The sequence below is a fragment of the Gymnoscopelus microlampas genome (genome assembly GCF_963454915.1).
Source record: "Gymnoscopelus microlampas genome assembly, chromosome: 13".
Lineage (NCBI taxonomy): Eukaryota > Metazoa > Chordata > Actinopteri > Myctophiformes > Myctophidae > Gymnoscopelus > Gymnoscopelus microlampas.
The window spans coordinates 37,952,142-38,094,594 of record NC_139950.1 but is presented as its reverse complement, the minus strand read 5'-3'; the positions used below and the strand labels follow the sequence as shown (position 1 = coordinate 38,094,594).

Sequence of the window (142,453 nt, the reverse complement as noted above, 5' to 3'; positions counted from 1 at the left end):
CAAGTGGATAGAATTTGTATGTATTGGATTTATTAAAAACCTATAAGATCTGAGTTATTCAGCCTGCTAGGCAGATACTCACTGGCCTTGAATGAGTCAGCTGTTGTTAGTTCTACTGTAAGTACGCAAAGCAGCATCTATTTGCATGTATGAATCAGATTTCACTGGGTATGTTTGCAGGGCAGGCACAAGGAATTTGTCAAAGCCACGTTTTCACTACAATGCCAGAATTTTTGATGAGGTTGGTGCATTACTGTACAGGGCATAGGAACAGTTAAAGAATATAAAAACCTATACAATAGTCGTACAGAAGGGTAAATATGGACATGGGCAAATGAATATGAATGATCGCACTTGTCGTATTATGTCAACAAAAGGTATATACATTCCATATTGCACTTGTTTGTAAGTAATGGTGGCAAAACAAGAGGTAACAGTAGTAGCAGGTTTTAATGGGCACACGTGTGTGCGTGTGTGCGCGTGCGTGCGTGCGTGCGTGTGTTCAGAAAAGTCTCTCAGCAAAGATGCTCTGTATGGATGAGAACCAGAATGACTGGATGGAATCATCAGGCTAAACATGCTGTTATAGCAACTTCTTCAGGTACCAATCAAATATTTACTTTCAATTTCATCCAAATTGTTGGTTTATTTCTTCTGTAAATAACGGTAGTGTAGTGGTATTGTCCCTGAGTCAGTGAGAAGCAGTGTCTGTGAGTCCCACTGCAACACACTGAAGAAACCATTCAAGTGGCACATGGTTTTGGTCATTATAGGTATCTCTTATTGCAGGGGTCTTCAAAGTTTTCAGGCCAAGGACCCCTTGGCTGAGAGAGAGAAAGCAGGGACCCCCATTATATAATGTATAAAGTATTTTTTATTTTCAAATATTTCATAGGCAGCTTCACAGACTTATCTTCACAGCACTATCATGTTGGATTCATGTTAATGTGTATTTCCAGACATTTAACCATGCTCTAAAAACAATACTTAGTAAACCTGACCTTTCACTCTGCACTTTCTGTACTTTCACTCTTTTTTTCCCCCTATACCGAACCACTTTGCCAAAAATAGTGGTAGTGGCGTTGTGCAGATCTACAAGCGCACAACGCCTCGCAGCGCGAGGCGTTGTGTGCTTGTAGATCTGCTATTTTTGGCTAAAGTTCTTCTCAGAAAAGGGATTCTTGGTTGAAGTGGTTAATGTAAAAATCACAAAGATTTGGCGGACCCCCTGTAGTAACTCTGAGGACCCCCTAGGGGTCCCGGACCCCCTGTTGAAGACCTCTGTCTTATTGGATGGTAGTCTAGACTATGGTATCCAGGATGAAAAAGGTTGGCGTCATCGATGATCTATCCTGCTCACTAATCTATCCTGGAGTGGCGATGCGTAGGTTCTGGAGAAATGGCAGGTTATAGCCAAGGACCCTCTCTAGCTATTAACTGACCAGATGATATGCTGCTGTCTGCACCTGTCCTTGTCAGTAAAGTTAAACAGACGGTGATGGATGCAGTGAGGATGGGCTCCATGATGACTGTATAGAATATCCTCCACTGGGCGTTGTTGGTGATGGAGGTGATGTTCTCGTCCTATTTCAGTTCCTGTGAGGTTATTGTTCCCAGAACTTTAAATGACTCCACAGCATTAACCAAGGACTCACACAGAATGAAGGGGTTGGGCTCTTCCTGAAGTCGACTACCATCTTTTAGAGTATTGCGCTCCAGGTTTATCTGGCTATACCAGGAAGCGAAATGGTCAAACTTGTCAAACGAGGAACACAAGGTAACAGGGCACTTAAGGTGGCTGTATGCTACCATTTTAGGTGATAACCCTTTCACCTTTTAGGTTCCACAATGGAAACAAGCCCCTGGGGATTTTTGTGTTATCCTGTTAGCATAACCTTTGACTGTACCTCCTGTACTGTTAATAATCGTGTTAATAAAGTATTCAATCAATCAATCAGTTTACAAGCAACTGAAAATCTGAATTATGTTCAAATGTAACTTTAAAAAAAATAGATGATTGTTGGTAGCTGACTAGCCTCGATCTCCAGGCTTTTGTAGCTGACTGACCTGCTGTGCTTGCTTTCATTTAAAAAAAATCTTGTAATGGGTCAGTGGTCCTCAAACTTTACTTTATGTTAAGGACCCCATACCTGTATTTGGCCACAGACCCCTATCTGAAAATATTTTGTGCCAGGGATCCCATACAAGATTTGTGTTCAAATATTTCAAACAATAAAGTCATCCACATTTTCAACAGTTTTTAAATAGCTGATGTAGGCTACAGTGTAGGGTTAAAGTGGTTCAACTGATCTTGATGCTATATTAAAGGTAGGGTAAGTGATTTTCTTAAAAATAAGTTAAAATAAGTGTTAAATAGCTCTATGTTCTGATAGTACTCATTGCTATTGAGTGTTTGTTCAGTAACAGGAGTCTCCATGTCTCTCCAGCTCTTTAATGCATATTCAGGTCAGGATAACAATTTGATCCATTCAGGATAGAAGTTAGAGAACTCAGTCAGGATGCAGATTACAAGTGAAATTGGAAGTGACGACACAAAGAAATGAGCAGACAAAATTAGAACTGGAATACTATAAAAAAATAAGCTGATAAATGGGTACTCTCTCCTGATTGAAATGTATTTTCTGTTTATTAAAGAGCTGGAGAGACATGGAGACCCCTGTTACTGAACAAACAATCTATAGAAATGATTACTATCAGAATATAGTGCTGTAACCTTTTAGCAAAAAACGTTTTGTTTTAACTAAAAAAATTAACTTACCCTACCTTTAACTATATTTATGCTGGGGACCCCTGGAACGCCCTCATGGACCCCTGGGGGTTCCCGGAACCCACTTTGAGAACCACGTGTAGGTTATGGATATCATATCTTAATTCATCGCTTGGTGGCTGCCTGGCCCCTGCCCAGTGCCCGCACCCACCGGTCTGAGTTTTGCAGTGTCATCCTTACTATGAATTTCCTTTTGTCAAAATCATATCCATGACGAGTGACGACAATATATGTGCTTCTGTACACACTACACAGTTCAAATCCAGAGTGTTTAGAAGTCTACACAAATGGTCAATTTGGTTCCATTTTGTGCACTCTCAGACAGATACCGGTATAACACTCAGGATTTTACTGTGTATGTAACTTCCACTTGACAGGTTTCAAGGAGGAGCACGGGGCATGAAGAATGCTGAGTCATAGAATGACGTGACTCCGCCTGACGGCGTGACGTCGCGTGCGTTCGCCAGGGGCAGCAGTAGTAGACTGAGATCCATTCACTTCAGTGACGTTGCTGATCCGGTCTGGGGTCTCTAGAGTGGATACGGAAACGGTACGCACAACTTATGTGAGTGTGCAAAATGACCGGATACAGTAGGGCTGGCTCGGCTGGCTCTACACCGGATCATTCCGGTTGATTGAGAATAGGAACCAGGCTTTCTGCGGGTACTGCGGAAAGCAGCGTTGCCATGTCGGCTTAATATAAGCAACTTTGGGCTATTTTTCTGTAAAGTTGCTTGTAAATATTGGTAGTTGCGGGATGCGTTTTTTTTGGGCTTGTTTCTGAAGTGTAGTTGCTTATTTGGGCTTGTTTCCTATTGTTGTTTAAACCTGTGATTCTCAAACATTTTCAAGTCAAGGACCCCCATTTGAAAATGGTTTATGCCAGGGAGGCAGGGACCCGCATGCAAGATTTGTGTTAGAATGTTTAAAAAATATTCAACATGTTTTACATTTTCTTCACGTTTTTTTTTTACATAGCAGATCTACAAGCGACGCGTTGTGAGCTTGTGTAGATCGGCCATTTTCAAATAGCCAATGTATTCGTTTAAACTTAAGTGCCATAGTCGCTTCTTTTGGGCTTGTTTTCATGGACCTGGTTGCTTGTTTCTCTCGCAGAATCTGGCAACACTGGCGGGAAGCCTGCCTGTTATTGGCAGTGGGCTGGAGCTGTGTGTGGAGAGAGTTCAGTCACTCGCTGCTGCCTGGTTTCACACACAGGTCAACTTAACACAGGACTGGACTGAACAGAACTGGACCAGAAGAACCAACACTGCAACTCACTTCTTCCTCAGTCCATTCCATTAACTGGAATATCACTTCATGGTTGCTGGGTGTGTTTTTGTTCTGTTTTTTTAAAACCACACCACCACCAAGGCTTGTGTTGTGTAAGGGGACTGCAACCACCTCTCCCCCGGACTCTTTTAGTTGTATTATATCACGTTAGCTAACTAGACATTAGCTAAGTGATGAGCAAGGGGCCTTCGTTCGGAACCTGGACGGTCATCTAACGACTCGGCACAATCACATCGGCTCTGTTCTTCCTGATCGGGTCCAGATTGAACACTAGCTGTGTTTTGAGCAAGGTAAACTATCTTACTACATAGTAGCTACACAACCAGGCAAGTGTATAGTGCAGGGTTGCCATGTCCGCTTATTATAAGCGACTTTGGGCTTTTTTTATTTCTCCTGTAAAGTCGCTTGTAAATATTGGCTGGGTTGCGTTTTTTTTTAACTTGTTTCTAGAGTGTATAGTTGCTTATTTGGGCTTAATGTTGTTTAAACCAGTGGTTCTTAAACATGTTCATGCCAAGGACCCTCAGATTAATATGTATTTGTCCAAATGAAAATATTTTGGGCCAGGGACCCCCCCCAGGGACCATACAAGATTTGTGTTGTTAAAATGTTTTTAAAAATATATATTTTATTTTATTATTATTTTTAAAGCAGATCTACAAGCTCACAACGCGTCGTATCGTGACGCGTTGTGAGCTTGTAGGTCGGCTATATAATTTTCAAATAGCCGTGGTGGCCTTGGGCTATTTTCTTTTGGGCTTGTTTTCATAGGCCTTGTTCCTTATTTCTCTCGCAGAATCTGGCAACATTGCCTTCCAGTAACAGACAGACACACCGCCACTACCACGCGTCAGTTGACGGCACGTTTGTGCAATGGGCTTGCTGTCTCAAGGCTCACCGCTGAACTGGGAAGAAACCAAGAAGTATGCGGACCATGTGAGGAAACATGGCATCATTCAGTTCCTCAACATCTACAATAAAGTCAAGGAACGCCAGAAAGACGTTTTAAAATGGGGCGATGAGGTAAGGAGAACACTTTAGTGAAGTTGAAGTGTTTGGTGAAATGTTGGCTGCCTGCTGCTGCTGTGTTGCTGCCTTTTGTAACTCATCACATGCAACACGATCTGTCAGTCACACTCACCCATGTGTGTGTGTGTGTGTGTGTGTGTGTGTGTGTGTGTGTGTGTGTGTGTGTGTGTGTGTGTGTGTGTGTGTGTGTGTGTGTGTGTGTGTGTGTGTGTGTGTGTGTGTGTGTGTGTGTGTCTTATCAATGGTGAATGTGTTGAACTTACATACAAATGACAATAACTGGGAATCACTAGAATGTAATGAATTGGCATCAAATTGAGTCTTTGTCATTTGCACAACATGTCTAGTTTGTCTGGTTCCTACATACTGAAAATACAGGTCCAGTTAGCTCTGTATAATAAACACACAGCCTCTGGTTATTCTAACAGTTAGAATAACCAGAGGCTGTGTGTTTAGGCCACACCAGTCGCATATTTGTGTTGCAAATAACAATTGCAAATAATAACCCTTTTCAATTATTAAAGAAATAGGTAGGCCTTATAGATGTGTACCTTGAGACTTTGACTAAGGTTTTTATTCTCCTGGTAATTACTACTAGGCTACATGACATGTGTTTTCTACATCTAGTCAATTCCATCACTAAATCAATATTAATTAGTGTTTTTATTAAGCACACCTAAGAATACATTTTATTTTAACTTTCTAAAGACTTTGGAAAGTTAAATTAGGAAGCTTGAAGTTTGTATTTTAAATGTTTGAATAGTTAATAGTACACACTGAATAAGTGCTGGTGTCTTTATAAATATTTGGCGGTACATTTCCACAGAGGCTAGAGAGTAAAATATACGCCTTTGTGTGCTTCAGCCTCAACACAGTGCTTTGATTTCAAACAATGTGGAATGTTGTTGTTATAGAATTAATCCCCCTTTCAGACCGGGGATTACAGGCTACCAGAGTCAAAGTCAAGGAAAACTAATCGATGAATTGGAATTGATGTGCCGGCATCACATTTTGATCTTGAAAATATGGGTTAATGTTATCGGCATATTGGTTCTACAAATAATGTCTGTTCTCTTTGCCGGAAATGAATCTTGTAGCTTAAAGTGTTAATAGAAATAGGTCTGTACAGTAGTCTTGATGAATGATATGGTAACGCTTTATGGTGTATTTATTATTTGTATTTTATTCAAGGTGGAGTACATGCTGATTGAAATGGACGAAAAGAATGAAAAAGTTCATCTCGTTCTGAATGGAGGAGAGGTTTTGGACACGCTTCAAGATAAAGGGGAAAATGCAAACCCTAAGTAAGTAGGATATTTTCATACAAAAAAATCTAAGCTCACTGATTCATATATTAAAAAGGTATTACAATGATTGTGTATTACTATGTTGTATTAAGTGTAAAAGAAACAATACTATGGGTATGGGTAATACAGGATTACAGTTAAATTATTACTTAGATCTTTCCTGCAGACTGTAACTAATTATTGATATTTTTGTCAATAATTTGTTGTACAGCGAAGTATATAGAGTTTGAGTAGTTAACATGGTCTTGTCAGGTGAGTACACTTGTACTTAACTTGTATTTGTATTAAACTGTACTCTCTGTGCTTTTTTTGCAAACTGTTAATAAAGTATTCAATCAATCAATCAAAACCTGTGGCTAAGTACAAGTGTAGTACAAGTAACATGTACTGTATATGCTATAAGTTGAGTAAAGCACAACCCCTCACTCACAGTGCATGAACGCGATGCAAAAGTGGTAAACACATTGTCACGTGTCTATCTGCCTGAACGCAAACATCCCAGCAGTGTAGCTCTACTCCCTGCTCATCCAGCTCCCTCTGGGAAATGCTGCATACAGCTTCAGTGGTCCCCCCAAAAAAACGTTGTTTTAGTAATTCAGTTTACTTGGTTTCATTATTAGCACATAATAATGCATATAATAAAATACAATGTAATACAGAGTACAGACTAAACAATTTGCAAAAGCAATGGCATTAGGATTACAGTTTCCAAGGCATTACAATATGCGTGTAGGTGTGTTTGTGAGCACTGACATATGAGAGGAGTGAATACTGGTTTTGTTTTAGAATACGTGAGGATAATTTGTTAGAAAACATATGGATTAGAATACTTGTGGAGATGGTGATATATACAAATAATAAGTAAATAAAAGCATTTAACGGTTAGAGCAAAAAAATACCGAATATATAACCTGTGCAGAAACTGTAAAGATTTTATTTTTTGCACTAAAGATAGCCTAATTGTCTTCAAACAGGATAAGGAGTTATCCCCACTGTCTGAATGTGTTTGTACAAGCCCATGAGTGTTATGCTTACTAGCTGCAAATGACGTCGGACCAAATCTGTGGAGCCAACTTAACCCGGGGGAAATACCAGTGTCAGTGGGAATAGAAGAACCCATGCATTCCACATTACTGCCTCTCTGTCGCACATACTGAAGAGCACGCCCCAGTGCACAAATGCCTTGCACTCATTTTTGGCCTGTTGATATAATGGCATAAGATAAAGGCATACAAAACATTGAGGCTGTGTGTTTACTTAATCTGAACGGTCAAAGTGATACCACGCCCTGATACACTGTAAATTCAGAGTCTTAATTTAACTGTGAGAGTGTACACATGTACAAGTGTTTACAGTCTCAGAGTTGGAAATGGATAAATGAACACTGAGGATTTTATTGTGTACTTGGGCCTTTTCTTCGTGGCCTGATGGCTCATCAACCTCTAAACATTGAACCGCAATGTTTTCATGATGTTTTGGGGGTTGTTGTTGTTTTTTGTGCGCAGCCATCCTACCCTCTGGAGGCCGGAATATGGCAGCTACATGATCGAAGGGACCCCTGGACAGCCGTATGGAGGGACCATGTCGGAGTTCAACACGGTAGAAGACAACATGGGGAAGAGACGACGAGAGGCTTCGTCGGAACTGAGTGACAATGAAACACTTTGCACCATCACCTCATTTCCAAGGTAGATGGTCCCTATTTTGGGCACATTTTCAAAACCTTTCATTATTAAATGATTAGAAATAGCTAAAATATCTACAAGCAAATCTGAGAATTAGATTAGGGCTGTGCTCAATATATTGAATGTCAGGACACATATTGGTGATGCTCATATCGTATCGATAAGATAGGCCTGTATCGCAATATTTTGTTTGATTTGAAACTAAAGCTATTTTCCACTCTCAAAGCCCATATTTGGAAGATTTATTTTACTTTATCTTGTGGCGTTTTGGTCATGAGTCACATTGTGACTCTTGTATCGCAGTATGTATCGCATCGTGAGCTTCCTGTGGATATTGAGCCCACAGATATGAAAGGTGAAAACCCAAAACGGCACATAACACATTCTTTCTTTTAAAACAGGCTGGGCTGCCCGGGTTTCACGAAGCCAGAATGCCGGCCTACTCCTGTCGAAAGGGGTGTGTCCAAATCGTTGTTTTTCCCAGACGAAGCCATAAATAAACACCCAAGATTCAGGTAGGCTTTTACTTGCTGTTCTAGGAAACTGTTTGACTGGCTCATTGGTAAGGTTTTGATGACCACTGATTTACAAACGAATGTAACGGTGAGTTAGCCTCTGTTCAGACTACAGGCAGATCCGATTAGTTTCTCAAATATGATCTTTAGGACTGACTGTCCATTTCCAAGTGATCAGATCAGATTGTGTATTCTAATCAGAAATCATCGCCCTATCCCACTGATTGGTTGCTGTGTTAACGATGTAATGATATAGGCATGAGTAATGCTTAATTTTATATTGGTATTTGTCATACAGTGGCGTCGCACAATGAAGTATAAGTCAGATTTCTGTACCTGAGTGCCCAGACTGAGACACATCTTTAGAAATCTGATTTGAAACAAACCACCTAGGAATGTGGTTAAAATCTGATAAGCAAAATTCTGTTTCCATGTGTTTTGTTTTGGCTGTAGATTGGAATCAGATTGTTTTTTTTTTACATAAAAGTGCTTTCCATAATTTAACAGCATCTTTGGTAAAGAGCAAAAAGAGTATCAATATCAGCAAGCTTCGGTCTGTCTATTGAAAAAACAACAAGATAAATAGTCACATGAACCCCCATTTGTCATCTGTCAAAATCCCATTGGCCCTAGCAACAGTACAAGCGTTTAAGCTTCCATGGGAAGCTTAAACTCATTGGTCTATACTGGAAAAGTTAGTTGATTAATGGTTTGTTTTTCTTGTCTTAATAAAGGTTTAAATGAATGAAGCTTTATTAAGTTGCTACAGGCTTAAGGTTTTAAGGTTTCAATGTTGCAAGAACCGATAATCTCGCTGTGCAGTACGAGTTTGTATGTATAGTATGTGAAACTACTGTATGTGAATAACAATGTGTTGTTAACTTAAACGTCTGTGTCATCATCATGAGCCCCTCATGAACAATCTGTTGTTTTTTGCATGTCTACAGTACTCAGTCATGCAGGCCTTCTCAGAACTTTGCCCTCATTTACACAGCTTATAAAATGCCTGTCTAGTTAACCTACTTGAGGTAGTTCAATTTCACCAAATGAAAAACTAACAATTACATTTGAGACAAAAGTTATACTGTTTGCGACAAAGTAAAGATTATTATACAGTGACTGATGAAATAATTAGAATCCGATTTGGATTTCTTTGTGTGCATAGATTGTTGGCCTAGTTGCTGTTTTATGGCTTTTTAAAACTCTTTAAAACAGGTCTACAGGTCTATTAAAGTACTGAGGCTGTCACTAGTTTTGGGTGACATTATACATGCATGTACATTTCTTTGCTAACTTTTCTAATGTTTATATTAATAGGTATATGTATGTGTATCGTGTACTGACATGATTTGTTTTCCCCAGTAACCTTACCAGAAATATACGTCACAGAAGAGGTGAGAAAGTGGTGATCAACGTGCCAAGTAAGTTTACATGAGAACCAAGACAATTCTAAACCATTTGCACTTGCAAATTAATTGTCATTCAATATTATTTTTACATTCAATATTAAGTTTTTGCAAATAAAGTGGTTCTTTTCCATGTAGTTGGAGTGCAGGCTCTACTTTCCTCAATTAAATATTGTTGTCCCAAAATTAACTCAACTTAATGGCCAGTGTCATGCACATATTGTAACATTAGTTACATGATTTTACATAATGCCACCTGTTAGCTCCCATCACTGTTGATGAAATGACGATTTTAACAGCAAAATGCATTAGGTTTGATGAATGAAAGTAATTTTTTATCAATATAATTTTGCAATGTTTCAGTATTTAAGGACAGGAACACCCCATCACCATTCGTTGAGAAGTTTCCTGAAGATGACGGGGAGGCAGCCAGGGCAGCGCTCCCAGACCACATCTACATGGACGCTATGGGCTTTGGAATGGGCAACTGCTGCCTTCAAGTATGCATAAACAAAAACACCATCTCCATCACTACACATTTTGTGACAGAATAGGATCAGTGGTTCTCAAACGTTTTCATGTCAAGGAGGATTAATTACAGACTCCACTTTGAGAACCAGTTCTATAGGCAACGGACATGCAAACTTGACGTTTTGAATCCAAATAGGGCAGTTGTGTGACACCTGACCCGAAAAAAACAACATGTTGTCACCTTTTTCACCTCGAGGCTGTTTGCATGCCTGAGGCAAGAATGCTCCTCTTTGCAAACATCCTGAATGGCATCCTTTTTCCAGGTGACATTCCAAGCTTGCAGCATTGATGAAGCAAGGTACCTTTATGACCAACTAGCAACATTCTGCCCCATAGTGGTAAGTAGTAGATACAGGTGTGATCATCATCTTTATGAATGTTATATTTACCACTTTTTGGACCAGATTCATTTTATTTGTCACTTAGATGCACTGTTCAGATACATACATGTGGAAACGCATATGCTGGGATGCTCCACTACATAAGAACAAAACAGCTCAAAGAGACAACCTAAAAGCACACCATGAAAGCAGTCTGATGGCCTGGGGAAAGGTTTTGGGCGGAATTCTCTGGAATCTGCTGTGTAAAAACGCAACAATGTGTAGTGAACTTTGACTTTTCCTTTTGAAACTATGTACTGTATTCTGTTTTTAACAGATGGCTTTGAGTGCTGCCTCGCCCTTCTACCGAGGTTATGTGTCAGACATCGATTGTCGCTGGGGGGTTATTTCTGCCTCGGTGGATGACAGGACACAGGAAGAGAGGGGGCTGAAGGTGAGGAGGTGGATCTAGCCTCTAACTATAGACAAACCGTGCACCTACACTACCCCCTGCTCCCATAACCACTTAATACTTTGTTGACCGGTGTTCCCTAGGTGGCTATACTTCATGTGGTTAAGCAAATTTGAAATGTTTGCTAACAGCAGCTACATTTTGACGTTTGTTAGAAAATTACCAAGAAAACAAAACCTGCCGACCCAGTTTTACCTGGTTCACTCGACTACACTCTGACCAGAGATCAAAATAAATATCACATGCAAAAGAAACAGCCTCATTTGGATGCATATAATAATGCCTCTTTCATTTTGCAGCCTTTAAAAAGCGACAAGTACCGAATCTTCAAGTCAAGATATGATTCAATCGACAGCTACCTGTCCAGCTGTGGTGAAAAGTACAACGACATTGATCTCACAATAGACGAGGAGATCAACAAACAACTTCTAGGAGCAGGTACAGACATCTGGATCGACATTTCAAAGTCCCAATGGACTGCAGAAGGGACAAACGCAGTACACCATGAATGATCACCGAAGCATGTGAAAGGTTTCATATAAACTTTATTGTCAACCATAAAATACTCAACTCAGCTGTTCATTAACAGGGATTGACAAGCTACTGGCCCAACACATAGCTCACCTCTTCATCCGAGATCCCCTCTCGCTCTTTGAGGAGAAAATCAACCTGGATGATGAAAAAGAGTCTGATCACTTTGAGGTAAGACTCTCAATAATTCCATACACTAGTTATGATGAAGGCCCCCAATTTGCATGGCTTTTGTCCTCGTTCATTGACTCAGCCTCTTGTAATCTCTGGTAGAATCTACAATCGACCAACTGGCAGACGATGAGGTTCAAACCTCCACCTCCAAATTCAGATATTGGCTGGAGAGTTGAGTTCCGCCCTATGGAGGTAATCAACAAACTGCACACGATTATTTAAGAACTTTTGCCTTGGCTTTGGGTGCATATTCAAATGCACACTGTTTTCCTGCATTCTTATATGTATTTTTTGTTCCAGGTTCAACTAACTGATTTTGAAAATGCTGCATATGTGGTGTTTGTCGTCCTGCTAACCAGAGTGATCTTGTCCTACAAACTGGACTTCCTGATCCCCTTGTCAAAGGTGAAACCACGTTTCTAGCATGTATCTATACAATTAGCCTATTAGTAAGGTGTAAACAAGCAATGCATAGATTATGGAGTTTTAACATTTTTAGGTTGTCTTTGTAGCAACTTTGTCAGCAATAGTCTGATATGCAGATGCATTGTTACATTAGGTCGACGAAAACATGAAGGTTGCACAGAAAAGAAACGCCGTGCAGGAGGGCATGTTCTACTTCCGAAAAGACATCTTCAAAGGTGGGTGATATAAATACAACTTCAAGTGCCATGTCATGGTGTGGGTATAGACAACATCAGCTGATTCATTTGTCTTGATCACTTACAGGCTGCTGCAACCCAGGCCTTGACGGCACGTCATCGGCTCAGAACGGCCTGGATATTGATGGTGCTAATGAGGAGTACACACTGATGAGTATAGATACAATCATCAATGGAAAGGTGATTATGTCTCTTAATTGTTGTTTTTGTTGTAATTTATAATCATTTAGGTATTTCTGCACCACATGAACCCGAGCAACCTATTCTAGGCATGTCATAGTAGGCAAACATTCTGTGAAAATAGTCAATCTTCAAGCTCACAAGGCATCCCAACGCAACTCATTGTGAGCTTGTAGATTGTTTCTAAGAAGAGATACTCTATCTATGGTTTAGAGTGAAAAAAGTGGTTAATAAACAAATGATACTTTCTACCACTAGGAGGGAGTGTTTCAAGGGCTTATCCCAATCCTCAACTGCTACCTGGAAAACATGGAAGTGGATGTTGATACCAGGTGCACCATTCTGAACTACCTGAAACTCATAAAGAAACGTGCCTCCGGTATGTTGACACTGCAGCCAAAGAAGCCATGAACCAAACTCTGTGTGATCTGTTTTTACATTTACCTTCTTTCACTCCTCATTTCAAATAGGGGAACTGATGACCATGGCTAAGTGGATGAGAGCATTTGTTGGAGAGCATCCCCAGTATAAGCACGACAGTGTTATAACTGACAAGATCAACTATGACTTCCTGAGGAGGTGTGACAGGATTGCAAAGGGAGAAGAGAGATGCCCTGAACTGATTGGAGACCCTGTCAACAGATTCAAATGAGAATAGTCTTGTCGCACATAAACACACAAAAGCATGCTAAGAATGACCAAATTATGTGGCAGGATTTTAAAGTGGTCCAAACAGGTGGCGGTCGAGATTACAGAACGCTAGGTGTGCATCTTGAATCAAAGTTGTATATATTGTATCAGATTTTTATGGTAACAAAATTATTTTAATAGGGTGAAGATGTGAAAGATGTGTTATAGCGTTCAGATGTGTACATATTTCTCTTCTGTTTATGGTAAACTTAAGCCTTATCTGTGTGAGAATGAAGCCTAATTTATACCGTAAATGCTCTGCATTTCAATGTGCATTACATTCGCGCATTCACACACCGACAGTGGCAACCATGCAAGGTGCCAGCACCATTGGGAGCACTTAGGGGTTCAGTGTCTTGCTCAAGGCCGGGGATGAACCAGGAATCTTCCGGTTTCCAAATGGCCACTCTACCTCGTGAGCCACAGCCGCCCCCGAACTTTGTCATACGACTGCGTCGCTCGCCGTAAATATCTGAATTTTCAAGTAAAAAAAAAAAACACAAAAAAAACATGACGCATGATGAAGTATAGATTGGGCTTTAATGTAGCAGGGTTGTACAATAGTTTGCTTTTAATCTTGTGTTCTGTAAATAATGTGCTTCCACTCATTAAACAACGAGAATTTCTGTTGCTGGTTATGTGCTTTCTCAGCACTTAGTAGAAATCCTTTTGCATTTTAACCACTTAAACCCTATATACTTAGTTGACTGGAGGCCCCGGGGGTCTAAACTAGGACCCCTCATTTACATTAAATATCTTTGCCGAAAATAGCTGATCTATGAGCTTGTAGATCTGCTATTTCTATCGGATATTCACCTCAGAATAGGGACACTAGGGTTCTAGTGGTTAAGAAAATGGTTTGCTTTGCTGTGCTGACACACTGTAATAGGAATATTAAAGTAGTATCTCATTGAAGTGGAGATGGTGGTGATCACTTGTTTTGGAATGTTATACTGCTTCAAATAAATATGTACAGCATTGAATCAGTCTAGCTCTACTTTCTGTACAACATCATGGAATTCTGTAATTGAATGACTACTACGGTACATCTAATATGTAGCCATTAACCACGTGAATCAACGAAGTAAGGGTTCAAGTGGTACATTCAATGTTATGACATGATCAGAATGGGACCCCAAATTGAAAGTGTTAGAATTACAAAATGGGTGGACATCTATATTCACTATTTTTTTTAAATTCATGCTTTTTAAAGAAGACAACCTTTTTTAGTTGAGCTGTTACATTAGGAGGAATTTCTTTAACAAAAATATTGAAAAAACAAACAAACATTATATTGACTTAATGCAACACCAATGGATTGTGTCTATAATATACACTTCACTAAACAATTCTACAAATACTTCCAATTAGCCAGGTTTGCAGCATTTTAATTGACACGCCCTCAGGAATGCCCAAAGTCAGCAGACTTCCATTATTTGAATGGGTGTGGAATGAGAGAAGGGATCTACTACTGTCAGCCTGTCAGTGTCCAGTATAGTGACTGTTCACTATTCTGTGCTTTCGATAGCTATTTTCAGCAAAAGTCCCCCGCCCCAATAACAGAAATCAAAATACACTAGCATAGAGCCTTGGGGTACTCCGCTCAACCATATGGGTTTTAAGTGGTTAAAATGCATCCAACTTTTATCTTTATTGAGGCACATTATAATTATTCTTGGACATATTCTATCTGAAAACAAATGCGTTAAATACTGATAACTTTTAAATAATGAATCAGATAAATTGCCTTTAGATCCCCACATTACACCTTACCTAAATTATGAAGTAGGCTACTGGAGCAATATACAACAGAAAGATGTTTAATACGCTGTAGCTCGTAAGCCACCACTAGATGGTGCTAATCAACTGTACATTTGACATAATACTGAACTGTGTCTAGTTCAATCGTTCAAAGCATTACCTCACTTCACTTGGGTTTGATTGTCACTCACAAGAGTCAGTGAGTTCATTATCAGTTGCAAATGCCCTCAGAAAAAGTTGCATTTTAGGATTGTAAATAAAATGTATTTTATCCCCTTTTTTGCTTAAAGTCCCAAAATAATACTTTTATTTGAAGGATATATAACGCTTAGGCCTACAGCAAAATCAAACGGATCATTAAGAGATTAAGGGTAGTTGTTGTCATTCTGTAGCCAACAGGGAAAAAAGGTTGAAACGATGTCAAAACTCTGTATCCAATGTATGTTGTTAAGGCCCAATTATATTTTGCACACAGAAATTGCATATCTGGTGACCAGATATGCAATTTCTGTGTGCAAAATATAACCATAATTGACCAGATTCTGGTCAATTATCCCTCCAATTCCAGGGGCAAAATGCTTTGGCGTCATAAAGGGGCTAAAGTATCATACTTTACACCTCTCTGGCATGCATTGTGTCACACATGTTGTGACACAGTGCATGTCAGACAGTCACAGACAAGTCCAATTTCATAATAGGTCTATATCAGTCTGGGTGAAAGCACTGTGCTCGTCTCGCCTCATCTGCAATTGCAACAGTGTCACTTGGGAGTTCCAGGGCAGCTGGCCAGGGGACGTGCGTGTTCCTCTAGCCCTGGTCCAGACAGAGCGTTAGTGAGTTCTCTCTAACGCTCTGCCAGCCGCTCTGCTATGCTCATAGACCGAAAATTCCTCTGACGTGCGAGGTCTCCGTCTTGAGTAAAAAATAAACAAAATGACTTAGCTACTCACCAAAATAAGGACGGTTTTGTGTTGATGAAAGTCTATTCTCCAGAGTGGGAAGCCTCTATACACTAATAATCTACACTCTAATACACTTTTTGGGCAGAAAATAAAATATGTCCGGCAGATGGAAATTATTTTATTTACTCCACTGCGCCCTCTACAGATATGTTCAATATAAATCACCATTGACCAGATCTGTAGAGGGCGCAGTGGAGTAAATACAATAATTTCCGTCTGGCGGACATATTTTATTTTCTGCCCAAAAAGTGTATTATACAGAGAAGGTGGGGTGCTGAGAGGCTTCCCACCCTGGAGAATAGACTTTCGACAACACAAAATATTCTTTCTTTCGGTGAGTAGTGAAATGGTTTTGTTTATTTTTTATTAAAGACGGAGGCCTCGCATGGCAGTCTATGAGCAGAGCAGGGCGGCTGGCAGGGCGTTAGAGAGAGAACTCACTAACGCACTGGACCATGGCTAGTGTTCCTCCCACTACTGGCCAGGGGACGTGCGTGTTCCTCCCACTACTGTACTACATTTTCCACCGAGCGACAAGGCTGCACATTGTGCAGAGAGACCGGCCAGCCAAGGTTATTATACAGTCATTCTCCCAAAAGGTAGGTTACAGTTTTTGGTCTGCGCTGCTGGATTCCTAGATTTGAATTGAAACATGGAGTGTTTTTTTTGGTGTATTTTTTTTACGTGGATTAATGATCGCATTTATACTATAATAGACGTCAGGGTTTATGCTTTTTTTGTAGCCTACAGCGTCGTCAAAGCGAACAGTTGGGGTGATGCTGCCTGAATCGTTGACCTTCTACTGTACTCTAGCCTGGATGCGAACGTAAAGCGACACTGAGTGTATATATAGGCTACAATGTGTTTCTTCTCTCGTGGTTGAACTTAACAGAATGGGGACTATTGTAATATATCCTCCATCTTCAGTACCACTGCGTATTGCACTCAATCTTGAGATCAGACTGCGCTACGGGGAGCTGTAAAGTAGCCTATCATTTATTTGCTTTGTAATATATATTCGACTGATCGGTCTTTTGCACCCAAACTAGTGAAAAAAGACTACTTTCTTCTTAACTCATAACTTTATTAATGCTATTCTTACTGGATGTGCAGTGCAGTTCGAGATTGTGGTCGAAGTTTCTCCAGAATTAATTATTGAACGTCTTCTGACTGATGCCATGCAGGCTACAGTAGGTATAGGGACCTACAGCTACCAGGTTACTGATTCATCTCTAGGCTATACATGTATATTCATGTATAGTCTATGTTATCCTAACCTAAGATGTGAGACTCATGAGAAACTACAATGAGGAGTAGCCTACTACAGTAGTCTATACTGTATCAAGTGATTGGTTGATTGTATTTGATTAAAATACAATGCACAGATATATTGTACCTAATTTATCAGGATATAGCAATAAAGTGACATGACTTATTTCCATTGCAGTCCTGTTATTTCCCTTGCGTTCTGTGCAAAGCGCAAACTACAGATGATGCATTGCACTTTTGGAGAGATGCAGGCTTTTGTTTCTTGCTAAGCACATTTTGTCTCTAGGACATGCACCCTGCAGCTAAACAAATGACACTGTTAACATGCTATTGGATTGTGGCTCATCATATAGGTTAGCTACTAATGAGGGCTCCCAGCCTCCCAGATTATGATGTTTGAGCATCATGCTTCAGTTATAACTGACATGATCAGAATAAGCCTCACTTCCTCCTGTGTAATGGCCATTTGCTGACACAGCTATTAGTAAAAGGCAATTTGAAGCATAAACCATAATGGTTAAATCCATGCTTACAAGATTTTTTTCCACCATAGCATTAATTAATCATATCAACTTACTAATAGTGAATGCCTACTTATGTAATACCTACAAGGTAATTACTCAGAATATGTGGTATGCTATGTAGGATATGTATTCTTTTGTCAGCACTGTATGTTCAAGTGCTATACTCTGAATATGCTATAGCATAGTATTTAGATTAGTTATCTATAACATATTTTATTGATCAGAATAAGATACATTAATAGGTATATATTGTATGCATTCCATATAGTCTCTGATGAGCCCATCCAATTGTGTCAATCATATTCTAATGCCATTAGGCTATCACATTTCTGACTTTAGAGTCCAGGATCATAACCTCGGTATGTTAGACCTGTATCAAAGTTATGTATTAAGAGAAACATGCATAGAACCTGGCTTGGGCCAAAATAACTGTGTACTCTACAGTCTAAATTAGATATCCAAGTCAGAATACATTTCTTTTACTGTCTGTTAATGTCCAAAATGTGTCTTAACAGGTGGCTTTGATCACTGACAATCAAGTATATATGGTTACAGCTACTGTACCAAGTGCTGTACATACTAACACACGATACAAGGACAGCAGTGCAACGAAGGAGGCAATAAACATGATAAATAGCCGACCATGAATATCAGTCAAATAGGTGTTTAAATTTCATATAATGGATTTGAATGCAACTGCAGCTCTAGAGTGAAGTGTTGTGGGCCAAGTGGTGTATTCTAATTCTATGGAATGACGTACAATGAATGTACTTGTAATAATACCTGAGGCTGTACAGAATAGTGCCAGTGACTCAGGATTGAGTTGTTGAGTTGTTGTGTTAGATGTGATGCTACAACACTCAACGGTTTACTTCCTCCTCATGGCATTTATTTAAGGGATAAGGGTTTTATTGAGGTCATAATTTACAGAGGATGGGGACGGGAAGGGTTGGCCGAGCTCAAACTATTTCAAACTCTGCTTTGACTTATTTGTCCTTTTACTTTGGTGTGACTAATTTTGACTGAAGGGGCTTGATTAGTGATCAATAAGCTTTAAGCTATCATCCTTTTAATATAGACCCACTATTTATGATCTTACAATGTTATGCAATGAATCTATGTCACATAATCCACATTATGGAATAGACACATCACCATTCCTTATTTGTTGTCTTTTTAGGTGATAAATGGAGACGTTTAACCACAAATTAAACACCCATATTGAGTCATGGATGGGTCCAAGAGGTAAGGTCTTTGCAAAGCAAGAATCATGTTGTATTATATAAATTATTGTGTGCTATTGAAAGAAAGTCTGCATCATCCGTAAAGCGGAAGGTCCATCTTCACATGGAGAATGGTCTGGAATGCACAGGAATGCTGCTAGGATGTATTTTTTTTTTCATTGCTAACATAACCTTTCTAGATGTTAAACAAACATGCCCCGGTATTTACTGATATGTTTCACTATTCACTTCCAATTCAGTCTGCATTTACCAGTATGTGGTACTTATGTGCCTGTTCTCAACTTTGTGCTATTTCACAAGAGAGCAGTAAATATATAGCGAGGACTCAGAATCACAAGTGGGCCAATGTACTGTGTTGTTTCAACTTGTTTCAGATCAACGGGTGAAGGGATGGCTGCTTCTAGACAACTATCCCCCAACCGTTGCACTGACAGTAATGTACCTTCTGATCGTATGGATGGGGCCCAAGTACATGAAAAACAGACAACCGGTCTCCTGCAGAGGTCTCATGGTGGTCTACAACATCGGCCTCACTCTCTTGTCCTTCTACATGTTCTATGAGGTAGGGACAGTTTATGGTGACCATATTATGTCCTGGTTTGTCTGGGATTGTCCATGTTTAAAGCGTTATGTCCTGCGAACTGACAAACATCAATAAAACACTAAAATGTCCTGGTTTTCAACATTCACTACCAAATTGTCCAAATAGATGTTTATCATGTACTGCCCCACTCTTTACTACCTAACCACCATCCATGGTGTGCAAAGATGCAGTGTTATAATTGTACCCCATCCTGATGAATGGTATGGTAGAAGTATGGTAGAAGTGCATAAACATTTAACAACTTAAATCGTATATACTTAGTTGATTGGGTCTGCACTTGACCCCCTTAACTTTCAACTCTCTTCACCAAAAATAGCAGATCTACAAGCTCTGTTATTTGGGCCGTATGTTCACCTATTATGATATGCCCATGAATAGGGACGCTACAGTTCATGTGGTTAAGGGTCCTCCTGGTTTAGGGCTTTGAAATTATGGCCACCCTAGGTAGGTAGGCCACTTTTGCACTGGTATACTGTCTGAGGCAGTCCAGAGGAAGCACTGCAATGCTACACTGCAGGAGGAAATAATTAGAAAGGTCCCTGTATGGCTGCATATTCACTGGAAATATACTTGGTAAGTTGCAGTCATTGCTCCATGTGTTTTCGTTTAGTATTGACACATTTTCATTCTCAGCAGTGGCTACTGGCGTCATGCACTGAAAGACGCATAAGACACAATGCTATTTGGGTGCTAGATAGGGACACAGCTGGACTCTGACGGGATCATTGTTTCAACAATCAGATCCCTCATACTTTCTCACAGACACCAGCACAGCCCTCTTTTGTTTTCTCAAAAACTGCCGCTTTAGGAAGTAAAAAAAACAAACGGCTGAAAATACCTTGTTTATTGTTCTCTGCTATATCCAGTGATGAAACTCTACTCTTAGAGTAATTGATCATTCTTTGAGACTCTCAGTGAAATTGTTTCAATGGAATAATGTTTATTTATTGTAGGAATGTGATTGTCCATTGGCTCCACCCGTGGTGACCCTAGAACAATATATGTTCTATTTGCCAATTAACCCCTTAAAGCCCTACATACTTCATTGTACGACGAGTAGCTAAAACAACCGATCAACATGCTCACAACGTGTCACATTGCAACGCATTGTGAGATTCTAGATCTGCTATTTTTTCTAATTTAAAAATAAATTGAATTATAAAATGAATAAATTCATTGACATTTTTGGAAATGTTTTTTTTTCACGTTTTTAACATTTCTGCCCATAATGACATGCCCAGAATAGGGACGCCAGGCTGAAAGTGGTTAACAACATCCAGGTTACATGCAATGGTTGCAGGTTTTTCATGCACCTGGCTGTAAATATAAAGTATTGCTTCTGTACAATCCTCCCTGTCCAGCTCCCTGTCTTTCTGTCTGCATTGCGTAAGCCCTCAAACGCCTAGCTTGGCTCATGCAGCGTGATTCATTAAACCTTGTACTCTGACGTGAGCCCAGCCATAGACGGGTGAACTTTTGGCACTCTAAAACCAGTGCCATCTGAGTTCAACCAAAGAGCATGGCAGTTATTTTCTTGTCAACTTTCCAGATCACAGTTCTTTTTAATCTTCTAATAGCTGTGATTAAAACTGTAGTATAGCCTACTTTACGACAGGATAACGCATGCAAATGTTCTTTTGGTGCAGTGTGTGCAGACTTGCCAATGTATAATGTATACATGATGGTCAGAAAATAAGATGCTCTCCAGTCAGTGTATGTTAATATTGATGATGAAAGTATTCTGGCTCTTTAACCACTTAAGCCCTATATTTATACTTTGTCATATAACGAATATAAAAAAAACACGTTGCAACGCATTGTGAGCTTGTAGATCAACTGTTTTCGCAATGAATAAATACATTATTTTAAAACCTAACCTTGGATTGTCAATCTTGGTCCTGGCATCAAGATCATAGGCTTTACGCTTAAAATGTGCAGGAAATATTTAACGTTTCCGTTTACAAAAACTAGCTATACCAGTTATAATGAATTTGACTGGTTCTCACGCCACAGCACTGAATAATGATCCCCCATATGAAAGCTTAGAGCTGCACTGTCTGTTCTGTTCGGATTACTTTGATTACTGCTTTGATTCTGGCACACTTGCACATGGACAACTAGGCCGTACACTACAGTACTCTACCTACTTGTACTCATTCATATATTCATTGTTGATAGACTGTACAGTGTATTCGTCCAATGATCCAGATACTCACTGTTAATAATAGCCTGTTGACATATCCATTCATATATTATTTGGAGATAGCTGCATATTCATTCATATATATTCACTGTTAATAGACAGTACATTTATACTATTTATTGATAGACATTATGTTAGCGCAATTCATTCAGAGGCCGAGTGCAGATGTCTAGTGTCAAATCAATCTAACCATCTACTCTATTTTATTTGTATCTTTTATTTGATCTCTGCCCGGCTGGAAAGCCGGGAGGCAGAGATTATGTTTTCACCCCGTCTCTCTGTCTGTTTTAGAGCCAGACCGATATGTCAGTCTGGCCTATATATCAGTCATTATTTGACTTGTTTGACGACTTCGGTATGTCGTCTCAATTTTTAACCAATTTCAAACTGGTGTCCCTATTTTGGGCATGTCATAAGTGAGTCAGTGAGGATCCCCCACCGTGAGGACATATCGCCTTCGTCTTACTCCTCCCATTCAACCTTCGGCGCTGATAAGCGCCGCCCCAGCCCGTAGGAATCGCTAGCACAGTGACAAAGATTGCCCTACCTGTAGAGACCCAGCTGGACAGTAAGAGGGTGGAGACTTGACTGCTGAGTTTTGGTCATTTTATTTCGGTGCTCAACGAAGAAACTGTTAGGGAAGCATAAAATACACAACATAAATCAATCAATACATCAAATAGCACCATAATACATTTGCATTTCCCAAGCTACATCGCTTATACAATAGCTTACACATTAGAAAAAGACATGAAAATAAACCTCAGACAATACTAAGTTCAACAATAAGATCAGAAATCGACGTGAACAATACACCAAGTTTAACAAACAATAAAAAGACAGTCACCTTGTTCCCCTTCCAGCTAGGTGCTAATTTTGCATGACTGTGGCATGTCCATCATGTTCCAACGGAAAATACAAAAACCATTAAAACCATATTTCAACCAAACCCTGCATTGTAGATTGGCAGTAAATGATCAAGCAAACTCACAATGTCCTTTATATTAGTCCGTCCTTCCTTGACCATCCTTCCAGGTCCATTAGACAAACATTTTCTGTGCAATCCTTGATGCCCTTCTACTACAGAGGCCCTTTTATGGTTTGCTGCTTGCCTGCCAGGCACCTTCAGCCCCATACTGAGCATCAGCACCAGGTGAACTTCATTAGATTAATCATTGCACAATCTGAGGCTGAAGAGTTCCTGTAGGTAGGAAGCCCTTCAAAATAAATCTCAAAGAACAATTGGGCAGGAAATCTTCTACAAAAACACCACCACGGGTCTGTTACACTGCCCGCCCGGCTAACCTCCCCCAAACATGGATAAGCGGCAGATTTGAACCCCTATGTATTTTCCCTGGATTACTTTTTGCTACTACTCGTCCAGATTTTGTCAAAAACGTACACAAATCTCTATCAAGAGTTATGTGATATCTCTGGTGTTATGTGATAAACCCTGCAGCTTTCCTTTCACAGCCCTGGCCAGTAGGCAGAGACATGTGCCCCTTTCTAGTTGCTCATTGTTTACTATTTGTCTGCGTATTTGTTTGACTTCATGAAATGAATGTAAACAGCCACATTTTCATGCAATTGATGTGTGCATAATAGTTACGATGTGTTATGTGAGATTATTGATTATTATACCCATTTATCTTTGTAATTCTTCCTCCAGCTTGCAGCTACAGCGTGGTTCGGGGGCTACAACTTCTACTGTCAGGATACACACAGTGCTCCAGAAGCAGATAACAAGGCAAGACAAGACATGTTTTATCATTTTCATTCTGGATATTAAGTATCTTTAACCCATTAACCCACTATTCAAAAATAGCAGATACACAAGCTCACAGCGCACCACTTCGTGCCGTGCTGCGAGCTTGTACATCTGCTATTTTCTTACTAAATTGTTTCTATATCTTGAAAGTGTTTGAAAATTCTTCAATCATTTTGAATTACGAAAAGGTTTGAGAACTACTGATTTAGAAGGCATTTGTAGAATCGGCCTCAGGTCTTAATGGGTTAAAGCACATTTCAGAATACAATTCTTAATTCTTTTCCTTTCCTAATGTCATAGTACAACGCTTGCTACTATTAATCACCTGCGTGATTGTTATTTTTTTGTACAGTATACTGTTTCTTTCTCATCAGCATTTTTCAAATCTATCCGTCTCATTTATGTGAGTCTGCACCTGGAAATCCTTGTAGAAGTATCATTGTCATCACAATGACTCTGTTCAATGTCCCTCATGGGCACTGGTTGTCTTGGGGGGAACACAGGGCTCACAGTAGAATTGTGCACAGCTTTGCAGTGATAAACAAAACAAGTTTGATCAGTGTGTTCTTGCCATAGACAGGGAATTGCTTTAATGTTACATCAAGGCATTAGTCCCATGTGACCTCTTGTTATTTTGGACATGGGCTGAATATGACACATGGGAGGAGATGCTCTTTGTCCTGGTTATTATTAATTTACTTAACCCATTAAGGCCTGAGTCCGATTCTTCAAGTTTTCTAAATCCTAACAGATTTTTGAAAAAAATATCAAACATTTTTTTTTACGACTTTTCAAAAAATAGCAGATCTACAAGCTCGTAGCGCGGCACTCGGTGCCGCGCTATGAGCTTGTATATCTGCCATTTTTGAATAGCCAAAGAAACCTAAAGTGACACAGATGCGTTCCAGGTCTAAATGGGTTGAGTGTTGATATGCATACTGTATGTCCACCCGTATAAGAAGAAGTATCACTGTATATTTGCACGTACATGAAATTTGTCCTCTGCATTTACCCATCCTATAACATCTAGGAGCAGTGAGCGCCTTTCTACGGCGCTCAGGGAGCAATTAGGGGTTAAGAGTCTTGCTCAGGGACACATATCGTCACATTGCTGTCCTGGCCTGGAATCGTACCTGGGACAACCAGGGCCTCTGGGCCTCTTCCCAAGCGGGCTCACTAACCACTCAGCCGCATTGCTGATAGACTCTACATATATTCATTCACATATTCATTGGCGATATATTCATAGCGATAGTGATATTCAGATCCAGTGCAGAGGGCCAGCAGCTCAGTATTTAGCCTACTTATATCCTCTTTTTTTTTTTACCGTTGTTTGGTTCTTGACTCTTTACACTTACTGTACTTCTCACTGCTGTTACCGCTATGACATCTGAATTTCCCCCTGGGGATCAATAAACCGACTGATGTTGTATTGTGTCAAGCATACACTTTTGTTCTTTAGTGTTTATTAATTACAAAATGTTGATTCTTATTTTTCTGCTTTTCCCTCTTAGATCGCCAATGTTCTATGGTGGTATTACTTCTCCAAACTCATTGAGTTTATGGACACGTTTTTCTTCATACTACGAAAGAATAATCACCAGATCACGTTTCTACACATCTACCACCATGCCAGCATGCTGAACATCTGGTGGTTTGTTATGAACTGGGTACCCTGTGGCCATTGTGAGTGCTTTAACGCTACTTTACCCTCCAGTAACTCAAATCGCTCAACCACATGTGCCGTTTAGCCTCACAGTAAGCTAAATAATTTAGCTCCACTAACAGTACAAGTCATTGGGCCTTAACCACGTAAACCCTATATAGCACTTTGTCGTACAACAAAGCCAAAATAACCATCTTACAAGCTATAATGTCATGCCCCAAAAACACTCGAGGGTGTGCTTTACCTACATTATTGGCACTTCAGTGATGCTTGCGGAACTCGGCTCCGCCTCGTTCCTGACCGCATCACTGGCGTGCCAATAATGACGGTAAAGCACACCCTCTCGTGTAATATTGCTTAATTGTCTATTCACAGCTTCGGTCATACAATATCGTATATTAAAATTGCCTAATGGGCAGGCGGATGCACTGATGTCAGGCAGAAACACAAAGCATTCCCTAACAACTCAAATTTGCACATGTGATGGGGCTCGCACATTTCTAGAGGGTGCGTCGGGCGGACATCACAAACTTAAAATGCACTGATGTCACAGTTGGTTGGTGGACAACAGCCACTGATGTCAGACACAAACAGAAACCGTGGCCTAACAACGAAGCCCGTTGTCGAGGTGCACTGTGTCCCTTTTATGCCCAAATTTGGAGTTCCGTGCTAGCCATATCCAAATATGGAGTCCAGGCGCGACTATATCATCAGTACTATGATGACATCATATTGATGACATCAGAGTACTCCATATACTGTATGTGCCTTTGATGGTCGATCGGTGGACAACATGCACTGATGCGAGACACAAACAGAAACCTTTGACTGGACTCTGGGTGAACCCTGGCCGCTCTGACTGAAAAGCCAGGTTATCCGAGTGTCTGAACATTGGTGACATGCAGGAAGTCATCGCAAAATGTAATGGTCACAACATGTTTGGTAATCTAGACAGTATTTTTCAACACGCATCTAACATAATAGTCAATACTCGTATTTCATATGGGATTAATTAGTGTTCATTGGAATTAATTTCAAAGATGAAAATGGCAACGTTAGTTAACAAGCATCTACTCTGACCTGTCGTAAATTTAAAGCTGATATCAAATTCTATTAAACCCTATAATTTGACCAGAGTCCCACAGGGCTATATACTAGCCCACCTAATTTTATTCCCTCTCCACTAAATATCTTAAAATAGTTCATCGACAAGCTCACAACGTTTCACATTGCGACGCAGTGTGAGCCTGTAGACCTGCTATTTTCGCCAAATGTACACCCCAGAATAGGGATGATGAGGTTCATGTGGTTCAAATGAACTTTATTTTAGGACACAAACTGACAATTGCTATGTACACTACGCAATGTTCAGAGGTCAGAGATATAACTGTTTGCTTTAAAGGGACACTATCAGCCTTTTAGAGTGCATTTCAGTTAATAGACCCTTTTCACAGCAGAACATTTGACGGGTAAACACAGCTTTAGGTAATAACATGAATTGTGGGTGTAGTTCATTTAAGTCCTACTGTGTGTCAGCATGGACAGCTCCAACACGTAAATGAAACATACCCAAACCACAATTAAGCCTTCACCTGCATTTACGCGTCAAATGTCTACTGTGCAAAGTTTCCATTGTTGATGGAGACACCACAGTATAATATATACCATTCAAATTTACAGAGAAACGTTCTGTCTGTGTCGGCTTTTGCCTGCCACATCCTGTGATGCACCGATTTTCTTGACATCGGGCATGTCCATGTCCATATTGAGGAATATAAGCACCGCGTTATCAGCCTTGCTGGGGTTATTGCGTTGACAAAACATCACAAATGCCCAGTCTATATACATTTGCATATTTGGGGCCATGCATGTCAGGAACGATGTAAGTTGTTCCATTTATACTGCTATGTGGCACAAATGTTATGCAAAGCCAATCAGTTAAGCCAACGGGTCGGGTTAGCCAATCAGGGGCTTATACTGGCTCAGCGGCACAAACGTGACGTGACGCGAGGCACCTCTCACGTCTCTCCATTTGGCTCTGCACACCTTACGTTACATGAGACATACACGGCAGGTTTGAGACCGAACAGTCGGACGCTGAGTTATGCCAGTGACAAATTTTGTGTGACACACACACACACACACACACACACACACACACACACACACACACACACACACACACACACACACACACACACACACACACACACACACACACACACACACACACACACACAGATTCCATGAATTATAGTATATCCATATAGTTATTACAGCATGTATTAAGAAATACATACTGGTATTGACTGAAATACAAGAATAATTGTATTATAGACATAAATTCCCGTTTTCAAATACCACCACTCTATTAATTGATTTCACATGGAATCTCCTTATGAAATGGTAGCCCATTAAAGAAGCCCACAATACAAGTGAAGATCCTGCTCTTTTCCACATTACATTTCCACAGAGGGTGTGTGTGTGTGTGGGGGGGGGGGGGGTGCTGGTGAATAGGCCCTGATTTTGATTTTGTTCCATTGATTTGTTTTACCTTCTCTATTGCTCAACAAAAAGGCTACTTTTCATTGACTGTAACTATCCACTTCAACAGCGTACTTTGGTGCCTCCCTGAACAGCTTTATACATGTGGTCATGTATTCTTACTATGGCCTGTCAGCCGTCCCAGCCCTGAGGCCTTACCTCTGGTGGAAGAGGTACATCACGCAGTTACAGCTGGTGAGTTACTCCTTCAACATTGCACGGTGTTATGATGTAGAACAGTTATTCTTAACCTGTGGGCCTGTGAGGAAGTGGGCCCCCGAATTATTGGCAAAACACTACGATATTATTGATAATATAACATTAATATAAAATAATGTACAACAAAAAGATGTCATTGTATTTTTTCTTTGTGGTGGAAATCCAACTATCTTCAAACTAGAGAATTCGGTAGAGTTGACTTCCACACAATTCAAATAAGACCGGTAGAGAATACCCAACTTAGAGACAAGACTCCAGGACACACTTCCCAAGGCAATACCACCAGATACCTAGATCCATAAGTAAGGCGATAGCCCCGATCTGCAGGCAAACACCAACTTACAAACAGGAATAAGCCACACTCTCTCTAGCGTAACAAAGCTCCTCCTCAATCTAACAGCAAACGAATAACATTGGCTGACTGAGCTACGCACAGTTGTAGTATTGGCTAGAGGTATTATATTTCTAGCTGAGGTATTTTGCATCTCTATGTGTCTTCTTCGTACAGATAATAACATAAGATAATAACATCACATCCTAACTGTAGATTTTTGTATTTCTTTGTGCTGTCTTTGTTCATAGTTTAGCATGAACCAATTTTCCAACTTTAGATATAATTGACATTTCTTAGTGCTGTCTCTGTCCAGGTCCTGTTCTATAGTTATCTATTAAACACTATTCAAACTATGGCTGGCTTATCTTGTGACTGTTAGGTTCAATATCTTACAATTATGAAAATGTGTCATCAAAAGTCTTTGACGGATGCGTAAAATCTTGAGTGTTCATTTATCCACCTGTAACTCTGGGAGTATACAAATGTTCCTTTCTTTTTACTGTAGAGTAGACGTGTATAATTTAAGGAACCAAGGACAAGGTCCGCACATTCTCTACATGTGCTCAATAAAGATATCATTTAATAGGCAACATTTCGGTCAAGGTGTATGTCTGAAGAAGGTCCTTGACCAAAGTGTTACCTATTAAATAGTATCTTTATTGAGCAAGTGCAGAGTGTGGATGATTCCATTAATGATAAACAAAAAAAGTATTGATATGAAGTAACGTATGAAAGACTGAGAGTCTTTGTCCTGTGTTGGCTTTGCTGTTTTGATATCTCTCTCTCTCTCTCTCTCTCTCTCTCTCTCTCTCTCTCCCCCCTCCACAGACTCAGTTCTTCATGACTATGTCCCAGACACTGTTAGCAGTGGTATGGCCAATTTGTAGTTTCCCCAGGGGCTGGCTGTATTTCCAAACATTTTACGTTGTCACACTCATTATCCTTTTCGCTAACTTCTACACCCAGGTGAGTTTTCTTTCTTTCTTTCGTTTCTTCTCATATTTGTATTTAATAGTGAATTTCGATGGTATCGAAATCCACAGAAAGAACATCAGCGTCTCTCTCTCTCCTCTCTCTCTCCCCCTCCACAGGCCTACAAGAAACACGACGCGTCTCTTAAGAAGCATCAGAATGGCTCTTTTGCATCAGTAAATGGACATGCAAATGGAACATCAGCAGTGGAAAACAATGCACAAAGGAAACTGAGGGTGGATTGACACATGAAAAACCGCGCCAAATTCTTATTATTGTAGAATAGCTATACTGTAATGCTGCTAGGAGTGAAATGTATCTTCTTATACAAGACATGTCTTAGAATAGCCTCTAGAATATTTGACTTGGGCCAAAAAAAGCCATAGCTTCATTCTGTATATCTACAGACTCCTGTGTTATTTTGCACACATTACCAGTCATGGTATTTTAATCAAAATGTGCTTTGATAGAGGGACAGACAGGAATAATGTTGTATGGTTAATCACATGCAACATGACATTTGGCCCTAGTAGAGGATTCACTCAAAATCTGCACAGAAAGTCCAAAGATCCAACCTCCAGTGAGCTGGAAGGTAAACCTACAGGTCCCATCATGCTATGTGACCATGTTTTGAGCAACACAGAAAGTGATGAGAATAACAAACAAGTGCTTAATCATGTTTTTTAATATGCAACCTTTGCCTGCATATTGTGTCATTATGGGTCCATCTTGCCTGACCTGGTTCTTAATATATTTGTTGCTCCCATCTATGTAGTTACACTGTAAAATCCTCAGTGTTCATTTAACCAAAATGGATCCGTGAGGGTCCATTTGGTTGCATTTGTACACACTCTGAGTTACAAATAGATAAATGTATTAATTGGAATTTTACCATGTATAGTGCAATCAAATGTAATTGATTGGTTATATAACAGTGATTTTATTTTTCTGTAAACCATATTACCACTGAGCTGTAGATGTTTTTTAATTTTGAATTTTGAATTTTCTCAGACCATGATTCAGACTAGCAGCTTTTCGTTTTGTTTTGGGATCCAGTCTTGCTGGGTGTAGAGCTAGGGACCATAGCCTGGCTTGAGGCGAGTCTCTACACTAGCTGAAGAAACGCTGGTTTAGAACTAAGGTGGAGTTGTATGAGAACTGTAGCCTACACTGAATTAATCAAATCTCCATGTTAAAGAGCCCATTTCTCATCATGTGGCAGTGTATTTATTGCATAAAGCTAATTTTAAATCATTTAATTTAAAATATATGACATAAGACTAAGCCCATAGCACTGCAGTGATACTACTTACTGATAAAATGCTAAGTATCATCTTTATCCAGTGATTACGTCATACAGTTTAGAGAGAAATGCTAATTAATGTAGTGCAGTAAAATGCATGATGCAAGCTTCTGATATTCATGCCAGGTATCAAATAGTTCTTTATATTCTAGAGTCATTATGCAAATAGGGTGCCTTTTGGACATACATTAGTAGCTTGGTGTCCAGTTTTTATGTTTTAACCCTCTATAAGAAATATGTTTGCTTCCAGAAAAGCGCAATGGTCGAACTCAGGCACTTGAATACTGAATTTTTGACACATTAACATAATCATTATTGACACTAACGTATGTCAGACCTGTTACCAACACATACTGTACAATATTTTGAAAGTGATTCAAGTCATGTTAATTGAGAAATGCACCTTTTCCCACAATCGCATTATGCCCTATTTCACTATATTAATTATATTAATTTGGAAAACTATTTAATACGATGTATTTTTACAATAAAAGCATTTGTGTTAAAGTGTTGCTTTTCCTTTAGAAAATACAGTTATTTAGATATTGTCCCCTTTTTTATATTGGTCTCATCATCCTCCATAAAATTCATTGTTGACATAAGTATGTTATTATCAACATATATCAACACTGTATACGATAGCAGTAACAGCGGTGACAGGACAAAATTAATGAGCAATTGTGGAAAATGAAAAACTCTTACAATAATATATTTATATTTTTTTATAATGTTATTTTAATAAAGGCCAGAGACTAGTAATAAGCAACTTATGAATTGCTCTCTGTAATCTTAACCCAATCTTTATCACCCTTTATTAATTATGCTTTCCAGGAGCTACTAATTCCTTCAAATAAGCATTGTTTTATGAAGATTTTCCCCATTTCAAGTCGATAAAGTGTAGTGGTGGTACAAATGTACAAATGTTTTTTGAATAACTAACATAACACAGTAGTAGGCAAGCTACAGAATATAAAAAAAATCTGTATCACCTTAGAAATTAGATCATATGAATTGCACATCTTGACCTGTTGTACTTGCAGTAAGTTTCAAGTTCACTTTCACTTTCTGTTACTTTGTTGAGTAATAATTAACGGTTTGTCATCCCTGTTACCGGGCATGTTTACACAGGGTGATTGGCTTGATGGTAACAGGTCTGCCATTCAAGAACGTAATATGATGATGATAAGTGTCTCACTAAAATACCTGTATTTCATCTGACATTTGGGGTAAGAGAGTTGACGTGTTAATATTCTTACCAGTCAAGCCCTTTAAAAAAAAAGGTCAAATAAGTTACTTAACTTACTCAAACTTAACGTCTCCCTGCATGAAAATATCAGCTGAGGAACAGCAGACATTATTTCATCAGAGTAACAGGGTTAAGCATTTTATAACAATTGAAGCTCATGAAAATGATTAGATGTTAATTAAATAATTTCCATCAGAATTTTAATGACAAAGAGATACATGGTACACTAGCGTGTTTATCACTGAAAGCAGGTCAAGGAAACATTCCCATGTTGTCGTTGTGTTCATCAATTTGCAGTATACTGTAGCTTTTCAAATGAATTGAGAAATTATATTTGGATTAGTATAAATGTGCATAATTTAGAAACTAAACAAAAATGTACTGGGAAAGATTATATATATATATATATATATATATATATATATATATATATATATATATATATATATATATATATATATATCGGGGAAAACATTGCACAGAGTCTCTTCAACCACAACTTTGCATGGATTTTTGTGCAGCCTTTTTATTATTACATGAATACAGCACTATCTCAGTGACTATCTCTGAACTTGGCGTCCGATTGTATACACTATTCCATTCCCACAATACACCTGTCAGTGGATATTTTCTCAGGGTGTGTGAGGGTGATGTAATGTTTTATATTTAAAGAAAAACTTTTGTCAGAGAAAAACAATATCCTTGATGCTTTTCAACTTTTTGATGCTGTAATTGAAATGTAAAAACTCGGCTAGGCTAGGCATTGCCATGATGTTAGCAGTGCATACAAATGTTGCCTTAGTTGCTTTTTATGCATGGACTAATAGTGATTTCAAAACTGTTCTTTTTCATGTGCTTATAAGTTATAACCATAAAATGAATTGAAATTCATTCGTTTATTTTCAGAACAATTTGACTATACTCAATTTTATCAATGCAGAGGTGAAATTTTGTGGAATGTTATTGAGGACATATTGAGCTCTACATTGAAGGGACTACAATAATCTTCACCTTTTTAACAATAATGAAAGCAGCCTATAGTCGTTATAACAGCAGATGACACAAAGGGAGCATGAATAAAAGCATTAACCACTTAAGCCCCATTTCAGTCAGGAACACTCACGTCAACGTAGATTTCACCATTTATTGCAAAAAATGGAATACAGTTAAACTTGGTGTTAATGCCTCCGCTCTTGGGATGTTCCTTACATGCAGCTTAAGCAGCATGCTAAGTATAATCAGGGAACGCCACCCCATAGTATACGAGAGCAGGCCTAAGCAATACATTGATAGATTGACTTGAATCAGCAGACATAAATCACAATAATACTTGAGCCTATGCCAGACTCTGATCAAAAGGTGGAGGCTGGGGTGGAGGAGGCAGCTAAAGCCGCAGCAGAAGTGTAGCAAGCAGCAAGTTCTGTGAGGACAACTCATGAATGGATAAAGACAACTTATGAAGGATAAGATATTTTATTGAATATAAAATGAGCAATATATTTATTATGGTTTGGCGATGAATTGGATCTGCTTTTAGGTACCCTGATAAAGCGCATCTCCCAACCATAGGAACTCCCGTACACAAACAGCCGATCCAAAACGACAGGTGGTAGCTGAGGTGGTGGAGGGTGAGCACCAAGACAGCAGTGACAGCACCAGCAATGGCATGAGCGCAGCAAAAGCAAGCAGGATGAGAAGTGCAAACTTCCAGCTTAAATAGAACGGTCTGAGAATGAAAGGAGTGTGTGATTGGATGAGTGGATGTGAGTGTGGAGCTGAGGCGGTCCAATGATGGTCGCAGCCAACAACTGCACTGAGTTCCCTGGCAGAACTTGCTCTGCGCATGGCTGTGCCAAGCGCGACGCTCATAGAAGCAGAGATTTAGTGAATGGAGAAGCCGTATTTAAAGGAGCCGCTCTGTTAGAGCGTGAGCTTTGATTGGAGTGTAGAATAGCGTGATGTAATGGCCAGCAGAGCTGTGAATGGAGAGTAGGAAGCTAGGCTGATTGAAAACAATCAGTTGACTGACAGCCGATTACATCTGAGGCGTGTATGACTCCAGCGTCCTGCATGAACTAACGCTATGCTTCATTTACTTCCGCATACGACAAATAGCAAGCATAGCAGATCTTATGGTTTAACGTGGGTAATGTTCCTGTCTTTTTTGTGCATTTAGCTTCATTTGTGTGTTTTGTTTGAGGGGTAGCTGATGGTCAGGATACTGAATGTAGGTCAAGGCTTTCCTCTGTACATCCTGCCAGAAGAATTCAGGGCTTCCTCCTCTATCAAACCTTACTGGTGCTCATCTTTTTGTGTTTATACTAAATTTGTCTCATGGTCTCATGAGAGGCTGCAGGACACTGACAAAAACAGCCATTCACTATTGACCATGCCAATCATGCACTGATTTGTTTATGCCTCCCCAACGGACAGCCATGGCATTACCATTAGTTTTCGGGTTGTCTGTCCATCTGTCAGTCAGTCCGTTTCCAACCTTGTGAATGTGATATCTAAGCCTTGAGGGAATTTCATAACATTTGGCACAAACGTCCACTTGGACACGAGGATGAACACAGAGAAGAAAGAGTTAGAAGTACATAGAAGTAGAGTTTCAAAGGTCACGGAGGCTACTGTATGACCTCACAAAATGTTCATCAAATCCCTTAGCCACTTGAACCCCAGCATCCACATTAGCCACAAATAGCAGATCTACATAGACAATTCAGGAGAGACAATTCAGGTTACCAAGTTTACAGGGTTTAAGTGGTTAAGATCTTCCTATATGATATCAGTCTAAACAGACTGTATTTAGTCTGGCTGCAGATGTAAACAGCGCCTGATTGGCAGAGACATGCAATTGCGATGCAGTATTTCTAGTTCCTTCTGAATTCAGCTCTCAACTCAGATATTACGATCATCTGAGTATGTGTACTATGTCACTGTCAAGCATATTTCTAAAAGGTTGACTCCCTGCAGACATCATGATCGCACATTCTTTAGTTTACGTCATCCTAAGTAAGCCACCGGGCCAGGGGTCACCGCCATGCTGGCTTGTGGTGGACATTTTTGTCAAAATTCTATTTTTGCCATGGACATACAAATGAGCGGACACATAAAGAGCTATAGCCTTAAATGACCTTTGCAGGTCTTTAACTCTGAGAGTGCAAAAATGGAACCAAATGGACCCTACGGATCCATTTGGTTCCATTTGTGCACTCTCAGAGTTATGGGGGTCATTGAAAACAAAAAGTTAGAGAACCACTCTCCTAGTGGACTGCTAATAGTCACTAGGCTAATTTACTATGACGCTAAGGCTTTAGTGTAATACTAAATCAGTGTTATAAATATTCTGAAGAAGAGACTGGAGACTGACATAAAGTATTTGGGTCTTATGATCAAAATGACAACATTATAATGTTATATGTAAAAAAACGGACAAGGCCAAGTCTAGCCATGGACACATTTGTCCGTGTACGGTCACATTGATGTTGACATTGACGACCCCCTGCAGACAGAGTCTAGTGTAGTGGTTTGTTATACTAGATCAGGGGTCTTCAACGTTTTCAGCCCAAGGACCCCCTGGCTGAGAGAGAGATGAAGCAGGGACCCCCTCTATATTGTATAAAATTGTGTTTCAGATTGAACTTTTTTTGTTTACTTGGTCTGCTCTTTTTTTCCCTCTACACCTAAACCTCTTCGCCAAAAATAGCCGATCTACAAGCTCACAACGCTTGTAGATCTGCTATTTTTGGCTTAAGTTCTCCTCAGAAAAAGGGACGCTAGGGTTCAAGTGGTTAAGACAAAAAAAAAACATATCACACAAAGATTTGGCGGACCCCCTGTAGTAGCTCTGAGGACCCCCTAGGGGTCCCGGACCCCCTGTTGAAGACCCCTGTACTAGATGTTGTGCATTTTGTCCACACTGGATACACTGTACAGCAGGTTCCCAATAATAATGCTCTGTTTTATGATCTGTACTCTCTATCTATCTAAACTGCAAGCATCACAGATGTTGCCACAGAATCAAACCTTTGTCTCATGGCTGAAGCCCTACAGATACCAAGAACATGTATCATATCACTCCAGTTCATAGACCTTTACACTGGTTCCTTGTATGTACATTTGTACATTTCTGATGTTGTGCCACATCATGAACCATCCAGACTTCTCAGGTAATCTGGGACAGGTCTGCTTTCTGAACACAGAGTCAGAACTAAATGAGGAGTGTATGAGGTGTGTTTCATATTAGGGTAATGGGTGTTTCCTGTCTAATAGGTGAAAGCTGTTTACTATCAGGTCTGCTGCTTTCACTTTTTTTTTGTTTTCAAATGATGTGTGTTTCTTTTGCACTCTGTTAATGCTGTGTCTTAATGTCTCAATGCTTTAAGTTTTATGTAAAGCATTTTGATTTGCCTTGTTGAAATGCTATACAAATAAACGTGCCTTGCCTCACCTTTCAACCTAGTATAGCATGGACTATGGAAGCTGTGCAGGCAGTGTCTCTGCCTCCAGTATCTTGTGCATGCACTGGAATGCAATGTCTGTCACACAAAGCATGCCTTTGGAGGACAGAGCAACTGTTTGTGTTTTAAAGGCGTGTCTACTGGCCAGCCGCAATCCAAACAGGGCTCACCGGCTTTCTGGGGCCATAGGGCAGGTTACTAGTATGGAAATGATCTGAGTGGCACCATCATTTTCAGTTTTTTTTTTTTACTTTTAGTTACAAATCTGTATTTTCTGGGAGCAATACTATCGTACAAAAAAGCATAAATTAGGCTTGATTATTTCCCACCGGTCTTCTAGTCCTGACGTGATTTGCATTCAGGCTACATAGTACAAATGTGTGTAGAGCAAAGCCAATATGTTGTTTGAAACAACTTCTTGTAACCCAATGGTCCAAGTTGCTTTTATTGTTCTATTATAATTAGACACCAGTGAACTGATCGTAAAATCAGGGTGTCTTTGCTTTGCTTTTCCTTTCCTATTCTTTCCTGTAAAGCACTTTGTAACATATCTTGAGAAGTGTAGCAGTAATAAATTGGATCATGTTTTTGATGTGCAGGCCAGGGTAAGGTTTCATTCTTCCTCCACTAAGGAACGATGATTCCTAACAGTAATGATTTCAGATACATCAACAGTGACACCCTCGTCGCATCAACAGTGGCAGACTGAAGGCTGTGTCAGCCTGTGTGGCATGTTGCACACGGAAGCATACATCAGGCTTGAGAGGCATGGATCAAATGAACACTTGAGTTGATATCATTGTTTTTTTTGGCATTTTTTGTCATTAGACCACAGCACATACAGTATGCTATGGCAATGGCTATCAATGTTGGATCCGGGGACCCCCAGAGATCCTTGAGGGGGTCTCCAGCTGAATTATTGATAGAAACGTAATGGACCCATATAGTCTACATAGAAAATGGGGTCCATGCGCATAGGGTGGATTTTTTTCCCACCACCTAGTTTTGTGTATAAACTATTTTAAGAATCTGCCAGGTAACAGGCTGAAATAATGTCCCATGGGGTTCATTTGTAACCCTTTGATTCTATTAGAGGACAAAAACAGCACACAAAAAAATAACTGAGCCGAGAATGTTCCATATATTTCTGTTTCTACTAAAAAAAAGATCTTACCAACTACATTTTCTTAATACTTGAAGTGTGTATTTTAAGATTCTGCCAGGTACCACACTGAAATAATGTCCCAAGGGATTCATTTATAACCCTATGTTACACATATCCTACCCAAACCTCAAAATGGAAACAATAGCCTATACATATATAGCTAATCTTTGGAAATGTACAACATACAAATTAACACATTTTCCACTGGACTCTGGTATTATTAAGATTGAAGCATATCTTGACCCTATTTCAGGGCAAAAATAGAAAGAAAAAACTGAGCCACACAACTATTCAGATTACATCTATATTTGTCTTTTACTAAATACTTGTTGATTGTTTTCTTGTAGATTATTTTCTCATAATCCTTGGAGTGTGTATTTAAAAATCTGCCTGGTGCCAGGCTGAAATATATGTTGTGTGTGTGCGTGGGCATGTGCCTGAATAGCACTTCTCACAGAGAGAACTCACAAAGTGCTTTACATACAACAGACACAAAGACACATGCATGAAGCATTCCAAAAACAAAAGATCTAAGACATTCCACAAAGGCTTGTTTTAAACAGTATAGTGTTTCTAAGTGCACAGTTCTTAAAAATGTTCACAGAGGCTGCAGCTCTCAAAACCTGTGGAAGAGCATTCCATACCTTTTTCTTTTTGACCTTTTTTCATCCCACGGGGGAACTTCAGTTTTCAGCTTCACCCAGCTGAGCGCTGCCCACAGAGGAGCACAGAGGGGGAGCTGTCTTGCTCAGGGACATTTCAACACTTAAGAAGCCCTATTTTAAAAAAAGAATAATAGAAGATCTACAAGCTCACAACGCATCACAGTTAAGTTTTGGAAAGTGTCTACATTTTAATACAGCGTGCTTTGATATTAAAAAGAAAATGGATGGAATGAATACTTTAGCATTTTTAAAAGCACCTACTCCAATACTAACTCGAAACAAATTTCACTGAGCAGCTTTCCTTTGTAGTTGAGTAATGGTTCACCAGGAGTATCTATACTTGACTCAAGTACTTGGGTAGAGAACTTTGGTCCACCACTGCTGCGAGTAGAGCCTCACTTTGAAGCATATAGTGATGTCCAGGACCGTTCACTGACCTGCTACAACGATATGTGCCCAGCAGGACCCTAAGATCAGCTGACCAGGGTCTATTGGTCATTCCTCATACCAGGTTGGGCAGCCATAGTTGAATGGTTAGAGAGCCCGCCTGGGAAGCCTAAGGTTCGAAATATCCCCGAGCAAGACACTGAACCCCTAACTGCTCCCCCCTCCATGCTCTGTGGGCAGCACTCAGCTGGGTGAAGCTAAAAACTGATGTTTCCCCGTAGGGCGAAAAAAGGTCAAACACAAAAAGGTATAGAATGCCCTTCAACAGGTGGACATTTTTAAGAACCACTTAAAGACACTACAGTTTAAACAGCAGCGTGCACGCACGCACAAGTATTTAGTAAAAAGACAAATATAGATGTAATCTGAAAATGTTTGGCTCTGTTTTTTGCTATTTTGAAATAGTCAAGATATACTTTATTATTTTTAATAACACCAATTTTAAGTAGACGAGTCGCAATTGGCAATTGCAAAGTGTGGTTGCGCCGACGCCGGTCGGGACTCGAGTAATACGCCGGGAGGAATACCGTCGGAGACTGCGCCAATTACATCGTCACGTCACTCCTGAGATCACTTGCGTTTCATTTTGAGAGGATTGATCCCCCAAAAATCACTATACTTGAATGGGAGTTTTTGCAATTCTCATTAAAGTGGATGGGGAAATTTAATGCACTAATAAATCAATATCAAAAAATCCATCCTGACGCAAATGGGCGTGGCCTATATGGGGAGATGCGTCGGGACCCAAGGAATCCAGGTGAAAAGAAATTTTGATTTTAGGACCTACGGTTCGAGTTACATGCCAAAACGTAAAGGGGGCTGTTATAGCGCCACCATGTGGCCGAATGGTGTGATATTTTTTCTAATAATTTCGGACTAAATTATGAACCTTCCCTCCAAATCTGGTAACTTTAGCTCTTACGGTTTTTCAGAAAAAAATAGTTGAATTTGAGTTTTTTCACTTTTCCATTAAAGCGGATGGGGAAATTTAATGCACTAATAAATCAATATCAATTAAACTATTTAACCAATCTCTTAGCAAAATACAAGCACACGATACCCGATCAAGACGGTTTTTTTGACATATGGCACGACATTGGGGGATAAAACTGTGGGAGGAGATGCGGTTTGAAATAAAGTTTATCTATAAAGATAGAAAGAAAGTGTATAGAGTACTATAGTCTGGTTGCCCTAGGGCAACCACACTAATGAAGTCCTTCAGTCCATATTGTATGGAAAACATTGTTCATTTGTCTCTGTATGTTGTATACTTCCTAAGATTTGCTATTTGCAATTTTTTTCCATTTGGGGGTTTGGGTAGAATATGTGTAAGATAGGGTTAAATGAACCCCATGGGACATTATTTCAGCCTGGTACCTGGCAGAATCTTAAAATACACACAAATGCAGTTGGTAAAGTTGTGCTAATTTTCTGGTTTGGGTTCAGGATATTTTTAATAAAGGGTTAGAAATTAACCCCATGGGACATTATTTCAGCCTGTTACCTGGCACAATCGTAAAATGCACTTCAAGGATTAAGAAAAACCAGGAGGGGAAAAAAATCCACCCTATGCACGTGAACCCCTTTCCACCTAGACTAATATTGGTCTGTAACTCACACACTTTGTACACTTAAGTTAAATTAACACTGAGGACTTTACGGTGAGAATTGGCACCCCAGAGATAAAGCATGTATCAAAAGGGAGTCAGTGGCCTAAAGCATAGGCATCTGTAAAAAGGCTGGGAATCACTGTTCTAAAGCATTTGCTTTAGTTCATTGTATTCCCCCCATGGTTATAAGTTTATTTTTTTACTCTCTCCTAATGCCTTGATGAGCTCATTCAACTTGCAGGAAATGTAAGTCACTAAGGACATTGTAGAGTGTTTATGCCAAGCAGTCATCCCAAGCTTGTGTCACACCCTTGTACTCACTGCAATGTGTCCAGAATGATTCCCTCTGTTGCACGAGAGCTGTTCATCAGGCTCATCCGACTTCTACTTATTTTACTTACTGCAGGAGAGAATAATCTATCAATTTCGATCCTCTCTTGCCCTTGGGAAAAGTACTTTATGATTTGACAGGATTTTCCTGAAGCTTTAATTACATGTAGTGGCTTCTGAACCAGCAGGACCATATACCCATGACGCATTGCGTGGACAGCCAGATCCGTGCAGAGCTGACCTAGAAAGAGTTATGTCCCACCTAGAAACAGCTGTTTGTTGGGTATTGTGGTGTGATGGTAATATCAATGATCCTAAGTTCATTTTCCAGTAGTACATTTTTAATACAGAAGTGGTTATGTTTAGGTACTTTATATGGTTCCCAATCTTTTCAAGAATGTGTTTTAAGGGACATATCTGGGACATTTTTATATCCCACACCTTCAACCTACATCATTATTATGCAGTACAAATATTGTTCATATAATTCTGCATTGTAACATACAGTATACTATGTTTTGGATGGCTTAGATTAGAAGGCTACCATCTCTGACAGTTCCTGCTTTCACTCTGTTACAAAATATCCCATCAGTGCCAATATTACCCCATCAGTGCCAATATTACCACATATTGTGAACTGTGTCGCGGGTGTGGCGTTCCTGATATGGCCCAACAAAATCCTGCTGACATCTTGTGCAATTTTGACTGATTTTCAGGCCGCAATGCGTTCTTCAAATCTAGTCCTATATCGCGCTGATCAGAGCAATGGTCACCGAGTTATGGCCAGACTACATGTCTCCTCCGATACCTGTGATGCTTCACTTCCTTTCACTTCACAGTGAGGAGTTTCACTCATTCATTGGGAGGACGTAACACATGCAGAGGAACACACTATTCCTCCTAGTTCCACACCCCACTGGACAGGCACCTTGTACATTACAACCTAACCTGTAGGAGTTGCTAGTGCAGCGACAGAGATCTCCCTCCCTGTCCAGCTATCCTCCTGTGAACACAGCGAATTGTGTTTGGTGGAACGCCCGGCCAAGCCCGATACACCGGAGAGGACCCTCTTCCCCTTTATTGGGAGATCTACGTAGACTGGATAGAGCACCCAGACTGACTTGGCGAAAAAGAATGCTACAAAAGCCAGTGGTTATTAAAGGTGATGTAGTGTGCTATGCTATCGAGAAATTGGCATTGAACAAAGCATGTTCAATGCTATCAAATAGCATTGAAGCATGTTATCAAATAACAGCAGAACATCGGAAGCACGCTAGTCATAGAATTTCAGTGCTACTTCGGCGTTGTTAATGTATGCCATAATGCCTGAATCCATGTTATCTGTCCTGTTAGTGCCAGTGGTCAAAAACAAAACTGGTAAATTAACTAGCACAGAAAATGATGGACCTATTGCACTGGTCCAATACTGTCCACTGTTATACTGTCCAAGGTACTAGAAGGTATCCTCATGGTATCCCAAGGAAAATTGGGATACCCCATATCCCCCCAAAAATGGGATACCAGGGTTACCTATTCTGAAGAAAACCTACTACATACTTGCAGGTGGAAGTCCTGAGGCAGACATGAAATGTGGCATGGCCCAAGTCTATCCCGTGTTGGGGATTTCAATAATTGGGTCTCATCAGTACAGTCAGTGCTACCATCACATGTTACATGAGCAAAAGGGACACTTAGCGGTGCAAATTATAGGTCATATGGTTATTATTTTCAGAAGACAGTGTAACTTGAGGAAAGGAGGGGATCAAGTTCTACCTGCTGATGCTAAAATAGTTTTTTGTTTGTCAAGGTAGCTTCAATAGTTGTTTTCCAGGAAGGTGAACAGGTATTCTATCTTGGTGAGAAAGTCAGATATGCCAATTGAACAATAGAAAAATGATGAGACAAAACAGATGCGTACTGTACATGATGAGAGATTAGATAGTGAAGGGCGATGAGTATGACAGGATTTACAGGAATGCAGTGTCACAACTAGTCTGATGCAAGGGCTCTTAACTTTGACCTGGGGTGAGCAAACCAGTTTGACCGGAGGTCACTTATGGCAGTGGTTCTCAACCTGTGGGTCGGGACCCCCAGGGGGGGTCCCCACATGATTTTGGGGGGTCCCCAGATAATGTTCTTAATGTGCAACATTGTTTTCTCACTCAACAGTAAACAAACCAACATGCAGTATAGAGTATACAGGGTATCTACACATTTCTACAGTCACAATTTAAGGACTTTTAATAAATATAAGACCATTATTGCATCAAAAGTAATCAAAAAACTATACTACAAAAACTGGTCAAACTTGGCCAAATTGTCAAATAACATAAGAAAGAGGCAAACATTTTGAAAATAGCTGATCTACATGCTCACAACGCCTCACGTTGAGAAGCGTTGTAAGCATGTAGATCAGTTATTTTCACTATATTTACTGTATCTGTGGAACCGAGTCAAACTAAATGTAATGCCTCAACAACTCCTACGATTACAAGTGCTTGTCAGGGTGGGGGTCCCCAGTTCAAATATGATTATTTTTGGGGGTCGTGGCCTGAAAAGGTTGAGAACCACTGACTTGGAGATTGCGGACCCCCAGGCTGTGGATTGAGGCTTTCCATGAATTATGGCTGTTTAGTCGGTCTGCACAATACATCGACAATTTATCATCATCGCAATATTAACATGCACAATATACATATCACATTACAATAATCCAGGTATAAGGGATGTTTTTGTTTGGATTAGAAGAAAATGTTTTAAGGGGAGCAGTGAGAAACTGAGTGAGTGCAATGTTTTCAGTAAAACCACGATGTTGGAATGGAAATATATACAGTAATTGATTTATTTCTTCTTTTTTTCAGTGTGCATACAATAGGCTTTTCAATGTCTGGGTTCTATGTTAGTAGCAAACCAAAGGCAGAAAGACGTTCAAACTGTATACTTCAATGTTTGTTAACTTATTGCGAGTCATATTGTGCAGCCATACTGTGTAGCGTTATTACAGTTTTTGTTATTGGACATTTTGAAAGTGAACACTTTCTCTCGATTTATGAAAATCAGTTTTAGCCTACTGTTGTGAATATTATACAATGCTCTTTCCTCTATGTGACAGGGTCAAAGCAGGGGGTGAAACCATTTTGTAACATTTTTTATTGATGATGAAAAACCTGTATTATGCACTTAAAAACATCATTCTCTTAAATGTATTTCTGCACTGCATGTTTTATGGTTGACAATGTATTTCCCCCCGGTCCCCGAGCCACTTGACATTGGACTCCCCTATAGGCTGCGTGACATTGACCTTGTGACTCCAGACGGCCAATGTCCCCAGGTCACGCTGGTGGCAGAGCAAATGAGGGCGGAGTAGGGTGTGGCCGCCACAAATACAAAAGTAGGCGCGGGCCATTCGAACAGGAGAGAGACAGGCACACAGGGGCAGTGTGGAAGTGACAGCCAGAAGGGACGGTTGTGCACAGGAGGAGCAGACATACCACGGAGCAGAGGTGGAGAATACAGCGATCGCGGCACGTACCAAGGCACCAGCAGCGGACGGTGAGCAGACGGCGCAGTAGCAGCAGAGACGGGGAGGACAGACAGACAAACCCAGGAACGGAGGAGAGGTCCAGTTGGCGATAACGTTGCGCGCTTCATACACTCATAGCCAGACACCTGTCTGGCTTGCGAGTAAGTGTTCTTCTATGCAACGTTACCTTTACAAACCCACGGTCCTAAACCCCATATGTGAAATATACCTGAACAGATGAACTGGTTCTAGTTTCTATGATTGCAGGCAATACGCACGAAGACAAGAAGAGACAGTGATTCTTGGCCTAAACCCCCGCTCCAGTTAAACCCCATACAAGGACATTCCCACCTTTTGCATTGAACCGTGATGAGTATATGATATAGCATTTGAATTGGCACTTGGCACTTTACTGCTTCAGTAATAGTTGGCACTTTAACGCTAAATTCATTATTTATTTGCTATAGGTTGCACAAGCCCTGTTTGTTTTAAGTATTTTGTGATTGTCTGTATTCCTGTATTTTAGTTAGTTAGTGGGCGCATTAGGAGGTTGAGGGTTTTAGTGTAGTGTTATATTGTGTTTATGTTTTTCAGTTTTAAGGCTTATAGATGCCAATGTTTTAGCTTAATAAAATCCGTTACCTTTTTATACAAACCTGTGTCCGTCCAATTCTCTTGTGGGATGTTGCAAAGTGTTGTTCTTACCTGGGCAAAACTGAACCTGTGAATAGCCTAAGACATTGTTATAGAGGACCCTACCTCTTAAATAAAAGGGTGGCGTAGTCTTGCAGTAGAATCACCATTATTATCCTCACAATAATTACGCACCCCGCACTTTATTGTGCACTCTATATTTTATTGTTGTGAGCTTAAATGTGGATGATAAATTACTTATTGGAAAAGGTCAGCATTCTGAAAAGAAGTGGCAAAGTTACATGTGACAGCCTGGCCACCGTCACATATTTGGCGTAGCGCGGCAGGACTGGGTAGAGAACAACACAAACAAATCCCTAAGAGAAATTGTACTGATATTTTGCTGTTTTGCTGCTTTTTGTTTTTGTTTTTGGGAAAAGTAATGATGATGATGCCAGTGTATCCAGGGGCCCCGTGGTTACCCAAATTTTCGGGCACAGAAGGTGAGGAGAAATATAGAGATTGGAAAGAACAGATTAAAGGATTATTGGGCACTCAAGAATTGACGGAAGAGAAAAAAGTTGCTTTTGTAGTGCAAACCCTTACGGAAGAAGCTAAACGACAAATTAGTGTGATTGACAGGGAAGACCGAAACACAGTGGCTAAAGTTTTCAAATGTCTAGATAACCTATATAAAACATCTGTTTCTGCTTCCCAAGCTCGTGCCTTGTTCTATGGCTGTGCGCAACGCGCAGGCGAAAGTGTGCAGGCTTATATTTTGAGGCTTAGAGAGTTGTTCTGCGGGCTGCGGCGGCTCGACCCAGACACCGCTCCCTCCGATGCCATTCTGCGAGAGCAGTTACTTGTAGGACTGTCTGAAGGCCCTCTGGGTCAAGCCTTAAGAATATATGCCCGTCGAAACCCCACAGAAGACTTCGCCGCCCTAAAAAATGAGGCCTTCCTACTAGACACTGAACATAGAAGAGAAGGGACTGCTGAAATCTTGTGCCATGCTGTTAAACCTGTCTCTATCCCAACACCCTCACAGGAATCTGAATGGAGAGAGAAACTGAAACAGGAGATTATGGAAGACGTCAAATCGCAAATGCAGGGGTTTACGCAGGAGCTCATGAAAGAGATCAGACCGCTCCTTCGACCCAACACCACCGATACACGACCTCGCGGTTCGCCTCCATCTGAACGACGCCGGGAGCCGTACCAACGCAACGAGTGGGATGAGGGAGGTAGGCCGATCTGTAGGAGCTGTAGGCAGTCTGGGCACATTGCTCGCTTTTGTAAATCTGACCCCAATCATTTAAACTAGTACGCCCTGTCGCCGAGGTCCGGGAGACAGGGGTGCAGCGCGCACTCGCCAGATCAAGGGCTAATGAAGTGTTTATTGGGGACTGTCCGACTATTGGGATCACTATGGGAGGAGTCCACTTAAGGGGGTTACTGGATACTGGGTCACAAGTCACATTAATGCAGCAAAGCTTATTTGAGGAAAAATTCTCACACCTAACGTTGGGAAATGGGCCCCTTGTTTTTAAATTACGCGCCGCTAATGGTCTTGACTTACCGTACACTGGCTATGCCATATTGGACCTAGAGCTGGAGGGAATGAAGATCCCAGGGAGAGGAGTTGTAATCGTGAAAGATGAACATTGTACTCAACCGCTGATTATTGGGATGAATGTCGTGAACGCTGTATGGCATGCCCTCTTTAAATGGCCTGGGAGGCCTGTGTTTCCATGTCAGCAGGGAAGGACGCTGTGGAAGGACGCATTCGCCACCTGTAGGAGGGTGGAGGCAGTGACGAACGAAGATGGGTCCATCGGTTATGTGTGGCCGGTCGGCCGGCGGAAGATTCGAATCCCCGCGCAGAGTGAAGTGATGATCTGGGGCCGCGCTTGGAGAGGACCAAATGGAGCGGACTACGAGGCCTTGATGGAAGCCTTGCCGGATGGAAAAGATTTGGGAGTGGCCCGTGCCCTCGTCACGGTGCGCCACGGACGTGTTCCCATACGAGTGTGCAACCCACACGCATATAGTCTGGTCCTGGACCGCCACCAGAAGCTGGGGAGGCTGTACCCGGTGGAAGAAGCGGATGTCCGAGGCGGCAGGGACCTGAGCCTGTCCCTGGGGACCGACGGAGAGGTGGAAGTGGCCGTAATCAGTGTGGAAGATGATGGACCACTGAAGACCCTGCCCGAAGAGATGGAAGTGTTGACGGAGCGTGATGACCTGCCGGAGGCGCAGAAGAGAGAGTTACACGAGATGTTGTGTCGGTGGAAGAAGGTGTTCGCCATCCATGACGAGGATTTCGGACGGACGGACGTCGTGCAGCACCAGATACCGACCGGAGACGCGGCACCCATACGAGAGCGACACCGGCCGTTGCCGCCCTCCATGTACCGGGAGATGAAGACCCTCCTGAATGAGATGCTGGAGAAGGGAGTCATCAAGGAGAGTTGCAGTCCGTGGGCGGCACCTATCGTACTGGTCAAGAAGAAAGATGGCAGCTGGAGGTTCTGCGTCGACTACAGGAAACTTAACGCCGTGACGCACAAGGACGCCTTCCCCCTACCCAGGATAGAAGAGACGCTCACCAGCCTGACGAAGGCGCAATGGTTCTCCACGTTAGACCTGGCCAGCGGGTATTGGCAAGTAGGAATGGATCCCCGGGACCGGGAGAAGACCGCCTTTACGACCCCGCTGGGCCTGTTCGAGTTTCAACGCATGCCGTTCGGGCTTTGTAATGCGCCCGCGACGTTCCAGAGGCTGATGCAGCAGTGTCTGAGTGGTCAGGTGACAGAATCCTTGCTGGTATATCTTGATGACATTATAGTATATTCACCTGACTTCTCCTCTCATCTACAGCACCTCGAGCTCGTCTTCCAACGCCTGTGGAGACATGGACTGAAGCTGCGGTTAGACAAATGCAAACTTCTGCGGAGGGAAGTGCAATTTCTGGGCCATGTCGTGGACAAAGAGGGAGTGCGGCCCGATCCGGAGAAAGTGGTGGCAGTGCGGGACTGGACACCACCCTCAACGGTCCGCGAGGTCCGCGCGTTTCTAGGTCTAGCGGGTTACTATAGGCGTTTCGTGTCCTCTTTTGCTGCTATAGCACGACCCTTAAACAACTTATTGATAGGAATCCCAAATGACGTAAAATCCCACCAGTGTAAAGTCGAGTGGACTTCGGAGTGCCAGCGGGCGTTTGATGCGTTAAAGAGTGCCCTCACACAAGCCCCGGTGTTAGCGTATGCGGATTATACACAGCCTTTTGTGGTTTACACTGATGCGAGTGGCCGTGGGTTGGGAGCGGTTCTAGCCCAGGTCCAAGACGGTCACGAACGTGTAATAGCGTATGCGAGCCGTAGTTTACACCCAACTGAGCAAAACGATGCGAACTACAGCTCCTTCAAACTGGAGCTTTTGGCCCTTAAGTGGGCCGTGACCGAGAAGTTTAAAGATTACCTCACTGGCGCGCAGTTCACTATATTCACGGATAATAACCCCATTGCGCATCTCCAAACGGCTAGATTGGGAGCTGTGGAACAACGGTGGGCTGCTCAGCTTGCGTCCTTCACGTTCGACATTAAGTACCGACCGGGCAAAAACAACGCAAACGCTGACGCCCTATCGCGGTTCCCAATACAGCCTGTAGACGTGGCGGCTGTACAGCTGACACCAGCAGCGAGGGAGGATGAGTGGAGAGAGACGCAGGATCGGGATCCAGATGTGCGCGTAGTGAAGAGGTGTGTGGAACGAGGGAGAGCTCCTAATATGGTGGAGAGGAAGAATTGGACTAGAGGAGCGCGGCAACTGTTACGCCAGTGGAACAAATTGATCATACAAAATCATGTGTTATATAGGAAAGTGACCGATCCCTATACCAAAGAACAATACTCACAGATCATTTGTCCAGGTTCACGCAGAGAGGAGGTGTGGAAAGGGATCCACGCGGCCGCGGCGCATGCTGGGTTGGAGAGGACCTTGGCCCAGCTGCGGCGTCGGTTCTATTGGCCAGGCATGGAGGGAGCGGTGCGTCAGTTACAACAGGGTTGTGTCGCCTGCAGCCTGCAGAGGAACAGGTCAGAGCCCCGGGCCCCCTTACAACCCTTTGAAGTCTCATATCCCTTAGAAGTAATAGCTATTGATTTCCTCACACTAGGTAGGCCTGCTGATGCGTGGCAGAATATTCTGGTGGCTACTGACTTATTCACCCGGTTTAGTTGGGCTATTGCCACCCGTGACCAGACTGCGCAAACCACTGTCCGCGCGTTATGGACGCACATCATCCAGCCGTTCGGGTGCCCGGCCCGGTTCCACTCGGATCGAGGCCCCAACTTCGAGTCCGAGTTAATGCACCATTTATGTTAGACTTATGGTATTGCAAAAAGTCGCACCACTCCGTACCACCCGGCTGGGAACGGTGCGGTGGAACGGTTTAATCAGACGTTATTGAACATGTTACGCTCGCTAGACACTGATAAACAGGGAAGATGGAATGAGCACTTGCCCGAACTAGTTCACGCATATAACAACACGATCCACAGCGCTACGGGTTATGCCCCCGCTTATTTGATGTTTGGCCGACACTTGAGGCGCCCTGTAGATGTCCAGTTAGGGGTGCAGACGGCGCAAAATCGCATGGAGGTGGGTGGTTGGGTACGGGACCACCAGCAGCGAATGGCGACCGCCTATAGGACAGCAGGGGAGAGGATGGAGGAAGCAGCGACGAGGAGAAAACAGGTTTATGACCGTAGGGCCGGTATTACGCCGTTATTACCAGGAGAACGAGTGTGGATTAGGAATCGGAAGAGGGACGGGCAGGGGAAATTGAGTACGTGGTGGGACCCCGAGCCTTACGCAGTGATGGAACAGGTGGGAGCTACGGGGTTGGTGTACCGAGTTAGACCCGAGAAGGGGGGGCGAGAAAAGACCATACATAGAAATGCGTTGAAAGTGTGTGTAGCCCCCAGGTCGCCCCACGAGGACCCCCCAGCTGTAGTGCAGCCCGAGCAGGTAGAAGCAACAACGCCGCAGTACTATGGGTTTTTCTCCGTCCCGAGAGCACCAGACGAGCCACGGCGCTCGGGAAGAGCAAATATAGGCCAGCCACCCCAGAGGTATGGACATGATTAGGGACAGTTGCAGGGACTGGCAACGGAAAAGTGGGGGGGGATGTGACAGGGTCAAAGCAGGGGGTGAAACCATTTTGTAACATTTTTTATTGATGATGAAAAACCTGTATTATGCACTTAAAAACATCATTCTCTTAAATGTATTTCTGCACTGCATGTTTTATGGTTGACAATGTATTTCCCCCCGGTCCCCGAGCCACTTGACATTGGACTCCCCTATAGGCTGCGTGACATTGACCTTGTGACTCCAGACGGCCAATGTCCCCAGGTCACGCTGGTGGCAGAGCAAATGAGGGCGGAGTAGGGTGTGGCCGCCACAAATACAAAAGTAGGCGCGGGCCATTCGAACAGGAGAGAGACAGGCACACAGGGGCAGTGTGGAAGTGACAGCCAGAAGGGACGGTTGTGCACAGGAGGAGCAGACATACCACGGAGCAGAGGTGGAGAATACAGCGATCGCGGCACGTACCAAGGCACCAGCAGCGGACGGTGAGCAGACGGCGCAGTAGCAGCAGAGACGGGGAGGACAGACAGACGAACCCAGGAACGGAGGAGAGGTCCAGTTGGCGATAACGTTGCGCGCTTCATACACTCATAGCCAGACACCTGTCTGGCTTGCGAGTAAGTGTTCTTCTATGCAACGTTACCTTTACAAACCCACGGTCCTAAACCCCATATGTGAAATATACCTGAACAGATGAACTGGTTCTAGTTTCTATGATTGCAGGCAATACGCACGAAGACAAGAAGAGACAGTGATTCTTGGCCTAAACCCCCGCTCCAGTTAAACCCCATACAAGGACATTCCCACCTTTTGCATTGAACCGTGATGAGTATATGATATAGCATTTGAATTGGCACTTGGCACTTTACTGCTTCAGTAATAGTTGGCACTTTAACGCTAAATTCATTATTTATTTGCTATAGGTTGCACAAGCCCTGTTTGTTTTAAGTATTTTGTGATTGTCTGTATTCCTGTATTTTAGTTAGTTAGTGGGCGCATTAGGAGGTTGAGGGTTTTAGTGTAGTGTTATATTGTGTTTATGTTTTTCAGTTTTAAGGCTTATAGATGCCAATGTTTTAGCTTAATAAAATCCGTTACCTTTTTATACAAACCTGTGTCCGTCCAATTCTCTTGTGGGATGTTGCAAAGTGTTGTTCTTACCTGGGCAAAACTGAACCTGTGAATAGCCTAAGACATTGTTATAGAGGACCCTACCTCTTAAATAAAAGGGTGGCGTAGTCTTGCAGTAGAATCACCATTATTATCCTCACAATAATTACGCACCCCGCACTTTATTGTGCACTCTATATTTTATTGTTGTGAGCTTAAATGTGGATGATAAATTACTTATTGGAAAAGGTCAGCATTCTGAAAAGAAGTGGCAAAGTTACATGTGACAGCCTGGCCACCGTCACATCTACCTAACTTTTCTTTACCTAACTCCTCGTATGCAGTTTCACATCACTGACATAATGAAAAGGTAATTGGTTTTCTTTATGTTAGGGGTGCAACCTGTCCTGCATGGAAGTGCCCTCCTTTGCCTTGTTAGCAAACAGCTACAGCTACTCAACGGATAATATGCTTTATGTTTTTGCTCTTTTCCTGCATCACACTTCACACACACTGACCACACTACTTCTTACACAATCTAAACTGTTTTTCTCCCATAAAGGATTGAATGTACATTAGGCTATAATGATATACATACATATATATATATATATTTAATACAAAATTGGCCACAGACATGTACAAGTCTTGCTACGGACACTTCTGTCTGTGTACGCACGTACAGACAGACATGTTGGTGACCCCTGGTCACTAGTCAGTTTGGCAAATAAATGGTTGTGTTTAAGCATTAGGTTAGATATGATTAATCTAAAATACATTATACGTTTAAAATGTTGTGTTTAAGTATTAAAGCTGGTTATGTTTATGTACAGTACAAGGCAATTTTGTTGTTTAGGCATTCATTTAGAGATGGATATATATATATAAATATATATATATATATATATATATATATATATATATATATATATATATATATATATATATATATATATATATGGAGGTACAGTATAAGGTTAAAATGGTTGCATTTAGGCATAAGAGGTTATGTTTAGATACAGTATACGGTTAAAAATGGTGGTGCCTAGAAAGCAGAAAGTTAGAGTTGGTTATGTTTAGGTACAAGCTTAGTCAGTGTGGCTACGGTCAGATTGGTAATAATGATCTATAATAACAATACATTTGATTTGTGTAGAGCTTTACAAAATAAGATCACAAAGTGCTTTACAAAACAAGATCAAATATGACAACAGATGCCAACAGAACGAAGGATCTGCAGGGGCGGTTAGCAACTGATATCATGTGACCTCAAACTCCCGGATCAGTTCAGTTCAGAAGCCTAGACCCGAACATTTTAAAGATTGCAAATGGCAAATTCTCTTTCAGAATTAAGTATTTGTTCATAATTAATCTTATAAACTACAGCTTTAGAATATAATTTCTGTATTATTTACTGTTGATCTCTTTCTACATCCTTTTCTCCCATGTTGTGTATATCAAATAAAAATAATACACAATGTGCCATATTTTCCAGTTAACTCACCAGTTTTGCATGAGTTACTATGGATAAAGATTGTCCTTCAACCTGGGGAGACATCACTGCTGATTCTACTTCCATTCCAGCCTTGATCCCTTATCAAACTTGAACACAAACAAAAAGGTTGTTTTACACACATACTGTACTCACCCATATCACAATATTAAGACCCGTCTCACTATCTCTCCCCAAGAAGGTAAACATTATTACATAGCTTATAAAAATAATGCTGGTTAATCAACAGAACTAGAAAAAAGGATGACTTATTTAAAAAAGAAAAAATACTTTTCCCCCCTATGAGGCCATGGATGCCATCAGAGTTCATATGAAAATTATACCATAAACTTCATCACAAATTATGCTATGCGGACCTTCCACTTTCATTGCATATTTGTAATCTAATGTATCATATATCTAATTTATATTTACATTGCAGGAAAACATTTATAGTATGAAGTCAACAAGCTAGAAAACATTCTATTCCAAATCCTGTTTGATCTGTTCAGAGCCTAATTCCTGGAAAATTAAATACATGGATTATACGGCCATGCCCTTACAAACAGAAATTATTTAATATTATGAAATCATGTCTGTGATGTATTTTGACCCTGGTTGCATAACAGGAACACAACAGCATTTTCCATGAGTATGATTTATTACTTTTGCTCCAAGGTGATGATACAAATGCAATGATCGGGCAGAATCACATGGTAAAATCTTCAACTAATGATTTGCATTAGACTGCTAACATACAATAGTTATTTCCCTTGGTCCAGACCATTTAAGATCTACCCTTGGTGGATCTCCAGTTGATCTCCCTTCCTTCTGTACATGTTAAGAGGACAAAATATACCTTTACTCATAAAACCCCACAATTCTGTTTCGCTGAGTGAATCACATTGAGAAAGAGATTATGTGATTCAGTTAGTCAAGTCAGAACTGCTGGTGTAATTAAATTCAACAATTTGAGTCCACCATTGTTTATTGAAGGAGTCAAAGAGGGAATCTGCACAAACAGACAAGAGAGTTTTTGAACATTCATTGCTAGGAATAGGCAAGCGCAATCCCTAATTAGCTTAACTGCACAATATTGTATACAGCTTCTGGAATAAGTATTTCCTGTAGTGAACCTTAAACACAACATGCTTGTGTGATAAACACTAGGCGGCACTATAATTCATTCAATAAAACCAGAATACATCTGCAGCACAAATCTAACAGGCGAGCGATATATGCATCTTGTGGAGGTGTTGCGTAGCCATCTGTATGGTCTTTTAGACATCAAGTTGCAGTATCATTATGCATGCCTTTGGCCATTGGGCTGCCTACAGTGGACGCTCAGAGAAAGCAGTGTAGCTCTTCACACGTGCAAAGACAAAGGGTGTGTACATCTTGTCCTCCAGGTCAAAGGCAGTGACAACAGTTTCTCCAGCAGGTCTATAAACAAATATGATTGTATGTTTTTGTTCCCATGAATAATAACTATATATTATCTGTATAAGCAAAACGCATATGTATATATATGTATATATATGTATATATATGTGTATATATATATATATATATATATATATATATATATATATATATATATATATATATATATATATATATATATATATATATATATATATATATATCAGGATTTTCTTGTACAATTCTGTCATGCAAGAACATAATTTTAAGTCTGTGTCAATAGATGGAGTCAAGGTAATCAACTCAAGAGCCTCAGTAAAGATCAAGCTATGTACCTGTAGGTGATGTGGCAGGAGTGATGGATCCAAACCAGCTTATTGAAACGTTGTCGCCCCCCAGATGACAACTGCAGCCCAACATGAAAACTGTGCTCAACGTCAGGTGCTGGGTTCCGCCTGCAGAACCGGTTTCTTTGAAACTCTGCCACCTTCTGTTCAGATGAAATACATGCAATCCTTGTTTTTATCAAAACCCCTCAGACCTGAAGCACTGAAGGTGTATGAAATAATTAAATATTTTATTCTATTTTTTATTAGGTTTAAAATCTGTGTCAATCGAAAGTGTTCATAACAACAATCTTACAATCTTTATTAATCTTTTATTAAAAAAATAAAAAAAACATTTTATTATTCAAATATAATCAAATGTAACTTAAATGTAAATAATATAATTTAACTTTCCACACAATTTGTAGTGAATGGGTAAGAAACAAAATGGAGCTAGTAGTAAAGATGAAATGTTTGACACAAACTTGTTAACGACAGACTTACCTCCTCCTTTTTCTTGCAGACGACGACAAAAACTTTGGTTTGATTGTCTGTCTCCTGTGACAGACGGTAATGACCAAGCAGCACAGACTCCAATCTGTAAGTAGAAATGCTCATTCAACCATCATGTGCTATGTTCTCCTCAATTCCTTAGCTAATTTCATGTAGCTGCCTGTCACGATTAATAATAATATTAATTTTACATTTTACACTGGTTGAACACTGGAACATGAATAATAATTACATTTATGTTTGTCTTTTAGGTTTGAAGTTGCACAGGGTAGATATGACAAATTACCTAAATATACAAAAAGAAATGGACACATTTACTCATTTTATACTTAAAAAAAAACATAATAGTGGAAATACCCGATCAACAAGCTCACAGCGTGTCGCATCGCGAGCTTGTAGATCTGCTATTTCCAATTTTTTTTTAAATATATGAAACATTTTCAAAATGGAAATGATTAAGACGATTATGCAAAATAATTGGGATTATCTCAAATAATTGCGATTAGGCGATTATGTAATAATTGCAGCTAGTACATAACCCACTCTGTCGAGCTGCCTGTCTGTCCAAAATGTTCAATTACATATCGAGAGCTGGTCGCAACTTATCACGAGTCATGTGCTCGTTTAATTCATTTTTGGCTTTCGAATTGAGTGTTTGTGGAGAAAATACTTTAAAAACACACCTGGTATTCTTACTACGCAGGCGAGGGACGATGACCAGCGGGTCTTCAGGAGTTGTCAGCATCATGGCTTTGCCATCAGGGAAGAAACGGAGATACCTGTGACAAACATGAGAGCAATTACTTATCTGTGTACATTTGACACATCACTGTAATATCAGCAGTGAAATATCTACCTGTAGAATTCAACATGGTGCCAAGCCCTGTAGAATCCATCGAGGGATTCCTCTCCTTGGCGAATGTAGGACGACTTGCTGATATAGACACCTACAAAAGAAACAAATCTGGACATCAAAGGCTGTATCAGTGCCATTACACCTGAATAACAAGTAATGTAGCACAAATCATTTCTCATGTTGTAATTTATTATATGCGGTATTACCATCAAAACGCACACGTGGTCTCTCCAGAAACATATGCCTCCAGGAGTTGAAGTTTGCCAGTTTGGTACAGTTCCGTCCCCAGACTCTTATACAGGCACAACGCCAAAGCTCTGGGTCCCTTCATAAAACAAAGGATATAAATCAAATGCAGAGCACTTAGGTTTAAGCGAATCTCACATCTGGGGCTTTCTTGTTTACATAATTGTATTAATATCAACAGTTATACAGAGTTAAAATGTTGAGATTAGACTGATGCCAGATTTTTGGGTCGGATGCCGATCCTGATTTTGGAGTGCCATTAGACCAATTACTGTTTAACCAATATTTTCTTAAAAACATTTGAAAAACTTATGTGTCTATTGGAATGTTGTATTTTATTGGCTGCTTTAAAAAGCTTTTCTGTACCTTATGTTTTTTTAATGCTGAATACTGCTGCAGAAAAATCCAATAAACAAAGTTTAAAAAAAAAAAAAACATTTGAAAAACTTTTAGGATTTAAGCTCTATTCAAAAATAGCCAATCTTCAAGCTCACAACATGCCGCATTGAGACACGTTGTGAGCTTGTAGATCTACTATTGTTGAAAGCTTTAAAAAAAAAATAGGCTCTCTGACATGCCCAATATGGGACGCCAGGTTGAAAGTGATAAAAAGTCGGGATACATCGGCTGCGTAATTGCCAATACCGATGACATGAAATAAGTCAAATAATAATGGCAGACATATCGCCAGACAATTATTTATAAACAAAAACAGATTTCAGTCATAAATAGTTTTCAGCTCACAAAGGCAGACATGTAAGAAGCAAGCATTGTGAAACAAGCCACCTTATTTGCCAGAAGAGAGGGCTAACCTTGCACAAATGTAAAAACCACGGCAGACTAGGGAGAGCTGCTCCAGGGCGCGCATGTCCAGATCACTGGAGACGACCCAACGAAATATGTACATCAGAAGCTCTGGAGGCAAGGCTGCAGTTAAACACAAAGGAGTTCAAAATAGAGTGAGAAAAACATCAGATCCAATAAAGTTAATTTTCAAACAAAAGATAATGTAAAGTTAATGAGCAAGATAAATCTACCTGAAATATGCAACTGAGTTATCTCAGACTCAGGACTACATATCTTTGGAGAAGAGTCTTTCAGGGTGAGCTGTTGGTGGAAGTAGGCAAGTAGATCTTCTATTTCGATATTGTTCTCTGCCATGCTACAACATAGAATATGATATTCAATTAGCGAGTATAGACTGTACTATATGTTATCTTATAGAGCTATCAAATTGTAATAGTCCCTCTGCCAAACCATGCTAATGTCTCTCAATACCAAAAAAGCTTTAAAAAACATTAGGCCTATCTAAATAACAGGTAACAGGGTATAGGAGGCGGCTAGACCGACATGAAAAAGGAAAAACCGAAGCAGGCAGAGTGGACCTACAGCACATCATTATTTCTGAATATTGTTAAACTACTGTACACTATCTTGCTTCTGAAACATAAAGTCCAGTCCACACCAAAGAATCGGAGCAGTTTTGGAAGTGTTTGCAAGTGTTTGCAAGTTGAAACGAGATACGTTGCCAATCATGGTGTGGGACTGGTCTTCAGACCCGTTAATGATATTGTGATTTGAATATGTTGTTAAATTCAGATGCTGAATTTTAAATTATGATGCCAAAATGAACTTTAAATCTCGTTCAGTCGTGCATAATTTGCAAAACCACTGGTCGCAGCTTTCCATTACAGTGTTTTTGAATGAGGGGACTTCAATGAGTAGGAGTTTAAAAATATGTTTGATTACATTTAAAACAAGTAGTAAATAGTATATGAAATATGCATTTCATCAACAGAAATCATCTTTGTAACACTGTAGACACGGTGAATGTTATTCTTTTCTTCTCTAATGTCTGCTGGCAGAAATCTGAATTAATAATCTATGACCGAATCATTGGCAAAGATTCAGACCAAACCTGCATTTATGAACTTACTAGTTTCCACCAACTCGATCAGAGTCAGGTTGATAGTTGATTTTAAACTCAATGTCAGGAACAAGCTGCATTGCCCTGCGATAGTACTTGATCGCTGTAAGAAAGACGACACATTATAACCGGGCTTTCCCAACAGATGCACATAGGTTGCATGAGGTAGAGCGAATTACACCAGGTGGAATAAAGTATGCAGAAGCAGAATGTTTTGAATGATATGCTAGTGAATTTACAAATATAAACAATATATCTACATTTACTGATATCGGCATCCTTTCAGATATTTTGTGACCTTTCTTTTTTGCCATGTCCTAGTACGAGTAGTAGTGATATATACAGTTACTCTGGGGACTTGACACATATTCTCCTCCATTCCTCTTTGCAGTTAAAATATTGTTTTTGGATTTTGGCCTACTTAATTTCCACCTGTCTTCATAGGACATGCCTTAGTTAAGAGCTTGTAGATCAGTCGGTTATATATAAAAATAAATCCATGATTTATTTTGCATCAATTCGATACGCTTCTCAATTATGCAATAAATTATGAGACGATTGCTAACACGATAATCGCTAGCTGCAGCTCTACTATGCACACTTGTGCTTCTGGTGTGAAAGGGTTTACAATGTTTAAGCAATATAACTGATGGATATTTTTTGGGTTTGGCTCTCAACCCACCAAAGCAAAAGGGTGATAAATACTCAATGCTTGAAAAATAAATTGATATTTTTTTAATAATAATCAAACATTCATTGCTTTTATGCATTCCTTGATGATTTTAAATGCAGGTATAACATGCAAGTTTGTCATTTCATGTAATGGGCTTTCAGTGACCTTTTCCTGTTCAGCAGCAGTGACCTAATCCTGTCATGACGAAGTATGTCACAGACTACTGATGTCAATCATTTATCACACTACTAATATCCTTTCTTATAATAGTGATTTGATTTCACCATGTCTTCCATAAACAAACCTTCATAGACAGCTCCATTCTGCTCTTCTTCTACAGCTTTCAGGAATAGCTCTCTGGCCTGAAAGAAGACGGCAAATATCAGCATTCAAAAGTGAATTTCTGGAACAGCTCTGTAGTGAAGGTAAAAAGAATAAAACACAGCACAAAAATATTTCAAAAAGGTTTACACTTTACCTTCACACAGAAGGACGATTGTTATAAAAGGGGTTCTGATAGTAGAACAAGACTGGGTACAGTAATGGCGTGGCTACACGTCGATATTTGGACTTCATGTGGCCAGTCGTCTATGACGTATCCATCTACAACTATTTGGGCATGTTTCAACTCGATTCTACCGCCCTTATACACGACTTGGCTATGAAAGAGTCTAGCCGATGACATCCTCCATGGCCAAATTTGAGCAAGTCCCTTTGACTGCCATTATGAGTGATAAAAGAAAAAGTTACATTTATTCAAAAAAGTATAGATCATACTGTATGTGAATAAAAATGTGTGCGTGGGATTCTACATTAGCCTTGTGACAGTGTGCACAAGACACTTGGTACTCCAGCGGTTTGTGAGACAAACAGACCCTCTTATAGACGGCTACATCTTTCAGAGCCATGCCGTAAAAAATGGAATTAGGAAAATACTAATACACAAAGAAAATCTATTAGCTCACTACTATGCCACACACGTCTTCCTGCGTCCTGTCTGACTCAGATGAGTTGTGCGATCGAAACAAGTCTGCCTGCACATAATACATTCTCCATTCTCCAGTATCTTCCTAGGTCAGGTTCTTCTTCTGCCCAGAACAGAAATAAACCTGGCTGCAATACCTTTTCTTCCCGTACCAGTTCTTGTGTCCTTCGGAGATCTGTGGCATGTGCTGATCCTCTATTCGTCCCGCCGGCCCCAGGGTAGGGTTTCAGTTCAGACATCCATTGAGCTCTGAACACATTGAGCTCCAACTGTCATTGAAGTAGAAAGTTGCACATATTCTAATTCATGGTCTTCATCATTCTTTGAAACTGACATTTTTATTTCCTCTCAGTTCAACAATAACTCACTGGAATGGTTGCATGAGTGACAGGTTTTTCAATGAATAAGACCTGAGGCCAATTCCACAAATGCCTCCTAAATTAGTAGTTCTCACACTTTCAAGGTTTTTCTAAAACGTTAAAAAATAGCAGGTGTACAAGCTCACACACGCTGTGAGCTTGTGCCGGTATATCTGCTATTTTTTAATAGCCAACGCAAAAATCTAAAATGACATAGAGGCTTTACCGGTATTAATGGGTTAAGTCTAGGTTTGAGGTTTTCACCCCTCAAAGATATGTCAATGTCAATAATGTGTGTCTGTTTGAATGTTGAAATGTTAGTGTTTGTTCAACCAAATACACCAGATGGCAAATATTGATTGGTTTGGCTCTCCAAACATCCAAATCATGGTGCTTAATCTGCTTATCAAACTTGACTTTGTGAACAGTTCCATTCCTACAAGTCTAAATCTCACCTTCATACCCTGACCAGGTATTTAAGTTGAAGGCAGCGTTACTGTGGGTATACATACCGTATTCAATGAATTCAAATAACAGCAGCTGTTTAGAATTAAGTTAAGTGTCTGTTGAGGATAAGACTTACTTGGAGATTTGGATCATCTGAACTTTCATCTTCTTCCTCCTCTACCATACCGCCAAAATTTGTATTTTCTTCAACCTATGGGAATCAATGATTGACAAGTTTGTAATTAACAAATTGTTCTTAACAGACAAGCAGCAGTCTGTCATCAGGGCTTCACAAAACAGTGAAGCGTGATGAACACTCATGGGGCCCCAGAGGTTAAGTACATGAGGCCCACAGTAATTATTTTGAATTCTTATTGACAGGTATGTTTGTGTAGCCTGGAATCCAGGCCGACTTGCTACGTTCCATTTCAAACAAACAGAACATTCTGTCTTTATATAATATGGCAGAGGTCAACTACCTTTTTGACATGAAGTGCCATGTTTTTATGTGCCAGTGTGAGTTCTTTATAATTATTTTTCTTTCACAACATTAGACTCAGACATCATTAGACTCAGAGCAAGTTTGAATGAATGTAGAAGTATGTGCAGGATATTATCTGCACATAAAAAATGTTATGTTATCTATATTATGCAGCCCCAGCGTGTGCAAGCACATGCAGCCCATCCAGTAGCCACTAGACTACGTTCTTCCATGCAGGAAACCCAGAGCAACAACGTGCGCTATACACTTAAGGTTCCTAGGTATCATATCTTTTCATGGGACCAGAATTCCTAGCTATGGCCCTTTCATTAGTGTACCCAATTCAATATCAATGGACAGTTGCTTACAGTAGTTGCAGTTAGTTATGCATGTCTGACATCCAACCATGGCCGTGGAAGCATTTCCCCCCAACAGCTAAAATAGAGTTTAGTTCATACTACTCCGCTCATATTACAATGAAGGCTACAGTAAATTGAACTGCATGTTATAAATCTCAATCTGTCATATAACTGTATAATGCTCGGAAATGCTGATAATGCCTGTGAGAGACACTTTTTTTCCAGGAGAAAGCTAGGGCTACATATTCCAAATAAGGCAATATTTTCCAACATCATAACTCACAGCCCTGACATTTCATAAGTCTGACAGGTGTGACCGCAGCCCGAACAGGATTTTAAATAAATGTGATGGCCGGGTAAAAAAAAAAGCACAGTGGATGCTATTCAGGCATAGCTGGCTCATAGGGGAATTTTATAATCATTATCCTGTAAAGATAAGGAAATCCTTATTCACTTCCACTTAAGAAAACATGGCAACACCAGGGTTCCTAGTAGCAGAGCCCGGAGAACTGCACTTTCAGTCTGAGAGTGCACAGCACAGGTTCCGGCTTTAGGGTTAGGGTTGGCGTGAAGGCTTAGGTTTAAGGTTATAACTTATAGGTGTGTTAGAGGTCAAGAAGGTTAGGGTTATGTTCTAGAAATGAGATTCTAGCAGTGCAGTCTCCAGCTGTGCAGGAACCTCCTACTCAATCATTGTGCAATATTTCAATGGTTATTTATAACGTAATTTACCCCTTACATATCTATGCATGCATGATCCATGGACTGTCCAGTAAGATGACCCGTCCACCCAAGCTGTGTCTGATTGGGTTACAGTCAGTGCTAAAGGTGTGGGTGTGTGTGTGTGTGTGTGTGTGTGTGTGTGTGTGTGTGTGTGTGTGTGTGTGTGTGTGTGTGTGTACACACACACACACACACACACACACACACACACTCAGGGGTTGACAGGTCATGTACTACTTGCCCAAAGGTCATGCCCATTTCCCCCGAAAAGTAAATCAGAAATCATGGGTAATATTTTAATTATTGTTCATTTTAACACTTCACTTTCTACTTGCAAATTCTGGTGCTGCACGATATAGACAAAATGTCATACCTCAATATTCATGCCAAATATCTCAATAGCTATACAATATGACTATGGGTTCACACTTTGTTTTAAATTCCACAGACCATTAGTCACTTACTTGCCTACAACTTGTCAAAGCGCTCTTATTATTTTTGTATATATGTGTGTGTGTGTGTGTGTGTGTGTGTGTGTGTGTGTGTGTGTGTGTGTGTGTGTGTGTGTGTGTGTGTGTGTGTGTGTGTGTGTGTGTGTATATATATTTCATTCTTCCTTTAATGGAATGGAGATGATCCGCCCATCCCACTAAAAGGCTGTCACTGATTGGGCAAAGCCTCATTTAAGCCCAATATACGTCATCGTGTGACGGTGTCGCGCGCCGAAAATAGCCGATCTATAAGTACAAGCTCACGACGCCTCAATGCGCTGTGAGAGCTTGTAGATCGCCCATTTTATTTTTGACTCCTGTCCTCAGTCCAAGCTCGATGGATTATAAAAGACTGTGCAGCGTCTGTAGCTGCATTTATTCTCTTTTTTTTAATGGGAATGACTTTCACAGAAGTGATAACATCAGGTGAAACGTCCTCAATATTTCCTCACTAGACCCTTAAAAAAAAAAGATAAGCCACCTTAAAATATAATTTTAAATTGAAATTAGTCACATTGACCAATATTTTTTAATGTGTCACATTGACACAAAAAATAAAGAATTAGTCACATTGACAAAAAAAGAAAATACTCCCCCCCCCCCCCCCCCCCCCCCCAAGTTTGATTCCTTTTTTTATACATCATTGTCGTTCCGTAACGTAAACACGTTTAGCGTCGACATAAAGCCAATTAACTCTGAGCTTAACCAGGCCAAATGAACGCTAAACTAAGACATTATTAAACACCTGCAGAGGACACGCGTCATGACAAACAAACGAGACATGCACTTGGCTGACACACTAGCTGTGCAGCTCGCTAGCAATAAGCTAGCAGGCTAGCAAGTACTAGACACAGCTGTCTCATAATAATAACTGATAAAACAAGCGACTGACCATCGTGTGGCTTGTGTGTCAAGTCTTCTTTTTCTGTACAAACGCGTTCAACAAAAACCTTACAGTTCACGGTCGGAGAAACGGACAACACAACGAACATATTTACGAGCTCTCAGAAACGCAGCCATTTCGATGGCTCGCCTGGAGCTTCTATACTATGTAGTACAGTGTAATGTAGAACTAGTGGTGAACAACACGCCCTCTAGAGTTGAGTGTTCACTCTGTGGGGGGTGCATGCCTGTCTCACTCAAATATACCAAAACGCTCGCCCCAAAACACAGTCGCCCCGGGGCAAATCCGGTGGTATTCACCAGCAGGGCCCAGTTGCACCACCTCACACTAGTTCAAATTTAGCCTAATTATAGCTTAAATGCAGAGCCTTCTATTAGAGAGTTGCGCCAACGAGGGGTCAGAAACAGCGTCTGTCACGTGGTTCATGTAGCTGGAAATAGTGACAAGGAGCCGTCGATTTCAATGCATTCCATGAACTTCCGGTTTAGGGATTTGTCACTATTCACCAATGTATGTGTATGTAGAAGACCTGGCCCGAAAAAGTGAACGGAGTTGGCGTAACTCTCTAATAGATGGCACTGCTTAAATGGCTTTAAAAAAAACTTTTAGCCCAGGAAAGTATCTGTCATTTTTAGATTTATTTGGCTATTCAAAAATAGCAGATCTACAAGCTCAAGCTATGAGCTTGCAGATCTGCTATTTTTAGAAAAATTGTGAAAATTTCTTTTTTTTCAACATTTGTAACATATTTTTGTTCCAGGGACCCCCAGATGCAAAGATTTGAGTTATATATATATATTCAAAGATTTGCACACATTTCCACAATTTTTCAAAAAAATAGCAGATCTACAAGCTCATAGCGCGGCACTCGTGCCGCGCTATGAGCTTGTAGAGCTTGTAGATCTCTTGTAGAGCTTGTAGATCTCTGCTATTTTTGAATAGCCAAAGAAATCTAAAATGACACAGATACTTTCCCGGATTGAATGTGTTTAAGCTAGGGTGCAACTGGCCCCCGGTATTCCTAAAAACGTAACCTCAGTAAAACGGTGCCAAAACTTGACCTTATTCCTAAACTCAGCTTCAGTAAAACTAAACCTAACCCTAAACGTATTGCTAACCTTATGCTCAGTAAAACAAACTAGTAGAATACAAGAACCACTGGTCCACGAAAGAAATGGGGGCGAGCGTGTTTTGGGGCGAGTTTTCCGGTTACCCCTCACAAACCATACCTCAATGGTTCTCAACAGTGTTCTAAAAAGTACTCAAAATGTTTTACTTAAGTAAAAGTACCAATACTTCGATGTAGTGGAGTAGAGGTAAAAGTACTGAACATTGGAAGTAATCCTGTAAAGTAAAAATACCTCAAAATTGTACTTAAGTACAGTACTTGAGTAAATGTACTTAGTTACTTTATACCACTGCACATACCATAGCTCAGTGGTTCTCTTTTAAATGTCAGGGTCTCCCCTTAACTCTGACAGTGTGTGTGTGTGTGTGTGTGTGTGTGTGTGTGTGTGTGTGTGTGTGTGTGTGTGTGTGTGTGTGTGTGTGTGTGTGTGTGTGTGTGTGTGTGTGTGTTATATACATGTGCAATATACAGTAGGATATGGATATATGGATATGTGTAGGTAGGTATATATCTTATCTATCTGATAGATAAGAAAGAAAGATAGATACATACAAAAAACTACTGCATCATGTAAAATATATAAACATGAATACTACTGTATGCATCTTGAAAAGTGGATTCATATGGATTATGAGTCAAATAAACAGTAAAGTAGGCCTATAAATAACCACATTTTGAAACCTGACACAGTATCAAAGGAAATATTTAATAACACTTGATAACTGGCAGTTAAACAGGCTCACAAGCCCAGGTAATAGACCAAGTTAACAGAGTTTTATGCTGAGACCAGCAATAATTTGCATTGCATTTTCTTTCCTTGGATTAAAACACAGACTTCAATTAGTGAAAAAACACAAAATTGGAAAACATTTTGCACAAAATAATAATAATAATAATACCTGGATTTGCAAGGTTAATGTCATGAAACACAAACAAGGAATATAAAAATCACTGAGGCAAAATAATTCTTTGGCAAGAAAACAAAAAACACGGTAAGGTGTGTATAAATCTGTGCATAATGCATACTGAACTGTTGAAATGCACATGGAATACAAAACACATGGCAGTGGTATAACCTCATGAGGGCAATAGGTACATTATAGAGAAATACAAAACAAAACACTGAGCAAAGAATTGTAATCCACTGATTAATGAGTTGAACTTCTTCTTGTTAGTTTCATTTAGGCGTAACATATACACTTACAAATATTACATCACACAAGTACGTATATAATAATCGATATAATGAAACGAACCTTTTATTGCTGTATAAGATGTATGTACACGTTTCGATTATAAAACACCTAGGCCTACTCTTTGGAGAGGAAAGAGTGTTGAGGAACACAGCTGTCTCATCCAGGGCATAGATCAAAGCCCCTGAGAGGCTGCTAGCGGTGACCATATTTGGCAGACCAGTCTGTCCGTCCATGGACACTCTGGCCAGTGGGTCGAGGCAGCAGAGCAGGGGTACTCTTGTTGCCTGATGGCATGTAGGCTGAGGCACTCATCTGACTGCTTCTGCTAGATCTCCAGGTTGCATAATCTAAGACAGAATGCAAGTAAAACGATTAACCACTTTCAACCTGGCATCCCTATATTGGGCATGTCATTATATCAGAAAATTGTGAAAATGTACATTTAAAATAAATAGTGGATATTTTCATTATTCATAAAATGAATATATAGGGCTTAGTAAGCCTAATTTATGAACTATCTAAAAGCCTGAATTGCAACATGATCCTTTTGTCAAGGAACACCCTTGTGCGGTGGAGTACACACAGCGATGAATACAGTATGTACAGTATCAAAAAAAAGAAGAAAAAGCAATTGGGAATAATTGTTGTAAGTAAGTTCATATAGTTTCTAAATTCTGAACTATATGAATATCACTTGACAGTTAACAAATGAACATGACTAGATGTGTCCTCACTTGATGCTGGTGACTCTGCCATAGATCCAATTTGCCCGCGGTGACCCCCAGAGCCAACCTCTTTTCTGTAAAAGGATGGTGCGTAGCCGCTTGGTAGAGTATTTGTACCTGCAGTTAAGCAAACAAACATGCATTTAATGTGACACCATGATGACTTAAGACCTGAGGCAGATTCAAAAAATGTCTTCTAAACAGTTTTCTGTTTGAGAATCAGTGGTTCTCAAACTTTTTCATGTCAAGGACCCCCAAAATTATATGTATTTGGCCGCCGGCGCCATATCTAAATATTTTGTTCCGGGGACCCCTAAAAGCAAAGATTTGAGTGCGCTGTGAGCTTATACATCGGGTATTTGAACAGTCTTTGCACGACACTACGGTATATACTGTAATAAAAGAGGGCTTAAGTGGATAATCAGACTAATCAATTTAGTCCACTATAAAAAAGATCAACTACAATCTGTTGTGTAGACCCGTAAAAATGATAATAATAATAATAATAATAATAACTAGAAAAAGTGCTCCTCGGAGCACAACTCTCCGCTGTTGGGAATGTTGGGAATGTTCTATCTGTATAAGTGTCCTATCCGTCCTGTCTGTATAAGTGTCCTATCCCTCCTGTCTGTATAAGTGTCCTATCCGTCCTGTCTATGTAAGTGTCCTATCCGTCCTGTCTGTGTAAGTGTCCTATCCGTCCTGTCTGTGTAAGTGTCCTATCCAATTGTTACAGTATCCGCCATTTCTCAACCATTTCGTGATTGTTCCTGTCTTACCTCACTCTTACCAGAGTGAGGTAAGACAGGTGGGAATGTGTTGGGAATGTTGGGAATGTTCTAATTCTTATGTTCTAACTGTCCTATCCATCCTGTCTGTATAAGTGTCCGATCCGTCCTGTCTGTATAAGTGTCCTATCCGTCTGTATAAGTGTCCTATCCGTCTTGTCTGTATAAGTGTCCTATCCGTCCTGTCTATGTAAGTGTCCTATCCATCCTGTCTGTGTAAGTGTCCTATCCCTCCTGTCTGTATAAGTGTCCTATCCGTCCTGTCTGTATACTGTAAGTGTCCTATCCGTCCTGTCTGTATACTGTAAGTGTCCTATCCGTCCTGTCTGTGTAATTGTCATATCCCTCCTGTCTATGTAAGTGTCCTATCCGTCCTGTCTGTGTAAGTGTCCTATCCGTCCTGTCTGTATAAGTGTCCTATCCGTCCTGTCTGTATAAGTGTCCTATCCGTCCTGTCTGTGTACTGTAAGTGTCCTATCCGTCTGTGTAAGTGTCATATCCCTCCTGTCTATATAAGTGTCCTATCTGTCCTATCTGCCAATTATGTATCAGCCATGCAGCCATTTCGTGATGGTTCCTGTCTTACCTCACTTTGACAGTGGCAAAGACACTGTCAAAGTGACGCCATGTATTTATACAGTATTTCACCGTATTGTCACGTGTCACGTGAGGCTTGACCAATCGGTGTGTCATATTTAGAAAGTGAAAACAATACTCTCCTGCGGAGAGTAATAATAATACTGTGCTTCTTGATTATACACTTAATTGAAAAAGTAATCGATAGAATAGTAGCTAAGAATAAGATAATCAATAGTTTCAGCCCTAGTAGTTTACCATGAGTGCCTCTGATTGGCAGAGTCCCTCCAAATGGAATATAGCTGTTACTCCACAGGTGGCTTCCACCATAGTCTTTACTGGCGTTTGTTGACATATTCTTTTTTGTACTTATTCCTGAAGGAAAAGACAAGCAAATATCAGCAAATATCAGATAAGGTCTATATTTAAAAAAAACTTAAACTGTGTTTTCTCCACAAGGTTACTCGGTTTTGTAGTACCTGACAGGGAAGTATTGGCATTTGGCAAAAGTACCGCCCTAGGAAGTTACATTGAGGCTTTAACATCGGTTTACAGTCCCCGTGCATGAAACCTGTGTTGTGATAGGTCAAAAAATACAGTTTCCGGGGGAACTACATACGGAAGTCACGCCCTATAGACACGCTCTGTATTAGGTCGCTACCAGGCTTTCTCCTGATAAAAGGCTGGGTTATATAGCCTTAACAACATTAACACTGGCATCATCCCAGTTTTGGGCAGGTCATTATAGTCTATTTTTCTTTCCAATTTTTTTTCTTCTAAAATAGCAGATCTAAAAAAGAGCAAGGCTTTGCACACCTACAAACCGACAGATTCGTAAGAGAAAACCAAAGGAACGTGGATGAAAAACTCCCATACACTGTCTTCAAATGCAGAGACTTTAACAGGGAAACAACTCTTCATTTGTTAGACCTTCCTCAAGTTGACCTGAGGAAGGCCTAACAACCAAAACGTTGACAGTGTGTAGGAGTTTAGTTACATGAAAATAGCAGACCTACAACACATTGTGATGCCATGTGTGCTATTTACGAATATCCTAAGTATAAAATAGGGGTAAATTGGATTGCCAAATGGGTACATGAATAGTATTACCCCTTAACAGTTGAACCAATACGTTTCGTATCAAGGACTAAACTTCTACATATTGGGTTCTTGACTGACTTAAAACTTGAAATGAATTTATCCAAAGCAACAATATGGAAACGGATGGAAGATTTCAAATATATTACCAGGTAAATATCTTGACTGCTTCAAGTAATGCTGTTTAGCAGAGGCTGTCCTTGATGGCTCCAGGTATGTTGTAGACTTATTCAAATTTAAAGGTGCCTCTTCCTTGCCGTTAGGTCGACTGAAATCCAGAACATTTCCGTATCTGAAAAAGTGGGTTTTAACATTATTGTTCTTACAGGCCTGTTATATTGCTTTCTGTAAATTATTGGATGAATCCATGACATGACGGCATGGCCCCAACTACTTGAAAACATCTTGGATATATTTTGTATACCATTATCATTTTTATACCATTGTATCATCTAATATAACCAGCCAGAAAATCATAACAAACCACCAAAAACAAGATAACTACAAATTAATTTGCACATGCAGTATATCTTGTAAAGGCAAGGAAAGGTTATATGTATAGCACATTTCAACAAGGAAATTCAAAGTGCTTTACACAAAACATCATACATGTTCTCATTTCTCACGAAAATAGATAATAGAACATTCACCAAATATAACTGATCTACAAGGTCATAACTGATCTACAAGATCACAACGCACCTTCTGAGCTTGTAGATCGGCTATTTATGGGGAAGATTTGTTGTACAGGGGAAAAACGAGGGGGCCAAAGTATAGACCGCTGGGGAACCCCGGCCAACAAAGAATGTAGGGTTTAAGTGGTTAAGACACAGTCAGAACATTAAGATAAAATAAGATTAAGTTAAAATAAAACAGAATAAGAGAAGAAGAAAATAGAGAATTGTAAAAACAAAACAAAGAAACTAAAAGAATTGTAAAGCCACTGAGCAGGTCTTTCACCTGCTCAGTGAATCTTCTCCCTGTCTTGACTTCTCTGAGGAAAAAGGAGTTTTGCTGAGAATGCTCAATGATGCCAGCTCAGTGTCTTCATAATCATCCCACTCTTCACCCTTAACGTGTCCTGTACCATGGCCCCAGCGGCGACGGCCTGCCTTAGGTTTCATCTGATAGCTCAGGAGGTTCGCATTCTCAGACTCCTGTCTCAGCTGTAAAAAGAAAGGGACAGCCAACTGTAATTTTTATTTAGTACATTTTGCAGTAGTTTACCCCACAAGCTGAATACTGGGTTTTATTAAGAATTGGCTATAGAAAATACAAACCAAAACCACGTTAATTAAAAGCTTTATGGCAAGTAATTTGTGTGGCATTTCTATTTCCATTATTTCAGGGAACACCTCGTAATCTTAGCCTGAGCCTGCCCGCGACTACCAAAGCAGCTAACCTCTCCATAGACATGATATCCAACCGCCCTACAAAAACCTCACATTGAACCTAATGACAGGAGAGTCTGTTTTTAATCAATTGAAATATTGACTAAGTCATTAAGTGCACTCTTGTTGCAAGGCCACAAACATAAATCTGAATTCTTCTATTTTCATGGAAAGCTGATGGGGTTTTGAGGTTGGTATATGACATAACATATTCAAGTTTAATGGATATGTTATGTTATGATATGTTATGTGGATACCAAACATTTGGGTGCTGGGAAAGATTTCAGATGCCTTTAAATGAATCTTGTTGACATATCAATCACAGATGTCTGTTGGACAAGAGACTAATATTAGGCTAAAGTGATTCTGACCGCAGTAACGGCCGTGTACAGCGTTTGGATTTCTCTCGTTTCATGTTTCAGTGAGCAGAGAGATTTTGTTTCCCCCCCGTCTCCTGACATCATTATATCACATTATTAATGCTGCTCCCGTAGATTTTATTAAGCTTGAGTGCTTTCACTTCCTGCAGAGGATGCTACTGTAGAAAATCATTCTGTGCTTCTTCAGCTCTCCGCCAATTAGATGAGTGAATGTCAATGCACCTCACGCCGGGCACACCTACTAGTTCTTAAAGGTGATCGCACCCTGATTGGTTTTATTAATGTAAAGGCCAAAGCACACCCATGACTAATTCAGAGCCCTTATAGTGCCCTCATTTGCTGTCCAGTAGATGGCACCATTGCAATGGACACATCCCCACTCCGCAAATTAATACCAACTTCCTCCTTCAAAATAGGGACCTCAGGATGAGCCAGCTTTGTAAGTGTCCTGCGTTTGTGTACCGGCAGTTGAGAGCTGGTTAAGTCCCGGGAAAGACGCACTGTGATTGGCCAGTAGTCACTTTGAGTGGCAGTTGGGGCAAACGCAGTGAGTGGGGCAAACGCAGTCCCCACCAATATTATTTACGATTCTGTCCCTATCGATACATAACTCGGACGGCGCTTAGTCGACTAGCAGACCATCGGCCGGTCGTTGCGGGCACTCGCGCCTGGAGGCGCTCGGGTGCAACTCCTCGGCCTCAAGGTCTGCTGAGTCGGCGCGCCTCCGTCATGGTCCAAAACTACTTTATCGGCGAAAAAAAGTTGTCCGCGGATGACTGAAAAAGTTTATCCCAAGCGGGAGTCCAACCCAGACTCCCAGTGGTAGTGGGTTGGGAGTCTAATGATTAATGAGGTGCGCTGCTGTGGTCGGTGCCGAGATTGGGTATTTTGGTTGTATTAGAATGTGAAGTCCTAACTCTTCTATTGTAGAAGAAAGAAGTCCCCGCCCGCGCCCCCGCCCAAATACACCGTGCACTTACATATGTCGCTCAGGATGATGTTACTGTGCATACTGTACTTGTTTACCTTGCTCTGGAGGCCCTTGTCGACAATATAAGGAAGATGACTGTGTGTTGTGGCCTCAGTGTCCTCTTGCTTCAGGGTGTGCTTGGGTTGCTGTTGTTCTCGCACCAAATCCGTGTGCCGCTGGTACCCTGGGGCCTGGACAGCTGCTGATACCGTTGATGGTTGGATCTGCTGAAGGGGCCTGGAAGGGGAGCAGTGTTGGTTGGGGGGTGGAGGCTGAGCAGGAGGTACTGGCTTGAGAAGCAGGGGCTGCTGAGGCAGCGCCTGCTGCGACTGCGGTGGTGCCTGCAAGGGTGCGAGACCCGGCTGAGGCCGGCCCTGTTCCAGGATCTGCTGGGGAGTGCCTAATGCCTGACCCACATAGAAGTAAGAGTACCTAAGGGCCTGCGGATGGAAAATGAGTAGGAATACCGTCAGATTACACATATTCAAGTCTTGTAATATGACATATTAGTGACGCCATAGACTGGCCTCGACAGACAGACGGGTGCAACGGGTAGTCTGATAATGGTTATTGCATTATTTCCAACTTGCATTGTTCCCGAGTAGGCTGATGCCCATCAGGCACCGGTCTAGTTTAGTAAAATAAGACGTTTAAATAATACAGTAATGGGATAAAACAGTAGTGCAACATCAACTTAAAAGGTAGGGTAGGCGATATCTTTTGGATAAACTTCTAATAAAGTTCTATTATAAGGTTAAAGCTCTATATTCTGATAGTAATCATTGCTATACGTTTGTGTTCAGTAACATGGGGGTCTCCCCGTCTCTCCGCTTTTTAATAAAAAATGTGAAAATACATTTTCACATGGTTTAGTTTATATCACTTACCCTACCTACAAGTTAAAAACTAAACATTCACAATAAAAATAATTGTTTACTGTAAATGAGCCATCATCATGTGATAAAATACGTGATATCAGTTATGTGCATGGTCAAGTAAGTAGACTGCAAAGAACACAATTAAGGCTATAATTAGGATACCAGGTAAGCATCAAACCTAGCATCTGTCTAAACTGGTCTGAACAAATAACCAACAACTGTACATAATTATATCTGTACATTACCTGGCCAGAGGCTGGTCTCTTCTTGGGATCCCATTGGAGCAGGTCTCTCATCAGGTGGATGGCTTCAGTACTGGCATTTGGAATGAGTGTCCTCAGGTTACTGGGTACACACTGAGGCCAACGAAAATTCATGGCACTTGCCAACTGGTAGCCATCAGACCAGTCGTTCTAAACAGAGAGAGACACAGGTCGTCAACGAACACCTCTTCTCACAGGAATTCTACAACTAAGATTATATTTTTCTTTTAATTAGCAGAAGTACATTTTATTTCCGACAGTATATTGGAGGGTCCATAATATAGAAACGTGGGGCAGGTGCGAGTGGCCAGCATAATAGTCCAACGTAATCAGAAAAAGTGTGCAGGATTTGTCTGATTACATCAGTTAGGGGAGATTAACATGAAAGATCAGAGAGAAAATTAGGAAATAAAAATAGTCATGAAATTCCAATGCTGCAAGAGGACTTTTTTTTGTAACATTAAGCAAGGTATGAATAATCCATATATTACACCAGTATAAGTCGTACTGTGCTTAGCTGTGTTTACAAGAAAATAATGCAAAAAGAAAAATTCATGAAGTTGATACAGACTGCTTGAATTGGGCCGGCACTCACTGGTACAGAGTATCAGTTCTGCTGATACGTGGTTACTGGTGGTGAATCTAGGTATTTGCTCATATTGTAGTTCTACTTGTCCTGTTCTTTGTAGAAAATCAATAGTAGTCATGTGAATTAAAGGTGTTTCCATCTCCCATTTAGTGCAGTAAATGGGAGGTGGGGTAAATGGGAGGTGTTATGCTTACTTGAGTTTTTAAGAATTTGATGGCGGTTTTCCCCCCAGTTTTGCCATTTCCATGTATTGCATTTTCTAATATACTTCAAAATGTGCATAAAAATATGATGACGTAAACACAGCAATTGATTTTCTTTCATTTAGACAACCAATAAGAGATCATACCTTCTTTGGCGTTCCTAAGACTTGGCATATTTTAAATATGGTGTCGACCTCACTGGAACCTGGGAAGAGAGGTCTGAGAGTGTACAGTTCTGCCATGATGCAGCCGACAGCCCATTGGTCTATGGGGGAGCTGTAGGAGATGGATCTCAGCAGCACCTCTGGAGCTCGGTACCTGTCCAGTGAAGAGAAGCTCTTCTTATGAGTTTTGTGATCTGGCTATAGCTACTATAGTATGGCACTGACCCATTGGGCTATAGTATGGTACCTGTTGAACAAGTTATGTTCTGCTACAAGTTGTTCAAGTTGAAAAACTCACCATCTAGTTGAGACATAATCTGTGTACGGCGGCCGAGATCTTATCTCACGGGCTAGACCAAAGTCTGCTATCTTCACCAGCTCTGGTCCCATGCACAGAAGATTCTCAGGTTTCATATCCCTATGAAAAAACCCTAGGGGAAGTATACTGGATGATCAAGAGGGCATGTACAGTAGATTAAATAAAAATAAATGTAAATAGAATTTCATGTGAATCACAATTAAAACCATTTCAAAAGAATGCTGGCATCTCTAAAGCAGTGCCCTTTATTATTAAGCTGTAAAGCATACCATGCTTATGAATGAATGCAAGCCCCTGCAGTATCTGAAACATAATATTTCTCACAGCAGATTCAGGAAACAACCGAGTCCTGAAACAAAGAAAACAAGTGCGTCAATAATAGAACATGATTTTACACTTCTATCAAATATATTTGAACACAGAATAACAAACAACATACCTGTCTTTCATTAGTTGATAGAGGTTTTCCTTCATGTATTCAAATATGAAGTATAAGTGGTCGTTTTCTCTAATGACCTCCTTTAGTTTGACCACATTGGCATGGTTGAGTTTCTTTAAGGACTGAAATAATAAAGAAACAAATTATATACCAACATGTGTATGGCCCAAAGGGAAACAGTAGGTCTACTCATGCCAGACGATATACTGCAGCACATTCAAATAGCATGTCCCAACTATTACAAAATAAAAATTGTTGCTGTCAAAAAGGCAAATAAGACAGGTTTTAAGAGCAAAATGTATTCTAGGGGTAAGTGCAGCAAAAGTAGGTGTTTGATAATTAAAATGGTGATAAATCTGTTTAGAATCCGTTCGTAAGCAGGATGGAGAAATATACCCATGCACAGGAATGATCTAAGTTTAACCATGCTATATTTTCAGTAAGGGAAAAGCCAAAATGGGATTTAATATTTCTCTTGACGTAACATGCTGCACTCATAATCTTAGGGACTCTTATGCCTAATTTATGCTCTGTCGTACAACAGTGGCACGACGAGAATAGCAGCTCTACAACTTGACAATGCGCTGCGGATGCGATGCATTGTGAGTCTCTAGATGGGCTATTTTTGGCACGTGACACCGTCGTAGGACGAAGTATAAATCGTGTTTTAGGGACTAGTGATTTCTAGGGACCAGCATGTTCTAGCCATATTCTTCTCACTTAAATTCCAGCTCTAGGAAAGGGACATCGAGGTCAGGGACAAAAGCTAGAGGTCAAACCAAAGGGCACAAGAATCACCTTCTATTCTTAGAGCTGGTTTGTGATTCTGAGCTGTGAGAAGAATTTAGACAACAGCATTCTCAATATGTGTTATAAATAATGATAGTAAGCTAGTAACATTTGCACAAAAAAAGCACAAAATTGCAATTGTTAAAAAACAATATTGTGAACAAGCTCATCAAAATGTACAATAGTTCCAACATAACTGTGCCATTGACTTGAGAAGGGGAGGGGTAGAAAAGCGGAAGAGAGAGGTCAAAGGTTATGACATTGTTAGGCGAGAGCACAGTGTCATTTGTAATTGTTGAAAAGCAACTTGTCATTAAAAACGTTACCTTCCACTATTAAACATGTTGACACTGGAGGATGAGCAAGTACAGTAAAGGTGCAACAGGAACCACTGCATACTTCTAATTAACCTACTGATTAACCATTAGTAACGGGGAAGAGGCGTAAAGGATGATGTGTTGGCCAGTGACCTCAGGAGTGAAGGTCAGGCTAGTTGAAATACAATACTTAATCCTGATTCTTTTTTTTAAAGAAAATAATGAATAGCAGAAATAGCTGTTCTACAAGCTACTGTAACAACTCTTAGCAAAAACATTGTGATGCTTTGTGAGCTTGTAGATGAGCTATTTTTGGAAAATGTTCACCGAAAGAAAGAAGAAGAAAAAACGTACTTTGACCTCACGAAGGTTCATGCATTCTTCCCATGAGTAAAACTTCCTCTTCATTCTAGAATGAAATAAAGGCTACTGGTCAGTGGTCACTGATAATAACAAACAAACAAACAAACAGTTAAAGATGGCATTCTTTCAGGGGAGATGTCTTCATAAAAACACTCATGTTGTCCAACTACTTTCAGAACTCATTAGCAGCAGACATGCCAATATTTATTTCACATTCGATGTAATCAACTGCAGCAAATTCTTGTTAATCTTAACTCCTCACTAGTGAACGATATTTGGAATCGAAAAACAACAAATGAAATGTTCTTGGCCATGTAGGAATTTTAGTGGAAAGCGTATATGTGTTAATTTTATGAGTGTCTTGTAAGCTGGGCATCTTGTGGTGCAGGACACTATAATAAAAAGTTCTATCTATATATATACTCACTTCTTTATAGCAACCAGTTCCCCTGATTCCAGACTGCGACCAAGGATGACGGAGCCATAGGTTCCATCCCCAAGTTGTCTGATAGATGTGTATCTATTCATGGTTCCCTGCCTTCCACAACATTGTCTGGGGGAAGATACTAAATGGGTGCAAAAGAGATGTGTTTCCAGGCAGCTGCTGAGTGTAACCAGATTTTCCTGTGACAACAGCAGTGGACTACGGGCAAAGTTGGAGCACACATGTTGTCATGGGCTGGCCTCCTAGCTGAAGGGTTAGGAAGATGAGGAACAAGAGCAAGATAATCAGTTAATCAATTACATTTTTCAATTCAAAGGAGCGTTATTGGCATGAGAAAACATACGTTTACATTGCCAAAGCAAGTGTCAAAAAATAATCAAAACAGTTGGGGAAAGTATATAGAGTTGGAGGGGGTACAGACAGTACATCATTGTGTTAAACAGAGCTATGTCGTCGTTATATACATGTTATATTTACAGGGTATAAATCTTTTTGAAACAAATAGCAGAAATCTTTTGCAGCCACTTTTGGGACAATTAGCAATTGTCAATTAACAATTTGAATAGTATACAAAAAAGCAACAAAATTGACCCTTATATGTCTGTAACTCTGAGAGTGTACAAATGGAACCAAATGGACCCGTTAGGGTCCATTTGGTTCCATTTGTACACTCTCAGAGTTAAATGAACACCGATGATGGTGATACAGTGTAGATTGGGACCCCCAAGAAATCTAAATGGTTGAGTCCCTGGCATATCTTTTCAAATGGGGGTCCCTGGGCTAATATTTGTCAATGTGGGGGTCCTTGACGCGAAAAAGGTTGAAAACCACTGCAGTATTGACTACACCGCTATTACTATGTTATAACATTAGACATTAAACGTTATCTAGTGCATCACTGCTTGACGTTCATGTAAAAAATAAAAACGACCCAACACAAGCTTGGTTGCTTGTAATGTATGTCAAGCCATGTACATGTTAGCGTGTCTGCAGGATACAACATAACAAAACTGTTGGTTCTACTAGGTTAACGGTACACAAACGCCGATTACTTTACAATTAAGCCAAGTCCGAACTAAAAGAGATACAACCTATAATGGTGATGATTATGTACATGAGGTATTAACCTCATTCGCGAGGCGATCTTTTGCTCTTATTTCCTTGTCGCAGTGAACAGCTGTGTAGTGCAGTGGTGGAAGTACTCACATGTTTTACTTGAGTAAAAATATCAATACTGCAAATGTAGATACTCTGTTACAACTATGGCTGAGTATTTGGAATACATGAAATGTATGTAAAGATCACTGACATTCTGGGGCTAGCTCTTTATGTGTTTTGTCAACTCATTTTGTATGCCCATTGCAAAAACGGATTTTTTACAAACATGTCCACAAGCCAGCATGGCGATGAACCCTGGGTTAGTGTGTTTTGTAATACTAATAATCAAAAGCAACAAAGTAACCAGTAACTATAAGATTTCAAATAATTGTAGTAGTAGTGTAGTATAACATTTGCCTCTGAGATGTAGTGGAGTAGAAGTAAAAGTACTGAAAATTGGAAATACTCCAGTAAAGTAATAAAAAAAAATACCTCGACATTGTACTTTATAGTACAGTACTTGAGTACATGTACTTAGTTACTTTACACTGCTGGTTCTGTAGCGTTATGCAGATGGCGGGCCTTACAGCCGAGAGAGACATGATACCGTTATTAACGTTAGCCAGAGACCATCGGATTAAAGCGAGAGTTAATGATTAACATAATACAACCGTAAAATGAACAACACTCACCCGCCTGGGTGCGCGCATAGCCTAGCATTCATCATGTTTCAGTCAACAACAGGCCAGCACGTTTCAGTGAGATGTCCGATTGATGTGATCACCGCATGCAGTCTTCACAGTTAACTGTGTATGTATGAATACATGAATTCTAGGTCCTTTTTACATCATAATAATGTCGCGCTGCAGCAGCTATAGGGCCTCCTCCTCCTCCCGCACAGCATCACAACAAACAAATCACAGCAGCTCCGCCTGAGTGGCAGAGACACAGGAAATAATGAGAGGAAGAGACAATCCGGTAGATGGCGCTATTATGGAAGGCATATGGATCATGATAATAGTGGTTCTCGAACTTTTCAGGCCGCGGCCCCCCAAAATAATCATATTTGAACTGGAGACCCCCCCACCCTGATAAGCCCTATCAGTTCCACAGATAAATGCAGTGAAAATAGCAAATCTTCTAAATAGCATTAGATCGGCTATTTTCACAATTTCTGCCTCTTTCTTATATTATTTTACAATTTGGCTAATGTTTCGCTAGTTTATATAGTAGGCAAAGCAAGAATACAAGAAGACTCACCTCAAGACAAACTCACCTCAACTGAAAAAGGAATACTCACCCCGGGGGTAGGAACACTCACCCCGGGGGGTGGGTAAACTCACCCCAGGACCTGAGAAAACTCACCTCGGAACACTCACCCCGTGTTCACAAATTTGCTCACACAGAAAACAAAACATTATACCTGTGTTTTACCTTCACTGGAGTTTTTCTTCATTTTTCTTTGTTAAGTTAGTATTTTTTTGCATTATACACATTGGAATGGTCACTTTTTTGATGAAATCTACCTTGTATTTAAAGCACTTTAATTAGCTAAATGCAATTGAACAACATAATTTGGTAATTCTATACCTTCAAAGAAAGAATTTAATCCAGATATGGATTAATCCAGATATGGATTAAACATCATTATGAAAGCATCCTGTGAAAATGGAAAGCTCACAAGCCGGTAGATCTACCTTTTTTTAAACATTGGGGTGATCCGAGGTGAGTTTTCTCAGGTCATGGGGTGAGTGTTCCTACCCCCGAAAATCTTGGGGGTGAGTATTCCTATACTGGGGTGAGTCTTCCGGGGTGAGTATTCCTACCTCTGAGGTGAGTTGGTTTTGGGGTGAGTCTTCTTGATACCCAAAGGAATGCAAAGCAAAGTTTGTTGTTTACCCAGGGTGTCGGACTAAGCACGAAGCTTGTTTCCAGCCGGACCCTGCATGGAAGCCTTGCTCAAGGGCTATTCAGGCCTATAGTTTGTTGATTACTTTTGATGCAGTAATGGTCTTTTTTCTTTTATTTCTTTGGTATTAAAAAAGGTCTGAAAAGTCCTTAAATTGTCACTTCACTGTCATCTGGGGACCCCCCAAAAATCATGTGGGGAACCCCCTTGGGATCCCGACCCACAAGTTGAGAACCACTGATATAGATGTCAACCGCTGGCTATAACACTGAAGAAGAAAAAGCACAAGAACGACAACAGTGAACTACTATTTGAAACCTTTATTCATTTAATTGTGTATTTATCTATTGTTTCCCCTCAACAATCTTCAAGACCTGAGGTGGGTGTGGATGGGGGTAGTGGGTCACACACACACACACACACACACACACACACACACACACACACACACACACACACACACACACACACACACACACACACACACACACACACACACACACACACAGTTAAAAAGGTATGTAATTGCAGAGTAATAAGGGCCATTCATTTGGAGAAAGCTTCTCAATGATCATCATAATACACAGCAAAATGTTTGGCACTTCAATTGGTATTACACTTGTCCACAGAACATACTACAGGTGTTTGGGGGAATAGTACAATAGAGGATATGCGCATGCTTAAGGTGAATGGCACATCGAGTGGCAAATCGAGTGGCAAAGCAACATGCAAAGTGAGTTTAACATTGTTTAATGTTGTTTAATGCAATCAGATATGACTTTTCTGTTTGGATGCATGGGCTGTGTCAAGGCCAGAAAGTATTTTTTTGACACTCAGTAGGCATTCCTGCATAACTTCCGGGTTTGATGATGATGTCACACGCATATCCTCTATTAGGCGGTAGGCCTACATTTAAAACATTTTTCAAGATACATAACATGCTTATTGCCTACAGTATTTAAATCAATATATTTCACAAGATGCAGTCAGTAGTTGAACAGTAAATTCAGATACTAGTACTACTACTAATAAGGAAACGCGAATATAAATTGCTATCACACAATCTTCATCCATCATGGAATCAACGCCTTCTATGCCTTGGGCCCCTGGCCTGCGCACACGTGTGTGCTCACAATGCCTCATGCAAAGCATTGTGAGCTTGTAGATCTGCTATTCAAAATATTTGTATCCACCTGTTTCCTAGGCTTTTCACTGTGTTCCACTTCCTGTCTTTTGATCCAATAAAATCCAATGAAACCAGTCAGATGACTAATGATATATCCAATAAAATCCGACAGGAAGTGGAAAACACACAGCCAAGAAACAGGTGAGTGAGACGGGCCATTCTGCACAAGTCTGTCTTAAAGTATATTTTGATGCCAATACTTTTGTACTTTTACGCAAGTACATTTTGCATTACTGGTAAAATGCATTACATGTGTGCGCGCTAGTATTTACATTACATTTATTTAATACAGTTCCAAATTAAAAAACTAAGGCAGACTGCCACGTGCAGTGCCTCATTTGGATGTGTTTGAAGTCTTGGAGCTTGACTTCCCTACGTTTCTCCTACAAATGGGCCTTGAGCTTGTTTGGAGGTTCTAGCAGGGGAGTGCAGCTACTGGTATACCAACGATGCGCGCCGGGGAGCACGTCCTCTGTCACCGAGCGCGGAGCTTCGGGAGGGGACACATATGGAGCGGTGAGGGAGGAAGGGGACACCCGCCTAGCCAGCCAGATCAGCCGAATCAACCCTAGCGATCAATGGGGTGACAGATGTCGCAGCCAGATCGCCCTCACATCCAAACAGAAGTGTGTCGGCAGCAGTTATTTATACTTGTCTATTTTCTAACCATTCACGGGCACGGTCTTATTGACCATTTCAAAAATCCATACATTGACAGCTGAATGTATGCGTTGCCCATTTCCTTGTTTACAATGTTAAATGTAGCTTTATAACAATATTTTGTTTAACCATAACTTAGTTTAACAGCAGTATGTCCCATAATGCTTTGTTAAAAATGTAAATCAGTCTTTTTTGGTTGGTTTACCACTACATGGCCGAGACCAATCGGCCATGGACCAAAGACCATGTGATCCTGCATGTAGACTGGGGATCTATTCACTTTGCAGGTTGCTGATCCGGTCTGGGCCTGGAGAGGATACGGAAACGAAGCGTACATGAATTTGCGTTTGTGCAAATGTCCAGATCCAGTAGGCGGGCACTAGACAGGATCTGAGCAGTGAGCACTAGCCTAAACAGAACCAGGGCTTTCCATGGGTACTGCTGAAAGCAGTGTTGCCATGTCTGCTTATTATAAGCGACTTTGGGCTTGTTTCTAAAGTGTGCTTATTTGGGCTTGTTTCGTCATGTTGTTTAAACCAGTGGTTCTCTAATAAAAGCCTGGCGATCGAGGCTAGTGGTTCTCAAACATTTTCATGTCAAGGACCCCCAGATTAATATGCATTTGTCTGCGGGCTGAAAATACTTTGTGCCAGGGACCCGTTGAGCCTACTAGATTTGTGTTAAATATTCCACATTTGAAAAGATTTTGAAAATGGCAAATCTACAAGCGTACAACGCGTCACAGTGCGACGCGTTGTACGCTTATAGATTTGCTATTTTCAAATAGCGAATGTTTGAAGTGCTCATGTGGCCTAATTAGTCCCTTTAGATTTGTTTTCATAGACCTGGTTGCTTGTTTCTCTCTCAAAATCTGGCAACACTGCTGGTTACACTAGGTTAATAATGTAGATGAGTGAGGCTGGGAACGATCGAGGCTAGATCGAGGCTTAGGAATGCGTTATGTGATCGAGTGACGAAGGTGTTCTTACTGTATTGGCCAAGATCTTGCACCTCCCTGCCCCTCCCCTTGGATATTGCCCATATTGATCGTTCGTTTTGCGGTGCATTTTCCCATTTCTTTTTCCACGACTCACCTTAAGGTCAGTTAAACTACAGCTAGAAAGATTCTTAATGAGTGTTCTTAAGTATAGAATAGTAATAACATCGTAATTGATTTAGGACACATGATCAGCACCTTGTGTACCTTTTCTACAGGTTTCCATTCCCAACAATGGCAGAAAAAGTAGTGCTGCATTACTTCAATGGGAGAGGGAAGATGGAGTCTATTCGTTGGCTTTTAACAGTTGCTGAAGTTGAGGTAACACACATCCACACGAAGCATTTCTCTTCAGGCTACGAAAGTTTCTAGATTTGGCGATTGTCGATGTGATTAACCTGTTATTCATTTCATGTCTACAGTTTGACGAAGTGCATTTGACAACTCGTGAACAGTATCTCAAACTTATGGGCGGTAAGTTCCTTACCAGTGGTTCTCAACTTGTGGGTCGGGACCCCCACTTGATTTTAAGGGGTCCCCAGATGACAGTGAAGTGACACTTAAAGGACTTTTAATACCTACAAATTGTCACATAATATAAGAGGCAAAAAAATGAAAATAGCCGATCTACAAGCTCACAATGCCTCATGTTGCAACGCAAGTCATTGTGGACTTGTAGATCTGCTATTTTCACTATTTATCTGTGGAACTGAGTCAAACAAAATGTAATGCCTCAACTCCTACAATTCCAAGTGCTTGCCAGGGTGTGTGTGTGATGGCTGGTTTTGTGTATTGTTGTATTGTGCTTTTTGCTTTGGCAATGTAAACGTATGTTTTCTCATGCCAATAAAGCCCTTTGAATTGAATTGAATTGAATTGAAATTGAAAGTGTGTGTGTGTGTGTGTGGGGGGGGGGGGGGGTATTTTAGGATAGGATTTTGGGGGAGTCACGGTTGAGAACCACTGCTGTATAGATATTATGTCAAGCACTTATGCTACTAAATATATTACTGATTACACTGCATGTGCACTCGATTCCTCATCTAATAATGGTAAATGTAACATTTACTGTATGTACTTTGGTCCCACAATTAATGTATTATTATACTGATTAGATCAATACAGATTAGATACTCATTCTATCTTATTGTAGACCTTTATGTATCCAACTGTATGCACCCTTATCTTGTAGTGTGACTGAATTTCCGGGATGAATAAAGTGCATTCTTTATTTGATCTCATGTTACCTTAGATGGAGATCTCATGTTTCAGCATGTCCCCATGGTGGAAATTGATGGCCTGAAGCTTGTTCAGACAAGGGCTATACTGAATTACATTGCAGGAAAATACAAATTGGATGGGAAAGACATCAAAGAACGTGCAATGTATGGTTCATTTCATGTATTATTTTCATATTGTAATGTTCTTCAGCTCAGTCATAAAATGTGTTTATTAATTATTAACATGTTCCTTCAGGATCAACATGTACTCAGAAGGATTAAGGGACCTCATGGAAATGATTATGATACTGCCCTTCACACCACCTGCAGATGTTAAAACTAAGTTGGAGACCATTCAATCTAAAGCAACAGAACGCTACCTTCCTGTGTTTGAAAAGGTACAATTAAAAACATTTACATCTCTAAACTAGCATTGAAACATATCTGACTATTACAGCAGCAAATTACTTTACTTCAGTTCATCACATGACAAGTAGCAATTCTTTTGCCATTTTTTAATTAAAATGAGCAAACATTTTATTTGTCATCTTTTTTATTATAATATTTTTGTCCAAAGGGAGACTAGGGTTAATATGGTTAGTACTTACAGCACACAATTCAGATGCAAAGATTCATATTAGCTGTCCCTGAAATTATATTACATCTACATAACTACATGATTCTGTGTCACATTTCTTTAGGCACTCTCTGGCCCCATATACCTGGTGGGAGGTCAATTAAGTTGTGCAGATGTAGAGCTGCTTGAATGCACTCTGATGCTCGAGGAGAAGTTTCCTGCAATTCTCGCTCAGTTCTCAAACATCAAGGTAGGCTCAACCTTTGCAAAGTTCCAAGTGTTAACATGTAAATGTGGGTTATTTAAGGGACAAACATGCAGTGATGGAAGAAGTACTCACACGTTTTACTTAAGTGAAAGTATCAATACTGCAATGTACTGTAGATATACTCTGTTACAAGTGGAAGTCCTGTCAGGAATGAGTAACTGGTAGGGCCCAAAAGCAGACCAGCTAGGCAGGAATGTTCAATTTACATAAACTCATGCGACATCGGTCTATGGACTGTCAATCACCACAAAGAAACACAGGGCTTAAATAGACACAGGGAAAACATGACACAGGTGAACTCGACTGACAATCAACACTGGGATAGGCTGGGGGACTAAGAGGAAACAGGTGGAAACACTGGCAATTCACAATTCCGGGTAGACAGGGCAGGTAACCAGAACTACAGGGGCAGACAGGAAGGCACAGAGCATTACTACAAAATAAGATACACAAAACCAAGGCAAACAACAGAGTAACAGAAAACCAAAACCAAACGGAACAGGAATACATGACAAATACAGAACAACAGAACAAGTCCTAAATAAGTCCAAAACCTAGTAAGGGCAGTCAAGGTCCAAGGGCCGAGGAACAGAGGGTGACAAGTCCCGTATTCAAAGTGTACTTGAGTAAAAGTACAAAAGTATCAAAATATTCTTAAAGTACCAAAAGTAAAATTACTCATTGTGCAGAATGTCTCATTTCACAAGTTCAAAATGCATAAAAAAACTTTTGATGCGACGCATTGTGAGCTTGTAGATTGGCCATTGTCAAATGGCCGAAATATATATATATAGGGCTGAAGTGATTAGTGTGTGTAGTAGATTTCTGTGGTCTGTGTCTTCGGTTCCAGAGAAATGATCAAAGACATGAGACAGTAGATATTGCTCACGCGTGGCTTCATTTATGTTTTGCAGGGCATAAGTGTAGCATGCGTTATACAGATGGTCTGTCGTCAACCCTTCGACATTGGGTTTCATACTGTACTTATTAGTCCTCCTCTCCGTTATCTCTCCAATACAGTCATTACTCATGTCGTTTCTTAACCAATAGATTCTGTCATGTCATGGTCATCTGTCATAATCTTGGACTGATCACTTGGTGTACGTGACATGGTGTACGTGACATTCACTGGCCACTACCTATTTTTCCTGGCATCAAAGCTGATTTTCCACTGGTTACTACCCTCTTAATGGTTATGTCTTCTCAGAACTTTGGTAGGCATGCCACTTGGTTTATTCTCATCCTTAATTGAGGATGTGTAATTATCTAATTATACTTCTGGCTCCACTCTTTAACGTTTGCTCCGAGAACTCGAATAATTTGTTTATTTCCGAATCCTAACTGGGTGCCGTTGTAGATTTATGTAAGATTGTAGGACATCTTACATAAACATCTTGTGACATTCACTTGTGATCTTTATACTGAAATACATATTCTGTATACTGGAATACATTTACTGTGCTAGATTACATTTCCCATTTATATTCTCTCTGTCCCTCTGTTCCTTGAATTGATGCCACAATATTGGTTTTGTAATCAAAATCTACAAAGTAACTAGTAACCACATTTTTCATATAATTGTAGTGGAGTAAAAGTGCAATATTTTCCTCTGAGATGTAGTGGGGTAGTAGTAAAATTGTAAATACTTAATACATTAAAAATACCTCAAAATTGTACTTAAGTACAGTACTTGAGTACATGTACTTAGTTACTTTACACCACTGCAAACATGTAATATTTTATGGATTAAAAAGCAAAGGCATACATCTAGCTTAGGAGATATTGGTAGCAATGAAATCAACATCACTACATACATGATACCAAGATTCTCCTTCTTTAATTTTTACACTATGCACATCTTTTTACCACATACGGTCTGAAATGTTCACACAGTGAGAACGTTTAAATGTCCTGTTTATAAAGATATCTACCAGTGTCAATGTCCTGTTTTGTCCTTTAAGATTTGGTGAATTTCCTTGCAGGCTTTCCAGGGTAGGATGACCTTAAAACCAGCCATCAGTCGATTCCTGCAGCCAGGCAGCAAGAGGAAGCCTCAACCAGATGAAGTTTATGTAAAGACTGTTTTGGGAGTGTTCGATGTTCTCCTCCTTTCAAGATAAAGAGCATTTTAGATTTGTGTACCCCAAAGACAACAAACATATAGAATGTATTATGAATCACATGAGTTTATTTACCTTTGCACACATTGACTTTTTACAATGGCATTAAAGTTTTCAGCATCTCAACTTTCTTCTTTCATTTTGAAATGTTGGTGCATGGATGATCATAAAATAGGTTCTACTGCATATTGCAGTATGGTCAAGAGAAACACCATGTCCTATCTCACCATACACGCTTAGTGCATGCATCTAATTCAGTGCATCCTGTAGTAATACAACATATATACACACACACATGATTTAAGGTTATGAGCTTAACATTCAAGTTCACACCTGTCAAAAAATGTAAACAATTTAGTTAATTTAAAAAGCAATAGTACTGCACAAAAGCAACAGCCCCACTTGCAGAACATTTAAGCACTTTCAACCTGGTGTCCCTATTTTGGCTTATGTTATATGCCATTGCCAACATTTTCAAAACCTTTCAAAAATACAAAAAATAGCAGATCTGCAAGCTCACAATGCATCACAATGCGACATGTGAGCTAGCGATAAAAATGACTTGCATACAGCAGCTGGAATGCCTCTATTTGTTATGTGGTTGTATCCTTTGTAGTGCCATTCAGGCTATCATCAAGAGAAGCAGTCGTAAAACCATCAGCAAACTGTAAGATAGACAGTTATACAATGATCAGAACTATCTTCAATGTAAAATATCAAACAATACAATATAATGTCATGACACATAAATGATCAATTTAATCAATAATCTGTTATATTTGTCAGACTTTTTACTTTACCTTAGTCCTGCCATAATGCCAGCAGGCATTAATTTTCCTGATTTCTTGAATCTCATTCCCATCACCAGTGTGAGTATTCCTGAGGCAACTGAAAGAAGGAAGAAGTATTCTCATGGTGATGTGACTGTCCTTCAGTTTACATGAATACAATTATTGGCATTCCACATCTGTGAAAATCAGGATATTAATCTGGGCTCAAACAGTTACAGTATACTCACGTAAAGAGACCTTGATGTCACTTGTGTCATTAGAGATGTTGTAGGCACCATATGCAGATACAACACCAAAAAATAAGCCAGCTATCAATGACATCACACTACCTAAAAGAGAAATAATACATATTAATGTCAGCTTCATTATGTGTTTATGTATGACTGCATCATGGACTCCACAGTTGAGCACTGTCCAAATGTATTAACCACTTAAACCCCACTATCTGTATTGTGGGGTAAGCTTTCACTGAAAATGACAGATCGACAAACTCACAATGCGACAAGTTGCGTGGCATTGTGAGCTTGTCGACCGGCTATCTTCAGTAAGCTTTCCCAACAATAACAGAAAACAGAAAAGATACTAGTATTGAGCCCTGAGGGACTCCAGTTACCCATATAGGGTTTAAGTGATTAAAATGTTACTTTCAACCTTTTCTCTTGTATCCCATAAATCCTCCCAGTGCTATGGCAGCAGCATAGCTGAATCCAAGCCAGTCAATTGCCATCGCTGAGCTGTAGAATAAGAGAGTTGGTCAGGTGTTTTCATGCATAATTGATTTAACAGTACTAGGCTACTTACATTAGAACATACAGTAAATAAAAAAACACGGGAGGACCATTACAGAGTCTAATCTGGAGATAAAGGCACGGTTGATTTTGGTCAAAGTCTTGTTCAGATATGATACTTTGCCCCTAAATCTTTTTTAATTTTAATGTTTAATTTTAACTCTATTATCTGTTATATTCTTGTAATTGTAATGTGTCCATGTATTGCTTGCCTAAATCTCTAAAAGGAATGTACTATTTTAGCTAAATAGGCCTATTAGATATACAAAGAAATGTGACACAAAGTTTTTACAATGTTATTCTGTAAATGATCGTGGTGGAACCTATAGAAATATGATCAAACATAAGTCTGAAATTCAAACTAAATCTACAGTAGGCTACTAGACATCTGACTATAGGTTGTCTAATTAGTGTGAAACAAAATGTATCAATTGATTGTGTTTTTTAACATGTCGGGGTGCAAGTAGGCTTGTATCAGGTTGTTACATCGTAATAACTCCTCCTTTTGCAATACAAATATATAAATTATATAGGCTAATGATGGCAACACTGCAACACATGCATATCCATAAATAAGCATTTACTTCACTAATCGTGATGTATTTTCGTTCAGCTATTTAGAAGACATACCTTAAACTCTTGTTTACGTACAAACACGACTAGTCTGTGTGACCTGCAGCACTGGACCAGGATGTGATTCCTCTTAGTGTTGCCAGGTGTTGTGAGAGAAATAAGAAACCAGGTATAGGAAAACAAGCCCAAAAGAAGAAAATGATTAGGCCACATGAGCACTTTAAAGTTTAAACCCATCTGTATCGGCTATTTGAAAATAGCCAATCTACAAGCGTCGTGATGCTTGTAGATCTGCTATTTCCGAAAACTCTTGCAATAAAATGTGGTAGCTGTAGAATACAACTCTCGTAGACGTATTTATGATTCTGACGTTTTCAATCTACGAGAGTAGAGGTAGTAGGGTTGATCCCCCATGGACACAGGAAGTTTCGGCACTATACACCGTAGACTCGCCAAACATGTACAAATTGAAAAATAAAGGTGCTTATCTCAACGCCCTAAATGTTAACTCTTTTTACGGCATAGTCGTTTAATATAATAATCCATATCTTTCGATAAAGAAGTGTTTTAATGCCGTCTGTGGCCGATTCTTTCGGAAGTTCCCAATGGGCGGTAGTGACGCGCCCATGCGGTGAAACCCAGAATTACACTCAATGTAAACAGGGTGTAAAAATGTCGTTCGGCCACAGACGGCATTAAAACACTTATTTATCAAAAGATATGGATTATTACATTAAACTACTATGCCGTAGAAAAAGATAACATTTGGGTTTGAAGATCTACGGGCTAGGAGATGAAAGTCCCTGTGTCCATGGGGGATCAACCCTACAACTATCGTAATTGAAACCGTCAGAATCATAAATACGTCTACGAAAGTTGTATTCTACAGCTAAAAATGTGGAATATTTGGAATGTTTTTTGAAACATTCTAACAACACAAATGCTTTTGGAAGCAAACCTACATAAGGAATTCCACATTAGAAACAAGCCCAAAAAACGCAACCCGCAACTACAAATATTTACAAGCAACTTTACAGAGCCCAAAGTCGCTTATAATAAGCCGACATGGCAACGCTATCCTCTTCCTCAAAAAGAAAAAAGCAAGTGCGCCAAGTGTCTAGAATGCGCGTCTAGAATAACCCATCGCCTGGAAAGACGCGTTGTTGGCTGTGGGATATTTTCATAGTTATATATCGGATATTTTTAATGCTTTAAGCTCATAGAAATGTATTATTATTAAACAAAAATTAACGTTGAAGCTGTCATTGTTGCTGTCTGTAGTAGAGTACAATACAGCAGTGGTGGAAAAAGTACTTTATACTGCAATATAGAAGTACAAGTACAAGTGAAAGTCCGGAATTCTAAATGTATTTAAATGAAAGTACAAAAATTGGATAAAAATGGTACAAAAATGTACTTAAAGTACCAAAAGTAGATTATACAGAGTTCCATTTCAAATTCTCAAATGTATAAAATGTATACAAATGGCTAAAATATATTTAGGGCTTAAGTAGTTAGTGTTATTTGTAATAATCCAAATCTACAAAGAAGCTTAAGTTTTCATATAATTGTAGTGGAGTAAAAGTACAATATTTTCCTCTGAGATGTAGGAGTAGTTAAAGTAGTAAAGTATTGAAAATTAGAAATACTCTAGTAAAGTAAAAGTACCTCAACGTTTTACTCAAGTACAGTACTTGAGTGTTTGTTACTTTCCACCACTGAGTACAGTACAGATTTAAAAATAAATAAAATAGCTCAACGGTTCCTCTGGTCAATGGGATATATACTGATAGTGCACTGCGCATGCACCAACTTCAGTCAAACCTACGGCCTTGAAAGATACATAACTGAAAATCATTAGAAAAACTTTGAACTATTCTGCTTATTTCTCATAACTGTTTTTTTTTAAATCATAAATACTGTGCCATATATTGTAAATAATAAACTTGTATAAGTGAGTTATTAAACTGTTCAGTAAAACATAATTGTAACCACTCAATCCCCATATGGGTAACAGGAGTCCCTCAGGGCTCAATACTAGTGTATTTTCTGTTTTCTGTTATTGTAAGGAAAGCTTTAGCACGGTTTAGCTGAAAATAGCCGTTTGACAAGCTCACAATGCGACGCAATGGGTCGCGTTGTGAGCTTTCCCCACAATACCGGTGCTGGGGTTGAAGTGGTTAGGTTTAGGTTTAAAAAAGAATCATGTTTCCAGACAGTTGACTAGCCTGCGATACAACACCCAAGAGGTGAAAAACAAAAACAAAGTTGATTGCAGTTCAGAGAAAATGAATAGAACCACAGATTCCCCCCACATACACTTTATTTCACTCTGGCATCCTCATTCAAAATGTACATACATCCCCTGAAAGGATTCAGCATTTTTCTTCAAAAAGTGTAAATCAATGCATTGTTTTTGAATACTATGAACTGTAGACAACTTGACCAATATGCTACACTTTGAGCAGCAGTTCCAGTGCTATCCAGCAGAGGGTGCTATCCTAAGATGACGGGACACATGGTCCTCTGGATGGGACCAACTCATCCAAATAGAAGGCACACATTTCTGGGAACAATTGGCATTAAATAGTGTCTACTTTGAATTTCCTGATGAATTACAATCTAAACTTGAGAGAATAAAAATGGATATAAAATGGCTGAGAAGGGTCATTTAACAAGGAAGGATTATTCAAGTGAGGTACTCTTATGACATGTAAAAATAATGACCCATTAGATAAATCAAACAAATACGATAGGATAAGAATGCCAATATATGTAAAGTGACGAGTGGAAAAAAGTAAAGTATTTTTTTATCATAGTAAATCTGAATGGACATTGGACATACAAGTGCATTTTACAATACAGTGATGCATATAATACAGATGGCTTCATTGGCAAAGGGAAATGAATGCAGCATACTCTCAAAATGGCATCGTCAACATTTTGCTCAGTAGATACTTTTGTGTTATTTGTAACAGAACTTAAAGTAGCAAAGCCATACAAAATATCTGGTACTGGCAAAGCTTTTTAGAAAAAAAGAATTTTATATATATATATATATATATATATATATATATATATATATATGCGCGCGCATTGAGGCGAAAATATAATATGAATCAAAAGAGCATTACTGATGCAACAAAAAAAATACATGTACTGTATATGATGTATTGCTCAACTTATGTCAACAATGCCTTTGCAATTACACAAGGTCTTGGCAACATTTTAACAATTTACACTTAATAAAATATGTCACCATGGCAGAACATTTGATTGTAATACAGTTCACATTGAGCACACAAATAATCAATATTAACTGGCCCAGAATATCTGTCGCTGCAATCAGACATTTCACTCTAACAAACAATCTGGCTTGCATGTTAGAAGTATAATTTCTAGGACTACAGAACATTTTCAAAGTGAACTTGACTGTGTGACATCACTTTGAATGCCTAGGCCAGTCAATAAAAATTAGTGTTTATGAACTCAAGCTAGCCTGTGTATGCTAGAAAGTGTACTGTATTTATGTAAAACACAACTTCAAACAAGCAAAGTGCATAATCCTCCTGACATGGGACATGGCATCAGTGGAAAAGCAGATGATAGTGATTCTCCAAGACCTTTACTGGCTCCTGGTCAAACTAATAATTGACTCCAGAATAGTCCTCACCACCTACAAGGCTCCCCAAACAACCTAGTTCCGCCCTACTTCTCCGACCTCCTCCACCATCACATCCCCTGAGAATGTACCCTCCCTATCTCTCGGGTTTGGTGATGCCAACCATCAACTTGGGGTGATAGGGCGCCTTCAGTTTCTGCCCCCTCCCTGTGGAACACACTCCCTAACCCTCCCATCTGTCAAAAATGGCCCCTAAACCCACCTCTTCAGAATTGCTTTCCCCAGCTAAGCCCCAACCCCCTTTGTTTTTACTTTTAGCAAATTATTTATTTCTTTTACCTAATAAAGTTGTTTCTCTTTATTTGTTTCCCATGTAAAGCGACGAGTACTTAGAAAAGCGCTATATAAATCTGAGGTATTGTTATGATTAGTGAGACATCAAAACTTTGTCAATGATATGGATGATTGTGGTCAATTTGAGCATGTGTGCTCATAAACATTAAGTCTTATACCTGACCGTGGATTGATGAGGTTGATTGGGTCTCTGAGCATGCAAGAATACAGATTTGGCTAAATCTTGGCAATGAAATGGGATTAATATCCAAAGGGAGGTTTGTATCTATTTTTTACTTTAATGTTGAGGTTCTAGGGGAATATTCAAGAAAAGTAATGCATCTCAACAAATCTGTTTACATTTTTTCACCATATCAGGCAGCAAATCCAGAGAATGCAAGTGAATAAGTAGCACAAGCAGCTAAGCATCTCTCTTTCTCTCCATTCAGCTTACAGTTGAAGGTAGACGGTGAGGCAGAAGTATGGGATAATCTCCAAGTCTTTACAAACATGGCTTTGCTTCGATATCGCTCTTGTTGTAGTCTAGGAAAATGGCAAGATGTTTCCATACCTTCTGTGCACCATATAATGGCATTCTTTATCTTGTTCCTCATGGACTAACATGCACCCAGAGCCATCCCAGGACTGTTCCGTAGACCCAGGTCCTGAAATAGAGTTTCCTGCCTGACTCAGTAAACAGCAACGGCAGTGTCAATGCTCCCAAGATCATCACTGATGGTAAGGTCTTTGTGAGGCTTAGTGGAGAAATGTGGGGTTTGCCAGGAAACTTGCATTTTTTGTCTGCATCCTCAGATTCATAGAAAGTGGTTAGCAGCCTTTGAAAAGACAGATAAAATTCAGTTGATTTAAAATGATCAGTAAAGGGAGCATACAAGTTACTAACCGAAATTCTATATGTGATTAAGTCAATTAGACAAGTTATGTTTTGTTGATTCAAGATGGTAAATTAACTGAATGTATTCATCATAATAAAACGGTGTCTAAGCTAACAAAGTCATCGTAGAATAATTGGATGATGACTGGTTTAGCAACGCACTACATGCTGCATATGTAAGGACCATGGTGATTTGGTCATGTCTGTCATACGTTTCATTCAGGTTTTCTTTTGTTCATTTCAATGAACAGAAAACACAACTAAAACAAGCATCGTATGATTTTAGGCTTGCATGTTCATATCTAAATTTCTATATCCATTTCATTTGGCTCATAACCCATTAAGACCTGAGGCCGATTCTAAAAGTTTTCTGAAAAACCTAAAATATTTATTTTAAAAATATATACGTTGGCAATTAAAAGATAGCAGATATACAAGCTCACAGCATGTCACTTCATGCCACGCTGCAAGCTTGTACATCTGCTATTTTTGAAAAAAAAAGAAAAAGAAAAATCACAACAATGTTTTGAACATTTTGAATAATTTATGATTAAAAAAAAAACGAAATCTTCTCTTCAAAACATTTTTAGACGGGGGTCCATGGCCAAATATATATCAATTTGGGGGTCCTTGACAAAAAAAGAATTACACATATGCTTTCCCGTATTGAAGGGTATAGCTAGGGGGTCCTCAGAGTTACTAAAGGGGGTCCGCCAAATATTTGTGTGACAGAAACTATTCTGGGGGGAACATTTGCAGAAAATAGCAAATCTACAAGCTCAACAAGGTTTGGTGTAGAGGGGGGGGAAGAGCAGAAGTACCAAAGCCAAATGTCAAGTTCACTAAGTATGGTTTAAGTGGGTTAAATGTCTGAAAATGCACATTAACATGAATACAATACAAATAATAGAAAAGATTATGTGTAATGAAATCTATGAACAAGTTTAATCTGCAACACAATGTTATACAATATGTAGACTCAGAGGGGGTCCCTACTTCATCTCTCTCTCTCAGCTAAGGGGTCCTTGGCCTGAAAAACGTTGAAGACCCCTGGTATAGAGAACGTATAGGCTTTAGAGGTCTAATGTGGTGCTTAAACTCACCGGTCTTTAGCCTCGAATCTCTCGTGCAACCACCTGCGGAAAAACACAGGCTCCTGAGGAATTTCCTTGATATCCACACGTTCAAAGTGTATGTGGACTCTGGGGCATTCTTTACACAGGAATTCTGTCCAACAGAAAACATGAATGAAAGCCTAAACAAAAACAGGAAAAGCCTTTCAGCAAAGGCATCATAGAATGAGCAATTAAATCAACATGGGGTTAACATGTACAGAATACAATATATTAATTACGCATCATGTGATACTTAATGCTCCCATGGCATTAAAAGACAAACCCTTATGGTTCCCCTTGGTCCCATTGGAGCATCCAATCGATGCAATGACCTTGAATTAACATGACATCAAACGTCAACGTGAAACATGGTATGTTTGCAAAGATGTCCTTTATTACATTTGGATAAATTGAAACATTGTTTTTTGTGTACGTAGTATCTGTATATTGTTCCTTAATATTTAAGAAATACAATTGAGAGATTTCATGTTAATACAGTAAATATTGTATTTCACTAATATTTTTCAATTACAGTATTCCATTCTTAAGTATATATATAAAAAGATTGTTAGAGAATATTATCAAAGATATTACATTATTACTGGAAAAGGCTCAAGGTTTGGAAAACATTCCAAAATGAAGATCAAACTTTCAACCATCTCCACTTCCTTTACTACAGTCACCTTCAAAAAATGTGGCTGGGAAGTGCGTGATGAGAAACGTTCTTTTGTAGTCTTCCTCTTCTGTTTATTAGAGACACATCTACGTATGATTATGCCCGAGTCAACAGGATGTTTTTTTCACAACACCATTTCTTTTCAAACTGGGGCTGGGAACCAAGAAAAATCTAAATTCCACAACACGGACAGAAACTACATTTACAGGAACAGTCAGGAACTATTTTCAGTTAATAGGTAATCTGTGCGATGTGTTATTTACGTAGGAATATACTACAGTACATGCTGTTGCACAACTGATAACGAATCACAGGTCAATTCCTTGGCAGCAAGGAGGAAAGTTTAGACTGTGATGCAAGAGACTGATACAAAGACTAGCTGTTATTGGCTGAGGGTGTTAAGTATTTGACCTTCACTGATATAATGTACTGATAGTTTGTTAGGATTTGAAAAAATATTTACTTATTTACTAAAAATTGACCCGCGACCCAAACCTGGGAAACAGTGCTCTACATCCTATTAAATTAAGTCTGTTTGATGGAGAACTTCAAGAAGCTCTTCTTTAAGCCCTGCTCACCTGGCATCGATGGAGCAGGTCGTCTTTGACCAGTGGCAGTCAGTGTTCCCTCATATGCAACCGTGACGTCATACACAGCATCCAAGTGGTCTTTCATGGCCTCAATGGCGACGTGACAGGCTCTCATTCGGGGTGTTAAAGTGTGCTTCAAAACAGCCAGTCCTAGGATAGAAGAGTAAGCCAAGGCAATGATTCACCATCTTCTTTGGAGACATATTTTCTTATAAGAGACACAGCAGCTGTGATGATCAGACACACTGATTCCACAATGCATGAGGATTATACATTATTCCTTTACTGATTATGGAATTTAATTTGTCACCATTTGTCAGCAAGTAAAATCATACAGCTTAATTCTATCCAAAATCCCATTGGCCCATGTAATTGGGTCACCTTCAGGACAGCCAAATAGTTGTTTTTTTGTTCCATTATTGAGTAGAAGCAAAACCAATCGCTCTATAAATGCACATAATCTCTCTCTGTGTGTCCGTCTTTCTCCTGCATATGCCGAGAACCATCCAACCGATCGACTTCATATTTGTTGTTGTCAGTATCTCAAAAGACCCAGGGGCCTAGTGGGAAGTCGGTCAGATCAGAAGTGAAAATCCCACAATCTCTGTACTTAAACAAAAATAACCTTGTTCCAATGAAAAAATAATTTACAGCACCTACAAAACCCACCTACTGTAATGCATTGTATTTATGGAAAAGGTTGGAGGTTGGGGAGGCAAGTATATTTGAAGTCTTAATGGTAGATATCTTATTTTAGTTTATTATTTTAGTTTTTAGGATACCTTTATGTTTTTTGAGTTTTTGTTTTAACCTGTGTCAGGTGCTGTGACGTGCTGCGTGTTATGTAAATCTTACACATCTAATTTAACACATTTAATTTCATTTATTTATTATATTCTTATATTATTTATATTTTGCCGGACCACATTGGAAATAAGCATTTCATTATACTCTGTCTATGTCTCTTTTATGCACATATATGGAGAGAACAGATGTCATCAATATAACGTCATAATACCGATGTCATAGACTGGCCTCCAAGTATTATGATAATGGTACTGCACTAAGTACTCTGACAACAGGTACCACGGGTATGAATTAACCAGAGGGGCATGCGTTTTGAACGGCATTGTACCCAATGAGCATCGGCCTAGTACCTCTAACGCCACTAACCACACTGAAAGCAATGTCATGCACACAGGTGCAACCGCCAGAGCGGTTTACAAAGAATAATGGGGCAGCTGATACTCATGGTTGTGATTTAAGAGTTACTTGGATCACATAAATAACAATAGTTGACTAAACATTGTGCATTGTGCGTTTCCGGTATTGAATTGCCTACTTTGCTGCCAAACATAATTTAAGAAGCGATAAATTAGGTCCCGTCTCTGTCGTATAGCCCTCAGTGAGGGCTGTGCTGTTCACAGCTCTGTGGTTGCATCGGAATCGAAACAACCCGTAATCCAGCACAATATTGTGTAGAACCCCACAGGCTAGAATACTGGTCTCTGGCATGTACAGCATAGCCCCCCTCCGATCGAAGCAGTCCGACACAGTGCTCTGCTGTGTCCCGTGTGCATATTTGGGTACCGTGGTACCTGCACTCCTGCAAAGTTGCATGGTTTGCCAGTGGGGTTATGGGGTAATCCGTAAGGGGATAACCTTTGTTAGCTAGTACACAAATCCTACCAAAATGTTTGACGTTGGAATACTTTATGAATAATGATTGAACGAATCACTCAGGAAATGACTCTGTCCGGATCCTGCAGTGGGCCCTCCTGAAGATGTGTCGCTGTGCTGCCGTTTTGACAAATAAAGGAGTCGTGGGTACCACGTTCCACTGCCTTGCCACGTTTAGGAGAGATAGACTGGCAAGGCTAGCAAGCAGTACAAATTACATGAACGTTTATCGAATGATAGTTTTTACACCTGGAGGTTTCTCTCCTTAATTGTGTCATAAGTGCAGAAGGACCTGCCATCAGGGAAGTCACTCTCCATGAAAATATTCAGTCCCAAAAATCTTATGCACATGGAGGTTTTATTTGTTTTTATTTAAAGTTTTTATCCCACGATTTTGTAACGCCATTTTTTACACCCAGTGCCAATTGTCTATGTAATCCTGGGCACTACGTTCCCTCTGCCAACCTAGGGAGGCCAGGGCCGAGCTCAAGCCTCCTTCAATGCATGAGAGCCAACTGACCTTCTTGTCACCTGACAGGGGAGAGTTTCCCTGGTTGGACATAGCGCGTGGAAGGAACACGTTATTCCAACCAGTTCCTTTCCCCTCCATCCGGTGCCCCGGCTGGCCAGGGGGAGGCAGTATAGTGACCAGGAACCTTCCGGTTTCAAGAAGGCCGCTCTACTTCCTGAGCCACTGCCACCCCCAATACCCATTTTCTGTACAATGATGCTGGGCAAACCGTGATTAAGATGCAAAGAGTTTCTGTCTGTATCACATAATTAATCATTAGTGAAGAGGAGTGTTGACTGGTATTCGTGATTGTTTTAATTTCCATGGCTTACAAATTAAGGGTTTTGTCGATGAGGACATTTTTCTCTCATAGCATACTCAAGTGTGGGAATAGGGTACGTACGTAACCATGTGATACCTTAATTCCTAATCCAATTCTGACAAAAGAATTCCTGTCACAAATATTATTTTTGTACTCAATCAGAATAGAAGGGGTGTATAAAATGTTGCATGCATGTACAGCAGTGCCTTTCCTCAAATCGCTTTACAATGTGCATTACATTCACTCAGTCACACACCGACGGTGGAGGAAACCATGCAATGCAGGCACCAACAAAAACTCATCATTGTACAGTACTAGTACTATAAATTCAGCAACACATTTTTTTTGAGTGATAATATTGCTACTACCTTCCTTTGCAGCAAACGCCTGACTGTCAGTGATCACATTCTTGAGTTCTGGATTATACCGGGTTCCTTCTGGGAAGATGACAAGATACATCTGCAGAAATATAAGCGCATGGTCAAATAAAGGACGTTTTCCAAAAGGCATTCAAACTTAAACTTTGGATGAAGTGAAGAAACATGAATCATAACTCTAAATAACTTTTTTAAACAATGGTCAAAATTATCATTAGATATCATTTTACTTCCTCTTGTCAGCACTCCTTTTAGTTTGACATTACCTGTCTCAAAGGGACAGGTGGTGGATTTTGAAACATTTTGTTTCTTATTATAACACATTTACAAAATACTTTATACAGTATATACCCACAGTTTTTTCCGGCTATTTTCACTATTCGTTGTACAACAAAGTATATAGCTCTCCATGTTCCTACGTGATTAAAAGTTTGGTTTACAATGGATCTCCATGTTCCTATGTGGTGAAAGATCTGGTTTACATTATTAGATCTCCATTCTATGAGGTGAAGATTTGGGTTTTTAAGTGACCTCCATATTCCTATGGCGGTGCAAGTTTTGGTTCAAAAGCCTAACATTACTTACTGGTGTTCCTGATTCAGTTTGAGAGTGCAGCTTCTTATTCATGGCCCTCACATCAAACCTTGCGCTTCGTTTGACATAAACACCTCCATGCTGAACAGAAATAACGAGTTGATTTGTACACTGCAGTTTCAAACAGTAAGATGAGATAATAGATAATTATCAAGTGTGTATGAGAGTGAATACTGTATGTACAGAGTCACCAGGCCAGAATTATGTATAGTACCTGAGAGAAATACCATCCGTACAATGGTAACCACTTGAGTCCATCTTTAAGAACATATCTCACATGACCGAGGGCGTCCTGCCTAATGGCCAACATGTCAGCAATTATCCAGTCCGCTGGAAGAGAAGGCCAATGATTCAGACAAGGTTTTTAATTTGGTCAAACCAGACTTTACTTCCTTTAAAACACAACCTCTGAGAGTCTTACCTGTACACTGATGATTTGATAGGTAGACAACATTCTCTTTGTTCTTTGGTATATCTCCATATATAACAATCTAGGGAGAGAGGTGAATAACAGCAGGTTAAAATAACCCTACACTTCATTATTCACAGACAGCCTATTTAATAAAAAAAGAGTTAAGACACTATTATAACCAACATGAAAAGCTTTTACAAACACAAGCAACCTTAAGGTTTGTATAGTGTCCCAGTGCGCCAGTCAAGATAGATTCTGCCCATGCTTACAAATAGAAAATCTGCTCAGCTCGCACCTTTGCAGGAAGACGTGATGACTCCCATCTAAGCTATCGATTTGGCCTAGTTCTGACGAATAACACTTTACCCAAACAGGCATTCCATATTACCAATTTATCATGTGCAATACTGGGATCTATTTTCCAGTGCTCTCAAACACACATGTGCGTATGTGTGTGTGTATATATATATATATATATATATATATATATATACACACACACACACACACACACACACACACACACACACACACACACACACACACACACACACACACACACACACACAGATATATTTATATACTGTATATGCACACCCTAGTACACTACACACCTGCTGCACAAGGCGTGGCATAAGAATGCAGACATCTATGGTATGCAACTGGCTAGTAGTCAGCTTGTCAAAATGGGCTTAGTAAAAAAAAAAAATAGAAGTAATTTCCACACCAGCACAGGAAGCACGTGTCACATCAATCTGTTCTGGCACAGTTTGCGGTGAACCTGTTATTCAAACAGCTTCCTGTGTCGTTTTAAGCACATTATGTTTAATCCCCATTCGGCATACCAGAGACAGCAATGTTTGCCATACAAACCCTACAGTGGTTCTCAAAAGTGCATTCCAGGGCCTCTCTGTGTTCCTTGAGGGGGGGGGGGGGGGTCTAAATTGACCCTTAAACGTCTGTAACTCTGACAGTGTACAAATGGAACCATTTGTATACTGTCAGAGTTAAGGGGAGACCTTGAAATGTATACATTTGAGAACCATTGCCCTACAGTAATAATACAGTAAAGTAAGGTGATTGGTTTACCTACCTCCACCCCTGTGTAGTTCTCAAAAAAAACCTATAGCCTTGGATCAAGACTATCATGGATGTAAATGTATGTATTTGATCGAGACTCGATAAAATACATATATGATAGTATCTTAATCCAAAGCTACAAAACCTGCAGTAATAATACAGTAAAGTAAGGTGTTGTTGTGCTGTACCTACCTCCACCCCTGTGTAGTTCTCAAAGAAGAACAGGACCATGCTCTGGTAGATACAGTACAGCCGGTCGTCCACCCTGTGGTACACCCTGACAGGCAGCAGGGTGGACAGCACCTTCCAGACCCCCCATGACAGCAGGTAAGCCGGTGCTGTCCCCAGCATGACCGTGGCAGGGAACCAGTAGCGCAGCGAGTATGTGTGCACGACCAGAGAGAGCAGCATCTTTTTTGGTTCTTCTCCTTTTTGCTCACACTACACTAAAATAAACAAAACAAAACAAAAAAAAACCTTGCTCCCAAGTTTACCAGAACACCCTGGACGGGTTCAACAACACGACCCCTGTCCGTGTAAGTCAGCGTGGTGGTGGGCTGGTGGGACACTGACTGGAGAACTAAAAAACTAGAGCAAAAAAAAAGGGGGACAGCAGCAGAGCTAAGCTAGCTAATGCTAATGTCAAACCCTATGTACTGGCTTCTTTAACGTCCCACCATGCGGCAATGTACAGCAAAACACATCATGTACCCTCGTTTCACCGCCGGCAAACATTTAGCCGAGACATTCACAACATGTCAACCTAGAACAGAGACACCAACCTTGGCTGTGAATGAATGCTGCTGTTAGCTTCTACTTATTCCATTTGATTTGACCAACTAAAAGACTCTTTTAGAGTGTTAGCTAACGGCAGCTACTAGTCCACAAACTACCATCTCATAGCAGTCGTTACATTCAAAAGTGACAGGTTTCTTTATGTCTTAGCTCTAAACTAGCTTAAACCGCCCTGCATGGACCGTTAACAACTCTTATAACCTGCTATTTGACTGAATAATATATCATGAAGCTTTCTGCAACTGTTCTAGTTGAGCCATAGCTAGCTAGTTGCTGCTGCAAATGTCACGCACAGATACGCACACGCACGGGACGCACACACTTGCATACTGTACACACACACGTGACACGCCTCTCCACCAGTGTTGCCAGGTTGTGTGAGAGAAATAAGCAACCAGGTCTGTGAAAACAAGCCCAAATGAAGCGACTACAAGAGCACGCCGTAAATTTGAAAATAGCCGATCTACAAGCTCACAACACTGGTTTAAACAACATTAGAAACCAAGCCCCAAATAAGCAACTACTCTTTAAAACAAGCCCAAAAAAACTCAACCCGCAACTACCAATACAAGCAACTTTATAGAAAAATAAGCCCAAATCGCTTATAATAAGCGGACATGGCAACACCGCTCTCCACCACGTTGGTTTCACAGCCTGGTGACGCGGGTTACGGTGACACTTTAAGTAACATCGTGGAAGCTGATTGGTCTATCGAAGAGGTGAACTTGTAAAGAGACCATAGCCCGGAGAGACGTTCGACCTGTCATTGGCCAATTGGTTGTCAGGCAACCGCGCTGAGCAAGGACACGACGTTTTCCCAACCACTTAAAGGGGTATTACATTTACAGTCACCCTTGTTTTTAACTCTATGAGAGACCCCCAGAAGAGAGGATTTGTGTTAAAAATGTTCGCTTAAAAAAAACTATGTGTGTGTATATATATATATATATATATATATTCAGATTTGCACACATTTTCAGATTTTTCTAAAATAGTAGATCTGCTATTTTTTAATAGCCAAAGTTTAAAATATGGTTTAAGTGGTTGAAATGATTGGGATGCTATATTCATTAATTTTGCTGGGGACCCCCACCCCTCCAAGGACCCCTGCCTGGGGGTCCCCAGACCCCACTCTGAGATCCAATGCCATAAGCAAATTTGCTAGTGTTTAAGTCACAGAGATTTCCCTGAGTCTCCAGGTTTCGTTAACAGAAAATATATTTTCAGGAGGTTGGGATACCAATTTGATAACATTGTGAGAGAGAACCTAATTTTACTGTCTATGGAGAGAACTGATGCAGAATAAGCATGGGCAAAAAGTGGGCAGACAATAATGTTGGGACTGGAACTTCAAATTGAAGCTGACAAATGATATTTGTTGAGTTCTCTGTCCGGATTGGATAAACTTGGTATCCCGAACTGAAAATGAATGTTTACTAAACATCTGGAGAGACGGGGAGACCAATACCATATATAATATAGAGCAGCTTTTCAAAATATTTTTTTACAGAAAACAGACCCTCAAGGATCCAATTGGACCACATGTAGAGAACCAGTGGTATAGACCACAGGTTCTCAAATCTGTCAAGGTCCCCCAAATTAATATGTATTTGGCTGTGGACCCCCATCTGAAAAGGTTTTGTGCCAGCGACACATCTGCTATTTTTGAATAGCCAACGTATAAAGCATGGTCAAAGTGGTTAAAATGACTGTGATGCTGTATTAACCCATATGCTGGGGGGGACCCCCCCCACATTCCAATTAACATCACATGTCAGCTTTCAGAAGAAGTTGGAGAAAGTTTTAACCTCAAACAGTTGGGGGAACATTTTGTGACCTGCAGCATTATATTAAATCTATATAACAACGCAGCGGAAATTAATTGGGAGGTAAAGTGTCTGTCTGGCAATCGGAAGGTCCCCGGTTCGATCCTCCCTGAACAAGACACTGACTGAACCCTTAATTAATCCCTATGTGCTTCCTGGGCCTGCACACTGCTGGAAAGGATCACATGCAGATAAGTCCTTTCCCCTCAAGGGATCACTACAAATACCATTTTTAATACCCTTTATTTATTTCCTAAAGTCTTAAAGACTAAATACTTAGAATGGCTCAATTTGTGTATACACAGTGATACAGGGTTCAGAATCTTTTTGTAAATTTGTATATTGTATGTTGTGACAATTAGCAACATTTACAATAGGAAGATAGGTTGAGTTCGGTTAGGCTTATAAAAAAAATACAATATTTATACAAAAATGTACATTGGAATTGAATCATTTGCATATTTGGGATGGGCAATATGAACAGTATCAAATATCACAATAATAAAAAAAAAAAACTGTGAATATAGGAGATCTACATCCTCACAACAACGGGTTATGAGCTTGTAGATATTCTCAACTAAGGCACAGGTGATTAAAACCAGAAAAAGACTAATGGTGATGTAACAGATGATATCTTGTCTCATATCACAACATTGACATAATATTGATATATTGCCCCGCCCTAATGCATCCAATTAAAGACAAAAAATACTTTTCCAACATTTCCAAATAATCAACAATCCTATGAGTGACAGTCCTGCAAAATTAAAAGTTCCCATGACGCACTTATGGCTGCAAGACAGACCCTTCCTTTTAAGTCTCTGACAGCAAACAAAATAGACACCCTTTGTACTAACGTAATGGTAGTTAAATTACCCCAAATCACACAAAATCACACAATTAAAGTCACTGGCTGCCAACAAAACAAGCCGGCTAGGATTGACACAGCCAAGGTCTCCAATTGAACTACCCAAAAAGATACACATTTCCCATGACATCGGACTAAATTGCCCTGTTATGTGTAAATATACCATATCGTACTGAACACGAAAACCTGAGAAAATATGTACAGTATAGTAATACTTCTGAGCAAATCCACCAGTATAAAAGCACATCTTCACAGTTCAAAGTCACATTTTAGGGGGATCTTCTCTCCAAGTCGTAGTCATCATAAGGGAGTAGCTTGAGATGGGTGATAGAATCTGAATAAAAGGGAGACAGAAAAGAATGTCATGTCATCCAATATCCTAAATTAATTGTTCAGCTGTTCAATAACGGTATTTTTCCAATATTTAAATGTCAAAAACAAATGGAGGGAGATATGATTAACCGCTTTAACATTGGTGTCCCAATTTTGTGAGTGAAAATAGCCAATTCAAAAGATCCAAACGCATTGTGAACTTGTAGATCGGCTATTTTCTCCATTCATCCACAAGGAAGTATATAGGGTTTCTAAGTGGTTAATAAACATCTTACCGAGTAGCCACTGCTCAGAGAGGATCCTGCAACCTTCCGGTCTCTTCCTGTCAAATTCCCCAATGCAGATACCAGCTTTTCGGATGGTTTTGCTGACTGTGCCCCCGCACAGTTCAATGAGCTCCACCAGACTGTCAGCTGGGGGCTGGGCGTGTGCAGACACAAACATGACCGGCTGGTCCTGGAGCAAGTCCTGTTGGTGCTCCCCGGCAGACAGGTGCTGCTGGAGACGGCAGATCTGAGAACAGAGAGAATCAACACCGTCACGACAGTACCTAAAGTTCCCAATGCATTCTCATGTGATTTGGACACACTGTGGTCTAGGCCTCTAAAAATCGGGATCAGACCCAAAAATATGCCACCGGTCAGGCTCTAAGAACATCTATTGCATGTGAGGTGTCCTTTAGCAGTGGATGAAATCACTCCCCAATTAGGTAATAGCCTTTCCACTCTTCTCAAAACAGGTGTCATCTACAGCACTGTTTCCAAAACAGTGGGTCAGGACCCATGTTTGGGTCGCGGACCAATTTCTATGGGTCGCAAGTAAATAGTTTCATTTTTTTTTTTATATATTATTTCAAAATATTTTAAAAAGTTTAAACAAAAATATCAACTTTTCATCAATTAAAGACGTATGAAAGTATTTCATGAATGAAATGAAAAAAATCTAATAATTTCTATAAATACAAATAAATACAAATTATGAAGTGAAGAAATTCGAAGATATACAAGCTCACAACGCACCTGGGAATGGGAAGGTCACCAGTTAGACCCCCCCCCCCAGTCAGCTCAGTCTGTCATGTGTCAAAGTGTCTCTGAGCATCCACTGCTACAGCTAATAGTTGATGGGTAAATGCAGAGGACAAATGTCACGTATCTGCAAATGCACTGTGACAAACACCCCAACAACAACAACTAAAAGGGGACAAGATTATACAATACATGTCCTTCTGGGTGCAATGGCATACAGCTTTTATCTGTCCAGGGTGAGATGCGTGCATAACGGGCTCGATTGCAGGACGGGTAACAGCCAAGGTTTTGGGTCAGAACATCTCTTTATTTCCATGTAGTTCTTTATTATCTTGTAGCCACAAGGAAACATAAAAAGAAACATACAGTCATGAAAGCTGTCTTCCTCTCTTAAATTATTTAGGAGATGACCGTCTGTCACACCTATAGTAGCTCTGAGTCCAATTAGTTTGACTCATGCCAGGTGTGCCTGCTTATTTCCAATCCCACATAGTGATAGGAAAAGGACCCAGAAGCCAAGACATAATTGATATCTTACCAATCAGTGCAAGCCAAACTGGACTGTCATGCAGTCAACGTGAAGGACCTTCAAGTTGACAACGACAAAGGCCTGGGTGATAATCTATATATCAACATCATATTGTTCTGTTCATTGAATGTTTTAATGAGTAAAGCTCTAAAATATTACTTAATTTTTTCCCTCCATACATTTGATCATTCTAAGTTCAGTCTTTAAGTAGTAGCAAAACAATGCTCACATCATTATGTCAACGTTTCTTGTAGCGAGACCATAATGATATAAAGGTAGTTAAATACAACTAAGCCTTGTTATCTTGTACATATTTCAGCTATTCTCCTGCTTCTGCATAACTTCTTGCCAAGCATACTCAGTCATGTCATGTCCCTGGTTCAAAAAAGGTTTAAAAGAGACACAAACAAACTATACTATAAATACAGAGCATAGACTTAAATAGTTTTAGTGCAATGTCATGTTCAAAAAGGGTTTTGAAAAAGAATCGGGTGTTGGAAGCCAGTTTAAAAAAGAATAAGAAAAACAAAGTTCATTGTGTATGTCTGACTATGTCACTTCCTGCAGACTTGAAACCCACACAATCTACTGTACGACTGATTCACCCCAAACACCTGAAGATCTTCACTGTTGTGTGTTTTTGGAATGACGACAATGCCTTCCTCTTGGGTAATGTGCCTTAAATGTGTTATATTTCCTGTCCCACATGTTATAGCTGTCCACTTCCTACAGTGCAAATTTGCTTCTATTGATACGACTTTCTACACTGCAGAGGGTAAATGCAATGCCTGGAGTTATGACATGAGAATTAATTAACATTAATGACTTCATCATGATGTAAAGGAGCTAGCCAGTGTAGAACCATACTTTGTCATACTATTTGGCGACATACTAGTGTCGCCAAATATTGAGACAGGATGTAGAAACATAGCTATGACCTGGCACATCCTCTTATATCAAAGGTGGGAAAACGGAGAGAGGAATGTTATTTGGCGACATCCAGGCAGCCTACTAATACTGAATTGCATCAACAAGCTAAACAAACAAACCACAATTTTCCCTCCTACGTGACCAAAGCAAGTATGACTGCTTCACCTTTGTGAGACGGAAATAGCTCTACGAATCATAGGTCAAGATCAATTTATTTTAATGTACAATGATAATCACACTACAGAGGATCTAATTTAAATCATACAAATTAGCCCATAAATAATCAATAAGAGACACATTTTGTGTACTCAAAGATGGGAATAAGTAATTCTGGGAATTTAAGTATGTTAAACAATAATGAGCTAACCAAAATGTCAAAGTTCTTAGGAATAACATGAACTTTGGCACTGAGTGGATATGCTATTTATTTATATTTTGTAGATTTGGCATTTTATCATGATGACATAAAGTGGAAGCCTAAATTTAGACCTGGAAGTCTAAATTTGAAGTCCCACCAGGTGAGTCTTTTTTTTGTATTTTAATAATAATGTCTAGATTCAGAGTTTTTGGACGCAAAAAATAATAATAAATAAAAACCTTTCTTCAACAAATCCATTGGATGACATCAGAGAGAAGAAGCCTCTTTCTCTTTAAGTTTTCACTTAAGTACATCTGTGCCTTTGTTGCAGTTAAAGCAAGGTTTACGGAGGGGCTTGAATGGACAAGCTCATCACAGACGTTGCTTGAAGTGGACAGCTGCATCCTGAGGCGCGTTTCAGACAGAGAAGAACCAACATGCATTGTGGTGCTTATCCTGTATCTCTCTCAATGACCTGTTTAAGGAGCCTGTTCTCTGAGGCGTTACAAGAGGATACGGGGGGGCATGTTTAATTTGTGCATCTGCTCCCATGTGTGCTGGTGTGGGAAGGGGAATCTAGTAGGAGTCTCCAATACTGTTCCGAGCAGTAATTCACAGAGACTGGCCACAGGGAAAGGGGAGTGGTTTCATCCCACGCAGCTGGCCAATCAGAGGGGTCAAAAGCAGCTCCAACAAGACGCTGGGGGCTTGATGAAAAGAGAGCACATGCAGTCTGGGCCCAGTGACCTGCTGGAATGACATACTACCTCTAGTCGCTGATGACTTCATCCTGAGTGCTACTAGGAAAGAAGCTGAGGAGCTTGAAGAGGAGTGTATGAATATTGTTGGGATAAGAAGTCAAATCAATTATATGAAAAAGGATTTCAATTTGAGCCTTTTTTCTTTTTTGGTTAAACATTTTTCAAATGAAAATGCTGAATGTTGGCTTACTGGTTTTGAGATTGTGCCTGCTGCTGGGTACAGGATATAAGACTTCAGCCACCACTGCGGGTAAGAGACAATATCAGATCCAAAACGGACCATGCAGCTACACCTTCCTGTTGCCTGAGCCAGACATGTGCCAAACCTACAACAGCCTGGTCCAGAAGGATGACCCAGCAGAGTATGAAGAGTCAGTACAGAGACTGGAGCAACTGGAGAACATCATGGAGAACAACACACAGTGGCTTCTCAAGGTAAACTGTCCTGTCTCACCTCCTCAACTACAGGAACTATCGTTAATAGATCATTTTGCTAAATAATTGATTAATAATCGATCCCTAGTTTGGACATTTCATTATAGCCGATTTTCTTTGTTGAAAATAGGCCATTTATAAGCTCAGACATGTGTTGCTATGCTCTTGTAGATAGACTATTTTCAAAATGTTTGCATGACACCATTGTGTGCCGAGTATAATATAACGCATACCGGTATGTGGTTAATCGGTTTGTTGATATATATATACACATTACATATATTTAAAAAAAACGTGCTACTAATAATTTGATTTAGTGTTTCAGGTAGGGTAAGTGATCATTTTTAGTTTTTGTTAAAAGGTTAAAGCTCTATATTCTGATAGTAATCATTGCTATAGTGTTTGTTCAGTAACAGTGGTCTCCCCGTCTCTCCAGCTCTTTAATAAGCAGAAAATACATTTTCAGGTAGGTGACAAAATGTCAGCCAATCAGGAGAGAGTACCCATTTATCAGTGTTCCAGTTCCAATTTTGTCTGCTCATTTCTTAATGCCATCACTTACAATTTCACTTGTTTAATCTGTATCCTAGTTTGTTCTCTATCCTGATTGGATAAAAATGGTATCCCGACCTGAAAATGCATTTACTGTTTAATAAAGAGCTGGAGAGACATGGAGATTCCTGTTACTGAACAAACACTTTATAGCAATGAGTACTATCAGAATATAGAGCTATAGCCCAGATCAAACATCTGTATAATCACCAGTGAAACTAAATCAATGGAAGTCATGGGTGGCTCCATGACTGGCACCTGAGTACCAAAGTATACACCAAACCATCTAAAATCAACAAAGGCTTATCCAAAATAAAAACAGCAATACCATAAATTAAGAGGGTTATGTAAAAGCGCTGATGAAGTCAATACTGTCAAAATGCTGGTTTTAATACATGTATATGTTTGAGTGTGTTTGGCTGTATGCTCTTCCAGTTTTCCTATAAATTAGAAGCATGTCACAGTTGTGCCTGTAGCAACTGAAAAGAACAGATCTTCAAGCTAACAAACGTGTCAGGGTCAGCTTGAAGATCCGTTCTTGTTGGCAAGTGAAACCGCCGTGCGACTGAGTCTAAATGAGGCATTAAGGAGGGACAAAGCCTCCACACAGGTGTCCACATGGGGGATGTGTGCTTTCCTTTCACTGCTGCTGGGCCATTACTTGAATGAAAGAAGTGAAAGCTCTACTACCACTTTAGAGTTTGATTAACTAGATGAGCCATGACAACAAGACTAGAACAACTTACACACAACTACCATCTCTCTAACAACACCCCACAAGAAAGGTCAGTAGGTGCTAGGTTTTGACATGCTTCATGCTCTGGATACAACTATTCCTCCAGTAACCAAAAACATACAGAAATACAAAAACACTTAAGGTTTTAAATGAGAATAATAAGCTTTACCTTCTATTGAATTACATAAAAAAAACTACCATTTTAGATGAATCACGCGTTACTACATTAATTATATTAAATGATCTTATTAACTGAATATGGCATATTTATGCTTGCAGTAGTTATGTAAAATGTTTATACTTCAGCGTCGACTGTGCTGGTGATTAGTAGTTTTCGTTCCCTACCTATGTTGAATACACTTATTGTAAGTCGCTTTGGATAAAAGCGTCTGCTAAATGACTGTAATGTAATGTAATGCAGCTTTAATGCACATAAAAGAATTGTGAGCATGATTTGAATCTCTTTAGGATTATTTTTTTGGGAAGTCTGAAATATATATTAACTAAAGGCTACCTGACTCTCTATTCAGAATGGATGTACATGGTGTATTTGTATATCAGACCTACAGTATGACATTGAAGCCCTGTTATCCAATACAATATCAAGAGATACAGGTAATGTGCATAGGTCAGGTGTGCGTTGGGGTAACCAGGTAGGATGTTTACAGCTCAGTAAATAGAAATTAAGTTAAATAATACAGTAGTGTGAAGCCTGGCTGAGAAACACAGCGGGGAAGATTGCTTTATGCATTTAGTAGTGACTTGAATTTTGTCCTAAAACAAATTCAATTCCAAGCAATGGATTACAACCTAATATCTAATGAAGCATGGAGAATCAATTACACTGAAGGCTAGGAAAAAACACAGGTATAATAAATGTCTGTTTAAGACCTGAGGTTTCTTCAACCTCTCTAATCCATGGCAATTTAACTACTTAAATTAACCACTGGGGTGCCAAAGTGGGAACAGTTGCAGCCGTTAGGCCTGTTAGCTACATTCAGACGGTGAATCTATGTAACAGGCTAGAAATGCACTCAGAGAGATGCTACACCCACAAAATATGCTATACATGAGCAGAGGGTTACGTTTTGACCTTGCACTCACCGTTTTTGAAGAAAAATAAATAAAGCTATCGCTGCTCAACTTAAATGCCAAGTTTGAATTCAAATGGAATTTAAACTGTCAGAGACAGATGCCAGCAATTGCAATACACCTGCTCTGCGGGAGTGGGTGTAATTCATAGTAACTTACAGTACTTGCAACTTGAGTAAAGGTGCCTAGATCCCCCTTTGGGTGTATTCATAGCATATTAGATCCAGGATAATAGTGGTAGAATGATGCCTGCCCTACATACATACAGTAGGGCAGTAGTGTGGATCTGAATTATTTCTAGCTCTATAAACCTATGTTCAAGTATTATACATAAAACAAAAACAGTGCACATCTGGTGTACAGGTAAGGACATATTTGCATGAATGAGCTTTAGCTTCTGCAGGAATGTGTATCTGAAGCACAGCTGGCAAGAACATTTTTGTTTTTGCCAAGAATCTGTGCAAGCTTTACAACACATAGAGATAAAATAAATATACCATAAAGTGTGGAGGGAACTCTATTACGTAGTAAAAAGCAAGTCTAAATTTGATTCCAAACAAATATCACAAAGGTGGAAGCATTTGGTGCTATGGGGTAAAATAAACTCAGTCACTAACCACTCAAAGAATTGTGATACCAGCATATCAGCATATTGTCGGATAGAAACTTTGTCTCCATATTCAATCTTTTTATGTTTTTTCATAAATAAATGTCCTGTTATCCTTTATCGTATGACAGTGTTCCGCAAAAGTAGCCCAAATAGACAATCTATAAGCTCACAACACATCGTGAGCTTGTAGATCTAAAATGTTTCCCTTTTTTCCCCACCTTCAATTAATTTTAAACTTTTCACCTATATTGACCTCTCTAAATAGGGATGGGAGCAATGGATCAAGAGCTTGTGAATAAATAATAACTATATTAGTTCCATTGGAATGCAGGTTCTTTTTTCCATTTCCTGAAAAGTCATGCTTTTGGACATACAAGATTTCCGCAGACAGCGGCGATATGTTGTCGTGACACTAAAACAATGTGTCAAGTGGTCGTCACGCTTTCGTGTGAATGACTAACACAAACAAGCATTCTTCACAGCAAACTTTGAGCCAGGAGGAGTAAACAACTGATTAGATCACTGGTAGCCATCAATGGAATGTCCTCTTGCCAGCAATTCAGATGACACACACTTCCACCTTTGACGCGCTCCTGTGCGTATCCAAGAATACAAACAAATTGGAGGTCAGTTGAGGAAGACAAACAAAATTAACACTAATTACAGCAGTCATCCATGACCATGGAAAGTAAATATAGGCTATTTATGTTTGCCTTAGTGACAGATGACAAAACAACTGAACTGAACTAATTATACAAGTTTGCTATAGATCAAACATTCCACAGACACTCATTCCCACTTGCATAAAGTCAGGCCTTCATAGAGGATGTGACACGTCCCTCATCACTTCCATCCTGTTTACAAGCTGTAGGACCTGATTGCCACTCAGGAACACAATGCAGGAAATAACTTAATGATTGGTCTCACTCTAAATCTGGCAATACTGCTAGGTAGATGGAGACAAATATTTTCTATATACCGGTAGATCATATTCATTTATTTGAAAACTTCTCCCCTTTAAATCTAAACTCTAGCTATATATACATATATATATGCATACATACACATATATTCATTGTTGTCCGGCAGAAAACTCAATTTTTCCTCTTTTGCTTTTTTTTCCATAAATCAGTGCTATTGAACACCCTTTATGTCCGCGTGTTGATTAAAAAAAATATTGAACCAATGAAAAGTATCAAAAAGCGCTTCTGACAAAACCAGCTAACTCCATTGGATCCTCAAACTTTCTGCTAAACCAGCTAAGTCCACCAAAGGGGGTGGAGTTAGCTGGTTTTGCTGACTCCAGGCTCCACCCCCTTTTGACCTCCAACCTCATTGTGAGCTTTGAGGTCCATTTAGCTGTTCTTATCAATGATGAACAAAACCTCCTAACTCCACTTTTTGTTTTGCTTTTGTCATTTCCTGAAAAATGTACATTTTGGAGTTAGCTGGTTTCTGCCGGACAGCAGAGATATATATATATAGTATGAGTATACACAGTGATGGGAAACATTGGCTCTACTACTTTTCCTCTTTTGACCCCAGTGACAAACAACCACATGCAAATGAACTTCCTGCCTCAATTTTTAGACGCTTCAACATTACTAAGTAAACACTTTTAAAAAGTCTGGGTTGCCATGGGATAATTCTGTCTGCTTCCGCCTCTCATGAGAATTCTAGGTTTGACATAAGAGGAATGGGGGCACTACAGCAACAAGACTTCTGTTTTAGAAAAGACCTAAACTAAGTACAAGAACAGAAAACATTTCTTTAAACGCTGGTTGGTGTTTCAAAAGTAGCTCACAAATACTCATAAATACAGTATCAGCTCATAAATACAGTATCGGACCAACCACTGAGAAGTTCTTGACCTCGCCCAAGATAACGCGTGATCACAGTTCCTTGGTGTCGAATTTCAATAATCCAATAACTACAAAGCATGGATAAAGAGCCATATCTGTCACCAACCATCCAATTTGGCAAATACCTCTATGCTTGACAGTTATTCATGGATTGCCCTAGGCATGTGTGCTCATTCATGCACCATCAGAAGTGCTGAAGGCCACCAAGAGAAATTCTGATATTAACATACAGCACATTACCGTAAAAGGTTTAAGTGCATAAGTTATGCTTTGAGAAAAAAAAAGATCAACTACCCTTTTCAATTGGAAACACATATAGCTTCTGAAAAACACTATTAGGAAAAATAAGGAATTGAATCACTGGTATCGGGACTTCTCGACAATGCTGCAAGCAGCACTTCCGGTATTGCAAATGGCCAAGCACTCCAAAAAGCCACGCTCCTCGACAACGCTGCACGCAACAATACCTATGGTTGGGGGGCAAGAAGCGCTTGTTTTTGTTACCTCAACAAGGCAGGCGCGCTGCCAGCACAGCCTTGAGGCTTGCCAGCTGCTAGGCGAGCAAGTAGCGGCGGCAAACAGCCAATGGGCGTGCTATATAAACAACTTCCATCAGTGGCCTTGAGCAATCAATGCTTTTAATACCATACAATATAAAGAGTATATACTAGATATGCTTAGAAGACTGTGGCTATACAAATAAGATAAACAGTCCTCAGGCGTGTTAATACGTGTTACTGTATGTAAAGCAGGGCAATCATGAAACAAGTGTTAAATGTTCAGCACAGTTTCCCTGAAAAAATTAAAGGAAGGCTAAAAATAATTCAAATGACTCATGCTTCATCCAAACTGCAGCTGGAGAACTACATACAAGACAGCATGAAGCAGGAGATGGTCCAGATCCAACAGAATGCTGTACACAACCATACAGCTGCAATGATCCAAATAGGAACTAACCTGCTGAGTCAAACTGCAGAGCAAACACGGAAGCTAACAAACGTGGAGGCACAGGTAAGAATACTATGACGGATGTCTCATGTGAAACAAAAAGAAATCCTCCTATACTGCACCTACACTTTTCAGACTTTAGCTTGCCACAAAGTGCTTCAGCAACACAAAAATCCACACAACAAAATCATCTAGATGTCACACAAATTAAAGTATAATATTAAGATATGTCAAATGCTGCAAAAACATAATTACACACACAATGTGAGAACGCAATAGTTGATATGGAATTAATCTATTCGTTTCACATTTGAGGGACAACACTAAACTAATTCCGTGCCCACTCCATAAAATACTGAAGCTTCATCCTAGGTGTAGAACATGAAATCAGATGAGGAAAAACACACACACACACACACACACACACACACACACACATTACCCTCCTGTGCCAGTGCGTTGTTTTGGCTTCACAACGTCACTGACCTTATGTGAGCCAACTGCACAGCATTTCCTGTTATTAGCACAATTGTATTCCCACAGAAAGGGTCTATCAGTTTGTCACAATCAGACATCCGTCTGTTCAAAGGCATCAACAGCTCTGTTAGAGACACGTAGCGTAGGATTCATGTAAACAACATATGCTTTTTGCTGAGTTCAGTTCCTCCAAACTGGGAAATCAGAGACAAGGTCCTCGACCCAGCAGTGTGGTTCATTCAATACATCTGTCTGCGAAAATACATGTACACTGCAAAATCCCGAGTGTTCATTTCACTCCGAGTCTACAAATGGACCCGTAATAAGGGTACATTTGGTTCCATTAGTACACTCTCAGATTTACAAATGGATAAATTAACACTGAGAATTTTACTGTGCAGAGTGCCTCTAATCCTACCCCTGCCCACTTTCCAATGTACACTTTATGCTTTATTGGAATTTGATTGTTCTGCTTTTTCCTGTCATGAAAACAGATTTTGTTTTTCCAACTAGCAATGGACTATGCTCATTGTAGTCTTTAGACTGTGGTGGAAACTACAAACAGAGCTTGGGTCAAAGTAGGTTGAACTCGCTCGCCTAATGGAACAACAACAATTCATCCAATTCAATTTTTTTCTTTAGAACGTGTTAGGCCATTAGTGTTGTGGTGCTTTATGCTGATAGTCGCAGGGCACGAGGGGCTGTGACTGTAGAAACGCACCTTGAGAACACACCACAGTCCTTGCTAGCATGGGAGATACTTGTGGACACTTCAACACATGCAAACAGTATTGATGAAGTTTGTTGCCAATTTCTACAAAAAGTAAAAAAATGACAGGTTAATTTAATATGACTGTTAACATTTTGCATACTGTGAACTGTAGACGAACCCGGGAAAATTGCAGTGAACCATGGTATTGTTTGCATAACATAGTATGCATAAGAAAATGGGGAAATGTCATAAGCAATTGTATAATAACAAAGTGAAATATTTTTTCTATCCAGAAGAGATCAGGCTTTCATTTTTTCATACTATGGTTGTAAGTTTAGCTTAAGGGCATGTTCTGTTCTTGTGGGAAACCCAACTCCAACCCCTAAATATCTCGAGTTCTTCTTTAGGCGTCTGCCAAGTATTTGACTTGATAGTACAAAATGTTTACCCTTTAAATGGCTCTCAGCAATTAAAAAAAAAATCACCATGATCTGAGAAGTGCCCTGTGAGAAATAGCCTAGCCGATGAATGTTTCTCAAAACTGCTCCTTTTATCTCTAGGTAATAAATCATACTACAAGACTTGAGCGCCAACTCCTTGAGAACTCCTTGTCAACAAACAAGATGGAAAAACAACTGATTGTCCAAACAAATGAAATAAGCAAGCTGAATGACAAGAACAGGTAAGGGCATCTTCAAATGCTTTTTTACCCCATTAAGACCTGGAACTGTGTCATTTTTAGATTTGAGCTAAAAAGCATTATTTTACACTTTGGCTATTCAAAAATAGCAGATATACAAGCTCATAGCGCGGCACCGAGTGCCGCGCTACGAGCTTGTAGATCTGCTATTTTTGAAAAATCGTGAAAATGTGTGCAAATCTTTGAATAGATATATTTTTAAACAGAACATTCAACTCAAATCTTTGCTTCTGGGGGTCCCTGGAACAAAATATTTTGATGGGGGTCCGCGGCCAAATACATATAATTTTGGGGGTCCTTGACATGAAAAAGATTGAGCACCACTGATATAGAAACATACGTTTTTCAGAATACTGTTGAGATTTAGGAGACACGTAGAATCGGCTTCAGGTCTCAATGGGTTAAGCCCCTAGCATACGTTTCATCTGTCTAAATACATAGGTTCTGTTGTTCAGTGTACAGTAAAGGCTAAGCCAGTTGTTGAACTTGTACCCTACGTTTCTCATCAGCTTCCTGGAGAAGAGGGTAGGGGCGATGGAGGACCAGAGACAGGTGGAGCTGAAGACACTGCGAGAGGAGAAGGAACAGCTTCAAAGCCTCATCCAGAGGCAGACAGCCGTCATAGGGGAACTGGAGGAGCAGCTACTGCGTGTCTCCTCCAACAACACTGTCCTGCACCGCCAGCAACAGGAGTTACTGGACACTGTCAACAGCCTCATCAACAAGATATCTGCCCCCTCACCTGGAGGTACAGTAGGTCCAGATTATTTTTCAATTATCATTGTATTGCGTAGAGTAGACCGTTGCCTGGGGACCCCCTGGAACCCCCTCAAGGGGTCCTTGAGGGGATTCCAGGGGGTCCCCAGAAAAAGTAGTTAACATAGCAACACAATCATTTTAACCACTTTATCGATTTATATGTTGGCTGGAGGGAGGGGGGGGGTCCGCGGCCAAATATTTATCAATTTGACATGAAAAAGTTTGAGAACCACTGGAGTAGACTACCACATCACACTAGTTCTAAAATCCTTCCACTGGCTATCAGCCATCGAGATAATTGATTTTAATATTGTGATGCGTGTCTACAGACCGCACTCTGGTTCTAGGCCCAAAGACAATCTCGGAAATTCTCATGCAATATATGAACCCTCTAGGCTAGGGCCCATAGGACACAAGACTGAGTTGGGACAAAACACGTTACAGCAACAGCATCCAACTTTAAGACAAAGTTGAAACCCTATTTATTCATGCTGCCTACTAGGTCTTTCCTCTATTATTTGTTGCATCAAAAGGTGGGAGTATTTACTGTGCTGTTTTATCGTATAAATAATAAAAAAAAAAAAAAATATGCACATGTAGTGTTCAGTTATGTGAATTGCTTGTTTTGCAGACACCAAACCGTCCATGATGCAGGATACACCGTCAACATACATGGACTGTGCTGCTGTCTTCAAGTCCGGCAACACCGAAAGTGGTGTCTATGCACTCACTCTGCCCAACACTACCCAGGAAATGAAGGTGATCACGGTTTGTACAGAACATAATAAATGCCATGAATAAAACTGTTAATAAGCATCAGTTAAAAAGGAACAAAGGGAGGAGCTGTACCGTCTGGCACACACAAACAATACTCTGCAACTAAAGAAATCAGTCTTTAAGTCTGGTTAAATTAAAATGCCCTCAGCCTTTGGTTAATGTGGTGGATGCTTGAGCTTGAAGAGTGATCTCCTTAGATACTTTTCAGTGATTTAAACTTGGAACTCAAACCCTTTACGGTGGCAGGACATCTGTTTGAGACAAACAAAACCAAAGCCAAATTTTAAATGACCATGCATTCATTAAGTCAATAACTGGAGAGGCCTGTATCTGTTTTGTAAAGGCTTTCTGTGATATGGAGACAGAGGGAGGTGGATGGACAATACTACAGAAAAGGTTTGACGGACGTGTTGACTTTCACCGTACGTGGAAAGAATACAAAATGGTAAGCTATGAAGATGAAAAAAATATATACTGCCTAGCTTGTGTTACTATTCTGATATACTGTATGATGCAGAGGCCATTTTTATTATTTGCCATTCAGTGAAACCTTTTACATGAGCTCTTTGTTTAGAGATGATCACATAACTTTGCTGTCAGGCAGAAACCTCTTATCTCCATGTTTTTTTTAACTTTTTATATTATTTTAGTAAATGAATGCCCTACTTCGTTATACTAGAGTGTCATTCAAAAGTAGCAAAAAGAGCCCATCTACAAGTTCATAACGCGTCGCATTGCGACGTGTGTAGCTTGTAGCAGTTTTGGACATAATGAGGTTTCCACCCGACAGCGACGACGACAGGTTTCCAATGATTCTTTAGTGACATGGACTGTATTTCCATCATTTCATTTCATAAATTCCTTTGGAAAGAGACACATTCATCAAAACTGGCATACAAGCCAAATGGATTAGAACACTGACAGTCCATTTGATTGATGGCGACTGCTATAAAATACCCTACTATGGGTTCCATTAACGTTTAATGACACTTGTTTTATGCTCTCTTATAGGGGTTTGGAGAACCTTCAGGTGAATACTGGCTAGGAAATGAATTTACCTCCAAATTGACAAATCAACAACCATACAGACTGAGAATCCAGATGATGGACTGGGAAGGAAACTCTGGATTCTCACAATATGAACATTTCTTTCTTGACAGTGAAGCACAACATTACAGGTAGGTTGCATCAATCAAACGAAACATTCGTTTTTGCACATAACTGCACCAATATATGATTCATGCAAAAGAGTAAGAGCGACCACAATGTCTTGAAAAGGTCATCTTTAACATAAGAAAGTCAACAGCTAAAGATCTGTGGAAATCTTGTGACAAATGGATAGAGCTCTGACTACCCCAATCTATCTACATCAGATACCAAATTATGCATGATATCTTAATCATAGGGATACATATATACACAGTATTTGAGCTGATCAAATTGTGAGGAGTTAGTTTGTTTAACCAAAACATGATCTGTGGAATGTTTGTAAACAAACTACAGACAAGATGCTTTGCAAAAAGTAGTGAAGTAGTGTATTTTTAATTCAAAGTCCTAAATCAATTCACATATGGTCCTTAGCTGCAGAATTTTCTCTTTTTTTCTCTTTTTTTCTAATGTGGAAATTGTTGGAAATGTTTTGAAAATGTTCACAGATTGAGTGATTCTCAACCTTTCTGATTTCAAGGACCCCCAGTTTGATATGCATTAGGTCACATGCGCCCATTTGATATTATTATTATTTTAATATCTTGGACAGCAATCTACACTGTAAAATCCTCAGTGTTAATTTAACTCCAAGAATGTACAAATGGAACCAAATGGACCATTTGGTTCCATTTCTACACACTTGGGAGCTAGACTTGTACGCGTCCATTTGGGGGTCCTATCAATCATTGAGCTGGGGACCCCCTGGATCGTTCTGGACCCAACACTGAGAACCACTGGTCTATGACATATCTATGACTTGTTTATGACTTGTCTCTTAAAGACACCGAAAGTGCATCCGTGCTGCATCCGTGCTGCTAGTACGCTGAGCCCCACTGTATATACGTCATTGTACGACAAATAACCCACAAAAAAAACTATCTACAAGCTCCTTACTCACCACAATGTGATATACGGTGAGCTTGTAGATCTGCGATAAAAACCTTCGCCTATAATGACATGCCAAAAAAAAAGGGCACCAAGGTAAAACAACATGAACCCTAGCGTACCTATTCTGGGGTGCATCGAGCTTTGTAGATCTGCTATATTCGGCAAAGAGATTTGGTGTAGAGGGAAAAAAGGGAGCAGACCTAGTATAGAGCCCTGAGGGACCATGGTCAACTAAGTATACTGTACGGTATATGGTTAAAGGTTGTCTTTTGATGAACAGATCATTGACTTCTACCTCTATTCTCCCTTTTCATCCTACAGGATACACCTTAAAAGCTACAGTGGAACAGCAGGCAAAATAAGCAGCCTTGGGCAGCCAGGAAGTGATTTCAGCACAAAGGATGCAGACAATGACAAATGTGTTTGCAAATGTTCACAGCTGACATCAGGAGGTAAGAGTCAGACTCCGATTCACTTTATTGTCACTCGGATGCAATGGTTAGGTATGTGAAAAACGATTGCTCACAATCAACCCTGAATATTTTCAGGTAAAAAGAATGTTCACACCAATTTGGGTGTGACTGTAAGGTGCTCACTGCATCAGGAAAGGGACACACAAAAAATCCCATTCCGAGGTTGGCACTTCCCCAAAGAAATCTTCAAGTACATTCAAGGGGCTCCTGCATTTCTGTTGTTGGGTCAAAGAGTACAATTAGCTCAGAGTTAATCACTGATCAGCTCATTGGGGAATTCAGCCTCTGCAACGTCTGACATTAATAGTCTGGGAACAAAGTCCCCCCCCCTCTCTCTTTTGGAGCTTTATAGAAGTCCTCCTCTCCATGCCTCTGTGAGTAACTACTGTATGCTGCCAGACATTGGATCCTTCTGAAAACATTTTCAAGAGGGGTCTCTCTCAGAAGAGTGAAGAGTCTGTCCATTATCCGTTCCTGGAACGGTGGAACCCTATCCCTACAGTAATCTGACTGTTAATTTAACTTTAAAAAACAATTGACCCATAAGGGAACATGCTGGAACCATAATGTGGCGTTCCACATCGTTCCACATACGGACATCACATGTGTGATGTCCGTAATTACATAAATAATATGCAATATTCACTCTAGAGTTCGCAAGGAAATGCATTTATTTTAATCAGCGTCAAACTTTGTATGCACACTGCCAGTAAATCACAGAATACCCCCACTTGTGATTGTACTGAAACCTTGCCCAAATTTGGAGTCAAACATCATAGATACGTCATAGAATAGATGACTGATGTTACATGCTGGTGGTCACATGAAGCCCATGATCCACATTGAAGAAATGTAGTTTCTATGTGGATCCCAATCCTGATTGATCCACATAATGTCCTCGTTAGACTTTAACCACATGAATGGTAGCATCCCTTTTCTGGGCATGTTGGCCTCTCCAGTTATTGACTTAATGAATGCATGGTCATTTGAAATTTGGCAGTGCAGTCTCAGTTTTGTTTGTCTCAAACAGATGTCCTGCTACCGTAAAGTGCTTGAGTTCCAAGTTTAAATCACTGAAAATTATATAAAGAGATCACTCTTCTCTCAACAAAAGGACTGAAGTTACTTCAAATAAGGATCCCTCTCTCTTCATCTGGACTGAATAGCCCTTAACATAAGAGTGTTAACTACACCAGAAATGTACTCATTTAATGTATATGTGATGCCCAACATGACCTAACTTGCTCTAAGAAAAAATAATAAAAAGAAAGTAAAAAAAAAAAAAAAAAGAGATCACTCTTCAACATTTGGCGAAAACAGGCAAACATTTAGCGAAAATTGGAGATCTACAAGCTTGCAACGCTACGCCTTGTGAACTTGTAGAGCAGCTATTTTCGCTGTGGACGTACAATGAAGGGCACTTATAATTAGGATTTGTAGAACATTTAGTCAACATGAACAAAATAATACCATGATTTCACCCCGTTCTGTCCAGTGCACCTGACTGTACACATGTTGAGGAATACATGAGAAGATCTAACTCCTTTGTTCCTTTCTGTCCATAGGATGGTGGTTTGATGCCTGTGGGCCATCCAATTTGAATGGAATGTATTTCCAACAAGGCCAGAACTCAAATCGCTTCAATGGAATCAAATGGTACTACTGGAAAGGCTCCGGCTACTCACTGAAGTCCACTACTATGATGATCAGACCAGCAGACTTCTAAACGTCCTCAACTGTCCTCCTCATGTACACAGAGTGAGGAGAAGGCATGCCATCGCAGGCAGTAGCAGACACGACAACAAAAATGACGCTGCCAAGACAATCAAAGCACTTATTCCTAGAAAAACAATATTCCTAAAAAGAAAAAAGGTCCATGTGGAAAGGAACTCGAACAATTGAGAGTCTTATTGTTTTCTGTTTTGAGCCAGATGGCGAGTTAAACAATGAAGCAATGAACTTGTGAAAACATACCACACAGGTTGGTAATGTGGATATCAATAGAAAACTGGAAGTGTAGCAGCTAGTGTGTAATAACAAGTTAGACTAACCACAGGGAGATTATCAGTGGAAGAGCTTCTGTAATCAGTGTTCCTGGTAATAATATTTGCCTACCACACTGAAAGTAAAGGAACTATGGTACAACTTGCAATAATAGTGCACTTAAGCCATAAAAAGCAATGAATCGGCTAAAAATGCTTACTGTGAGTTATGTGATAAATTCTTAAAATGAAAAATTCAACTTAAACAATTATTAAAGTAAAATATTTTGTATCTCAGAGAGGATGTATATAATTACGTTTTATTTATATGTTGATTATTGGGTTAATATTTAATGTTACCGAATAAGATATTGATTTAAGACATTGTAATATTACTAAAATATGTCTCCTTGAATGGTAGTAACGATCTACAGTACACATAGCTAAATAGAATCACAAAGGAATTTATTTAATTTAGGCTAATTATACAGACTGTACACCTTGTTTCTCCAAAAGAGCAAATCTGTTTCCCCACTGTTTTTGTTATATTTATGTCAATATACTTTTTCCACAACATCTGTACCGTTTTTAATTAATTGTGAGTTCAACAGAGCTACATTTACGTGAAATATTGGTACTGGCCCAAATCCTAAAAACATCAATGCCAATGTGTTTCAGCACATATGCTGACAACTGTTGGGGCCAGTGGGTAGACTCCTTATAATTCAAAGCTTCTCTTCAGAGTCCAAATTTGCATAAACATCTTAAAACAGACCGCCACAACTTAAAGGGGTTAGACACACACATACCAGCTCGCAGATCAGACTTGAATAAACAAATAAACACTGGGCTCCATATATAACACTTTTTAGATTAGCACTTGCTAGCATATAAATGGCTATGTCTGCCTAACAATGTTACACTCCTTTTCACATTGTCAACAAAAATGACTGCTCAAAGCATCACCACTATAGACTGTGAACTATTGTGAAATACTGCATAGGACAGACAACAGGCAGGGCAGAAGAGAGGAAGGGGATCATGTGGCTTACATAAAATGCTTTCATTTAAATTTGAGGTATAACGAAGGGCCTTGGGGACTCAACAAAATACTTTGGTTTCACCACAAAAATACTACAGTAAATGGAATTTCAAAAGGGAAATGTGATGACATATGTGTATGAAGACCTCATGCCTCCGGAACAGACGCTGGAGAGGATAGTGATTCATGATTGACGAGCGCAGGAAATGGCAAACATCCACATTTCACACAGGATGTTTAAGAAAAACACTGTGAAAATGAATGACTGGCAATAAAAATTAGCAGGTTTCCGACCCACTTCCTTCTGCATTGGCATTCTAGCCTTTAAATGTCTGATCGTCTGGGGTTCAGTTATCTATTACCACAAACCAAGCAAGAGAACATGAGTGAAAACAAAGAATGTAAGCAATAATGTTGAAGAAATAAATTATTTCTATAAACTGCAGCATTGATATGACATTATTTTGTTGCACACATACACATACACTATCTAATTGATTTATTGAGTGTGAAAATACATTTTTGGAAATTAATTCATTTTCAAGCTGGAATTAACGCTGCTATTTAAATTATTAAAAGATTGACTGACACCAGTAAAGACCATGGAAGATCATTGTGCAGAATGTCCCATTTCACAAGTTCAAATGTATAACAAATAATTTGAAAATAGCCGATCTACAAGCTCACAATGTGTTGCATCGCGAGCATGTAATAGTGTGTTTTGTAATAATAATGAAATATATTATATACAATATAATTGTAGTGGAGTAATACTTTCCTCTGAGATGTAGTGGAGTAGAAGTAAAAGTATTGAACATTTACAATGCTGAAGAAAGCAGCCAACATTGATTCTACGGAAGATGGCACTTTGGTAATCGATTGGAAAATAGGACTTGCACACCTAATCAAATGCTCCAAAATCCAGATTTATTACAGCACAGTTAACATTTTGACTAATCAAGGCTTCATCTATATCTACTGTATATTATTACTGTATTAGCTCTGATGAAGACTTGTTAAGTTAAAATATTTGAATAAATCTGGCGTCTGGTGCACAGTGTGTGAATCCTATTTTTTTAAATTGATGGTTCGATGTTTATGGCTGTGCACCTTACGTTTTCTTCAGGACACCTTTAGATAACATAATGGGAGTATATACTGTGTAAATGACCATGTCAATGTTTGTATTATGGATACCCATACTGGTACTCACAGTTGCTGCTGGGAAACTGTCCTTGAGCTCATATGGTTCCTCTGGAATCCACTGCCTTTTCTCCAAACACCACAGAATCTATTGAGGGGAAAGTAAAAATGCATTAATTCATTTTTCAGTCTGCATCAAACACAAAGCAAGGGTTTGGTGAGATTATTTAGCTACCTAAATGAGCGACATACCCATTCAAAAGACAAGATCCAGCAGCCACGGGCAATGCCAAGAAGAACCTTTAGAGTGCGTCGTGGATGTCCGGACACCACATGGGTCGTACTCTCACACACCTGGTCCACGATCGTGAACCTTCCTAGAGTTCTAACCACCTGAGTTACTGTGCTCTGCTGACTACACGGAGAGAGAGAGATTCATTCCAAAACCAAATTATACAGCAAAAGGTGTTACTGGGTAAAAAATGTAAATGTCTGACATACTTACTCAGTTGACAAACTTGTCATGACCAATGTTCTCATAGTCTGTAAGAAAGTCACACACACACACCCTATTAAAAAGATAAATACACAACAAAACACAATTTCTCAAACTATTTCACTCCCAAACCTAGAAGCCAGAGAACCAAGGCATCCAGTAACATCGAGGGGTTTTTCTATTTAAAATAATTAGGACACTCAATTTGTGATCCTCATTGATGGTTTCATTGATCATTCATTCACTAAACTATTTGATAGGTTTGGAAATAGCTCTGAGTCACTGTATTCATATATTATCCTCATTCAGTATGTGACACAAGGAGCAGTTACCGACCACCACACGTTAAAGTCTGGCTTTGAGCTCAAGGAGGAATAGGAATCATAGATAATATGCTTCACATACAGTATGTAAATAACATCTGTTTCAGGGCAGCTCTTCCTTCTAAAAAATAGTCTCTATTCAAAGTTCAAATCTTTGTCGCACAAGAGAAATTTGATTTGACTTGACAAAGCATACATAAAACCATGAATTGGAGTTGGTAAAATGCAAACTATAAGGTCAGGCATGCTAGACATGGGCAAAACAAAAGTGCCAGAAGAAGGCAACGTGCGTGCGTGCGTGCGTGTGTGTGCGCGTGCATATATTACAGTATACCATTGGTTCTCAAAGTGGGGTCCGGGGACCCCCAGGGGTACTTGAGGGGGTTCCAGGGGGTCCCCAGTTAAATGATGGATAGGAACCAAATGGACCCTTATGAGTCTGTAACTCTGAGAGCGTACAAATGGAACCAAATGGACCCTAACGGGTCCATTTGGTTCCATTTGTACACTCTCAGAGTTAAATTAACATTGATTTTACAATATGAATTGGGGTCCCAGAGATAGAGATGCCATTAAATGGGGTCCGTAGCCTAATGCATGTTTAACTGGGGGGTCCTTGAAATTAAAATGGTTGAGAATCACTGCTAGAGCCGTAAAAATCTTCTCTTATGGGGGTCCCTGGCATATCTTTTTCAAATGGGGGTCCGCAGGCTAATAAGTGTCAATTTGGGGGTCCTTGACATGAAAAGGTTTGAGAACCACTGCAGTATACAATCGTAAATCAATGAAGAAGCTCATGGAACTGAAGCAATTATATATCATTTCTTTTTTTGCCATTGTAATTCTCTTTTTTTTTTGTTGGTCAAATGGTGTTGTGTTGAACAAGTACGGGGATTCACAGCTGTTTGCTTGCAGACCAGAGAGGAAGTGAAACTCCAAGGCCACAAGCCGAGAAAAACATGTTCAGAGCTATTGAAACGGAACTGTGTAAGTTTGAATTCTGGTGACGACTATGGTCCATCCATCTCCTGCACTTTGGCCACAACAAAACAACTGGCCATCATTAGCACCAACACCTGAGCGCCGGTTACAGACAGGGCCACCAGGCTCTTTCCTGTCAGGGATCATTTTCTGGTACCTCAGCAGGATGTCAGCAGTGGCGTAAAGTAACTAAGTACATGTACTCAAGTACTGTACAATTGTGAGGTATTTTTTACTTTCTTCAGCATTGTAAATGTTCAATACTTTTACTTCTACTCCACTACATCTCAGAGGAAAGTATTACTCCACTACAATTATATTGAAAACTTTAGTTACAAGTTACTTTGTAGATTTTCATTATTATTACGAAAACACACTAACCACTTCTGCCGGAAACATATATTTCGGCCATTTGAAAATAGCTGATCTACATGCTCACGATGCAACACATTGTGAGCTTGTAGATCGCCTATTTTCAAATAATTCTTTATACATTTGAACTTGTGAAATGGGATATTCTGCACAATGAGCACTTTTACTTTTGGTACTTTAAGTATATTTTGATGCCGATACTTTTGTACTTTTACTCAAGTACATTTTGAATACCGGACTTCTACTTGTAACAGAGCACATCTACATTAATTGCAGTATTGATACTTTTACTTAAAACATGTGAGTACTTCTTCCACCACAGGATGTCAGGGCCATCTGATCACGGAGCTGCCAAATTGGTCCAGCACCAGCAGCCTCATGAGGAAGTACCATTACACAGGTAGAATACCTGATAAACAAGATCAGATACAACTACCAATTGAGATAGAACTGCTTTCATCAGGGGAAAATATTTTTCTAGGCCGATAAGGATAATTCCTTTTAACAGGTCGTTCATGAAAGTCCTTGCGGTTTTGTTTCCAATGAGAACCTGTGAGCAATTAGGGGTTAAGAGTCTTGCTCAGGGACAAATTTCATTTCATCGACGCATATGTTGGCCTGGCCTGGAATCGAACCTGGGGCAACCAGGTCCTCCGGCTCCTTAGGCGGGCTCACTAACCACTCAGCTATGGCCGCCCCGATGTCTGTCAAAAGGTTAACCCACTGCGAACACCAGGGGAATGCTAAAATCAGTTCATTTCATATTTGCACAATAAAAGCTAAACATCTAAGAATATGGCCAGCAACTTTGGAGGTTCCACAAAGGGGTATTTTGGCTTATCCTAAACAGTGGTCGGGTTCTGGCAACAACACAAGGCAAGGCAAGCATTGAAGAATGAGTTCAGAGCACAAAATAAACGCCAGACAAAGAGTCGGTGTGAACTGTAGCGTGGCCTCAGAGCACAAATGAAGGAAATTCTTTAGTGTATGACGCCGTCTCCTCGATGGCTTGGGGTTCTCCACACACACACACCAATATGTCATGATTCTATTCATGCAATGTTATGCGTTTGCTGATCAAATATATTCTGGACAGTTCAAATGGCTATTTCTGCATATTTTCAATCTGTCTGGAAGGATATGCATTCCCTTTAGATGAAAGTTACACAAGATCTGTTTGTATTAGTTTGATAAATCAATCTTTCATGAACACTAATATTTTGTATTGTGTTATTGTATGCTTGTATGACATTCTTTGTTTGATAATGTAAAGTATACTGTAATTGAATCATGTATTGTGACTCATAACTCCGAAGTGAGTGGTCCCTATGGGTTGCAAATTACCTGAAGGTCAGGGGAGTGTGACACATGTATAAACATTGACATTCTACCTATCCATTCATTGAACGGATAGATAGAATGTCAATGTTTTCATCCAGCCATCTAACCAATAGGGTTGATAGATGGTCCAGCTTGCAGGATCAATCCTCTGATCAATTGAATCAGATTGAGTGAGTCTGAATAAGTCAGGTTCATACTAGGACGAGGACCGTCAACCACACCACTTAACCGACAGTTACAGTGGCAACAACGTTGGAGACAACAAGAATATTTACCAGAGACAATACTTTCTGCTGCATATTTAACAACAGTGCCAATTCAAAGTATTGTACACAACTTAGTATTTTATCAAATCAAGCCACTACAGAATAAACTATACTGTAAATATACACAGCTACTAATAATCAATATGCACAGGTGCGCTCAATTGTATTATAGCACTAAGAGAATAGTAAACATCTTTCTATAAAAAAGACCACAAGTCATCACAAAAGATTCAGAAGACTAAGCTAAGAAACTTTCGCTGAGGTTAGGAAATACAACAAAAACAAACTGAGCCCAGGTGCATTTCACAAGCAATGACACCGTACATTACCATCATGGATGACAGAAAGGAAACCATGAGCATTACAGAACCCAACGGGAAACCAGCTGAAATACCACAAATATATGCAGAGATGCAATGTTTTAGAGAAAATGCATTAAAATGCAGAATTACACACAGGACTTTCTACAAAACGCAATACAAATTCTGTAGGACAGAGAAAATAGAAAACCATGCTTAATCTAAAACCCAAACCATCAGTATTTTACAATTACAGTGCATTTACTATGAACTAATAAAGTTATTGTTGCAGGTTGAATTTGATCAAGCAAATGTGAAATTGCATTGTCTGCATCATCATGGGATTCCACTCAAACCAAGGATTAGCGTTCTCATTCCGTTTTTCATCACAGAGAACAGCAAATAAGATCAAAACAAATAAGTGGTATGGAAACTAATTCTCTCTGCAGTACAAGTTGACTAAATGCAGTAGAAAAAAGGAAATCCAGGTTTAATTAGATTTTCAAAAAACAGCACCCATGGGTCCCACTGCTGACTGTAAGCCATCTTCGTTTCGAAACACAAAAACGTTACCTTTCAAATTGTGTAATAAATTAAAACACCATAACCGTATAATGTAGCAATATAATGGATATTACCTTGTTTTGTTTGTCCCCTTCAACACTTAAATTCACCCGCGTTTTCTGTATGTTCTCAGAAATGCTGTCAGTGCAAGCAGCTGCAACAGCATGTTCAGTTCCTCCACCTACAACTGAAAAAAGTATCGTCACAAAACAATATGGAAACAATGCCAAGTAAACACACAGCAGGTGCATTGTGTACTGATGTTTATCAAGGTCTCATAAAGATTCAAACAGTGCTTCTAAGCATTTGTTTTCATATACTTGGGAGTACCAGATGGGTGGGGCACACAGCTTCAGAACAATCCAGATAGTCAAACATGTTGCAGAACAAAGCAGTCTGACTTTTATACACTTTCCTTATTTAAACTTGTTGGTGCTTATTGTATTGTGCTCAGCGGCACAAGCAACATACTGTACTTGAAACAAGCAGATGCTAAAAACTATGTTAATAAACAATCTAATACAGGTCTGCACCTGGTGTAATTTATATGGAAAAAGACCATTCAGTAAAGACTCTCTAAAAAAAGACAAACGTGTTTATTTCATGTTTACATCAATGAAATGATCTGACATTGAAATCTTTAGTTTATGCACAAATGAAATCCTACAATAGGCATCTTATATACAGCTCAAACATATAATGTTCATCATTGGAAACAGAAATGTAATTTTTGACAAGCTACCCACACCAAAAATATAATTTAGGGATAATTATTGCTATAAGACTATATCAATTCCTCAGTTTTAGTCTTAGCACAAAGATACAGTATTTTTCCAATATTATAAACATCCTGTGATTACAGGGGGAAATCCCATGTGGTCATATTTTCAGGATCGGCCCTACGTTCCCTCAGGCCTACGTTTCCTCAGTTTAAGGTTGGGGTTAGGGAAGAGGTTGGGGGGGTTAGAGTTAGGGTGAGGGCTGAGGGAAAACAGCTATGCCCCCATCATTTCCATTTAAAATCCCTAAGTATCAAGTAAAGTTAGTCACATTTTATTAGATTGCTGAATCTCAATATATAAATAAAAAACAAAGTCACAGTTGCTAACCAATGTTAGTAATAGTTCAAGTTGACTTTTGCATCAAGATTGTACTTAGCCAACACTCAAGTCATCAATTTCCAATTGGCACATTCTAATTCACGTTCTTTCCTAATTTCCCAAGACTACTTACATTCCCTGGATTGAGAACAGACTTTCAAGTCAGATTTCTTCTGCTGGCCAAATGATGCACCAGCCGTACATTCTTTGTTTGGTTGTGTAGATAATGTTCTTCTCCGTTTGACAGATTCACCCCTGCTCATGAATGGCAATGTTCTTGCCTTTCCAGTCACAGAATCTACATTGGTACTATGACTGTCCACTTGGACATCTTGGTGAGGATGCTTTTGGATTACGTCCTTATGGCAGGACTTCTTGGTGCTTTCGTCCGGTTTCTTTTTTTCAGGCACTGTGCTTTCTGAATATCTTCTTTTCTTTTTGTTAGAACCTAACAGAATTGTGTGCGGTGTATGGCGGTGGCTAGGGACAGAGAAATAGTCCTCAAACATGTGGTCGTCCTCAAACACGTCGTCATCCGGGTCAACTGAACTTGAGGTAATACTAGTATTTGTTTTTGCTTTAGTGTAAGAGCATAACAAAGAAAATGAGTGTCTGGGTTTGTTAGCTGTTTGCTGATCCACTTTTGATGGTTGCGACACAATTCCTTTAGATTGTTCTTGATTGACAACAGCATTACCAGCGATGGATGGGACTGAAGTGCAACTCAATGAACTCAAACCCTCAGGATGAGTATCAGATTGCATGGTTTTATTCTTTTCTGAAACCGAGCTAGAAAATGATAGGCGTGTTTGCCTTGTTCTTCCGCCCCATTTACTGCCCTCACTGACATCTGGGCAAGGGCTTTTTGGATAACAGAAGATGCTTTTCTTAAGTGGATCACTTTTGGTTGAAGTCCTTCTTGTCTGTTTTGGGACATCAATACAAGGTGACAGCCAGGGCTTCTGAAGGTCTTTCTGTTTTTTGACATCACTATAAGGTGTCAGCCAGGGCTTCTCAGAGTCTTTTCCCAGGAGTGGATTGTGATCGCAATGGTCATCATCACCATGTAGCTTTTTCTCTTCGGACCGACCTCTCTCAGAGGAATGAGCGAGTTGAGCAGCAGAAGCACTGGATTCCTCATCAGATTCCTCATCTGCATTAAAGAACAACATATATATTTTAAATAATATCAATAGCATCTCTATAGAAAACATTTCTTTATTGATGGAAGCAAATAGCTACCAAGTCTAAAGCAGAATGTTACTAAATGTACCCAGGTGATAGCTGCACCTAAAAGGCAATAGGTATGTCAAGTACAGTCAGGTAATACATCTGTATAAAACAGAATACACAAGAGACCAAGAAGGTTGACAAACTTTGCTACAGACACCTGTGTAGGAAGGGGAAATGGCTGATTTGAGCAGTTATACCTGTCCTGAGTCAAAATAATTGGACTCTGGGCTAGGTGTGACTACACACCAAATCAGTCATCCTCCCCACACACATTCGGAGAGAGACAGAGCCTCTGTTATGACATACTGTTATTTGTGTTTTTTTATTCCTGTGGCTAACTTCCAAAGAACGGACAGATGACAGCCAGGTAATGTGGATTATGGCGGATTTAAGCAGTCACACTTGGCCTGATTCAAAACTAATTGGATACTGTGCTGGGTGTGACTGCACTGCACACCTGTTCAGGATAAATCAGTCATCCCCACACATACTGAAAAAGAGAGCCGCTGTCATGACAGCGCCTTCATCTGCTCTGGCTTGTATCATCTTACCACAGTCTGATGTGTTTGAACTATCTGCCTGTGTCCGAGTGTCGGAGGAAGCCAAGCCAGAGAGGTGGCTGGCAACAACCTGAAACTCAGATGTCGGATTGCAAAAATGCAAAGTCTTCGCTTTCAAAAATTCCGTTCCCCAATTCAGAAATACACTTTTTAGTAGAGAATTGTTTAGAAGGTAACAGCAACAAGTGAAGGACTGTCAACAGCACTCGTATGCTTTTAACACTAGTACCACTGTCCAGAAACAACGTCATCATCAGTTCCTTACCTAGTAACTTCAAGAAGGATGGTGTACTCCCAATAGAAGGCTTCAGTCCAGATGATGTGCTCGATTCTACCATCTGTGATGCTGAAAATATTAAATACATTATACTGATGAGGCATGTCACATGCACAGGTTTTAGTTTTAACTTTTGTTGTACAATTGTTGCAAAAACGCAATAACCTCAATGCCATAGGTTAACATGGATTTTAGCTAGTAAATTCTGGTTGAGCATACCTGTGGGTGAGAGGTTTTCTCTTTGTGCTTTCATTTCTCTCAACCGCTCTGCCATAGCCTCTGACCTTTTCCATGAGGGGCTGTAGACTATTTTATTTTCTTGATCAATAATATATGGAGACACATCTTCTGGCACTGAGGGAAAAATCAATCAGGACATGATTACATAACTGCATTCCATGGATTTAAATACAGGGATGCGCAAACACATGCCGGTTGTAAAAAGAGAGCTACCCAAAGGGTAGCTGGATGATGGTGAAGTTGTTTTGTCGATTGCAAAGTTGTGAACTGTGCATTATTGTGAAACTTGAAATTGCAGGAAAGTGTGCGGATTTCGAACAATACAACATGTTTGGGGACACGAGTGGCCAATAAAAGTAAAAAAAAAAAAAAAGGACACCGCAAAATAATATTTGAGGGATGAAAGACATCGCTGCTCAGTTCAATGTTGCTCACGTCACACTAATACTAATGTATCCAGTGGAAAAGGCGTTTTTGGCGGAACTAAGCAATAATTTAAGGTGAGCTCCCTGCAACAGACAGCTGATACGCAGTACACTCATTTGAGCATGACAGAAATAAACTATATGGATCGGTAGGGAGCTTTGTTTGTCACCCATTACCCCCGCCCCCCCATAAAAACTCGGTGACATTCGCCAAAAAGTGAGTTCTTTGCACGTATAATAGGCCAGTTAAGGTCTAAAGCGGCCTAAACAGCAAACTTTGTTGTCCTGACTCCTACAGACATTCTGATACAGTATAGTTCATGTAGCGAAATGTTTTATCTGCAGCAATGTAAAACAGTTTGGTCTCATCATGAATCTTAGATGTGAAAAGGCCATATAAAGGCCTACTGGTCTCTTACAGAAAGGTGGTTTTGGAATTAAGTCTTTAATCATCTTGTCCAACTTCTTTTTCTTGCGCTTGTCACTATCAGGGGTTTTTTCCTCTCCTGGTTGCATGCAACGATGCTGCAAGAAACAAAGAAAGAAAAATCAATGAATAGCCAGGTGAAAATCATGTACCTATTCTTTACACCCATGACTGCTTGACCATGCACAAGCTCAACTTGGCGATTAAGTTCACCAAAGACACGACAGTGATAGGCCTAATCATCGACAACAATGACACGACCTACGGGAAAGAGGTCGACAATTTGACAAACAGCCATTACAGTCAAGGTGTGTGTGTCCCCAAAAAATAAACACTAAATGAACAGAACACCTAACCTACTAATATCTAACGCATTCCTACTATCACATAACTACGTAAAAACAACTACACATTTCCTGTGCATCCTGGGAAATATGCAAATATAGCAAGCCTCTTCAGACACACCCCCAGCATCCAAGACAGAGAGACAGAATACTGCATGTAGGCCTGGGCACCTAGGCTGAATTTGGCCTGACAGTGCATCGCGGGTTCGAGTCCTGATCCCAACAGCCTTTGCTGCATGTCACTCCCCATCTCTATCCCCATTTCCTGTCAGCTTAACGGCATAAAAGCCCCAAAAATAAATCTTTAAAAAGAAAAGAATACTGCATTTAAATAATTTTAACCTGCCAATGTTTTTTTAAATCATTCAAATTTGGCTGGTTGGTTAATAACACATTATTCTGTGGTGTGACAAACTGAGAATACATATTTATTACATATTATTACTGCTTTATAGCCACTTTAAATCCAATATAGTACTTACTTTCTTTTTGTTGAACACAGTCTTCTTATCATCATTTAAGGCTGGGTACAACTCTTCATCCACATGTTCACCATCATCTTTACATCTGAAAATAATTTACCATTAACATGAGCAAGTAATGCTTGCATTATTTAATGGCATAAGGATGCAAATGTAAATCACACAACACACACACAAAAAAACTTTGTTGAATTGAAAAAACATATAAGACACAAGACAGATTACCTGGCAACCCACAGGACTGACACAAGCTTGACACCAGTTCTTTTAGCTTTAGTCCATGTAGCGTGATGTCCATTCTTGAAGACTACATGGGTAACTTTCTTATTGAATGACTTGGTTACCTGAAAAATTAAAAGACAGGGGGTATATTATTGCTATCGGCGGATACCTTATACTGTATGTCCAAAAACGTTTCTGGATGGAAAAAGAACCTGTGTTATTTAGTTAAAAGCTCTTTTTAATACTTTTTATTGGTTATAGATTTATGAAACAGACTTAATCATTTTCCAACCTGGCATCCCTGTTTTGACCATGTCATTATAGGCAAAACTTCTTAATTTTACAATGTGATCTCATAGATCGGCTATTCTTTTACGCAAAACACTGCCATGCGACAAAGTATAAAAAAAGACAATGTAGTATGCATGTTATGCACTGCATGTGTATGGACTCACCTCGGCTCCCATTTCTTGCAACTGCTGGATGAATGACGTTGAATAGTTATCGGTTTTGTCCGACGACCAGACATCAACATATGCGACAACATCTGTTGACAGAAGAGATGGGAAATGTTTTAGCTGGATCAAAAAACAAAAGTACATTTTTACGTGCATCGTAGTTCAGCAGGATATACCTGACCATCACTTACCTTTGAGAAGATCTGGACAGCTACTGGCACCGCCTGTAGTCATTACTGGCCTCGAACACAGAGATAAATCCACGATTCATACCACAGACGTATTAATAATAACTCAAATGTATATAGTTATTTTCAAAAGCGATGGGGAGAGGAGAAAAAAATCAACTTTATTAGGAAGTATTCATGCTCCCAGAAGATCGGCAAGACCATGACAACCCCCACTACTGAAACAAACATAATGACATTACTCCTCAAATTGAAAAAAAAAGAGTAAACTATCATACCCACTATAATAAATATGTATGCAATGCAATGAAATATATTCTGTATATGCTATTTAACGAGTGGGCATGTTACATCACAAACAGCCGGTGGACGTAAAGTTACATGATAACTATGTCAAATGACATTGTAATAATTCAATGTGTGAATATGCTCAAAGCTGGTTTATTAGAGCAGTTAGTGGAACTTACTTGGAATCTAGTAGTGCATGTGTGAGTCAGTCTGAAGCTGGTACTAGAGATAAGAGAGAAGGGGTGCCTCACGTAGATCCGGCTGCAAATAAAAGACGTTCATTTGTTATCCAGGCGCATGTGCGGAATTATTCTTAAGATTCAAGAATCAAGTTTTATTTGTCACACTACTCATACAGGTAAAAGCAGCGAAGTGTGGAACGGCAATGTTGTGCAACTTAGCAATAACAATAAAAGAAAGCTAGGATAAGAAAATTTGTTGTAATAACAAGTTGCTTTTTAAAATGTTGACACTGTTGACATGTGTTCTATTTTAACCACTAAAGCCGTCTTTCATACAATTAGAAGATCTACTTGTAGAAGAAGAAAAGGTCTGAAAGAGGGTGTTTAAAGCAGCACTATGTAACTTTTTTAATGAATAAAATGTAATTTTGTCCAATCTGTATGGTAGAGTATGTTAATACGATATAACTTATACAACTGGGGGTGGTTGTATCTTGTCTCCCTGCTCTTCTATTGAGACATTTAGATCGTGTCAAAGTCTCACCTAGACACAGGATCTGACACGAATTTTCAAGAAGATTCAATTTATGCTCAATGGTATAAACCAGGGGTCTTCAACAGGGGGTCCTCAGAGTTACTACAGGGGGTCCGCCAAATCTTTGTGTGATATGATTTTTACCTTAACCACTTGAACCCTAGTATCCCTTTTCTGAGGAGAACTTTAGCCAAAAATAGGAGATCTACAAGCTCACAACGCCTCGCGCTGTGAGCTTGTAGATCGGCTATTTTTGGCAAAGAGATATAGGTGTAGAGGGAAAAAAAGAGCAGACCAAGTAAACAAAAAAAGTTGAATCTGAAACACAATTTTATACAATATAGAGGGGGTCCCTGCTTCATCTCTCTCTCAGCTAGGGGGTCCTTGGCCTGAAAACGTTGAAGACCCCTGGTATAAACATTTCAGCAGTGGTGGAAAGTAAACAATTACATTTACTCAAGTACTGTACTTGAAGTACAATTTTGAGGTACTTTTACTTTACTTAAATATTTTCAGTACTTTTACTTCTACTCCACTACATCTCAAAGGCAAATATTTTACTTTTACTCCACTACAATTATTTGAACTAGTTATTTTGAAGATTTTGATTATTATTACAGAAAACTTACCTTGCCCACTTCAGCCCTATATACATTTCGGCCATTTAAAAATAGCAGATGGATCTGCTATTTTCAAAAGATTTGTTTACATTCTATACATTTGAAAATTGTACTTAAGTAAAACATTTGAGTACTTTTTCAACCAGACCACCACTTGCTCAGGAAAACCGGGGTTCATATCCGGGGTATAGCACAGCAGTACCAAGTACAAGATTTGCCTCGAAGAGGTAGTGGAGTAGAAGTAAAAGTATTGAAAACTGTAAATACTCCAGTAAAATACAAATACCTCAAAACAGTACTGAAGTACAGTACTTGAGTAAATGTACTTAGTTACTTTCCACCACTGACACTAACGTTGTTGTTTGTTTGGCTAGCTGCTTAGCTACTACATTGCTTCCGTATTAATGTGAACTTATTACACACTGTAACTGTAACACAACACTGTGTCCACATCTGAGCGTAAACAAACACCTTATAGCTCCACTAAACGATAATAAAACACTTTAACTCACATAGTTCCTTGGTTGAGTTGTTGTTACTGTTAAAAGTGTTAAAGTTCAACTATTACACAATCATCCCTCCCGCCTGGAGTTCATCCTACAACGTGCGTTGGAAGGAAAGCAGTGTTGCCAGATGTTGTGAGAGAAATAAGCAACCAGGTCTAGGAAAAACAAGCCCAAAAGAAGCAAGCAACTACTAGGCCACATGAGCACTTTAAACCTATTATGTGCATCGGCTATTTGAAAATAGCCGATCTACAACGCTCACAACGTTTTGAGCTTGCAATAAAATGTGGAATATTTGGATTTTTTTCCCCCCAACATTCTAACAACACAAATGTTCCCTGGCACAAAACATTTTTATGAAAATATTTGAGAAATACTGGTTTAAATAATAGCTAAAAATAAACAAGCAAGTACTTTTTTTTTTAAAAAGAAGAAAAAAACGTAACCACCAATATTTACAAGTGACTTTACAGAAAAAGAAGCCCAAAGTCACTTATAATAAGCCGACATGGCAACGTTGAAGGTAAGGAAGTGATTGGCAAACTTTTACGTGACGTCACTTCCTTTCTTTTCTTCTTCTTTGGGGCTTATTGGCGGTCGGCAAACCAGTTTGGGTGCATTACCGCTAACCTCCTGTCTTTTGCTAAGTTGAGCCAATGTTTTATGCACACAGACAGACAGTAGGATAACTACTCATTTACTTGTAACTTCACTGCATGTTTCAACCACTTAAACCCCATATGGGTAACCGGAGTCCATCAGGGCGCAATAGTCAATACTAGTGTATTTTCTTTTGTGTTATTATGTGGGGAAAGCTTTCGCTGAAAATAGCAGATGACAAGCTCACAACGCCTAGCTTGTCGATCTACTATTCTCTGTGAAAGGCAGCCTTCCCCACAACAAGGATGCTGGAATTTAAGTGGTTAATACTTTTTTGAAATATCTAACCTTGAGTTGATCATTTTTTTAATTGGGGATCGATAGCAGCGTGTACCGTTTCCGTAGTGTAGTGGTTATCACGTTCGCCTCACACGCGAAAGGTCCCCGGTTCGAAACCGGGCGGAAACATCTTTATTTGATTAATTGAGTATAAAGGACTCCAATGGAAACAAGCAAGAACTCTCTTAGCAGCTGACTTTGTATATACTTTCCTGTGCTTTTTTTGCAAACTGCTAATAAAGTATTCAATCAATCAATCAATCAAACCTTGCCCACATTTGAGCAGTGATAGAAGAAGTAGGCTGCCCTATACTCACATTTTGTTACTTTAGTAAAAGTATCAATATACCACAGGTAGACATACTCTGTTACAAGTAAAAGTCCTGTATTAAAAATGTACCTGAGTAAAAGTAAATTGGAATCAAAATATACCTTATACCAAAAGTAAAAGTAGGCTACTCATTACGCAGAACGTTCCATTTAACAAGTTTTCAAAAGTAACTTTCTAAAAAATAATCTACAAGCTCACAACAACACGTCTTATCTGACGACATGTTGTGAGCTTGTAGATCGGCTATTTTCAAAAAGCCGAAGTGTGTATAGGGCTGAAATGGTTAATGTATTTTTTGTAAAGAATAATCAAAATCTACAAAGTAACTAGTAACTAAAGTTTTCAAATAATTGTAGTGGAGTAAAAGTACAATATTTGCCTTTGAGATGTAATGGAGTGGAGTAGAAGTAAAAGCATAGAAAATTGGAAATAGTCCAGTAAATACCTAAAAATTGTACAGTACTTGAGTAAATGTTATTTCCACCACTGAATATGAGTCATAGATATATCATAGATATACAAATAATGTCACAGGACACAGGATGGCCACATGCCCTAGATCCACTTTGGAATCTTGCCGTTCCGTTCCCATGTGAATCGACTGTTATTTTTGAATAGAGGAAATGTTTTATTATAGGCTACTTTCTGTATCTCAGTATGATTTATATGATTTATATATATTATTGCATGTAGGCCATTTTCTTGTAAAAATTAATCATCACTCCTCGTTGCAATGGCATTCTCTTCTCTCTAAAGTCAGGTGTAATTTCCAGGTGGCACACTTACACTTGTAAAAAAAAAAAAAAAAAATATATATATATATATATATATATATATATATATATATATATATATATATATATATATAATTTATTTAATACAATGACCAAACATAGCTTGTGGCCCGTTGTACGCCAAGTTGGTATGGGGGTTTGTGGGTTCAACCACTGAGAAAGAGCAGTGGTTCCAAACCCTTTCTGCATCAGGGGCCAGGGCTTGCTCAAAACGTTTTCATGTCAAGGACCCCCACAATTATATGTATTTGGCCGCGGACCCCCATCTGAAAATATTTTAGTTCCAGGGACCCCCAGAAGCAAAGATTTGAGTAAAAAGTATTGTTACTTTGTAGATTTTGATTATTATTACTTACAAAACATGCATTAACCACTTCGGCCATTTGAAAATAGCCGATCTACAAGCTCACAATGCGTTGCATCACGACGCATTGTGAGCTTGTAGATCTGCTATTTCCAAAATATTTTTTAAACATTTGAAAATTTGAAATGGGACATTCTGCATAATGAGTACTTTCTACCATACTTTCTACTTTAAGTACATTTGTATACCAATACTATTTCTACATTTCAGTATTGATACTTTTACTTAAGTAAAGAATTTGAGTACTTTTTCCACCACTGGTGTTTTGCCAATTATTTGGGGGCCCACTTGTAATATCCTCATGGCCCACCAGTGGGCTGCACTCCACAATGGGCAAGGCTGGTTACGTCACAGCACGTCACCAATGATCTGTATATAGTGCCCTCCAAAAATCCACTTGCAGATCCTCAACAAGCTTCCTATACAACTCCCTGGTCATTGCCGGTATGCTACAGAATATGCAGACATGTGTCCCGTCTCTTCCTCGGCTGAGGGATTCTCCTGAACACACAGTCATGATAAGGACAGACCTTCTTCAAAATGGCAAAGTTCCAGTTCCATATCCCCGCACGTTTCAGGATATCTGGGATGATGATTATGTAAAGATGCCCTGTTCACAGGAGAGCCTGTTTCCAGTAGTAAATGAGAAGACAGGAGACCTGCTTCGTCAGGGCCGATGGCAATTAATCCAGAGAATGTTGACAGTGGGATTTACAAGCTCACTAATGGTGAAGAATGCAATATTGAAATATAATTCTACACATGCCAAGAAATGGGACTTCACAGCATTGGATTTGTACTGCAAGGTCCTGCAAGCTGATGCTGCAGATCACCTACTCGGCGTGTTGCTGCCAGCCATGGTGCAATTAGCACTGAGAGTCCCTGAGCTGTGTACTAAGCCCTTACCTTTCCTTAAGAAAGGGATGAACCACTCCATCACCATGTCTCAGGAGCAGGTGGCGTGCTTGCTAGCTAACGCCTTCTTTTGCACCTTCCCCCATCGCATCTGCGGATCGGCTGAGTACGCCACCTACCCAGACATCAACTTCTTCAAGCTGTTTGAGGGGGCCTCTCCAAAGAAGACTGAGAAGCTCAAGACACTGATGTGCTATTTTAAAAGTGTCACCGAGAAAATGCCTACTGGTTTAGTAACATTCCAAAGAAAATCCTTGGATAACCCTCCCAACTGGAAAATCTCTAAGTCCATGTTCTCAAAGCTGCACATTTCTTGTAAAGGGACCATAGAGGACGGCGGCCACGGAATGCTCCAAGTGGATTTTGCCAATCGGCTTGTGGGAGGGGGCGTGATCGGTTCCGGGCTGGTTCAGGAGGAGATCCGTTTCCTGATCAACCCCGAGCTCATCGTGTCCCGCCTCTTCACAGAGTCCCTGGACAACGATGAGTGCCTCATCATCACAGGTACGCAGCAGTACAGTAAATACACAGGCTTTGCAGACAGCTTCGAATGGGTCAGCAGCCACGATGACACAACTCCAAGGGATGGCTGGCAGAGAAAATGCACTGAAATTGTGGCCATTGATGCATTGCCGTTCCGCAGCTTCATGGAACAGTTTCACCTAACCAGGGTCACCAGAGAACTCAATAAGGCCTACTGTGGCTTTGCCCGCCCTGGGAAAAGAAGCCAGAATCTCCCAGCTGTGGCCACGGGGAGCTGGGGCTGTGGAGCCTTTGGGGGAGACGCCCGACTTAAAGCTCTGCTCCAGATTTTAGCAGCTTCCGAGGCAGGACGAGATGTGGCCTATTTCACCTTTGGTGACGCGAAGCTCATGACAGACATCCACAGCATGCACACGTTCATCGCAGAAAGGGACATCAATGTTGGGGAGGTGTTTAATCTCCTGGAAAAGTACTACACGCATGTATGTGCAGTATGCCACAGCCGGCGCCCTGTCGAACTCTACACCTTTATCTACCAGGAGGCCAGCCCCTCCCTTAGACGGGGGCTCGGCGGGACACCGCGTTCACCATTCTGGATCGGACGTGCTGTCTAGCATTCCTATTCTGGGGAGAACATACGGCAAGAATAGCATCTGCAAGCTCACAACGCATCGCTTTGAAGAGAGGGAGAGAGATGGACAGAGAGAGCCTATTTCACCCATGCAATAACCTGGCTAATGCTGGGTACTGAGACTTGAACCCGCTAATCGTCTTGACAACAAGAACAAGATTAAAGGTATATTAGCGATAAACGGACACACAGACACACAGACAACACACACAAGACCCTCTTCTAGATAAAGTAGTTAGAATAAAAGTAGAGTACCTCAGATTCTAGAAGACATCAGGATACGAGATACATGAAACAAAATGTATGTATATTAATTGTTTAATTTTGCACCTGGATTTCTGTTTTAATTTGATTGGTTGTGAAGAATTTCATTTTAATATAAACCGATATGGCAGGATGCACCGCAAAGGTGACACATGTCCAGAACTACTAGAACTTTATTTTAAAGATTTCTTTGGCCGGACAAAGAGCAATGGAAATGCACATTGGTGACTGCAAGAGGCATCAGAGTTAGAGAACAAGG

At 39.9% G+C, this 142,453-nt stretch overlaps 9 protein-coding genes across 18 annotated transcripts; 5 read left to right on the top strand and 4 right to left on the bottom strand.

Annotated features, from left to right (window-relative positions):
- Window positions 1–3,958: 3,958 nt before the first annotated feature.
- On the top strand, window positions 3,959–14,566 carry gclc (glutamate-cysteine ligase, catalytic subunit). Of its 2 annotated transcripts, none has more exons than XM_084076329.1 (17): window positions 3,959–4,119; window positions 4,878–5,104; window positions 6,302–6,414; window positions 7,923–8,105; window positions 8,504–8,617; window positions 9,980–10,038; window positions 10,387–10,523; window positions 10,818–10,892; window positions 11,212–11,328; window positions 11,646–11,784; window positions 11,936–12,048; window positions 12,151–12,243; window positions 12,352–12,456; window positions 12,611–12,692; window positions 12,781–12,893; window positions 13,152–13,272; window positions 13,364–14,566. In XM_084076329.1, the coding sequence occupies exons 2-17, from the start codon at window positions 4,955–4,957 to the stop codon at window positions 13,543–13,545; spliced, it is 1,896 nt and encodes a 631-aa protein (XP_083932455.1). In that variant the 5' UTR covers window positions 3,959–4,119; window positions 4,878–4,954; the 3' UTR covers window positions 13,546–14,566. The 2 variants fall into 2 exon arrangements, with proteins under 2 accessions (XP_083932455.1, XP_083932454.1); XM_084076328.1 differs by having other exon boundaries at window positions 3,959–4,371.
- A 2,249-nt stretch (window positions 14,567–16,815) lies between these two features.
- On the top strand, window positions 16,816–31,463 carry elovl5 (ELOVL fatty acid elongase 5). Its single transcript, XM_084075370.1, has 8 exons — window positions 16,816–16,905; window positions 19,280–19,344; window positions 19,718–19,905; window positions 23,820–23,897; window positions 25,433–25,604; window positions 28,199–28,323; window positions 29,510–29,647; window positions 29,773–31,463. The coding sequence occupies exons 2-8, from the start codon at window positions 19,287–19,289 to the stop codon at window positions 29,896–29,898; spliced, it is 885 nt and encodes a 294-aa protein (XP_083931496.1). The 5' UTR covers window positions 16,816–16,905; window positions 19,280–19,286; the 3' UTR covers window positions 29,899–31,463.
- Window positions 31,464–53,397: 21,934 nt separating this feature from the next.
- fbxo9 (F-box protein 9) lies at window positions 53,398–63,633 on the bottom strand. 2 transcript variants are annotated; one of them, XM_084076400.1, is made up of 13 exons: window positions 63,495–63,633; window positions 60,685–60,759; window positions 59,895–60,011; window positions 59,062–59,119; window positions 58,094–58,187; window positions 57,195–57,319; window positions 56,970–57,084; window positions 56,118–56,236; window positions 55,912–56,002; window positions 55,739–55,834; window positions 55,047–55,140; window positions 54,552–54,706; window positions 53,398–54,237 (listed from the first exon to the last, which is right to left on the bottom strand). In XM_084076400.1, the coding sequence occupies exons 1-13, from the start codon at window positions 63,495–63,497 to the stop codon at window positions 54,126–54,128; spliced, it is 1,254 nt and encodes a 417-aa protein (XP_083932526.1). In that variant the 5' UTR covers window positions 63,498–63,633; the 3' UTR covers window positions 53,398–54,125. The 2 variants fall into 2 exon arrangements, with proteins under 2 accessions (XP_083932526.1, XP_083932525.1); XM_084076399.1 differs by having other exon boundaries at window positions 53,399–54,237; window positions 59,880–60,011.
- Window positions 63,634–65,320: 1,687 nt separating this feature from the next.
- Window positions 65,321–78,565, bottom strand: LOC311058297 (serine/threonine-protein kinase ICK-like). Of its 2 annotated transcripts, XM_084075701.1 has the most exons (14): window positions 78,319–78,565; window positions 76,511–76,774; window positions 76,075–76,129; window positions 74,615–74,736; window positions 74,445–74,524; window positions 74,155–74,287; window positions 73,839–74,010; window positions 72,883–73,050; window positions 71,816–72,199; window positions 69,979–70,184; window positions 69,168–69,310; window positions 68,179–68,295; window positions 66,566–66,673; window positions 65,321–66,178 (listed from the first exon to the last, which is right to left on the bottom strand). In XM_084075701.1, the coding sequence occupies exons 2-14, from the start codon at window positions 76,609–76,611 to the stop codon at window positions 66,024–66,026; spliced, it is 1,944 nt and encodes a 647-aa protein (XP_083931827.1). In that variant the 5' UTR covers window positions 76,612–76,774; window positions 78,319–78,565; the 3' UTR covers window positions 65,321–66,023. The 2 variants fall into 2 exon arrangements, with proteins under 2 accessions (XP_083931827.1, XP_083931828.1); XM_084075702.1 differs by lacking the exon at window positions 68,179–68,295.
- Window positions 78,566–82,290: 3,725 nt separating this feature from the next.
- LOC311059215 (glutathione S-transferase A1-like) lies at window positions 82,291–86,689 on the top strand. Its single transcript, XM_084076929.1, has 7 exons — window positions 82,291–82,481; window positions 82,597–82,699; window positions 82,801–82,852; window positions 83,631–83,763; window positions 83,855–83,996; window positions 84,300–84,425; window positions 86,426–86,689. Exons 2-7 carry the CDS (start codon window positions 82,613–82,615, stop codon window positions 86,561–86,563), a joined length of 678 nt encoding a protein of 225 aa, XP_083933055.1. The 5' UTR covers window positions 82,291–82,481; window positions 82,597–82,612; the 3' UTR covers window positions 86,564–86,689.
- Window positions 86,610–102,007, bottom strand: agpat5 (1-acylglycerol-3-phosphate O-acyltransferase 5 (lysophosphatidic acid acyltransferase, epsilon)). 5 transcript variants are annotated; one of them, XM_084076928.1, is made up of 11 exons: window positions 101,115–102,007; window positions 99,852–99,921; window positions 99,645–99,760; window positions 99,422–99,511; window positions 98,828–98,918; window positions 95,935–96,096; window positions 94,669–94,792; window positions 88,006–88,088; window positions 87,582–87,683; window positions 87,364–87,451; window positions 86,610–87,228 (listed from the first exon to the last, which is right to left on the bottom strand). In XM_084076928.1, exons 1-11 carry the CDS (start codon window positions 101,331–101,333, stop codon window positions 87,186–87,188), a joined length of 1,188 nt encoding a protein of 395 aa, XP_083933054.1. In that variant the 5' UTR covers window positions 101,334–102,007; the 3' UTR covers window positions 86,610–87,185. The 5 variants fall into 5 exon arrangements, with proteins under 5 accessions (XP_083933054.1, XP_083933053.1, XP_083933052.1 ...); XM_084076924.1 differs by lacking the exons at window positions 86,610–87,228; window positions 87,364–87,451; window positions 87,582–87,683; window positions 88,006–88,088 and adding an exon at window positions 91,509–93,506; XM_084076925.1 differs by lacking the exons at window positions 86,610–87,228; window positions 87,364–87,451; window positions 87,582–87,683; window positions 88,006–88,088 and adding an exon at window positions 91,509–93,506 and having other exon boundaries at window positions 94,669–94,777.
- Window positions 102,008–103,793: 1,786 nt separating this feature from the next.
- On the bottom strand, window positions 103,794–137,576 carry mcph1 (microcephalin 1). 3 transcript variants are annotated; one of them, XM_084076771.1, is made up of 16 exons: window positions 137,480–137,576; window positions 135,810–135,891; window positions 135,346–135,418; window positions 135,152–135,243; window positions 134,700–134,818; window positions 134,475–134,559; window positions 133,641–133,746; window positions 132,776–132,910; window positions 132,545–132,625; window positions 130,620–131,639; window positions 129,461–129,573; window positions 125,250–125,287; window positions 124,997–125,159; window positions 124,815–124,892; window positions 105,020–105,257; window positions 103,794–104,745 (listed from the first exon to the last, which is right to left on the bottom strand). In XM_084076771.1, exons 3-16 carry the CDS (start codon window positions 135,386–135,388, stop codon window positions 104,681–104,683), a joined length of 2,376 nt encoding a protein of 791 aa, XP_083932897.1. In that variant the 5' UTR covers window positions 135,389–135,418; window positions 135,810–135,891; window positions 137,480–137,576; the 3' UTR covers window positions 103,794–104,680. The 3 variants fall into 3 exon arrangements, with proteins under 3 accessions (XP_083932897.1, XP_083932898.1, XP_083932899.1); XM_084076772.1 differs by having other exon boundaries at window positions 135,346–135,395; XM_084076773.1 differs by having other exon boundaries at window positions 135,346–135,390.
- angpt2a (angiopoietin 2a) lies at window positions 108,465–123,931 on the top strand. The gene is made up of 9 exons (XM_084076775.1): window positions 108,465–108,782; window positions 114,490–114,645; window positions 116,332–116,453; window positions 116,981–117,219; window positions 117,862–117,989; window positions 118,351–118,452; window positions 119,019–119,185; window positions 120,426–120,556; window positions 122,143–123,931. The coding sequence occupies exons 1-9, from the start codon at window positions 108,513–108,515 to the stop codon at window positions 122,301–122,303; spliced, it is 1,476 nt and encodes a 491-aa protein (XP_083932901.1). The 5' UTR covers window positions 108,465–108,512; the 3' UTR covers window positions 122,304–123,931.
- Window positions 137,577–140,347: 2,771 nt separating the features above from the next.
- On the top strand, window positions 140,348–141,913 carry LOC311058650 (poly(ADP-ribose) glycohydrolase-like; the record flags this gene model as incomplete). Its single annotated transcript, XM_084076113.1, has 1 exon — window positions 140,348–141,913. The coding sequence occupies one exon, from the start codon at window positions 140,348–140,350 to the stop codon at window positions 141,911–141,913; it is 1,566 nt and encodes a 521-aa protein (XP_083932239.1).
- Between the last annotated feature and the right edge of the window lie 540 nt (window positions 141,914–142,453).

What these genes read in the sequence shown, in the direction of transcription:
- elovl5 (XM_084075370.1), top strand. Translation starts at nt 19,287, where the DNA reads ATGGAGACGTTTAACCACAAATTAAACACCCATATTGAGTCATGGATG. An exon ending in CTCCAGAAGCAGATAACAAG is followed by an intron (nt 23,898 to 25,432) that starts GCAAGACAAGAC and finishes TTTCCCTCTTAG; the next exon opens with ATCGCCAATGTTCTATGGTG. An exon ending in TCGCTAACTTCTACACCCAG is followed by an intron (nt 29,648 to 29,772) that starts GTGAGTTTTCTT and finishes CCCCCTCCACAG; the next exon opens with GCCTACAAGAAACACGACGC.
- LOC311058297 (XM_084075701.1), bottom strand. Translation starts at nt 76,611, where the DNA reads ATGAATAGATACACATCTATCAGACAACTTGGGGATGGAACCTATGGC. An exon ending in GAACTGGTTGCTATAAAGAA is followed by an intron (nt 76,130 to 76,510) that starts GTGAGTATATAT and finishes ATTTCATTCTAG; the next exon opens with AATGAAGAGGAAGTTTTACT. An exon ending in TGAACCTTCGTGAGGTCAAA is followed by an intron (nt 74,737 to 76,074) that starts GTACGTTTTTTC and finishes TTATTATTTCAG; the next exon opens with TCCTTAAAGAAACTCAACCA.
- gclc (XM_084076329.1), top strand. Translation starts at nt 4,955, where the DNA reads ATGGGCTTGCTGTCTCAAGGCTCACCGCTGAACTGGGAAGAAACCAAG. An exon ending in TCCTGATCCCCTTGTCAAAG is followed by an intron (nt 12,457 to 12,610) that starts GTGAAACCACGT and finishes TTGTTACATTAG; the next exon opens with GTCGACGAAAACATGAAGGT. An exon ending in CCGAAAAGACATCTTCAAAG is followed by an intron (nt 12,693 to 12,780) that starts GTGGGTGATATA and finishes GATCACTTACAG; the next exon opens with GCTGCTGCAACCCAGGCCTT.
- fbxo9 (XM_084076399.1), bottom strand. An exon ending in ACCACGTGTGCGTTTTGATG is followed by an intron (nt 56,003 to 56,117) that starts GTAATACCGCAT and finishes TTTCTTTTGTAG; the next exon opens with GTGTCTATATCAGCAAGTCG. An exon ending in TCTGCAAGAAAAAGGAGGAG is followed by an intron (nt 54,707 to 55,046) that starts GTAAGTCTGTCG and finishes TCATCTGAACAG; the next exon opens with AAGGTGGCAGAGTTTCAAAG.
- mcph1 (XM_084076771.1), bottom strand. Translation starts at nt 135,388, where the DNA reads ATGACTACAGGCGGTGCCAGTAGCTGTCCAGATCTTCTCAAAG. An exon ending in CTGTCCAGATCTTCTCAAAG is followed by an intron (nt 135,244 to 135,345) that starts GTAAGTGATGGT and finishes TTCTGTCAACAG; the next exon opens with ATGTTGTCGCATATGTTGAT. An exon ending in ACAGTTTCCCAGCAGCAACT is followed by an intron (nt 105,258 to 124,814) that starts GTGAGTACCAGT and finishes CTCTGTTCTCAG; the next exon opens with ATCTGCCGTCTCCAGCAGCA.
- LOC311059215 (XM_084076929.1), top strand. Translation starts at nt 82,613, where the DNA reads ATGGCAGAAAAAGTAGTGCTGCATTACTTCAATGGGAGAGGGAAGATG. An exon ending in TAACAGTTGCTGAAGTTGAG is followed by an intron (nt 82,700 to 82,800) that starts GTAACACACATC and finishes TCATGTCTACAG; the next exon opens with TTTGACGAAGTGCATTTGAC. An exon ending in ACCTTCCTGTGTTTGAAAAG is followed by an intron (nt 83,997 to 84,299) that starts GTACAATTAAAA and finishes ACATTTCTTTAG; the next exon opens with GCACTCTCTGGCCCCATATA.
- agpat5 (XM_084076928.1), bottom strand. Translation starts at nt 101,333, where the DNA reads ATGCTGCTCTCTCTGGTCGTGCACACATACTCGCTGCGCTACTGGTTC. An exon ending in TATGGGATACAAGAGAAAAG is followed by an intron (nt 87,684 to 88,005) that starts GTTGAAAGTAAC and finishes TTTCTCTTTTAG; the next exon opens with GTAGTGTGATGTCATTGATA. An exon ending in GGCATTATGGCAGGACTAAG is followed by an intron (nt 87,229 to 87,363) that starts GTAAAGTAAAAA and finishes TCTATCTTACAG; the next exon opens with TTTGCTGATGGTTTTACGAC.
- angpt2a (XM_084076775.1), top strand. Translation starts at nt 108,513, where the DNA reads ATGAAAATGCTGAATGTTGGCTTACTGGTTTTGAGATTGTGCCTGCTG. An exon ending in ACACACAGTGGCTTCTCAAG is followed by an intron (nt 108,783 to 114,489) that starts GTAAACTGTCCT and finishes TCCAAACTGCAG; the next exon opens with CTGGAGAACTACATACAAGA. An exon ending in AGTGAAGCACAACATTACAG is followed by an intron (nt 119,186 to 120,425) that starts GTAGGTTGCATC and finishes TTCATCCTACAG; the next exon opens with GATACACCTTAAAAGCTACA.